Source organism: Mixophyes fleayi, chromosome 2 (genome assembly GCF_038048845.1).
Source record: "Mixophyes fleayi isolate aMixFle1 chromosome 2, aMixFle1.hap1, whole genome shotgun sequence".
NCBI lineage: Eukaryota > Metazoa > Chordata > Amphibia > Anura > Limnodynastidae > Mixophyes > Mixophyes fleayi.
Genome location: NC_134403.1, coordinates 267,993,035 through 268,135,703, shown reverse-complemented (window position 1 = coordinate 268,135,703; position 142,669 = coordinate 267,993,035). Strand labels below are relative to the sequence as shown.

Sequence of the window (142,669 nt, the reverse complement as noted above, 5' to 3'; positions counted from 1 at the left end):
TCTACATAGCTAGCGCTAGACTGTTGTTGGTGATACGTTCTGTGTCAAGTGCTGTATATGCAAAGCGTACCTACAGATCCACTTGTGGTTGATATGAATGTGCAAATGCCTGATTTCTGATTCTTTTCTTTTATTTTTTTTAAATGCACATTATGTTCGTTTTGCGTGCCTTAATGAATCAGACCCAGTATTTTAGCTTAATATATCTGATATTGGGTGAATGTTATTTAAAATGTTCAGTTAATTTAACTGTCATTTTAATTATTGTAAAGATTTCAGGCAGATATTTACCATAACAGTAAGTCTAAGTAGTCATTTCTGACAATTTTTACTTTATGCTAAGGCCGTTTACATGTCATTTTAGAGAAGTACAGATGATTAGCACAAATTACAGGGATTTTTGGAAAACTGTACTTTAGATGATTAAATAAAATGAATTCAGTGTTGGGAAATCCCAGTGATCGGGAAACTATGAGGAACTTAGGACTGTTCAATTGGTTCTTTGTTTGCAGACTACAAAATTGTTTTGTTAAATAGAAAGCATGTAAATTAATACAGGATCTTCTTACTTACAACTGGTACTACAAGTGTCTCCTGCACAATAAAAACTGTTGTTTTTATTAACATAGATTACACCATGGTGCCATGCGACCATATACAAAGCACTACGGAATTTGCTGGTGCTATATAAATAAATTGATGTTGATGATAATATTTGCATTTGCCCCTACTATGGGGCCGGCACCAGGTGAGGATGGACATTTGCCTGTGAAGCAAACCCAAGTAATTAGCCCAGGCTCTTCTAGCAGCACTCTGCAACAGAAAATTAGGATTACAATAATCCTGTGGGCATGGTTTGTCTAATGTGGGAGAGACTTTACATGGTCAATGAAATTTACAGAAAATTATGATTTCGAAGGGCTATAATGAGACATAACACAGCCCCATCTGACTAGTGTGCATTACAGAGCCTATTTTAGAGACCTCTGAGTGTATTCTTGTTTCAGATATAAATATACGAGTATATTGGCATGCACACCACATTTTATTGTGAGTCGCACCCAAGAAATTTTTATATTTGTTATAAATGTTTTCAAACGTTCATCCATCAATCATTAATCTCCTCATCCTCCGCCATTAACTACCTTTCATCATCATCCTTCAGTAACCCCTTCTTATCATTATTCTACATTAACCCCTCATTCTTTATTAATCATTAACCCCCTTTCATCATAAAATGCTTAATGGCTGATATCTCTTACTTCACTTAACCTCTTCTATCTTTAACTACTTAGAATAATTGACACAAGACCTGAATGTGACAAATTAAAGAAATTTATTCAATTATGGTGGTGGAGAAGGAGCAGTGAGTATGACTTCTGCCAGGCAACCAGGAAGTCCTAGCATCAACCAAGCGACAACCACCAACAATGGGGACTCTCACCCCGTGCGCACGTATCTACTTCCGGGACATTTGTCCTCAGCACTACTGAAACCGCAACCTCTGCGTTAAAAGAATGCACCCACAAGTCTAGCCACCAGGGCGGTACTTGGACCAAGACTCTAACTGACTGCTTTAAAAGAGATGGGTTCAGTGTGCCCACTACCATACTGTGTGCCCAACCACTGGGTGTCCACTGCACTGCTTTTCCTGGCATCTCTCCATCCACTATTTCCACTGGCACGTCCATGCATACCAGGTATTGTACATCAATCCTGAACAGTCTGCCTCTGAGTGCAGGCACATATATAGTCATCCAGAGAGGGTTGGTGGGCAAAACCAGGACCTCCAGAAAGTGATTTTCTCTCTGCCCATCCTACTTATAACTATCTCCCCTGCCCTGTGACATCAGATGGGCGTACTCCCCCAAGTTAAACTTTTGACCCCAGAGTACCAACTAAATCCTAGAAAAACAGCAACCTTGTAAGTCAGAGGTCAATTAGGTGCCAGTTTCTGCACTCAGAGCAGACAGTTCATTACAGAGCACTTTGCTCTGCTACTCAGTTCAATTTTTAAAAAAAGCTTAGGAGAAAGGCGCAGGTCCCGACATGAGCATATGTGCTCAAGAAATCTCCGGTGACTTTACAATGCAGGTCCACGAATCTCTTGTAGTTTTACAATGCAGTCACCACAAGTCTCATTTCATTGTATCTTAGATATCTGGTGGCAATACAACGCAGACCCGCCATCTCTGATGGCTTTACTATGTATATCTCCCAAATCTCAGATGTCTTTACTATCCAGGCAATGATCCAAACCTCACATGGTGACCATATGCAGACCCCACATCTCTGATACTCGGTAGTGGCACCTTAAATGGTGGATAGCACAATATATTCCCCAATCATTGTTTTGGGAACCCCCAGCCAATTGATTGGTGACAGGGTCCAGTGCTTTCTAGGGGACTTTTCTACTACCCGTTTAAATGCTTTTTTGTTTTTGTTTTTTTAATAAACGCAGACACAAGCAGGACCCAAATTCTAGGGGAGAAGGGTTCAGGTTTGCCAAACTAGTTTTGCATCATTGGGCTGGTGCATGAAGAGTTAATGGAAGGATAACAGGGCTCCAGGCCTGACAGCTACACTGACAGATCAGTAGGGACAGTCAGAACAGTGTGGTGAAGGAGGGGCACAGTGTGATGAAGGAGGGGCACAGTGTATTGAAGGAGGCTGCAGTGTGATGAAGGAGGAGCGGGCAACAGTGTGATGATGGAGGAGGGGGCACAGTGTGATTATAGAAGAGGGGGCACAGTGTGATGGAGGAGGGTGCACAGTGTGATGAAGGAGGGGCACAGCGTGATGAAGGAGGATGCAGTGTGATGATGGGGAGGCAAAAGTGTGAATTAACTAGCAAAAGGGAATAATAGGAGCAGGAACAGGGATAGATAGAGAGGATCAAGGAGTGAGGTAAGGTAGGGAGTGAGAGAGGAGGATACCTGCAATGAAGATGGGGTCACTTAGGAAAAGAGAAAGGAAATAGATAAGGGAAAGATAAAGGGTGACATGGAAGATATAAGGGACAGACATTGGAAGGATTTATAATAATATTATAGAGATATTATGGAAATTGTAAGTACACAAAGGAGTCATAAGGGAGAGGTGGAGGGACACAGAGGACAGGTAATTGGACACATGAGAGGTGGGAGACACAGGGTGGATAGCCTTGCATCATTTAATATGTTTTATATTACACTAAACTGTGTTAAAATGCTTCTAAAATTAATTTCACTCTAGCAAAAACCCTAAACCTTCGGGGGAACCTAAGCAGCTCCCAGAACCCCGGGCGTTCATTTCAAAATTAAAGTTCCATACTAGTACTTTTAAATTTCCACTTCAACTACTGGTTATGACTTGAACATGGTGATTAGTGTGTATCATGTGTATTTTATCAGTGTGACCATGGGTGTAGCTAGACATTTGTGGGCCCCATAGCAAAGTTTTGGAAGGGCCACCATGACCACCCAATGGTAAAAAAAAGTAATGTATGCAAATGGGACTTTGGCAGGGGTGACAAACCCCCTCAGATTAGCGCCCCATAGCAGCTATACCCCCTACACCTATGATAGTTACACCCTTCGGTGTGACCCATGTATAGTGATTAGTGAGTATCACGTGTGTGATAGTGTGACCTGTGTAAAGTGATCACTATGTATCGGCTGTGTAATATCTGTGTATCCTGTGTGTAATAATTGATGTCTATCAGGTGTGTGATATAAGTGTGACTCATGTGTAGCGATCATTAAGTATCCTGTATGTGATATCTTTGTGACCTATGTATAGTGATCAGTGTATCAGGTGTGTGTATACTTACCAACTGAAGGGAGGTAAAGTGGCAAGTACCGGGGGTGTGATCACATCACACCCCCGGCACTTCCCCCAAAGGCACGCATCATTGTGCTGCATGGACGGGATCAAAATGACATGATTTGTGGCTGATCGCATCATTAATGCCCCCGTTTCATCCAATTCCTAGTGGGATCTGGGAAAAGGGCCTGCTCTCAGAAGACTACCCGAAATTAGAGAGTCTTCCAGACATTACAGGAGACCAGACAAACATGGTGGGAAATCATTGTAGGCTGGGTAAAATATTTTGTTGTTCTTTTTATATCTTTTATAAAAACATATTAACATATATAAACATGTCTCTGAGGTAAATAGTATGGAATATGGAGAGACCACTGAAATGTACTTAAAACGTGATTCAGATAAAACCTGTAGTTTGAGGCTCTATTAAAGAACTAATAGTTTAAATTATTACTGTATAGATAGCACACTCTAAAGCAAACTAAATAAAAAGTTTGCAAAGTTTTATGTTATTATTATTATTATTACTATTATTAATATTATTAGCCTTTATTTATATGGTGCCACAAGATGTCTGTAGCACCCTACAGGTTACAAACAATAAGATCGCCCAAAGTATAACAGCACAGAACAATAAACGAGTAACAATATAACTCTTAAAGCTCAAAGCACAGCTAAGTATAACCATCTACAGCAATGCTGGAAGGGGAGGGGGGAGCAGGGTAAATTTTATTATAATGTCTAGTGTTTGTATAGTCCACCCTAGCTCTACTCAACTGCTTCCTTAGGCCAGTGAAAAATTTTACACCTCTGAAAATGCAAACATATTGCCCCACAAACATGTGTACATTGGCAGAATACTAGGAACTCCAACGCAAATCAAGGTGTTTGACATCACCAAAGAGGATTTTGCAATGTCCCTTGCTATCTTAATGTTCAAAACAATAAATCTCTGTTCTGCTGAAAAGATAAACAATTATAACAAAAAATATTTTATTTACACTATTATATCTTATGAAATCTAGTTTCTACTTGGCACAGAATATTTCTCTGTTGCAAATCACAGTATTGTTTAGGGATGTGCACCGGCGACTTTTGAGGTCTCGAGTTTTGTGTTTTGGATCCGGATTTTCGTTATTTTTGAGGTTCGGATTTGTCTCGCAAAACACTTGACGAAAGGTCTCGGTTCGGATTTAAGGTATTGGATTCGGATTTTTTTTGAAAAAAACATAAAAAGTTTAAAAATCAAGTTTTTGGGCTTATTTTCACTCCTAGGCTATTATTAACCTCAATAACATTCAATAACAAGCATTTCCACTAATTTACAGTGTATTCTGAACACCTCACAATATAGTTATTAGTCCAAAACGTTGCAACAAGGTATCTTTCTGGACTGCGTAGAGGAGTGGGTCACCACAATATATATTAAAAACCCTGAACTTTTATGATTCGCACCAATAATTGTACCTGGACTGCGTAGAGGAGTGGGTCACCACAATATATTAAAAACCCTGAACTTTTATGAATCGCACCAATAAATGTACCTGGACTGCGTAGAGGAGTGGGTCACCACAATATATATAATAAGAAAACCATCAACTGGTTTGATTCGCACCAATAAATGTACCTGGACTGCGTAGAGGAGTGGGTCACCACAATATCTTAAAAACCCTGAACTTTTATGAATCGCACCAATAAATGTACCTGGACTGCGTAGAGGAGTGGGTCACCACAATATATATAATAAGAAAACCATCAACTTGTTTGATTCGCACCAATAAATGTACCTGGACTGCGTAGAGGAGTGGGTCACCACAATATCTTAAAAACCCTGAACTTTTATGAATCGCACCAATAAATGTACCTGGACTGCGTAGAGGAGTGGGTCACCACAATATATATAATAAGAAAACCATCAACTTGTTTGATTCGCACCAATAAATGTACCTGGACTGCGTAGAGGAGTGGGTCACCACAATATCTTAAAAACCCTGAACTTTTATGAATCGCACCAATAAATGTACCTGGACTGCGTAGAGGAGTGGGTCACCACAATATATATAATAAGAAAACCATCAACTTGTTTGATTCGCACCAATAAATGTACCTGGACTGCGTAGAGGAGTGGGTCACCACAATATATATAATAAGAAAACCATCAACTTGTTTGATTCGCACCAATAAATGTACCTGGACTGCGTAGAGGAGTGGGCACTGGGCACCACAATAAAATATATAAAAAACCTTCAACAGGTCTGCATTACACTACACATACGGCTGCTCCTCCATCCTCTCCATCATATACATGTTGGAGTTTTAGCGTGTGACAACCTCTTGTTTTTGATAATGTCAGTGCATTTTGAATATTTTTCAATTTGCCCCACACCACTGAATGTACTTTATCTATGATACGCATCTATCTATCTTGACTGCGTAGTGTGGTGGCCCCGGTACACAATTTGGTACCGGGGCCACAATAAAATAAATACACCCTCCACGTGTCAGAATTCCACCAAACAAGTATCTGGACTGCGTAGTGGGGTGGCCCCGGTACCCAACTTGATACCGGGGCCACAATAAAATAAATACACCCTCCACGTGTCAGAATTCCACCAAACAAGTATCTGGACTGCGTAGTGGGGTGGCCCCGGTACCCAACTTGATACCGGGGCCACAATAAAATAAATACACCCTCCACGTGTCAGAATTCCACCAAACAAGTATCTGGACTGCGTAGTGGGGTGGCCCCGGTACCCAACTTGATACCGGGGCCACAATAAAATAAATACACCCTCCACGTGTCAGAATTCCACCAAACAAGTATCTGGACTGCGTAGTGGGGTGGCCCCGGTACCCAACTTGATACCGGGGCCACAATAAAATAAATACACCCTCCACGTGTCAGAATTCCACCAAACAAGTATCTGGACTGCGTAGTGGGGTGGCCCCGGTACCCAACTTGATACCGGGGCCACAATACCTCCTCAAAACATGCTCCAGACAATTCGTCATTGACAGACCCCAGACAGACAGGGTCGTAGTGTTACTGTTTGACTTTGTAAACCCAAAAAAATGTCCCTGTTGCACTTGCACATAGTCGTGCAATCAAGACTGACTTTTTAATTTAAAGGCACGATCTTTCAAGTGTCAGAAAGAGAGAGAAGACACAGGAGAGGAGAGTTGTAGCTGGGGACCTGGGGTGGAAGCTCCCAGGCTCCCCCAGCATTGCCTGGAAGTCTGAGCGTGGTGACTGAGCCAGGGCAAGGAATGTGTGCCCTGGATGAGGGGGAGAACTCCATGCCACTATAGTGAACCCAAGAGAGAGGGGGACACTGCACATGGAAGAGGCCCTGGAGTGAGGGCTGCTACAAGAGGCATGGTAGCTGTAGTGTCAGATCCTGAGGCTGAGAGTACACAGAGTGACGTGTCAGAGCACAGGAGACATTATCCCCGCAGAGGAGGGATGAGCTGCAGTTGAGAGGTCTGCTGTTGAAATAGGACATGCACACTTTAACAAACCAATCATTTCAGCGACAGGGCCTACCAAACAACTTTGACTAAAATGATTGGTTTGTTTGGGCCCCCACACCAAAAAAGCTATTCATCTCTCCCTGTACAGACTAAACAGGCTCTACTGAGGCAAGATGTCGTCCTCATCCTCAACCTCTGATTCCTCTCCCCCTACAGTGTCTACTTCCTCCTCATCACACATTATCAATTCGTCCCCGCTGGACTCCACAACCACAGGTCCCTCTGTAGTATCTGGAGGGCAGTGCTGTACTTCATTGAGGAATTGATTATTCATTTTTATAAACATCATTTTTTCAACGTTGTGAGGAAGCAACCTCCTTCGCCGCTCACTGACCAGGTTCCCCGCTGCACTAAAAACTCTTTCCGAGTACACACTGGAGGGGGGACAACTCAGTTAAAAAATAGAGCCAGTTTGTACAGGGGCTTCCAAACTGCCTTTTGGAGTTCTACCACGTCACTACCTCTAGTTAATTTAGATTGCAAGGCTTGTAAATATAAATACTTTGAAGATAAAAAAAAGCAGGCTGCACAGACTGTGGAGCTAGAAAGTGAAATTAAATGGACCACGTTACTTTGGTGGCTATCTATGCCCCCCCCCCCCGCCCTACACTTGTAGTTGAATATAAATAAAGCAGCCTGCATAGACTGTAGAACTAGCAATTCAAATATACAAAGAAATGGACAAAGGCAGTTTGGTATCTGTCTGCATCAGATCCCCTCTCCACTAGGAGTAAAACAGAAAACTTTTCAGCCGTTATATAATCTAGAATATAAATAGAAATTGAGAAATGCAATTTGGTATCTGTCTGCATCATAATCATCAACATCCTCCTCAGCGCCAGCTACATCAATATCCTCCTCCCAGTGCACAACATTCACACCTTCATTAGCCAAATCTGTAACTGGACTGTGGGTGATCCTTCCAGCATATGCAGAGGGCGTGCTGCAAATGCTGGATGGAGTCACCTCTTCCCGTACAGTGATGGGAAGGTCAGGGTTCACAACCAACAACACCCTTGGACTCGCCTTGGGGATTTGTGATGTCATCTGTTTAGAAGGCAGAGTTCTTTGCTGTTTTGTTGTTGTTGCTGACAGCATAACTCTCTTAAATTTTTTGTAGGGGGGGGAGGAGGGCTTTGATCCTTGGGTGAAGTTGGACCACTAGTCATGAACACGGGACAGGGCCTAAGCCGTTCCTTGCCACTACTTGTCGTAATTGGCATATTGCCAACTTTACGTTTCTCCTCAGATGATTTTAATTTTCTTTTTTTGCTGTTTTTTGAGAACTTGGGCTTTTTGGATTTTACATGCCCTGTACTAGGAGATTGGGCATCGGGCTTGCCAGACGACGTTGATGGCATTTCATCGTCTATGTCATGACTAGTGGCAGCAGCTTCAGCATTAGGAGGAAGTGGGTCTTGATCTTTCCCTACTTTATCCTCCAAATTTTTGCTCTCCATTATATGTAGCACAAGATACTGCAGAATGTGTGAACTTGGTAATATTGCAGTACCAATGGACTTATAATGCTGGATTGGTTTTGCAAATTTGGTTATAATTATTATATATTTTTTTTTTTTTTTAATTTTTTATTTTTTTTTACTTTTTTTTTATTTTTTACAAACTTGGGAATAATGGGGAAATAACTATGCCCTTAGAAGCACAGAGCACAGGACACAGCACCACTGGACTGAACAGGACACGGCACAGGACCCAGCAGCACTACGGAACTCAGCAGGACAGAGCACAGGACACAGCACCACTGGACTGATACTGCAGAATGTGTAAACTTTGTAATATTGCAGTACCACTGGACTTTTACTGCTGAATGTGTGAACTTGGTAATATTGCAGTACCAATGGACTTATAATGCTGGATTGGTTTTGCAAATTTGGTTATAATTATTATATTTTTTTTTTTTTTTTAATTTTTTATTTTTTTTTACTTTTTTTTTATTTTTTACAAACTTGGGAATAATGGGGAAATAACTATGCCCTTAGAAGCACAGAGCACAGGACACAGCACCACTGGACTGAACAGGACACGGCACAGGACCCAGCAGCACTACGGAACTCAGCAGGACAGAGCACAGGACACAGCACCACTGGACTGATACTGCAGAATGTGTAAACTTTGTAATATTGCAGTACCACTGGACTTTTACTGCTGAATGTGTGAACTTGGTAATATTGCAGTACCAATGGGCTTATACTGCAGGATTGGTTGTGAAAATTTTGTGGTAATTAAAAAATATTAAAGTAGTTTTTGGTATTTTATAAAAAAAACTTTTTTTTATTTTTTTAAACACAGGGGAATATTGGGGAAATAACTATGCCCTTAGAAGCACAGAGCACAGGACACAGCACCACTGGACTGAACAGGACACAGCACAGGACCCAGCAGCACCACTGACCTCAGAAGGACAGAGCACAGCACACAGCACCACTGGACTGATACTGCAGAACACAGCACAGCACTAAACAGCACAGCACTAAACAGCACAGAACTAAACAGCACAGAACTAAACAGCACAGAACTAAACAGCACAGAGGACCACCTAACACACCCTCCCTCTACCCTGATCAATGCCCGAGTGAAGATGGCGGCGACTAGCGGGGAATTTATAGGATCCGAGTATCGCGAGATCCGACAACGGGATTATGAGTCAGAGCCTCAGTTTCACTTTTGAATTTGGCGCCAATACCCGGATCTGTCTCGGATCCGACTCGGATCCGCAACGTTCGGGTGGGCTCGGATTTCAGAAATCCGAGCGCGCTCATCCTTAGTATTGTTACATCTTTCATTCAGGGCCGGTGCTAGGGTCCACGGCGCCCTAGGCATTTTTAAAAAAGCGGCGCCCCCCCTCCCCCCCTGCAAAAATCACCTCCTCTCCTTACCTTGTCTCACCACCGCCGCCTCCCTGCTCCGTCTCCTCCCCTCCACTCACTGACACTAGTAAGTGGAGGGGAGGAGACGGAGCAGAGAGGCGGCGGTGGTGACAAAATAGCCTCTTCCCCCCCTCCCCGTCCATCTGAATGCTGTGCGGCGGCCGTGACAGGTATGGTCAGCGGTCGCCGCACAGTTTTAAAGTATTTTAGAACACTGTGGCGCCCTCCAGGCGCCCTCCAGAGCCCGGCGCCCTAGGCAAGTGCCTAACCTTGCCTAATGGGAGCGCCGGGCCTGCTTTCATTGTATATCTATATAGCACTCTTCTTTTTACTGTGAATCTTGTATGGTGTAGTGAAGTTAGTTATCTATTCTTATATTTGGGGGAAAACTGACTGGAACTGAAAATGCACTTCTGCCCTGAATGACTACAAGGAGGCAAAGGATGAGACCCTAGCGTCAACATCTCTGACCTGGTGCACATTTCCTTTTCGTTTTCTGACTGAAAATTTCTGAACGCCCTCCTACATTGCAAAAAAATGCCCCAGGAAACCCCCATCCACCAAATGAGGTATACTGATGTGCCTACTCTGTACTGTTTTAGGGATGCTTTCACTCTGTCCAGCTCCTTCCTTCTGCTTGTGCAAACTGATGTTCCTGTGCAAACGTGACCATCATGCTTGGGAAACCTATGTGTCTCAACAAAAATCTTCACACACTTCTCCAAATCAAGGCATGAGGCGGCTCGAAAGCTGCTTTTTGCATATCGACCATTTCGTACTTAGTAAATCATCTACAGTGTGTTGTTAAAAAATATGCCTGGTGATATCACAATGTGCTTTTATGTTGTGCCAATCAGTGTGCTATATAAAAAAAAAATACACCGATTGAGTTGACAAGGAATCGACTGTTTATTTTCACACGTAGGTGGGTAATGTACAGTAAGACAGCTTTTTGTGAGGCTTAGTCATTTGTTGTTCATATGTGAAAAGAAGGTGAAAGATTAATCCAGTAGGCAATGCTGCAGTACTGTTTACACAGCTATGTAGGTAATATAGTACATACCCACGTGTACTGTAGTCTGGGTTACTAATAGTCCTGTCACAGATAGCATACACTTCTCAGTACAGGAAGACTATCTGAAGGGCTGAAAGTTCCTTTTACAAGGCTATAAATATATAGATGATAGATACTATTAGAACAGCATACTACTTTACTGTTTAACAAATAATTGAATCTACTATATGAAGCATTATCTAATGGGTTGGTCACACAGGATGAATTGATTTTTTTTTATATTGATAAGCCTGATATACCTGTGTTCCTTGGTCGTCCTAAAAGCCTTTGACGTCTCGTCCAGGAAGGCTAAATATAGATCCTATTTATTGTTGCAGATTACGCTTCTTTCATTATGTCACTAGGCACACACAGGAAAGTTCTTTGTGAATAACGTTTATATTAAACTGTGTAGTAATCTCAGTATACAGACATAACACATTTTGCATCTAAAACCAAGATGAGAACAAAACTAGAACATTCTTTGTACAACAGAGTACATAGCTATAACACAGAGTAACAACACAATAAGTTAACACACTTAAGAACAGCTACACCTGCTGTCCCATAAGTGTAATAACTCAAGCAACATTAGGTTTGTGGCTGTTGCACCTCAACATTTAGGACGGTTTGAATAGGTGTAAATCCCGATATGACCCCCGAAAACTTCCGTTTTTTGGAGGACTATCCCATTTTAAAGTAGTGTAGCTATTTATCATTAGAAGATTGCATCAATATTGGAGAATGCTGCGGTCCCAGCATCTTCATTTGCAGATGCATTCTGAATTGGTGTTTATAGGGACTGCATAAATGTCCTATATATCATGCTCTGAAAATCTTAGCTTGAACTCCTTAATTAATATCATCTCTGGAAGGTGTTTACTTGCAAGGAACCTAGTTATCAGCCACGCTGGAGAATCCATGTGTAGAGCAGAGATCATTAAGACAATCCCCAACCTCCCTACCACCACCATCACTTGTTCTCCACAGACTCTTATCTCCCCACTCTTTACAGACTCTCTCCACCACTTCCTAGCTCTACACAGACTCTCCTTAGGGCTCCACTCAGTCTTCGGCTGGTTTATGTAGACTCCTCCATTGACAGCGTCATGGACTTGACCTCACAACACTGTCACTGCAGTCTTACAGGGGCAGGTAACAGTGCTTTGTTTACGCCCCCTAAGTTTGGTGGTGGTGGTGGTGGGACGCTCAGGCATTGGGGCCCACAAGGAATTTCACCAGTACCCAGGTGGGCCATTCTGACCATGTCTTCACTCACACTACATGATCCCTCTGTGTGATAATAACCTTTTTGTGTTGGTAGTTGGCCACAGGAGACACAATTGTCCAAAAAATAAGCAGCAAACTCAGAGAACCTATATATACTGCACTCAGATGAGGATGATGTGGTTATAGTATCACAGACCTATGCCTAGAACTTTAGCTATATCATAATCATCATCATTTATTTATATAGCGCTACTAATTCCACAGCTCTGTACAGAGAACTCATTCACATCAGTCCCTGCCCCATCGGAGCTTACAGTCTAAATTCCCTAATATACACACACACACACACACACACATACACACACACAGACAGGCAGGGAGAGACTAGGGTCAATTTTGATAGCAGCCAATTAACCTACCAGTATGCTTTTGGAGTGTGGGAGGAAACTGGAGCACCCGGAGGAAACCCATGCAAACACAGGGAAAACATACAAACTCCTCACAGATAAGGCCATGGTCGGGAATCGAACTCATGACCCCAGTGCTGTGAGGCAGAAGTGCTACCCACTTAGTCACCGTGCTGCCCATAATATATATAGAATTACTATGCAATACATACTCGGATATTCCCTAATGATACATTGGTGATATTTCAATGTATCCAGAGGTTTACTGAATATGAAAAATTGTACTATACTACAGTTATTCTACAACAAAAGTATGAACCGATGGATATGAGTTCAAACGCAGTCAAATCAAGAAGCCAGCATGAGATACAGTAAAAATATTTAACTGTAAAATTATTATTACAGTTTTAGGTACCAATAAAGACTGAATATGTAACTATTGAACAAATGTTGTCAAGCACCCAACTAGTCAACTGAAGAGAGATAAATGTTTTTGGAAATTGTTAGATAACTATTGACAGTGTATCATTGATGATCCTAACTCCATGTTTAATGTATTAGACAATGTGAGTCACTGGTGGGGTGATACTATCGTAAGTTAGGAACCACAAAGTTTCCAACATTTAGAAGGGTGTTAACCTCCAGAAACTGATAACTTATCAGTTGGCAGCACAACCATTGTGGAACTTACCACATTTTCCTCATCTAAGTCATATACACACAATGCCTTATTGTGGTGTACATGTACTACAATTGAAATGACGATGGGTATCAATAAAGTTGAACAATAGTTCTAGAAAGGCTTAGCATAGATTAGCACTCCGGATTGTAAGAAAAAGTGAAGTTATCAAAGCACTGCTTAGTCTAATATTTGTAGAAAGTACAGTGATTTAAGAGGAAGTCAATCTTTCACAATCAGACAGCTTAAAATATATTAGAACAATTCAGAAAAATCTGACTGAGACACTCTAAACATAACATTATTGGATGGATTATAGTTTTTTTGGGTTTGTAATGAAATCTAAGGGTTTATAAATTGATTACACATATGGGATGGTGACAAGCCATCTCAAACATGTAAGGATACCATCAGCACAGTTCCAGACACAGTGTGGTATCTTGGATGAAATGGAAGAATGAATGTAACTGCAATAGTGAGTGGGACTCACCGCTAGTTTTGGCATGGACACAGACTGTAAGGATTAAATGACACTATAAAAGTTGCAAATCCTCTATTAAATTCAGCTAATGCTATGGTGTCATTTATGCATGTACTGTTAATTTAGTACAATATTCATAACATCCATAAACATAGATTACAAAAAGTACACCACTTGCATTAGACCCGTTCTATTGTTTCAATACAACAGGTTGACACATGGATTATGAAGTAGTCTTTCAACTTTTGCCCACACGATTAAATCAATTTTGGGAACCAAAACTAGTTAAGTTTATTGTGTACTGAACAAGAGGCTATAGGCAGAATTTAAGTGTACTATGTGAACATTACCTAAAATGAATCACCTGAGAAATGTAAATGGTTAAATCTGCACATTTTTTGGATCAATTCTTTATACATTATTCATTATACATCCTCTAGACTGTAAGCTCTCATGAGCAGTGCTCTCTCTATCCTTTGTCCTTGTCAAAGATATTTGTGCTTGTTCAGTTTTATGTGTAATTTGTATTTTGTATGATTTGTCAATTTGATTGTCCTGCACTGCAGAGTTTTGTACTGATCATGATTATATTTAAGAGATCAAAGCGATCAAGTTGAAAATTCTGTAATAAATTACGTTACCAAAAGTGTCTAAATGGAGGAAGATGGAAAAACACCATAAAATAAAAGATAAGATAATTTTTGGGTCTGGAAAATTACTACTGTAATTTCAAATAGGGAATTTGCCAAATTGCAAAGCCCTTAAACAGCTGAACCAAAACAAGGAAGACTGCAGTCTAAACGACCTATCCAAAGGAGGTATGTTTCCAGGGCCATCATAACAACATTATGGGCCCCCGGGCAAAGCAGTGCACCGGGGCCCCTAGATATAGATATAGATATATAGATGTATACAGATACAGATATAGATATATATTAGGGATGTGCACCGGCGACTTTTGGTGTCTCGTGTTTTGTGCTTTGGATTCGGATTTGCTTGAGGTTTTGGGTTCGGATTTGTTTCGCAAAACAATTGCCGAAAGGTTTTGGTTCGGATTTGAGGTTTTGGATTCAGATTTTTTTTGAAAAAGGCATAAAAAGTTCAAAAATCAAGTTTTTGGGCTTATTTTCACTCCTACGCTATTATTAACCTCAATAACATTCAATAACAATCATTTCCACTAATTTACAGTGTATTCTGAACACCTCACAATATTGTTATTAGTCCAAAACGTTGCAACGAGGTATCTTTCTGGACTGCGTAGTGGATTGGTCCCCACAATATAACAAGAAAACCATCAACTGGTCTCAATTACACCAAAAATTGTACCTGGACTGCGTAGAGGAGTGGTCCCCACAATATAATAAGAAAACCGGCATCAACTGGTCTTAATTACACCAAAAATTGTATCTGGACTGCGTAGAGGAGTGGTCCCTACAATATAATAAGAAAACCATCAACTGCTCTTAATTACACCAAAAATTGTACCTTGACTGCGTAGAGGAGTGGTCACCACAATATAATAAGAAAACCAGCATCAACTGGTCTTAATTACACCAAAAATTGTATCTGGACTGCGTAGAGGAGTGGTCCCTACAATATAATAAGAAAACCATCAACTGCTCTTAATTACACCAAAAATTGTACCTTGACTGCGTAGAGGAGTGGTCACCACAATATAATTTAAAAACCCTCAAATGGTCTGAATCCCACCAAAAATTGTACCTGGACTGCGTAGAGGAGTGGTCACCACAATATAATTTAAAAACCCTCAAATGGTCTGAATCCCACCAAAAATTGTACCTTGACTGCGTAGAGGAGTGGTCCCCACAATATAATAAGAAAACCGGCATCAACTGGTCTTAATTACACAAAAAATTGTATCTGGACTGCGTAGAGGAGTGGTCCCTACAATATAATAAGAAAACCATCAACTGGTCTTAATTACACCAAAAATTGTACCTGGACTGCGTAGAGGAGTGGTCACCACAATATAATAAGAAAACCATCAACTGGTCTTAATTACACCAAAAATTGTATCTGGACTGCGTAGAGGAGTGGTCACCACAATATAATTTAAAAACCCTCAAATGGTCTGAATCCCACCAAAAATTGTATCTGGACTGCGTAGAGCAGTGGTCCCTACAATATAATAAGAAAACCATCAACTGGTCTTAATTACACCAAAAATTGTACCTGGCCTTTGTAGAGGAGTGGTCACCACAATATAATAAGAAAACCATCAACTGGTCTTAATTACACCAAAAATTGTATCTGGACTGCGTAGTGGAGTGGTCCCTACAATATAATAAGAAAACCATCAACTGGTCTGAGTTCCACCAAACAAGTATCTGGACTGCGTAGTGGAGTGGCCCCGGTACCCAATTTGATACCGGGGCCACAATATAATAAAAAAACCCTCAACTGGTCTGAATTCCAGGGAACAGATGGCGGACACCGGATGGACGTCTAAAACCAACATAGCAGTTAAGGGCGCAGTTCCTCTTTTTTGTGACTGCACAAACAATTAACGTAGTAATAGAAATGACAGGTTTTTTTTGTTTTAAATATAGAAAGAAAGAAGGTAGTACTAGAAATGGCAATTATTTCGTTTCTTTTAAATAGAGAAAGAAAGAAGGTAGTACTAGAAATGGCAGGTTTTTTTTGTTTTAAATATAGAAAGAAAGAAGGTAGTACTAGAAATGGCAGTTGTTTTTTTTTAAATAGAGAAAGAAAGAAGGTAGTACTATAAATGTCAGTTATTTTTTTTTTTTTAAATATAGAAAGAAAGAAGGTAGTACTAGAAATGGCAGTTATTTAGTTTCTTTTAAATAGAGAAAGAAAGAAGGTAGTACTAGAAATCAGTGGCGGATCCAGGGGGGGGGGGGGGGCGATCGGGGAAGGGGCTTGCTGCCGGCGGCTGCACACTGTGCAGGTCCGTTAGGCAGTGATAATGTGCTGCCCGGCTGCTCTGATTGTGTTTTAAACACATTATCACTGCCTAACGGACCTGCACATACTGTGCAGCCGCCGGCAGCCTTAGAAGTTAGAAAGGGGGCGGGGCTTAAAACGCCCCCCTATATCGCCCGGGGTAGAAAAATTTTCTAGATCCGCCCCTGCTAGAAATAGCAGTTATTTAGTTTCTTTTAAATAGAGAAAGAAAGAAGGTAGTACTAGAAATGGCAGGTTTTTTTTTTGTTTTAAATATAGAAAGAAAGAAGGTAGCACTGGAAATGGCAGTTATTTAGTTTCTTTTAAATAGAGAAAGAAAGAAAGTAGTAATAGAAATGGCAGTTTTTTTTTGTTTTAAATATAGAAAGAAAGAAGGTAGTACTAGAAATGGCAGTTATTTGGTTTCTTTTAAATAGAGAAAGAAAGAAAGTAGTAATAGAAATGGCAGTTTTTTTTTGTTTTAAATATAGAAAGAAGGTAGTACTAGAAATGGCAGTTTTTTTTGTAGTTGAATATAAAAAAAGCAGCCTGCATAGACTGTAGAACTAGAAATTCAAATATACAAAGAAATGGACAAAGGCTGTTTGGTATCTGTCTGCATCAGATCCCCTCTCCACTAGGAGTAAAATAGAAAACTATTCATCCGTTATATAATCTAGAATATAAATAGAAATTGAGAAAGGCAATTTGGTATCTGTCTGCATCATAATCATCAACATCCTCCTCAGCGCCAGCTACATCAATATCCTCCTCCCGGTGTACACCATTCACACCTTCATTAGCCAAATCTGTAACTGGACTGTGGGTGATCCTTCCAGCATATGCAGAGGGCGTGCTGCAAATGCTGGATGGAGTCACCTCTTCCCGTACAGTGATGGGAAGGTCAGGCTTCACAACCACCAACACCCTTGGACTCGCCTTGGGGATTTGTGATGTCATCTGTTTAGAAGGCAGAGTTCTTTGCTGTTTTGTTGTTGTTGCTGACAGCATAACTCTCTTAAATTTTTTGTAGGGGGGGAGGAGGAGGGCTTAGATCCTTGGGTGAAGCTGGACCACTAGTCATGAACACGGGCCAGGGCCTAAGCCGTTCCTTGCCACTACGTGTCATAAATGGCATATTGCCAACTTTACGTTTCTCCTCAGATGATTTTAAGTTTCTCTTTTTGCTATTTTTTGAGAACTTGGGCTTTTTGGATTTTACATGCCCTGTACTAGGAGATTGGGCATCGGGTTTGCCAGACGACGTTGATGGCATTTCATCGTCTATGTCATGACTAGTGGCAGCAGCTTCAGCATTAGGAGGAAGTGGGTCTTGATCTTTCCCTACTTTATCCTCCAAATTTTGGTTTTCCATTATATGTAGCACAAGAGAGCGTACCCCTAAGCCACACAAACTCGGCAAAGCCTTTAAAAATTATATGCGGCACAGGAGAGTACCACTGGACTTATACTGCTGAATCAGTGAACTTTGTAATATATCAGTACCACTGGACTTATACTGCTGAATCAGTGAACTTTGTAATATATCAGTACCACTGGACTTATACTGCTGAATCAGTGAAATTTGTAATAGCAGTACCACTGGACTTATACTGCTGAATCAGTGAACTTTGTAATAGCAGTACCACTGGACTTATACTGCTGAATCAGTGAACTTTGTAATATATCAGTACCACTGGACTTATACTGCTGAATCAGTGAACTTTGTAATATATCAGTACCACTGGACTTATACTGCTGAATCAGTGAACTTTGTAATATATCAGTACCACTGGACTTATACTGCTGAATTAGTGAACTTTGTAATATATCAATACCACTGGACTTATACTGCTGAATCAGTGAACTTTGTAATATATCAGTACCACTGGACTTATACTGCTGAATCAGTGAACTTTGTAATATATCAGTACCATTGGACTTATACTGCTGAATCAGTGAACTTTGTAATATATCAGTACCATTGGACTTATACTGCTGAATCAGTGAACTTTGTAATATATCAGTACCATTGGACTTATACTGCAGAATCAGTGAACTTTGTAATATATCAGTACCACTGGACTTATACTGCTGAATCAGTGAACTTTGTAATATATCAGTACCACTGGACTTATACTGCTGAATCAGTGAACTTTGTAATATATCAGTACCACTGGACTTATACTGCTGAATCAGTGAACTTTGTAATATATCAGTACCACTGGACTTATACTGCTGAATCAGTGAACTTTGTAATATATCAGTACCACTGGACTTATACTGCTGAATTAGTGAACTTTGTAATATATCAGTACCACTGGACTTATACTGCTGAATCAGTGAACTTTGTAATATATCAGTACCACTGGACTTATACTGCTGAATCAGTGAACTTTGTAATATATCAGTACCACTGGACTTATACTGCTGAATCAGTGAACTTTGTAATATATCAGTACCATTGGACTTATACTGCAGAATCAGTGAACTTTGTAATATAGCAGTATACCAATGGACTTATACTGCAGGATTGTTTTGGGATATTTTTTTTTTTTTTATAATTTCTTTTTTTGTAATTTTTTTTTATAACTTTTTTTGAAATTTTTTATAATTTGGGAATAATGGGGAAATAACAATGCCCTTAGAAGGACAGAGTACAGGACACAGCACCACTGGACTGAACAGGACACAGCACAGGACCCAGCAGCACCACTGAACTCAGAAGGACAGAGCACAGAACACAGCACCACTGGACTGAGCAGAACACAGCACAGCACAGAACTGAACAGCACAGCACGAGATATAGCAGGACAGAGGACCACCTAACACAACCTCCCTCTACCCTGATCAATGCCTGAGTGAAGATGGCGGCGACTAGCGGGGAATTTATAGGATCCGAGTATCGCGAGATCCGACAGCGGGATTATGACTCAGAGCCTCGGTTTCAGTTTTGCAATTTGCGGGAATACCCGGATCTGTCTCGGATCCGGCTCGGATCGACAACGTTCGGATGGGCTCGGATTTCAGATATCCGAGCCCGCTCATCTCTAATATATATATATATATATATATATATATATATATAGAGAGAGAGAGAGAGAGAGAGAAAGAGATAGGTAGATGTACTTGCTCAGTGACCTTCTAGGTTTTTTTGCAGGTTTTTTTCTTTTGCAGGATTATTTATTCTCATTAAGAGCCGTGCCTAAGGGGCCCCCTTGCCCAGGGGGCCCCCGGGCAGCTACCCATTGTGCCCAATGGAAAAGATGGCCCTGTATGTTTCTAGTGAAAGAAAAAAAGGGCGCTTCTTTAAATTAATGAAATGTGTACAAGTGTATAAAATCATTTGAAATGGCTGCCAAGGACAAATAGGACCAATGTGCAAATAAAAGAAAAATGTTGTCCGGCGCTCAGAAACAAACAGAATTTAAAAATCACTGTGTCAGCATAAACATAAAGGAGAATTTTGTGCACAATATAGCTATATTGGGGTTAAGCTTACCTGCCGGACGTCAAGGCATCTCCTGTAGGTGAGTCCCTAAGCTAGTGATACAAATTCACATTTAGGGTGTTCCATTTAAAACCTTCCCCTGAACCTCCATCTTATAAAGCCTGCAGCACCTTTGTAGGGAGTGGTCAACTCCCAAAAAACTAGAAAATAGTGAAAGAAAAAAAGGGCGCTTCTTTAAATTAATTAAATGTGTACAAGTGTATAAAATCATTTGAAACGGCTGCCAAGGACAAATAGGACCAATGTGCAAGTGCAAATAAAAGAAAAACAAAACAAAAAACACAAGACAAAAACACAGCTTGTATATTTCCATGAGCTTAGCATAAAATCATGTTTTCTGCAGTGATCTGCTTAGAGTAAAAAAAAAAGTTTGAAACAACTGCTGGAAACCACAAAGGTGCTGCAGGCTTTATAAGATGGAGGTTCAGGGGAAGGTTTTAAATGGAACACCCTAAATGTAAATTTGTATCACTAGCTTAGGGACTCACCTACAGGAGATGCCTTGACGTCCGTCAGGTGAGCTTATCCCCAATATAGCTATATTGTACACAAAATTCTCCCTTATGTTTATGCTGACACAGTGATTTTTAAATTCTGTTTGTTTCTGAGAGCCGGACAACATTTTTCTTTTATTTGCACCTGTATGTTTCTAGTAAACTTCATCCAGAAGACTTCACTAAAGAGCTCCAGCAAACCTTTCATGATTTAAGGGTTGCATTTCATAACAGTGATTTTGGCATATACACATTTTTAGTAAGTCATTTATACTGTGCACAGATGACTCTATGGATAGACTTCTGACGGTACATCAACAGTCAGATATCTGAATCCAGAATGAAAGGTGGAGACATTGCTTTTGGTAGTAGAGCCCTAACAAAGTCTCAAGCAATATAGCCACTGTCTTGAACTCTTATATTTGAAGTGGATAGTGTGTGACAAATAACACCAATGGTTAAAAGGACACATTTTTACTGTATATAAACAGTCCATTCACGTTTATTGGTGCTCATTCATAGTTGGACGTATGTCTGGGTTTTTTTATGCATAAAAAATGTATTTTCATTCTGCGTATGTGCACAAAAGAAATGTATGCATACATTCATATCAATTGTTTTGCATATATTTGACTTATGAAAGGGAATATTGGGGGCAGGGGGCATAGGCTGAATACAATAAGGAGCGTGTTCATGTAATTGAAGCTCAATTAGATGTTGAACGAGAAACACCTATCAGAGGCATATATCTTGTGAGTGCTGGAGGGTTGGTGAAAATATATGTGAAGGTTGATGATGACTATCTGTAGTGCTCTGTAGCCACTTCTGCTTTAGTGTTTGTAGGTTGACCTCCAGCTGATAGTACTTCATTTATTATCAAGGCGGCTATATTAAAGCAATTAATTGAATTAATTAACGGCCACCTATTAGCATCAATTGTCATTTCCATGTGAACTACTGTAGGAAAGATGTTTCCCAGTTAATTTGTTAAAGGAAACGATGGATATGGATGTGTTGATAATAAAAAAAAAATTCATTTGATAAATGCGACTTTTGCCTTAATTAAAGTCATTGTTCATTCTTGTATGTCTGACCGCATTACCCTATTTGTACACAACTTAATAATGTATAAAACTTTTTTATTACATTATTAGGTTGTGAACAAATACGTAATGACATTTTTGCAGTGAGTACTAACACATGCACCTAACACTTGCTTACACCTAACATGAGTAATATTCTATTTGAGCTGTTCACACACGGATGCAAGTTTTAATGCGTGCGCCTTTTACACCAAAGGTACATATGCATCCACCTCTGTATGAGCCCCATTACAAGAAAGCTAAGGCTGGACGCATATGAGCAAATATCAGCTCTCTATACTTTGACGTACTATGAATTGTCGAAAATACAATCTTTACTCTTAAGTTAACATCCATGTGTCAAAACAGGTGTAATCCTCAGACCCAGCGCTTACCTTGAACGGTGAGTGTTGAGGTAATAAATTGTTAAAGGCAAGAAGAAGCATTTATGTGGCACTACTGGTCCAAGCAAGCCCTGGAAGCCACAAACTACTTGTGTATGCTTGTGGAAGTACATACAAAATACTGTTGACAAATAAGTCAGGCACTGTGATAAAATCTTTTATGAAAATAGCGACTCCCTAATTCCAAATTCACCAATTTATTATTCACCTAAATCCACAGGAATCCTATTCTTCTGGGCAACTATCCAAGGCTAGGTGAAACTTTATTTAGATGAATTTTGGGTGGGACATTGTTTACATGTAATTATTTATTTATTTATTCTACATTAAAAAGCCAGTCATCATCATCAAGTTGTTGATGATGGCCGACGTCTCAACAGCTTTATGTAATGCTGATAGTGTCACATGCTTTCATCATTTGGATCCATTCAACATGCTATGCAGAATCACACAGATTTTAAGATACTTGTAGATGTAACTGTGTTTTTTAAAAAATCATTTTACATCAATGTATTGGATGCACATGTGTCCAACTCCCCATCAGGTCCCATATTTGCTTAGAAGTGATGAATGTAAGGCAGTTCTGGGAATTCATCTGTAAGCAGCAGACAGTGCTCTGTCTCATACGTGTGTGGCTGTGATATAACCAAGACAAGTATCACTTCCTCTTAAAAGAATTCCAAAATAAGCAGAATGATGATAATGACCTTTCCAAAGCCATACATTTTGTTGTGAAGAAAAAGAAACCCTAGCAGAGTAAACACACGTATGGATCTCAATGGAACTCAATGGATTTTATAGCTATTAAAGCACTGGTATAAACTAAAACTGAGTGATGGAATTTTTTTTAGAGTCTCAAGAAATAGATTTGGAACCAAAAACCAAAAGATCCTAATTTGTGCTACCTCCTAAACTAAGAAATACGTTTCTATGAGTTATACATGATGAGACTGGACATCAAAGCCAATACAGAACACTCCATTTGTCCCAGATCTTTCGGGATTCAGATAGAGGAAGATATCAGAACATATGTACCATAAAATTGGTCCATTCTTTAACCCATTATTACTTCTTGCCCAATGAAACTCGTGTTGACTTTGGTCTTCTGAGTATAGTAACAATGAATGTGGAAATGTGTTACAGGCTGTAGATCATTTTGCAAAACTAAATCACCCATTACCATGTCATATCCAAACCTTAAATCAAATAGCAAATTCGCTTTGGTATGTCTTCTTTTGTGACTATGGATTTCTTGAAAGATTACACAGGTCTGCAACCAAAAAGCTGTTTTCATAATTTTATCTGATTCTTATGTTTTTTGGTGCGCTGAATTCGAAAATGACCACCGTTTTTTCCTGGGACATCAGGTTTTTTCACAATCAAAATGTGCCTTGGTCAAACAGGTAGCTAGAAATCGCTAAATTGACTCTTCCAAAAGAAGCGTAAAAGCAGTTTTACTTCACAATGGTGGCTGTTATGCGTCCATTCCTGTTGCTCATTCGGTGTACTTGAAGGAGACTTATGAGAACTTGAATTTGGTACTCAAGAAAGTGGGTTATCAAAACCAAAACAGGTTGGTATGTGGGGATTTAAAAGTATTGTGTATGCTGCTGGAACAACAGGCTGGTTACACCAAATACCCTTGTTTTCTATGTTTATGGGACAGTAGAGACCGACAAAATCACTGTAAGCAAAAAAATTGGCCACCAAGAAGTCTAGTTGTTGGTGAAAAGAATGTTCTCAGAGATACATTGGTACCCCCTGAGAAGGTTTTATTACCACCACTCCATATAAAATTAGGATTAATGAAGCAATTTGTTAAGGCACTTCTCAAAGATAGCGAATGCTTCAAGTACTTGGGATCCAAGTTTCCAGGTTTAACGGAGGCAAAACTGAAAGAGCGGGTTTTTGTTGGTCCGGATATTAGAAAACTCATATCCAACAAAGACTTCATCAGTTCAATGACTCCAACTCAAAAAGAAGTGTGGGTTGCCTTTACTGTGGTCATAAAAAACTTTTTGGGAAACCAAAAGGACCCAAATTACAAGGAAATGGTGGAAACAATGTTGAAAGCGTCCCACAAGCTTGGCTGCTCCATGAGCTTAAAAGTCCATTTTCTCAACTCACACCTTGACTATTTTCCTGAAAATTTGGGAGCAGTGAGTGAAGGGCAGGGAGAATGTTTCCATCAAGGTATAAAAGAAATGGAAAGAAAGTATCAAGGGAAATGGAGTGTTACGATGATGGCTGACTACTGCTGGATGTTGTACAGGAATCTTCCGGAAGCCCCCTACAAGATGAAAAGCTCAAGAAGAAGTTTATAGTTTAAAAAAAGACGATTTCACAAGCAATCTACTTGAGTGTGGTGTTAATTTTATCGTCACCTGTGCAAATGAGCTAATATTTTTCATGTAAATAAAATATTTGCGTTAAGAGATTTTTTTAAACGATGACCACCCGTTTGTTCGAAAACCTGACGTCCCAGGACAAAACGGCTGTCATTTTTGGATTCAGCGCACTAAAAAAACGTAAGAATCAGTCAACTAAACCAAAACAGCTGTCCAAAATTTTTTTTTTTGCAGACCTGTGTTACATTCAGAAAGAGGAGCTAAGTTTGAAAGTGAATTAATTAGTGAAGCTTGAAAGATATCTGTACTAGAAAATTTGCAATGATGTATTACCACACTGGAAATGGCCAAGCGTTCAAATATAATCATACACTTGAAAGTAAGTTACTAACACGATCAAAGAACAAATGGTTAAAACTCTTACCTTTGCATATGATTGCAACATAACCGAGACCTCTGGTTATTCACCCATTTATTTTATGTTTTGGAGTATTTCACGGTTACATGTACATTTGGCCTAATTGGTTAAGGAACATAAATGCTGATATGTGCCGTATTTTGCGTAAAAAATTGCTCTGTGTATGCCCAGAACCGGACCATACACCAGTGAATGCAGCAACATCCAATTCACCTTGGAGCGCAAAGGACCTTTAAGACAGCCTACGATTTTAGGGGCAGAACAGAGAGATGAATGGGTGTATGCATGTAGCCAATGTACAGAAAGGACATGCCAAGCTCGAGAGCACACAGCAATGTCCAATTCAAGCTTTGGGCATCTCAAAGTTAAGTGTTTTGCTATCGTACCGCTTGCACCAGCTACAGGACAGGTGTAAGTGTCGAGTGATAGTGATGGTCTTGCAAGTGAATATGGATGTGCGTGTTTCAGAATTACTTGTGTTTTTATGTATCTTAATGAAACAGGCCCATCATGTTCAGGAAGGCGTTGAGGAGTGAGACAGTGATGGACTATAATTACTTTGTTGCCTCCTTGGAATATAATTTGAGAGAAAGGAAAAGATTGGTATACCTCACAGCGCTAAGTTGAGCAGGTATAGACACAATTCATCAAACAGTAATCACATGTAGGTACTGTAACAAAACAATAGATGCACATAGAGTAGTATTGCAACCACAACAGGGAAATATAGAATAAGTCTATAAGTGTCCCATGGGGATCTGCCCTTCTCCAAGTGTATCTAAGCCATATGGCCAAATATAGATATAAACCACGTGAAGGGGTCCCCGCAGGGGGTCTGCTTACAGAATTACTCTTGGACACAGAGCATCTTATAGCATCTAGTCATAGATGGAATCTTAATCCTCCAGAAGCACTCCAACGATAATCACATGATGAAGGAAACAAGACATTCATAGCATAATTCCGTTTAATGATTCAACATAATAAATATATAAAACAATAAGGCAGGAACTGGTGTTCTCCTATTCGCATACCATATATGGCTCACAGACACATGTTATAAAGAGGCAAGATGGATTACCCGGGCCGTCCAACGTGTTGGACTTAAGCGGTAGTTCTTGTGACCATCTGGGACATACCCTACCTTAAGGGGAACCAATTGTAGTTTATCCTTTATTTGCATCATATAAAAAAGGCATAGCAGCTCTGTTATCCACTAAATTTACAGTAGTATAACAACATATATGTGTGCACTGTCTCCTACTAGTAACCTTTATTAACATGGTGCCAACATTTTACAATAAAATATAATAGATTATGACAGCTTCCCTACATAAAATGCATTAGTTACAGGCTTTTGATTCATTCATGTATTAAAAAAACCAACTCTTCATAGCAATAGTGCAAAAGTGCCTGATTTCAGTTAATATTGGCCAGCAAACATCCAGAGTACTACCTCAGAACAGAAAACTCAGTGATCCTGACGTTTCATTGATATCCAATTGGGTTTCTCAAAAAGAAAATTAGAGTAAGTGAAGGCAAAATACACCTATATAATGATCACTTTACATATGGAACCGATTGTCTTTGGCAATCAGATGTAATTTTTCCATAAACATGTAGAGAGCCATACTGGGACACTTACCCCAATGCTAGAGATACATCTAAAGTTATTGCATATAGGTTTTATATCATTATTATTATTATTGTCCATTTTATAATTTTTTGGGCAATGTATTTTTGTTAGCACACAATCAACAAAACAGCTAAAAGTATAATTACAAAAACATAAGTACCTCATCTGGAAATATGAATGAGACACATTCATAGGAGCTGGAAAATCATTAATCTTTTGTAATCTTTTTTGATTACACAACTCATTTTAAAAGAGAACAATGGTAAGGAGAACTAACATCCATAACAGGGACTTTCATTTTCCATTCATACTATAATCTGCACTAAAATCACGTGACACATGTGGGCAGTTGAATAATATTTTGTCTTTCTAAATGTTCAGTTCTGTCATTACCGGCTGAAAATCTTCAAATGGAGGAAAATGATAAATGAAAATCAATTTCACTATCAACTTTAAATTATTTAATTGGATTTTTCATGCTCTTTCTTTCTTTGATTAAAGCTAATTAATTACAATAAGGTAAGATTTGGACATTCATATATTAATTATTTACAAATAGTTGAAGGTATTCATCACAGTTAAGATTTTATATGTCAAGTTATACAGTACCTATAGCATGGACATTCAGTGGCAAAATGGTGTTATATACTAATTCTCGTCAATCCAGCCATTTATTTATTTGAGATATACAGTAGATAGAGATGAGCAAAATCACGGTGTAATGTTGTGCAAATTGCATTTTGCAGAGGAACAGGCTGTTTCACAAAGATGTGATATTCTGGAAATCTTTGAGTTCCGCACTGCTTCACCATTCCATGCAATGCCATTCCACACTGTATTTTAAAAATTGAGGCAATGACAGTCAATTCAATCTGCTGTACTGTAAGCTGTGCTAGGATTTGGAACACGTGAAGCCAAGTTCCATTGGCGAAATTTGGAGGATAAATGCAAAATGAGGCACATATTTACAAAACAGTTCTGAAATTGTAAATATCTAATTGTAGGCATAGATAACAGTGGGGAATTCTGGATAATTATGTAGAAAAATTGAGTAAAATTAATAAAATATATAGTGAACATTTGTGTTTAAATGCATGACGCCTGATCTGTAAAATGTTAATCAGATTGGAGATTAAGAAAAAATTATTTTGTACTATCAAAACAAAATTATAAATAAAATGAGGCCAACTCAAAGTAAAGCATGAAATAAGTCAATATAACCATGCTGATCTGTTATTGCTTTGGCTTTGATAAGTGATGTTGTATATTAATGCATTCACTATGGTGTACTGCATATGATTGCTGTTGTTTCTTCTATAGAGTTAATATTTGGCTGTGAACAGCATTAACTTCTTCCTTTTTTTCTTGTCAGAAATAGACAGTGGTGTAAAAACTGAGTCCACAATACAGCATTTCATTGGATTTTTCATTTCATCCAGGATTAGCGATATTGGATCAACATGAAAATACTTATTCTGTGTTCATTTCTCATTCAAGGTGGGTTTGTGTAAAATGCTTTGAAAGCAATAACCTGTTAATTAATTACATTGAAAGGAAAGCAGTCATAAAGAAAAGTTTGGAGGATTTTTTTGTCAATTCAATACAATGCTAGATATTTGCATTGACTTGCACTAAACAGTAAATAGATTGGCCAGTTTAAAGGTGCAATCCCACTCTGAACAGCAAATTTTGTACCTTTTTAACATGAAGTTGTCATTTTTCCAAGAGGCTGTCCTATACTTCAGTGTCCCCAGTGCAAAATTAATATTTTTGGCAAATGTATATGGCAGCTACTGCAAAATAAGTGTGTCTATCCTGTGTCAGTCAGTCAGGAATATCCTTGGTGGTCATCTGATGGCAGAGGAAGGCAAAGCGGTTTTATACTATTAACATTCAAAACTCTCTCTGCTCACAAAGTCATATGTAATGTGACTGTGGTTGCTATGGTCATCGCAAGACACTTAGCAAACTGTACATTTTTAATAGCAGCTTAATCCTATGGAAAAATGAACAACTTTGTATATCTTCTTACAAGTCTTCTTACAATTAAAAACACACCTAATTTTTAGAGGAGACAGCAATTTAAATATGTATTTTAGGACAATTACCAGATATTTAAATGTGCCCTGTGCACATTCAGGCAAAATCCATTTAATTAAAAGGCTTAGTTTTACACATCACCTAGATCTTAGAAATGTCACTGTAATGCAAGAACTTTTTCTATTTAAGAAGTTAATCACTTAGATTTGTGCAGCTAACCTATTTACATTATACAGCGACATCTGGTTATCTGTTTGGACCAAGTGAAGTTACGGGAGCACTAGAAGGATCTGTGACAATATCATGCTACTACAATACCATATCCGCCAACATCCATGGGAGGAAGTTTTGGTGCAAGATGCACAAAAGTAATTGTGACACCATCATTTCCACCACTTCTTTTATTGCACAAGGCCACATGAACCGGACTCATCTTCAGGATTTCAGGGGTAATTTCATGATAAATATGACAAGTCTGCAACACAAAGATGCTGGAACCTACAGGTGTGGCATTGGGATCAACAATGGTGGCTTTTATTACACTGTTATCGTGGCTGTTTCTGAAGGTACATGACATTCTTATATATTTATTTAGTATCTTTTAAAATTTTTATTACTTGATTACAAATTTAATTGTGTTTCTCATGATGAGGAAAAATAATCGCTCTATATAGGCAGCACCAACTTTAAGGTTAATACCAATACTTCAAAATATTTGCAACACATACAGCTACACACTTTTAATAAGCATTCTAAAATAATTTCTAGGTACACCTTGCTATTGATCTTATATATCTAAACATATTGGGCTTGATTCATTAAGGCATACAAAACTAACTTAATTGTGTTTTTTAAAACAAAAACCACACGTAATTCGGGAATAACACCTCAATATTCAACAATTAGTGGATCTGAAGAAACAACTCTTATTGAATACGGGCCTAGGTATGCTTTTCGTCGACTGCGGGATACGTCCAATAAATATGTGGAACATAAAGTTCCAACAGAACGCACAGAGAAAAAATGATTCAGTTATTGTTACCTGTTAATAATATATTCATTGATGAAGAACAGTAATAAAAAAAATGTCACCCCCCCAATAAAATACATTTATCATGATGTTATTAATGTCAACTGTAAATAAAATGCATATTTACAGTTTTTCCTGACTGCAAACACATGTTTTAGCATGCATACGCGACTGTCATCACTATCACTCAGCACTTACACCTGTCCTATAGCTGGTGCAAGTGATACAACAGACAAACACGTACCTTAGAGATGCCCAAAGCTTGAATCGGACGCTACTGCGTGCGCTCAAACTTGGCACGTCGTTACATTGACTACGTGCAAACGCCCATTCCCTTCCCCGTTCTGCCAATGAAATCGTAGGCTGACATAAGTGTCCTTTACGCTCAAAGATGAATTGGATGTTCTTGCGCTAACTAGCGTATAGTCCATTTATGAGCATGATTTTGCGCAAATTACACAACTATGTGCGTTTATGTTCCTCAATGAATCAGGCCCATTATCTGTGGTACTGTCTTGGTGGACCTTGTTGATCTAAAATCCTTATTACCACAACTGACTATAATGTGCTTTTTTGCATTTTAAAACTCCACGGTACTAAATATTTAGTTAAGAAGTTTAGAATAATAATAGGCACTGAAAATTGCATTCTGTTTACATAAGAAAAGGAATTGTACTGTGCATTTGGTCAATATTAAGAGATAAGATATTACCAATAACAAAAAATTGAAGGGATATAGAGACAAATTTTGGAAACCTGGGGGCATTTCTGGAAATTTAGGATACTTGTCAACTCTGCAGCTTTATTGCATATGTTTGGATTGTACTAGCACATGATATGAAATAATAATTGTAAATGCATTATATAAAGGTCAAACTTAACTTGCCAGATAATAGAAGAGACGTTCTGCCAGCACTGACTGCTTTTCTAGGGATCCTATAACACCCAATCCACCCCATGTATATTATGTGTTCTCCCTTGCCTTGTTTTTCCCCCTTAATGCCTTCTTCCATTGTCTCCTGACTGCTTCTTCTACACATTTCTTCTTTGAAATATAAGTGGTGAAGGGACAATTGGAATTCATAGTTATATATTTCTTTATTAATTCCATGTTTATTGTGTAATGTGTTTTATGTGCTTGATGGCCTTCTGCTGGGGTTCTGTGTCAGAGACCATTTACTCTCTGACAATGAAAATGTTTTACAGGAAGAGTCAGGTGTAACTGGGAGAGGAAAGGAGAAAGGAGAAAGTACTAGAAGAGAGAATGACAATTAAAAAAAAAAGTCAACCGACAAGAGAATAATATATTTTGTCCCCTAAGCGGAATCTATGAAGCTGTGGATTAAGAATTTTAAACTGTGAAAGCAGGCGAACTATGAACTAACTCACGGGGGTGCAGTAGTTAGCATTGCTGGCTCACAGCATTGGTGTCATTAGTTTGATTCCAAACAGGGCTCTTTTTTGTGGAGTCTGTGTGTCCTACTCATTTTTTTGTGTTCATCTGGGTGCTCCGGTTTCTAAAGACATATGGATCAGTAAAGTCGCTTTTGATGGGGGCATAGCCTAGTTGCTCAACGAGAAGCATTCACAGCTACCTCCTCTCCGGTTGACTTGTGGCTCTGTCTGAGTACCTTGCATTTCCCTGTAATATCTCTCTCTGGAGGATCTGTACTTGCTCTCTGTCTTCAAGGTCCGTGAGTCCCATGTGCTCTCTTTCATCCCTCACTGCTTCGTCGGTGGAGGAGTGTCATTGGTGACCAGCGCTACTTACCTGCTGTCACCTTGAACAAAAAATTGGAAGAGGTCTGCTGCACTGTCCTATCCGCCTGCTAGTCACCAGGCCTGGGATCTGTGGGTTTCCTTCCCGCTTCTGACTGTTCCAGTTGCCATATTGGAGCCCGCGCCGGTGGAAGTCTTCACTCACCCTCAGGATCCCTGGTGTATGTGCCTTCGCTTTTCTCCTTCTCTGGCCAGGCAGCGCTCTTCCGGCAATGCCTGCTTCCAAACTCCATTGAGTGTTGAGTGCTTCATCTGCCAGCCTTTTCAGCAATTTCCTGGGCAGGCAGTATACAGTGCACTTAGGACTATATACAACTATCTGCTAGCTGTTCTCTCTTGCCCTTATGTCTCTCTCAGGACACATAAGTCCATACAATACATTCACTTTAAAACTTAACCAACTGGGTCTCAGTACCCACCCCACCTACCCTTTGCTGAGGCCTTGCCTGCTGATAGCGTGTTATCTTTCACCTTTGACTCCTAACGCTCTATGGGAATAACACTCAATATGGGCAAAAATTCTCATACCACTGCCTCTAGCAGGTTGGGCTGATTTACGAGGTTGTCTGCTGTCTCTGCGGAGATGCCACAAACTATCCCTCAGGGGCCTCAACCTGTGGCGGAGCCTCAGACATCCAATGCTCCTGCAATTACCTTGCTAAAGGTGCTGCCATTAATTCCTCTGAAAAGAGGGTGATGGACAAAATAGGGGAGCTATAGGTCGATTTGTCCTTATTGAACCAAGATATGCAAAAACTAAGGATGAAAGTAGGTGAAGTAGAGGCTCGCATTTCCACTCTGGCCGATACTACTGCACCAATGAAACTGCAACTTGACAATTTGGAGTCACAAATTGTCTACTGTAAAGAAAAGTTCTCAGACAATGAAGGGTACTTATGCCAAAATAATGTTAGATGTGTGGCCTCCCTGAAGGGGTGGATGGAGATAGCCCGAAAACCTTCTTGAGTTCTTTGCATTTCTAATCAGAGATCACCGCCAGGTGCTCCCCCGTGTACCTTAATTGCAAAACCTCTTAATTTCAAGGACATACCTTTCATCTGCTGTACTAAAACTAAAGGGTGGCTGTCTTCCTAGATGTTCCAGATGTCTCTATTGATGTTCAGAAGAATAGAGCTCAATTCCTACTAGTCAAGAGACGATTGTGTGATCTTCAATTACCCTATGCCATGCTCTTCCGGGCCTGGCTACGGGTGGCGGTGGAAGACATCACCAGGGCCGGACTGGCCATCTGGCAGTTCTGGCAAATGCCAGAAGGGCCGTGGGATAGATGGGCCGGTGCAGGTTGGCCAATACTTCCGGGTCATAACTGCCATGTCGGGTCCCAGCATCTGTGCGGCCAAGCTGTAACTATGGTTAATGTGTGTAGATGCTGTGTATAGGGCACTTACAACTGATTCCATCTGTATTAAAATAGCCTATGGGATTGTATGGGGATATTGATTGTAATATGAGATACTCAGTGACTAAGAATGAACACATTAGGGCACGCTCCTCACAGCAGAGAGGAACTGCCTGTGCGTTCCACAGTGGAACGCACACCGGACTCCGTCCTATCTCAGCAAGAAATGGCAACATTCAACGCTCGTTCCACATGCCGACATCAAGGAGGACTCATATGGACAGCAAATAAACAGCAAGTATTTGGGCTATACACCCACCATTTGGATTAATCTATACAATTTATGAGATGTCCGTCTATTTCATCAAAATGCAATAAGTAAGGTAGGTGAGTTTGTCTAATTCTTTTATCGATGATCGATGTGAAAAAAGTTTACAGCAGCTTCTTAGGCTGGAGTCTTTGTTATGGACAGATGCTTTCTACCGCTGTATATTATATATTGTTTACTGTTTGTTTTAACTTAATTTGAATGATTAAATAATATTTTTTTATAGAATAACTTGCACCAATTTGAGCCCTTCTATTTGGTCACCTTTTTATCATCAATTGCAATTTATGTTCTTAGTATTTGCTTCACCTAATTTGTGGTTTTAGGCCACTCTTGAGATATCCTTTTACCATAAGTGACAAACACTACACCTGTAGCTTGCAGCTATAGGTCATCCTTAAGATATACTTATTATAGTGGCACTCGTTGCACCCATTAGCTATTTGAAGCATCTCCTTTTTCAGACAATCAATATCCATATAAATAGCTGATGATCTATATCCCATTGCAGTCCTATGGGTTATTTTAATACAGACTGAATCATTTGCAAGTGCACTATACACAACATCTACACACATTAACCATCGTTACAGCATTTAACTAGCGCTGCGATCACCTGCCCGCTATTTCCCAGTCATAGCGCTTAAATGCTGCAGCACTGCCTAATATGCATCTCTCCAACCAGTGTAGAGGGGAGATAGAGAGAGGGAGGACACCAGAAAATAGATGGAGAGGGGGCTTGGAAAAATGGGGGGGTTTGCTCAAGAAAATGGGGGAAGGGGGAGGCTACATTCAGAAATCCCCATAAGTTACATACTGTTAATTTAAAGGAACTTATGGTTTCAGCTACCATTTATTTTATTAGTATTTGGGCTCTCCCCTGTTGCTATCTATTAGTAGAATTAATTTAAATCTGCAGAATACATTAACACATAAATAAAGGTAATCTAAATGTAAAACATACAGCACTAAGCTGCTTATTTAAAATTTTATAGGCAAGAGGGCATGTGAGAAAAAAAGCTGTTTGGCAGGGGGCATGTTTGAGAAAAGCTGGTGGGCAGTGGATGTGTGTGGAAAAATCTGGCTAGGACACCTAGAGCAGGGGTGCATTTGAAAGAAAAACTGATGGGCAGGGGGCATGTGAGAAAAGCTGGTGGAATGGAGGTGACATGTGTCACAAGAGCTGATGGGTATGGGTGGCATGTGTGAGAAAATCTGGTGAGCAGGGGGAGACATAGTGTGTAACAGGTGAGCGATTGGTTTTGGTTTATTGTTTCAAAATGTAACATTTGGAGCTTCCCCTCTAGATATCCTTTGTTTGCTACTGGGCAGTAGTGAAGTCTGGACAACATTCTGCATCAGCCATCTGTGCACCTGGACAGCAGCCTTGACCGCCAGCCAGGAGGAGGTAAGAGTTACTATTATTATTTTACAAGTGTCCAGTGTGTGAGGGGCAAGCAAGTGGGATTAATGGTGAGATAGGCGGAGGGTTGAAGCTTTGTCTAGACCACCAAGAAACCTTGCACCGGCCCTGCAGTCTGGTATGTATAGAAAAAGGTGCTGTAGGGGGAAGGAAAAATAAAATGCAATATAAAGTTAGGTTTGTTTTTTGTTGCATTATTTGTTTTCATTAAGATCTATCATTTATAGTAAAGTACCGCTGGGTTAAGAAACACTAATTTTGTATATATTTTTTTAAACATTATGGTTTTATACATTTTCCTGGTGCTGCAGGTGCTTTGCACCACAAGGGAAATGATCAGGGTAGACATAAGACTAAGCGTGATACATAAGATTGTGCCAATGCTTCATGTTGCACTGCACCAGCGACGCCACATCCGCGTGCAACAATATCGTGCATGGAGCCCATGGCCGGTGGGCCTGTGTGCTTTAAATGCCAGGGCTGATTTTTAGTCCCAGTCCGGCCCTGGACATCACTCATTTTTTATGATTCTCCGCAGGCTGTTGTCATCTGGCTGGATAATAATGCTCCTCATTGATCCTCTCAGGGATTGTGTACTGTGAACTCTCCTGCATATGGACATTTCACCTCTACTCTTGTTTCATGCTTAGTGAAACGTTCATGCTTTGTTTCATGTTAGTGGTTTGAACAATAAAATAAAGCGCTCATTGGTGTTTAGGTATGTTAAGCATTATGATTCTGATATTATATGTTTTCTGGAAATGCATTTGGAGTGGAGTAAGGTTCACTTACTTAAAAAGCCCCATATTAACCCGGCCTATCATGCCACTCACATATTGAATTCCAGATGTGTATCTGTTCTGGTTGTCTCTCATGGTTGCTGGTTCTGAGTTGGTTGCTCAATGGGAAGAGTTTTTGCCGTGAAAACCCACACGGTGAAGCCCGCAATAGCTTGGGACTCGTTTAAGGCTTATCTCTGGGACACCTTGATAAATATGGTGGAGTGGGCAAAATTTTTTCAAGGTATACAATAGTTTGAGCAAACCTCTAGGACTTTGGAATATGTTTACATTGAGAGTCATTTCACTGACTCCCATCTTAATTGGCTTTCTGCCCAGAAAGAATGAATAGATTACCTCATAGACAAATCTTAGCGTAAACTGCTTTTTAGCAAGCATGTCAATTATGTGGAAACAGACAGGGCTGAGAGTTTTTACATATATATTTTTATTGTGACAGAGTTACTGGATTGATTCTGAATGGCAGAGGGATATATCCCAGGCTTTTTGCCTTGTGTGCATTAAAACACCGGAGAGATTGTTTTTGTGTGTGGGAAAAGCTTCCCAAAATGTATGTCCTATCTGTGGAAAAATATGGTAAGGTTCTCTGGTGTAATGGATGGAAAGAGAGGATGGGCTCCATTCATTAGGCCTGTAACCGTGTCTTTCAGGTTACCAGTGTGTCTGCTGGTAAGCAGAAATTGTACCTTAGTGGTGCCAATAAAAGGCTGCAAACCAGTTTAGTCATTCTCTCAGAACTGGAGAGGAGGTTGGATAGCTCCCGAGAGCTACTGTGCTAATGGTGAGCAAATAGCTTTATGTTTGGTATGTATCCAAGACACAAGGCCCCACACTTGAGAGAGGGTGTTGCTGAATGTTTAGTTCGTGCCGGACAGGCAAGGTGTCAGGCGCCGTCCCCGCACATTCAGGAAGTGCTGGGGTCAGACGCCTTCCTTTGTTGGGAAATCGCATCCTGTTGCCTAGCAACGGGACACGTCAATTTATTCCTGTCCCGGTGGCTACTGGCACATGTGCAGCTCACTCGCAGCTCTGTTGCTAGGCAACAGGACACTCTCCTCTTCTTCCTGTCGGCGGTCAGCGGATTCTGACCGCCAATCTCACTGCCAATCAGATAGCAGTATGTATTATTTTAGGGACTCCCTGGCACCATTAGGGTGCCACAGTATCAAGGTCCCCTTATACTGCAGTGTTCCTATCTGAATTCCATCACTCTGATTGTCGTCTTGGTTACCGACCTGGCTTTCTTGACACTGCACTTGGATTCTCCTTCTGGCATATCTGGATCTCCTAGTTTGACCTCTGAACTCCCTGACTCTGCCTTTGTCTGTTCCTTTGGTACTTGAGTCTTCTGCACGGTTCTGACCCCGGATTGTATGACCACACCAATTCTTTCTCTACCTCTCTGGTGGCTACCTGGGAGGGCTGCAATCTGCGTGTCTCTGCAGTGAACCCCAAACAGCCTTTGCAGGGGTCCCTGGTGAAGACCAGAGCCACGTTTAGACTCCACACTTCCTAAACTAGCAGCATCATTACCAGTGGGTAGGTCTCAGTATTACGAATATTGTGACACAAGGCCTTTTATTTATCTTTTGTTTGTTTTTGAATAACTTAATAAAACTGGCTGAGGTCAGTTGTACCGAAAACACTGGACTTTTGTGACTTCATTGACGCTGTTTGCTGCAATATATATGTCCAGATGGAGGGAGCACTCAATACCTCAGTTTTTTCCAACAAATAAAGCATTCCATATTCCATAATCCACTGTGCCCTATTCCTTATATCAAGGAGCACTTTGGGAAACCTTGAGACATCAATCTGCATGAAGAATATAACAGAGATTGATGTGAGATGTTCAAACAACATATGAAGTTGATTTTGGAATATTTAATATGTAAATGGGTCATTACTATATTAATGCTGGTATTGTACCGAAAAGTCTTAGAAAGCATGTACTGGCAGATCATCTTAAAAACAATGTGTTTTGCCTTAATAAAATAACAATTGTATTGTACTTTTCTTGTGATTAATGGAGATCAGCTTGGAGAAGGATATGAAACAATTTGAATGTCTGTCTGTTCAGATTAGTGAAAGTGTAAAGAACTTGAGTCAATTCTGTTTTATTAAGTAAATTATAGCTAAGAAAGTGAAATGGAAAAGAAACAATAGGGCATTATAGAAAAGACAATGGAAAAACCAGTCTGATGCAATTTGTTTTTAATTGAATACAATACGTTTTTATCACTATTACTTTTTAGAAAAATAAGGTTTTGAGATGGCAAGAAAAATATGTTTACAGTGGAGATGATTGTCTTGTAATACAAAGTTAAACACTAATTCCTTGAATATTACATTACTTACACAGCAAGTATATATATAATTAACTTGTTAGATTTCAAAAATATGGTTAAAGGTCATTGGTTGGTTACTTCAGCATATTGAAATCCAACAGCAGATAATATATTATAATCAGTGAATATCGCTTAGTAGGGCTATCCATTTGGATCTTCAGTGGACTATGAGAGAAAGACGTTTTAAAAGTATTTGCTGGGTGAAATTATTTATTGGGTGACTATTTATTGGGTGACTTTATTTATTGGGTGACTTTTTATTTTATTTGTCAACAAATTTCTGAATTTTATTGATCACTATTGGGACACCACAAGTGCAGAAATGCACTGACACCCATGTGAATGCTGTAATTCTATGAGCACCAGCATACAATAATACCCTTGAGCCGTCGTTGCATGCTGGCACTTATAGTGCCACAAAAGGTTGACATTCTACTTTTTTAATTTTTAAATGTGCAGGAATACAAGGAGGGACAATGTACTTTTCTTATTCTCTAGGTGAGGGACCCTGTCACTTTTTCAGGCCCCTCTAGAAGATCCCAATGCTGAGCAGGCCAAACTGTTTTGATACTTAGGAGAGGAGGGGTACTTTTCTGTAAGTTATTTATTTTTTTATTTAACAAGACAAGCACCTGCCACCTGCCTGACTGATTAAGCTGGACACAGTCCATCTCACTAGGCACTTCACGTAGGCAAGCCTCAATGTACAAATGGATGTTTCACAATTTGTTTTACCACGCAGTTTGGGGATTTGGAAACTGCCACACTTTGGATGTGGTTTGAGATTTCACATTTGAGACCACAGGATGATAAATACTTCAGTTTGGATCTGAAAACCACAAGCGCACATTAAAAGGCCAGATGTTTTTAAAGTGCATTTAATTGTGCCATTTGCAAACTGCTACACTGCTGATTTGGATTTGAGATCAAAACTGCAGGACATTCCATACTATAATGATTAACTCAACCAGTTCTATGATGATGTATTTTTCAGTGACTTGTGTTATTGCAATGAGGACTGGAGATATATTGATGGGTGGGTAGCTAATGGGGCTTATCTTTCCACTAAAGAGTCAACTCCAGGTTTTATAGAAATAAATATTGTTGGTATTGTGGGTATAAAACAATTAGTCCTTTAGCAATCATTTTCTTTTTCTGCAGGGTGGAATGTTTGCCAAGAACCAGGGAGTGATCCCTGCATTTTCCTCTAGAGACCCTGGCAATTGGTGGGAGAGTACAAGGGTGGGCCTATAGCAAAAAGAGCTCTTTGTACTGTAAATATGTATAATTAAATGTCCCAATGCATTTAATCAGTATTAACCTTATTTCCTCAGGGAATAGTAAATATAATATATGCTGTGTTTATATAAGGGTAATAATTTATACTAAATTTATAATAATTTAAACTGAAATAAATGTTCGATAAAAAGTAATAATTTTTTAATAAATCATATTAATTGTATTAAATAAGGTGTTAGTTAGTGGTTAACTAAGAATAATGTTGAAATACATAATCAATGGCCTGATTCATTAAGGAAATTTAAGCAAAATATTCAGTAAGTTTTCTTACTCAAGTTTTCTGGACAAAACCATGTTGCAATACAAGGAGTGCAAATTAGTTTATTATTTTGCACATATGGAAAATACTATCTTGTAGCACATAAATATTTGATAGCTTATTTGTACACTAAAATTTAAAGTTGATTTAGGACATTCCCTACCCCAAATATAAATATGCCATCACATTTAAATTTACCTCCCCCTCCAATGCAACATGGTTTTGCCTTACTTACTTTTGCTTAACTTTCCCCAGGATACTATAGATGGTGGACATATTTAAACAAAGACAATATTTAGTGATTATAGGAAGAATAAGTATTCATTTCAATAAATATTTAATATACTATGGATACATTAATTTACTAAAACTGAACCTACTTTACTGTTAGAATGTCACACACCAGGCTCTCAGGTTCTGTAACTTACCTCTTCGCTGCCTTTCCAAGTTGTCCCTGCGGTCCTCAGGCTCTGCTGGTTTCAGATCTCCCTGTAAGATGCTGTCCAGTCTGTGTCTACTCCAGAGATCCCCCCAGAATCAGAGTATGGGCATGGCCATCTTGGATTCGGTCACATGATTTCTCTCAGCCAATCAGGTGATAACAGCCTAAATTTCAGATTCCCTCCAAAACCAGTCCATGGGAGTTGCCATCTTGGATATACTCACCTGATCCATCACAGCAACTCAGAGTGATGCTTCTGCCCAGCTGACTGCAGTCTCCAATCAGAAATCAACAACAACTATAGAAAGATTTCCTGGAGCCCTTACCTGTTGCCAGTGCAATGTTGTATTTCAGACACCAACCTGGTTCTCAGCAGTCTGCAGTCTTGCTATTAATCCAGCTCAGACAGTGCAGTCTGCATTCCAGCTCCAGTTTGATTCCATCCATTCTGGTTTCACTCCCGTTACTGTATTCCGGTTACTGAATTCCAGTTCCATTCTGGTTACAGTGATCCACTTCCAGCATTCCGGTTACAGCATTCTGGTTCCAGTCTGGTTACAGTAATCCACTTCCAGCATTACAGTTACAGCACTCCAGTTACAGCATTCCAGTTCTAGTCCGGTCCAGCATTCTGGTTCCAGTCCGGTCCAACAGTCCAGTTTCTGTTTCCTCTTCTCTGCTAGTGTAATCACCATCTGCCCCAGTCCATTCACTACATGCAGAGGAACATTATCAGGCCACTCAACTTTGTCCACATAGTCACCAGTCCAGCTCCAGAGACACAACCCAGTCTGGGTACAGACAGATCCTCAGGCGTGACATAGTATTCATAGCATTTTAACTACAAATGCTCAAACTAACCGTAAATTGTTTCTCGAACATTTTCGTCAATTTGGCATAAAGTAAATGTTGAAAATTCACTGGAAATTCTAGAGCAATCCCCCTTTTATGAATAATAATGGATAAACTTCATAAATGACTGAAAAACATGACAGACATACACATCCTAAAGTATATAAAGATAACAAGCAATGTTACAAAGATAAAATTGGTTCTATACATCTATCACAACTACCATCAAAATTGAAGTATCAGTTTATCAAAGACATTAGACAATCTTAATACTTCTTAAGGGTCATAGTAGGTGACAATAGATCTGGAAATGGGTTGTCTGCTGCTCAGGTTGAAACAAGCTGTGATGTCCCTCCTTTCTACACCATTACTCCACACAGATCATGCTGGTTAGTTTTAATTGCAGTATATAAATACATTTAATTGAAAGTCAATGCTGAGAGGTTCTTTTTAAATTTATAGATCCACTTTGTTACCTTTTGATTAACTATTTTGTAAAAATCCCAATAAGTTTAAATTTTTATTTGAATTTCTAGGAATGTATGGCTAGTACGGTCATGGTCAAGGTGTGATTTGTAAAATGTTTGGAAAGTCAGTAGGTTTCTAGGGTTCACTGGTGATATTGGAACATAATTATTATTTTTTTTATAACAGATTTAGTACTATTGTTGATCACTCTCTGGAAGCCTATACATTTACCACAACAGTAAAATACATGGCTAGCTTTATACATCCATTCATTTGTTGCGGTTTTCCTAGATAATACTAACAAGTTTCTGTTTTAGGTTTTATACCTTTAAGTTTTATCTGGAAAATAGTGGATAATGTGCTGCCTTTGTATAAGATATTCCAATACTTGCTGGTGATAGATTGAATAAATCCCTGCCGAATAGTAAAAAATGGTTATAAAAGATATCATGTTATTCTATATATTGGTGCGTTTGGTGTCTCTCTTAGATGAGTTATTATATTTGTTGAATGCTTCATTAACCTTGTTAATATTGTATCTTTTTTCAATACATTTTTGTTTCAATAATTACACCTGTGTTGGAGCTTTTCCTTCTGAGTCTTTTAAATTGTCCTGATGGCATATTGTCTAGCAAACTGGGTAATGGTTACTGGCAGCAAGGATGTAGCTTTCAATCTACTGGTGTATTATTTAGATTTCTAATCTATTTTGTGTAAAAGAATTGTGTAGGTCTAAAAATGTTGCTTTTACAGAAAAACTACCAAGCCTTCCTTATTTGCAGAATTGTTGTGTTTGAGTTCATTTAGGACTTCTCTTTTCCCTTTAGTAAGTTTGGGGAATTGTCTTATGTTGTTTATGTCTATATTTCAATATAATTTTCCCCTAGTTTTTGAAATGTGGTAATTAAATGGCCTTTAACAGAACTTACAGAATATGGAGCAATTTTTAAATGATGTGTATTTTCTAGATATGAGTATCTTTCTTGTGTTTGTTTGGCTTACTTTTGGGACTACGTCTATTAGATAATCTTTTAGAACCGAGCTAATAGAGGTCTTCACTGTTAGCAGCCGCCTTTCCCACAGAACTGATGGTGTTCAGAGGTACTCGGATGCCCCCATGACTTAAGATCTAGGGTAGTAAAATCTTATCAGTATACCATAGTGCAGGGTGGAGGAAACCAGAATCCTGGAGGCAGGTACCTGGACAGGCAAAAGGTCGTGGGTCAGTAGCGAGCAGGTAAGTCAAGGAACAGGCCAAAGGTCAGGACAGGTTGCCGCCAGGGATAATCCAGTAAACAGGCAGAGGACAGGGCACAGCATTCAAGTAGGGTCATAGTCAAAGCCAAATGTCACAACATGAATCGGGTCAGGAGCAGGGTATGCATAGGATAACAAGGAGCAGAGCTGGTTAGCAATAGTGGAGTACACAGACGCTATAACCGGCAGGGAGGCTAAGCCCTCCCTGCCTTAAATACTAAAAGTCAATAGCCAGGCTCCAGCAACACACTAATGAGCCCCAGATGCTGCCTAATAGAAAATCCTCTATGCGTACGCGCCCGGCTACCACACTTGCCGAGAGGTGGCACTAATTAACTAAACATCCCGGCTGTCCCATGGTGTTGGCTAGGACGAGGAGGGTGGAAGTCATGTCCTGACTGTTGCCATGACATCCGGGATGCAGCCCTGGGGCAAAGGAAGCAAATCGCTACGGCTTATGAAAGTTACATTAGCAAATATTTCTTTAAGGTAAGGAGATATACATTTGTGAAGATCAACATATGTGTTCAGTTTATTCAGTTTGTTCCTTTGGGCAAATGAAAGACCTTAATTCAAGAGGGAAAACTGAGTAGATGTTAAGTTTAGGTTGCTGTGATTATAAATGCCTCACATATCTGTTGCTGGTTTTAAATATTTTCTTCTAAATCTAGTCACCTTTTTTCCATGTCTGACTTGCTGGTTTTTTTTCCTTTTTTGTGGGTTATTTCCTCATTGTGTGGTTAACCTTTCCTGGGGTAATTCTAGATTGTGTTCCCTCTCTCAAAATGTATTGAGGGCAGTGTGTGTTCAATCTGTTGTGAAGCTGGCACAATTGTTTGTAAATTCTATAGTGGTTTGTGCTGTATGTATTCCTACTTTAGTGACATTAGCATTAGATAATTCCAAGGATTGTCTACCATTTTCAAAAGAACTTGTAGCTAATTGAGTACATCGTTTTGGGCCTGTGATATATTCCATAGTCAATGGGTTTTGTGAATTGTCTACCTATTTGTAGATTTCCTAATCTGGGAATCTCTTCTGGTGCATTAACTGGTTAGCAAAGTGTCCTTATATATATATATATATTATATAGTTACATTGTTGCTCTAATAAAACTACTGCTACTTGATTTTGAATTAATTAATGTATTACACTTCTGTAGTTGTCCCTTACTATTCTTCTGTATGTTTTTATTTTTTTGGTTTTTATTTATTTATTCCTTATTTTGTTCTTTTTTTTAATCTATCTAATCTTCTTTTGAACTCTAATTCTAATTCCTTATATTCTTCTAATTTTGTATTTTTGTCGATGGTCTCCTTGTTTAGATTTTTCTTATTCTTGTTTACGAGGTGTAACTAAAATTCCAAGTTGATGAGCAATAATCAATAATGCCATTCCCCATTGGCACTAGTGTATGAGTGAATTGAAATTGCATATGCTCCTTTAATGGTCTATTTGATATGGATCATCACTGCAGCAAAGATAGGTGTTACCTTATTTCTAATATTTGATATATGAAAGCATGTTTGACCATGGTTGAGCTGGTTTGCAAAAGCTTGTTCTCTCCATTACATTCATTGACCAAATAGACTTTTATCTTGCTTATTTAATAGACCCGATGTCTAGCCTTCATGTAGTGTTGTGTGTTTCTGCAACTAGAATATGGTTTGAATGCAAATTAAACAAATAGGAAGAACAACCCCATATAGATAATAAGATAGCAGTTTATGAAAATGGGTTAGGATTCCCAATATAAGACCATTGAGAAAGCATAGTGAATGAAGTGTTTTTTATAAAACACCGGCACACAGGTTTCAGGATGCAATTTGGTAGGGTAAGGCAATTAATAGCAGGAGAACTCAGTAACAATAGATGCAGATAATGGCAATAATAAAGTTCAAGAGTCAGTACTGAGAGGCCGGAAGACAAGTCTGATACTGAGGCCGGAGAGGCAGGTGAAATCACGGTTATCAGGATACCTGGATAGTTCAATAGGCAAAAGGCACTGGAGGAGTCACGGGTGTCAGGACTCATGAGACACGAGGCACTGAAGGAGTCACAGGTGTTAGGACTCAGGAGACACGAGGCACTGGAGGAGTCATGGGTGTTAGGACTCAAGAGACACAAGGCACCAGACGAGTCATGGGTGTAGGACTCAGGAGATATGAGGCACCGGAGGAGTCATGGGTGTCAGGACTCAGGAGACAGGAGGCACCAGAGGAGTCACGGGTGTCAGGACTCAGGAGACACAATGGTGTAACTACTGCAGATACTGGTGCTGGAACAGAGCCATAACTAGGGTGGTGCGGGCGGTACCGTCGCCCAGGGCGCAAGCCCATAGAGGGCGCAGCTGCCGCCCGCTTCCTAGCTCTGTTGCCAGTGATAAGAAAAGCCTCTGACTTCCGCAGTGGAAGGCATTTGCGTTCCACAGACAGGAAGTTCCAAATACCGAACTTCCTGTCTGTGGAACGACTGCTGAAGTCAAAGGCACATCTTGAGTGAAAGGCTCCGCTGCCATGCACCGCTGCGTACTGTCTGCACTCTCCTCCAGGTCTGCTGTTTGTCCCATCCCGTGTCTCCACATCGTCTATTAGAAATATATTCCATGTATCCATTAGCCGCTTCTGTAAAATACAGCTTAAAATGTTGCATGATTCCCTTTGGCTTCTAATTGTGTCTGCCTTCTCTACTAATCTGTTTCTGGATTCTGGAGGAGTAAATCCAGGCTCATAATAATATAGAGGGGATTAAACAGAAGTATCACTGGAACTGTTTTAGCTATGACTAATGTGAAATGCTAATATATTGTGACCGCAATTCTAATATGCAGTTGAACACACCAGAAAGTGAAGCTGTTGAATAGTCAATGTGTTTTTTCATTTTTAAACTCCACAAAATAATTTCTAGACAGATGGTTCCAAATATAATTGATTAAGACACAAGGTCAACACTGGAGGAATAACAATGCCCCTTAGAAGATGCTGGTTTCATCCAATTTAACACCAGCTGCTATTTAGCTAATTGAGTACTGTATATTCAGGATTTTCCTCTTGAGGACTATGTGATGGATGGTGAATATATTTACATTTCTGCTATTTTAACTAAAATCATATTAATTTGTCTCATACTAGAATCCTCAGCAAAGTAAAGAAGCATATTAATATTATATTTGTTTGAAAGATTTAACATGATTTTAATAAGGATGAAATGATTTACAAAGATGGTTTGTGTGAATGAATTGCAGACCACCTATACATGTAGTCCATGTGTAACGAAAGAAAAAAAATTTGCATTAAAAATCATTACTACCGACAACACAGAGCCGTAACTAGGGTGGTGCGGACGGTGCCATCGCCCAGGGCGCAAGCCTAAAGAGGGCACAGCAGCCGCCCGCTACCTAGCTCTGTTACCAGTGATAAGAAAAGCCTTTGATTTCCGCAGTGGAACGCATGTGCGTTCCACAGACAGGAAGTTCGGCATTTGCGTTCCACTGCAGAAGTCAAAGGCACATCTTGAGTGAAAGGCTCCGCTGGCATGCACTGCTGCGTCGTGTCTGCACTCTCCTTCAGGTCTGCTGTTTGTCCCCTCCCGTGTCTGCAGGTCCTCATATGTAGGGTAAATCTCTCCCTCTCCCTCTCCCCCTCTCTCCCCTAAGGATTTCAACTCCATCTACCACCAATGCTTGTTTCAGAGACAAGGATAAGGCATCACAATTTTTTTTCACAATATATTAAACTCACTTCAACCTACCCATACTCTGTAGTATTTCAGTTACATTGACCTATTATACAAATAAAACACACAATTTAGTATCACAATTCTTATTTGAGTATTAAGTGCATACAATTTTAGAATACCTATCACTATATATTTTTTGCATGCTTTAAAAAGTCATTAGGGCAGAGAGTCGGTTGTTAATTTATTGGAATCCCACCACTGTGTGTGTGTGTATATATACATACATATGTGTATATATATATATATATATATATATATATATATATATATATATATACATACATATACGAATTCTTTCAGTAAAGTGCTAGACACACCCACATTAGGTTGGCCACTCCCACTTAGATGGGGGGTGCTCGTGCCCTGTCTCGCCCAGGGCACCAAAATGTCTAGTTACGGCACTGAGCTGGTTAGCTGCTTCAGACTGTGGAAGCTGGGTAACTGGGTAAATATTACATTGCATACACAGTGACACAGAAGAGTCAAACAAGCCAAGGATCAGGGCCAGACGGTCCAACACGATACTAGGCAGAAGCAGAGTCACAATCAAAGCCGAGTCAGGGGTCACAGGAACAGGTGCCAAAACAGAGGGACGAGCAGAGGTCAGTACCAGGAGATCAATCAGGATAACATACAGGCAAAGAAGCACAGGTAATGGCAACAGATGATCTGGCAAACGCTGCTGGGACATGCAGGCTATTATAGGCCAAGGACAGGTGTTAAGCATCCTGGCATAATGAGCCTAGCTCTGGCAGGTAGAGAGCAGTCTAAGTACCACAGTGGCCCCTTTGGTGGAACAGTGGTACTAAAGTCAGGATACATACCAAGGCAAATGTCCAACATAGTACCTGGCAGACAGGAGCTGCAGGAAGCAGATCGTGACAAAATGATACAGGTTGGCATAGCCCAGGATTTCCTTGTATTAGAAGATGGCATTGCATGAAGCAGATATGAAGAGCAAACCCAGATAGGTGGCAGTTTTCTGAAAAGCCCACATGGAGTAGTGGCAAATGAAGCTACAATTGCAGCAATGGACAAAAATTGGCAACATTAACCAAAGACGGCAGCAAGATGGTTGGCTGAAGATGTTACCCACACCCAATATGAAATGGATCTGTTTCAGGTCCAAGCAAGCTTTGATCATTAAACACATTAATCTGGTATTTTTTTCTCTGTTGCCTAAAGACCAAATCTGTAGTCTCAAGGAAGAGTTATGTCTTTATTTTACGAAGCCCATCATTTCTTAATAGTAAAAGGACATGGCATTACCCTTGGGCTCTCCCATCCATCTTTATGTTGTACATTAAACAGGCCATGAACATAATTTAGCAAATCAGGCACTTCAGTGATTCCACCGTTACAGATTCTTTCACTAATTGTCGGAATTGATAGTCAAACAAATTGTAGTTAATTTTTTATTAATACCAGTTTTTCAACATTGTTGGGAAGTAGCCTCATTCAATGACCACTTACAACGTTGCCAATTTTTCTATACAGTCTTCATATTACACAATGGAAGGTGGGTAGCTTTGGTAAGCCATAGCTAGTCTGTACAAGCTTTCAAATATACTTCCTTTCAGTATTCAAAGGGATTCTCTTTGATGCTAACTGCTTTATTGTTATTTTAAGTTTCCAGTATCTGAACCAAACAGAGTATTTCAGTTTAATACATTGCAGAGACAGCACAATATTGGACATCTCATTTTAACCTGATCATGAATCTAGCATGATCGACAAAAAGATTGTAATCTGATTTCAATATATTGCAAACTCATGAGTCCTGGTGAAGCAAATAAAGAATTTGATCTACAAAATAATTATCAGAATCACTTGGTTTCATAAACTCGTTCAGCATCTCTAGGTTCTTTTACACTAGTTTAGTTAATGGTATGACTTGACTTAGGTTGTTATTGTCTGAATTCATTTCGCTTGTTACTTTCTCAAAAGGTTTAAATAGGTTGCATAAAACCGAAAAGATTCTCCAATGTGCTGGAGTAAGGTAACATGTCCCTCTTCTTGCTGCGTAGATCTTAATGACTTATTGTTGTCCTCAAGCAAATAGAGGGTTGAATTCTACCTTCATACTACAGCTTGTTTCAAATGGTATCATGGAAGATTATAATTGTGTTGCAGCTGTTGCAGTTTTGTGCAATGCAGTTGCTGAATGCTGAAAAAAAGATACAATGAAAAAATGGTATAAGCCACAGTCAAAGATACTTTTCCTACTACTAGTAAGATGAGAGTGTATTGGGCATAAATGAAACGGAAGGAAAGAGCACCACAGATAGATAGTAGGGTGGTGGTTTATTAAAAGATACAGGTGGGCGAAGAAGCCTGGCATTTCTTAATGGTACAAGGAGATGACATTGTCCTCAGGCCTTCTCACTCACTCTTATTCTATAGATTAAAGAAGACATGCATAGTTTAACAAACCAGGCACTTCAACAACAAAGAATATCACTTTTGTGGATAAGGTGCTTGATTAGTTTGGGCACTCTCAAACTAATGGATTAGGGTTCAGACTCCACCCTCATCAGTTAGCACTGCAGTCATGATCATCACCCAAAATAACAGTGGCAGACTCTGAAATGTCAGATGTACAACTGGTGGACACTCTTACACTCTCCTCAGGATTACATGAAGGTTCATTTGGTTCTTCTTCAGCCTCAATGTCTTTCTTCTAAATCTTTGATGTTCCTATTTTAAAGCTTATAACCAGACCTATAATTAAAACTAGAAGGTGATGCATCAGAAGATATAGAAGATGCATGACCTTAGCAGGCATTCACTTTGTACTATATATACACAAGTTAACCCGTGCATGATACTCATGCATTCTAGTCAAATCAAGCTACTTAAGGTGTTAAAAAGGTTCTTGTCATGCATTTGGGCCTAGCCCAGGCCTCCTCAGGGGAAGAGCGTTACTTCCCAATGTAAGCGCCCTTTTTTAACGTGGTTTTGTCCACATGTCACCACCTCATCATTCTTCTCCATCACCTCATCCTTCATTTTCATCGCCACATCTGTCCAGATGTCTATCCAGACACAGAGATCTCTCTCAGCGGTCCTGAATATCACACTCCTCTCACTCTGTCACCCCCGGCAACCACCAACCACTCCCCACTGTCACCCCCGGCAACCACCAACCACTCCCCACTGTCACCCCCGGCAACCACCAACCACTCCCAACTGTCACTTCTCCTTCAAGAAATATATATATATATTTTTTTAAAATCTTTATGAACACTTTTAACAATTAACAAATTAAATTAACAAATTAAAAACATCTTAGTATACCAAATTTCAGCCCGTTCTGAATTTTTTTTTCCACACACACTAAGAATTTAGTAGGTCAGTGTATAACTCCGCCCAGCAGGTGGCGCTGCAGCTTGGTTTTATTTTTTCCACACACAGACAGACTAACACACGCCACTAGACATTTATATTATAGATATATCACTTTTTTTCTCAAATATATATGTTAACTATGTTTTCTATGGTTTTTTGGATGATCAGCTATCGTTATTGTTAGTGTATCTTATGTGCGGCCTAAACCAACTCGTCGTCTTCCAATGTGGCCCAGGGAAGCTAAAAGGTTGGACACCCCTGTTTTAGAGTATATACACATTGTATATACACATTGCATAGTCGAAAGCTTATTCCAATGTGTTGACGGAGAGAGAGAGAGAGAGAGAGAGAAAGAGAGAGAGAGAAAATGCCTTTTTAAGTTTTATAATGATTATACAGCATATTATGCAGTTTTTTAATCATTGTTTTTAAATAATATAATTGTTATGTCAATTTATTCTCTTTTACTTATTTATATCTTTATAAAATCTTTGCAGGAAATAAGATTCCCTCCTCTTCTGAGATTATTATTGCAACACCCAGAGATACCCTGAACATTCATTGTCCAGTTCAGCAGGAATCTTATAACAGAAGCATGTACAGGTGTAAAACTGGTTCCACAGCTTGTGATACAATAATAAACAGTTCTGGATATGTTCATAAGAACTTCTGGGGGAGGGTGTTGTTAGAAGACGATACCAACACAACAAATTTTAAAATCCTGGTAAATAATCTTAAAATGATGGACTCTGGGTTATACCGCTGTGGAACTGGGACATTTGAAGAAAGATCAGAGTGGAAGGATGTTCATGTTTATGTAATCAACAGTAAGTATAAAAAAAATCAAATAGTGAAAAATGTAAAGTCAGTGTCAAAGTCTTTATAAAATAGCAACTTGTCAAATATCAATAGCAACTTACATGGACAGCTTTGCATGTAATAATCATGGGCAAGAGTGTAACAATACTGCTATGGAGCTCATCAATGTAGAAGACTAGAACCCAGAAAATAAGGTCCCAAGGGCTATATACTGCTTTTCAGCAGCCAGATTGGGCAATGTAGGAATATATACAGTTCTGGTACTTACAGAGCCGGAACTAGAAATTTTAGCACCCAGGACAAGAGGGAAAATGGCATCCGCTAAACCTCAATTGTAATTAAATTAACTAATTAACCTGCACCTCCCTTCAGCTTTGTGTCCTGGGCAGTTTCTCCTCTGGCACAGCCCTAGTTATGACCCTTATGTTATTACTGCATGGGATTAATTGTATGTTGGTTGGTACTATGACTAGAGACTAGAAATGGAGCAGAAATGGGATGGCTTTGAGGGTTTGAGGATCATTCATTCATTTTATAGTTTCTAGCTACACCACTAGAAATGGAGGCACCCATGAAGGGCAGTGATTCTTAGAGTTATGACAGAGAAAATATGTACCTATGAGAAAATGTACAAAGCACCGAGCTCAAATAGAATAGAAATGCAGTATGCAGGATACTTGTCAAAACAAAACAATCTGCTCTATGTCAATCAATTATTTATTGTGCATAGCAACCTAAATGTCCAGCATATTATCATTATCAGCAACAGCAGCAATTTATATAGTGCCACTAATTCTGCAGCGCTGTACAGAGAACTCACATAAGTCCCTGCCCCATTGGAGCTTACAATCTAAGTTCCCTAACATACAAACACACAGACAGACCAACACTATACCCCCCACATACAGTACCATGGCCAGCATAACAATCTCATACCCATCCTTTAGAGTGCCAAGCATCCACCAGAGGCCTAACATATGCCTACAGCTACTATAGGCCTCTATATGAACAGAGAATTGCTCTCTACCCAGAATATAGTACATCACATTGTGACCAGGACATAGCTATACCACCCTCCTTGAACAGAATTACTCACTCCTGGGCTGTCGTTTGGTTCTGTCATGGCAACTAATAGAATGCACCATGCACTGTCATTGGTTAATATCAGTGGCTGCTGATTTCCAGAATAAACTCCAAATGATTCCATGGCATTCACTGTAGTAAAAAGTCAATAGCTAACACTATTAACCCACGACAGTGTCGTGAGCACTCAAACTAGCTTTTTTTTTTTAAATTTGCTAATCTCTATTAATGCTGCCAGGTGATACTGGCTGGGAGCGGTACTAGTACTCTTACCACTTTGCCAGTCAGTCCTGGATGCATGTACACATGTATGACCTGGCTTTGCTGGTTCACATATGCACAGGGGAAAAGATGAAGCAGCAATATATTGAGTAGCTACTGCAGTCTCATAACTCTGCTTTTTTAGTATTGGGAGAGCAGTGTTAGTGTTCTTATTGGTGTTCCTGGTTGAAAGGAAACATATGTAATATACCTCAGCAATTATTATTATTATTATTATTATTATTATTAATTTTTATTTATAGGGCGCCACAAAGTATCCGTAGCGCCGTACAAGGACAAACAATGGCACAGTACAAGGTGAAACAGCACAGTACAAGTAACAGTAAGCACTATAACTCTGGGGGCTCAGGCACAGCATGAAAGAAAGGGAGGAAGGGGAAAAGTGAGTAAAGGCAGGTAACTATGGCCCAAGAGGGTGGGCACGGATGACAGGTTGAGAGTCACTGAGGGGAGCGGAGAGAAGCGAGAGGAGGCAGAGGGACTGAGAGGAGGTGAGCTGAGTAGCTGGAGAGCGCAGTTAAAAGTGATGGAAACAGAAGGTAGGAGAGCCCTGCTCAAATGAGCGAACAATCTAAAGGGAGGGGAAGACAGACAGGATGAGAAAGAGAGGTAGCCGACCGGTGGGAGTTTAGGCATGAGACTGGAAGGCTTTAAGGAAAAGGTGGGTTTTTAATGTTCATTTGAAAGAGGACAGATTAGGGGAAGTTCTGATGGAGTGGGGGAGCTTGTTCCAATGGAGGGGAGCGGCGCGGGAGAAGTCTTGGATACGTGCGTGAGAGGAGGTAATCAGAGGGGAAGAGAGGCGACGATCGTTGGACGATCGCAGTGAGCGGGAGGGAGTGTGAATAGAGATAAGGTTAGAGATGTAGGGAGCAGTGGAGTTGGCGAGGGCCTTGTAAGTCAGAGTGAGGAGCTTGAAAAGGATTCTGTAGGGGAAGGGGAGCCAGAGGGGAGCAATATTTGAATCCTTGGATTTATTCCACAGATATGAACATTTCTCTGACTCTCTGTCATGGGAGCTCTTGGAACCCTATCCTAATGGCCTGCCCCCATGACATGCACCTACGTGATTTGACCATGCCCCCTAGTGGCATGGCCACTAGCCCACACTTAGCAGAGGAGCTTACAATTCTGTCCCCATGTGACTTGATTAGCATGACTGCAAAGGTGATCCTCTTTTCCTATAATACATTCAACCCAATTTACATTTTATGCAATTTAAGTGTTATGACGGTTTCTTCAAATGACTACAGTACCCAAATATGGTCCTTAGACCAATGAAGGTTGTGCACTTCTGGTCTGATGAAAGGGCGAAGACAGATTCACCATTCAATTTAGAACTGTAGAAAATAAAATGAATAGATTATAAAATTAGCAGATTTTATTTTGAATCCCAAAACATGTTGCTGCTCGCATTACCTGCTGCTGAGACAATACTTAAGGTGGATTTAAAGCACTATTAAATTTGCTGGCGCTATATAAGTAAATGTTGATGATGATGATGATTAGGTGGATTCTAAGATGGTTGAATGGATAAGATCTTGGTTGCAGGATAGAAAACAGAGAGTTATAGTAAATGGAGTGCATTCACAGGAGGGAAAGGTTACCAGTGGAGTACCTCAAGGACCTGTATTTGGACCAGCGCTTTTAATATCTTTATTCGAGACATTGCAAATGTCATTGGAATTGAAAGGAAAGAATGCCTTTTTGTAGATATCACAAATATATGCAACAGGGTAGACACATCAGGAGGGGTAAAACAAATGATCGATGATCTAGGTAGACTAGAGGAATGGTCAAGAGAGTAGCAGCAACAGTTTAATGGCAAAATCATGCACTTGGGTCTCAAAAACCCAAAAAAAGACTAAATATAGTATTTATGGCACTATAATGGAAACTACTCAGAAAGAAAGGGATCTAGAATCCCTATTTCAGGTGACTTAAAGGCAGTTAAGCAATGTAACAAAGCAATGAGGAAGGCAAGTCAGATGCATGATTGCATAGGGAGAGGAATCAGAAGCAGAAAGAAAGAAGTAATAATGCCACTGTATAGGTCATTGGTACGGCCTCATCAAGAATACTGTATTCAATTTTGGAGGCCATATGTCCAGAAGGATATAAATACATTAGAGACTGTACGAAGAGGAGCAACTAAAATGGTGCATGGCCTACAGCACAATACTTACCTGGAAATACTAAAATATCTTAATATGTATAGTTTAGAGCAGAGAAGGGATTGGGGGAACATGATAGAAACGATCAAATATATCAAGGGTTTTAACAAGGTACAGGAGAGAAACATTCTACAGAGGAAGAGAATTATTAGAACACGAGGACATGACTGAAACTGGAGGGAAGTAGGTTCAGAGGATTTTGGAGGAAAAACTACATCACAGAAAGGGTAGTTTATAAGCTGAATAGCCTCCCATCAGATGTGGTAGAGGCTAATACAGTAGAGCAATTTAAACATGCTTGTGATAGATGTAAGGATATCCATACAAAGAATAAAGGATCAAATAGGGTTTGAGGTTACCATAGGTTAAAAATTGGGCAGACTAGATGGACTAAGTGGTACTACTACTATTAGCAAGGCCCATGACCACCTCCATTGCTAATGCATACATATATTTATTCTATACTTACCCATTATTTATTACTTCCCAGACATATTTTTTAAGACATTTATTATTTTACTTACAGCCTATAAATGTGTGTTTTAGATCCAGATAAGAGGAGGAACAGGGTTTCAAAAACAGTAACTGAATCTGCTGATGAGTCACTTGTGGCACAATGCCAGGTTCCGGACAACTTTGGACCCGATTCCCTGATATACTGGTGCAGATGGAATGAGACTGGCTGTTTACGTCTAATAGACTCTAATGGATTTGTACAGGATGGCTTCCACAGCAGAATTAATTTGAAGGCTGGGAATATCACTAACATGACCTACACAGTCACCATGACTCATTTAAAATTGGAAGATACTGGAATATTCTGGTGTGTCATCACTGATGGACAAAAGTTGCACACGTCATCTATTGAGGTCCACATTTTAGGTAAGCATTTTGCTTCAATGATACAGAATACCTAAGATCAACAAATAAGGCAACTTGAGGCATCGGAATCAGACCACAAGTTTTAGGGGGCAGCAAAACATATGGAATTATTTATATAATGATAGTTTTCTAGATAAAAAAAAGTTTAAATGAGTGGTATTTACACTGTGATAGAGCTATAATAGTGCTTAAAATTACAATATTTTTTATTTTAAAGTCTTTGTATAAAGGACATTAAAAGTACCATTTCAGTTGCCATCTCAGGTAGCACAATATCTAGCATACCCTTGCTGCAGATATTTGTGTTTAGCAGTTACAGGTCACAGGAGGCCCTGAAATTAGTTACAGGTTTCTACCTGACAATTTTGTTTAGTTTCTTATTTATTCCAATGTCAGTTAGTACAAACACATTCACATTGTATGTTGCAGGGTTGTCTGAGACTGGCTGATAACGCCATCTCAGTAATTGTATTAGCTAATTAAAGTTGTTAAAGTTGTTAGCTTCTTGGACTGTATGTACCAAAGAAAGAAGAGCCAAGCAATAAATTCAAAAGTAAAAATGAATATAATGAAATATTTGGATAGAATGTGGCATGGCTCTTACCTCAACATAAAAAAAATTACATATATATTACTATAAAACTAATTCGCAAAAATACAACATCTAGTAGGGGTAATGACCAAACAGTATACGGAATTACATCCAATTTATCGACCATTATAGTAAATAATAACTTGCTCCAATGTGATTCTTAATGCTGAAATAGAGACAGACCTCAGATCTAATGGTTAAATTGGAATGTATGAACATGTCATGCTTCTACTTTGCTATCATATTCTCAGATAAAGCAATGAGCAGTGCCGATGGTGGCACCCAGGGACACTTGAGAGGTCATTTAATAAACATAGTCCTGCTCAACACTCTAAAAAGCTATCACTAATACCCCTTTCACACTGCCTAAAAGACTTGGGTTTTGCCGGGGCGAGCCCAGATGACCCAGGTCTAGGCTTAGTGTGAAAGGGGGTCCCTGCACCTACCTAGGTCGGATGATCCCTGAATTAAACCCAGGTCTTTTGGAGAATTATTCCCGAGCCGGGGAGCCTCCAGTGTGAATGGAGAGACCCGGTCTCGCCAATACCCACTGAAAAGTTTTTTTAAAAAAAATCACAAGAGGACCCAATCAGAGCTCCTCTTGTAATGTTGCCATCGAGACCCCGGCAGGGTCTACCCGGGTATTTGGCAGGGTTGGAGGATCTGTCCCCTGGCAATATCCTGGGTTCATATACCCAGAATATTGCCAGGGTGGCAATCTGAAAGTGGTGTAAGAGGGGTTCATACTATTCAATGTGTGAATGCGACCAAAGTTCTTTAAAAGAAATAATGGATTTTTGAAAAATCACCCCACCTATTTTAAACTTTATTAGTCTACAATGCTTACAATGGGACATTTTACTTAATGGAAAGCCCTCTCAAGAACACATAGTTATGTATTTAATGGCTATATTCCTTTTAGTTTTTGAAAGGGTTGCATGAGGCTGGACCTAAGGACCACTGGCAGCCATTAAAACCAATGTAGATGAAGGAAGCCATTAGATATGCTCTTATAGTTTTCAATTAAGTATAATATTCTCTATTGGTTGCTGGCTCTCAATGACAACATAGGGGTATAATTAGGGAGCAGGGAACTTGTATACTTCATTTAAACTGCTTAAATGAAGTACATGAAATGAAATCAGTGGTAGAATTGGAAATTGACGCTATGGAAAATGTAAGTGAATGGTATGGCATACCACCGTATACCGGTCTACTTCAACCACTGGTAGTAATGGGAAGTCCTTAGTGATGTTATCAGGATGTGCATTATTAGGAATTTCATTAATGGTAGACAGACACATGAAGGAGGTATAGAAAGGATCTAAATTAGGTTGTATGCAACTCTTTACAGATCCTGGTTAAAGATCAATAAAAGTAAAAAAACAAAAAAACAGGTAAAAAATTTGAATAATCATCCACACATTCTGGCCTGGTAACTGTAGCAAAATATATGTAAAGTACACATTTTTGGTATCCCTGCTCATTACATAAATTTGAGAGGTAAAATAATGTAGTATAAGGCAACCTGCCCAGTAATATTTTTGATGTATTTCGTAGCTCAAGTAAAGGAAACAGTAAAAATGTATATCAAATGTATACATATTTAATAGGCGTTTGATATACATTTTCACTGGTGTTTTAACATGAGTTTTAGAGAGGAATGTATAATTTTCAAATGTATTACAGTGCAGCAAATGCACAATAATGGTAACAAGTAGCTTTTGGGAATGTAATGCAAATGGCTATGAATTTGCATGGAGCAATGATTGTTAGTGTCTCATCAGTTTACCTGCATTAAAAGCACATAAATTACAATGCTATTGGGTATGTACCATTAATTGTGTAACCACAAATGCTGCCAAAATCTTTAAAAGGACCCTGTTTCATCTATTTTTGTCCGCTATTTCCTAAATAAAACCTATAAAATTAAGAGATGCAGGTGTTCTAATATGCTCCTTATCATCTTGGGGAAAAATAAATAAGACACAATATAAAATGTGCTTAAACATTTAACCTGAAGCAAAACAACATAACACAAAAAATAAAATAAAAACCGGACCCTTCATTATGGCCTCAAAGCCTTTAAATAACAAATAAGAATTAAACAAAATAATGTTCTTTCCAAATCATTACAACTTCTATAAATAGACTAGCCATATATCCCCCTGTAACACTAACCATGGTCTTTCGACTTTCTCTCTGCAGTTACCACTACAGTATTTTACCTCAGTGCTGCCAGTAGAGGGCAACCCAGCAATATAACGACCACAGCTACAACATACTCAGACCTGCCACCAACTACAGGTAATACTTAAGGCTTATATGTATTAAATTAGATATCTGCACCAATAGAGTCTATTGATTGTTGATAACTGGTAAATGTCCCTCATCAGTACTTAAATTCATGTTATTTATATATTATAAATTGATATATGTCTGATGTAAGGGAGTTCTCTGTATAGCGCTGCGAAATTAGTAGCGCTATATAAATAACTGATGATGATGATGATGATGATGTCTCTTATCAGTATTTATATTCTTGTTAATTATATTTTTATGAGGGGTGCTCTCTCATAACAATGACCATAAATCTTCAAAACAAAAAGGAAAAGATAGTGCCTCGAGTATATGAACTATCTTATATTCCAGTCAATAGACCCATTCTAGAACTTGTCAAGTTCAAACTGTGCTGGTTATCCAAAGAATCTGAAATAGGCCTCAATAATAATTGTCTGTATGTACTAAATTATCCACTACTTAAGGTTTGTAAAGAATTGTACAAAGCGTAAGGAAAATGTTATACAGAATACTCCATAGTAAAATGGAAACATGTGAAATCTGTAAAAATATAATGCAATTCCTGCTGTTGTGAATGCTAACAGTTGTAGTAGTAATATGAATTTTCTTAAGCTGTTCTGTAGGAAAAACTGTATGTACGGTACAACTAACATATAATTAACATGTAGTCATTTCTAGTAACTGATAAATCCAGAGTGATGTGTCCTAGCACCGTCAGCTGCTTTTTCTTTATTATTATTGATTATTATTAATATTGTTATTCTTATTATTATTAAATTTAGTAGTGGCAATAATTTAGGCATGATAGCAATGTTATAGTTCTATGTACTACTACCTATTAATTAAAGGGTTTTTTCATCTATGGGGAGGTTACAAATACCTTTATCTCAGCCCACTCTAGGAGCCTTGCCATTTGCTCAATGCAGCAAAGCTCCAGTGGTAGGGGTTGGGTCTTCACTGTGCACGCATCGGCCACTGGACACACTGAGGAAGAGCAGAGGAGGGGCCTTTGTAGTGGACGGTGAGGTTTCGTTGGGCCCCTCAATGGCACATCCTATAACTACCGCACCTATTGGTCCGACCCTGAATATGTAAATAAAACACAGACAAATGAGTTAAAACATTTTTATTTCAAGTCTCCCCAAAATCCTTCTTTTACCACTTTTTTTAAAAATAAAAATGTTCTCCCCTGACATAATCGGGAGGGATTGAAATAAAAAGTACTAATAAATGATAACTGCTTAGCATCCAGTGCTAAATTACATTTGTTCTCACTCTACTGGGAGGGTCAATAGCTATGCATCTAATCACAAGCAGCTTGTGATTGGATTAGATCTAACTAGAACTACCACCAGAGAGCAGAATAGCAGAGAACCCAAACAGAAAATTAATTTCTACACCTATACTTATTGTTAATGTTCAGAGTTGGTAAGACCATGACATTGACTATAAACATCAGATAGCAACAATAAACATTTATTTAGGAAATACATTGTGTAAAATGAAATTCAAAAATAATAATACCTATACAAAATAACACTATTAAATATTTTAATTATTATTCTATAAGTTAGTAGTGCACAATTATAATGCTAAACTACAAATATTAGATGAATACCATCAAATGAAAACTAGCAGGAATTTGACTTTATTAAGGAACGTCATGGTGGCACATCATACATAGTATGGTAACGCATATTTGGGGCTGTGATACATAGATATTTGATTTGGACAGGTGATGAGTTGCTTCTTTCTGCTTTCATACATGGCGCTATATAAATAAATGGTGATGATGATGATGATGATGATGATGATATAATGCCATTCCTAGTAATATATGCTTTACTCTTCATTTTATTGATGGGACTATTCATATTTTGCATACAATTGTACATAAGTGTTCCCAGTGAGACTAAATTGTTTGGATACAAATTGTTAATTAGATGTACAAGAAAAGTCACATAAAACCATATATCATCAGTTAATGCGTTTATTAAGATAAAAAAAGTGCAGGAAATGTACTTAGCTTCATGGAATTTCTCAAGCATAAATCAAATCAGTCTGGGAGCCACGTAGCCAGAATCACATAGGGGGAAATTCTCTAGGCACCGTGGCATTTTATGGTCTTAGATGAGGCTAGTTATGTAGTTAACTACAGGGGCTGTAGTACTACATATTCATTGGTGCTACAAAATACATAAACAAGTTTGATGGATAATTCAGTACCTTTAACACTCTGATATACGGCCTGTTGCCTATTCTAAGTGGTCAGCAGAAAACGCATTCTGTGTTAAATTGATCAAAATGTATAGAATGCTGCAAACATCAGTGGAAGATTGTTAGCTTTTTCTTAAAACAAGTGTTTTTCAAGTATACATGATGTGCCAATTTTTATTAACTGGATCAACTTTAGTATACCCTAATTCAGGTTGTTGTGTATGTTATAATGTAATGCCCTTGTCCAAAAATATATGTCGGAAAAACAACTAGAATGCTTAAAGAAAGTAATACCTTGCACAGAACTTGAATTAAAAGTTTTTATACCCCTCAACAGGTGGCATTGATTTGTTTAATTTACATGTGACACAACATTTTGTTGAATGTAAAGATCCATTGGTTAAATTATGATGTATTCCGGTTGGCCAAGTACCTCTACTGAAGAATGAGGGACTGGGATATATTACCTGGTCCTGGTGGATACATCATCTTAAAGATTTATCTCCCAAAACTTAGAGGCGTATTTAACATGATTTGCAATTTTGCCGCATCAAGTATCACCTGTCATCACAGTGACTGTGGATGAGCAATTTACCATTAAAGTCATGTTGGGATATCGCATCTGATAAGAAGCTGTCCCGGTGATGAGACTGTTCTAATGAAAACTCCTGGTTCTGACCCAGAAACTCTACTGCACATGCAGGATCTAGGGTTGTGCATGATCCAGAGTCAATTCCATTAAGTAGTGCAGGAGAGACCATGAAAGCTGCCGGAGAGGGATCCATGGCTTTGTTGCAGTTAGTTCACCTGTAGTCTGCACACTAAAAAATCTTTCATATAATTCTTTGTTCTATACAGCAACATGGAATATACAGTAGATATCACTTGGTGAAATTGTAATTATTGCTTTTTTGGCAGATTGTGTTATAGTTTTTATATATCGATATATCTCAATGGTGCTTACAGTGCATGCTCTAGCCCCTGCACATGCTCTGAAGAAAAGAGTGGGTGCCTTTGGAGTGGATAGAACGCCCCTCCACTTCCCAAAAAATGGTTGCTAAGGGGCCCAGTGCTTTCAAATTAACCCCAAGGGGAACTAAAAATACATGGAGTATTACCTGGCGCATAAATAGGACAATATATAACAAAAACAGAGAGCAATAGAAAAAAAATTAACTAAATAAGTACTTAAATAAACAAAAATAAAAATACACAAATTTATTCAACAATAAAATGAGAAAGAGATCATAAACATAATCCATACATGGTCCGGACCACAACAAGTACAAGAAAATATGTCCTCTTATAGATAATGCTATATGCATAAAATGCCACTTAGGTAAGAAAACCTGTTAGTGGATCCTTTAAGTTTATTCTGAAAAAAGAAAGTCCATGGTCTTTGCAATGTACATATAAAAATGAAAACAACTCCAACAAGTCGCACAAAGAGAAAGTTCCAACAAAGTGAAAATAGAGGTATTACTTACTGTTCAGTGGGAACAAAATGTCCATTGGTGGCTGAGGCAAATATGAATGAACAAAATTCTTACTAGGAACGGTAGACAAGTGTTCAATAGTCAGCAGGTCTCTGAAAGGGAGCTTAAAGCATGTGTATAGCGTGTTCCGTAATCCTTCTTCCAATAACAAGCTTCCTCCAAAGTTGTTCCAACCCGTGGGGCTGTTTTCAAAGAATTGTATTTCTGCTGATATTCTGTTGCCTGAGAGGCTCCTTTACTTCCCCCTCTCTCTTTACCCTTTTTCTTTTTTTCCCCTTTACTTAATCAAAAACTAAGCATCAAAAATTATTTATATTATCTGTGTTCAAGGTGCATTTGGAGTTATCTGCTTCTTTTAAATGTTATATATTGTACTTTTCATTTTGTTTTATTTGTTCATGTTTTATGCTCCTAAAACAAAGAGTTTTAAAAAAAATAAAAATAGGAGGAAAATATATCACATTATTTCACTTTACTGAAACTAAGCTGTATTACTTAAATTAAAACTATAGTTTCAAGTTTGTTTTTAAATAACTATTTTGCATGTGGTCCCTTACAAAGATGTAAACCGGTTTTTTCATGGTAACTAATCTGGTCTATGGCTCCCGTGTATTCAGATTTTCAGAGGCAATTCCTACTCAAATCTTTACTTCACATTTATTTTTTTCCCCATAATCTAAACTCCTTTTGATCCCAAGAGACTTTGAATATAACTTTGTCATTGTTTATATCAAAATTTTCACAGTTGTGGTCTGGTCCCATATTTAGCACTGACCATCAGAATTAAATTTGGCTCTATTAATGTAAAAGACAAATATCTTCTAGTTGAAATATTTCAGATGATCAACTATGCTGTTGAAGTGACATGTATGTGAGATGACCTTATAAAATATGCATTCTATGCAGAAACCACTGCAGGACAGTACTCTAGAGCTTCCAGCAGAGGGCAGACTAGCAGTGGATCTAGTGCAACATTTTCTTCTACTCCCCTAACCACTACAGACAGTCCTGAATACACCAGTGCTGGTTTACCACCTAGTAATGGTGGGCAAGGTTGGTGACATATTAAATACGGGTCAGGAGTGCATTGTAAATTTGTAGAAGAACGTTAAGCAATGTTTTACCTATTGTTAACCTTGTTTATACAGCATCAACATATTACAAATGGATTGACAGAAAATGTTAATCATTGTCATCTGTCCCTGTAATAATGGAACTTACAGCCAAATGCTCTGATCTGTGCCATACACTAGCATTAACCTACCACTATATTTTTTTGGACTGTGGGAGAAAACTGGAGCACCTGGAGGAAATTCCCACAAACACAAAGAGAACATACAAACACCAAATACTAGTGCCCCAGATGGAGTGGAGCTCATGGCACCAGTGCTGTGAAGCAACCGGGCCTGGACACGCACCCTTCATCAGCTATGGTAGGGGCCCCAAGAAGTTAATTGTACCTGGGCCCGGATATCCTCTTGGTGGCTCTGACCACTGCACCACCGTGTGACCCCAAGGTGATTGAGGAAATAATTTGCAGTAATTAAATTAAAACAATAGCTCCAGAATATTTTTATTGTGTTGTATGTAGTGACAAAACAATTACTTAAATAGTATCCATTGCTGTCTCTCAGTGCTGGAGCCATGGGTTTGATTCCAAGCAGGGCACTATCTGCATGAAGATCTTCCACAACCGAAACATAAACACTAGTAGGTTAATTGGCTGCTAACAAATGGACCCTAATGTGTGTTTGTTTGTGTGATGAAGTATTTAGACCATTGGTTCCCAAACTTTTGCAGTTCGCGGCACCCTTAGAGTCTCCATAATTTTTTTAAGGCACCCCTCCAAAATAATTACCGAGCAGTCCTGTTTTAGAAGTAGTTGGGTCAAAAAATTGTAATAAGTATTTAGGTCAGGACAGAAATGCTTATTTAGTTGTATGCAAAAATGCCCCCTCTGCATCCAGACACTCTGCCCTCTCTCACGCTGCCCCCTCTGCCCTCTGTCATGCTGTCCCCCCTCCTCTGCCCTCTGTCACGCTGTCCCCCCTCCTCTGCCCTCTGTCACGCTGTCCCCCCTCCTCTGCCCCTCTCACGCTGTCCCAGCTCCTCTGCCCTCTGTCACGCTGTCTCCCTCCTGTCACGATGCCCCCCTCCACTGCCCCTCTCACGCTGTCCTCCTCCTCTGCCCACTGTCCTCCTCCTCTGCCCTCTGTCATGCTGTCTCCCTCCTGTCATGATGTCCCCCTCCACTGCCCCTCTCACGCTGTCCTCCTCCTATGCCCACTGTCCTCCTCCTCTGCTCTCTGTCACGCTGTCTCCCTCCTGTCACACTGTCCCCCTCCACTGCCCCTCTCACACTGTCCCAGCTCCTCTGCCACGCTGTCCCCCTCCTGCAGGGCCGGACTGGGACTAAAAATCAGCCCTGGCATTTAAAGTACACAGGCCCACCTCAGGTCCAGAAGAAAAGAAATAGTGTGCCGCCGCATAGCGGCAGCGCCGAAAAGGGCGTGGCCACATTGTGTTGTGGGTGTGGCCAACATGGGTCATTGATACATACATTATAATAAAACATTACATTTATCACGCCCTCCCAGCCACATCACGCCATCTCCCCAGGCACATTATGACACCCCCAGCCCACTGTAGTTATCTATGCTTCTGGTGGTGCTGACATCCATCAGGGTGGGAACTTCCTGTAGAGTGAGCAGGGAAGCTCTTTGTCTCACGAGATTACCAAATCTTGTGACACCTAGAGCTCCTCGGCTTGCTCTGCGGCTGTGTCCTATAGGGACTGGGAGCAACTATCAGATTCCTCCTGCTAACCAGAGCTGGATTAACGCTCGGGGGGCCTGGGTTATTTAAGACAGGGGGCCCCTATTATGTAACATGGTTATCATATTAGACACAATGTTAGACAAATACACAAGCAATACTGTGTGCACTACTGTTAGGTGCCCGCAGCTTTGCCTTCACAAGCAGTACAGTGTGAAGTAGGACTTACCTGCCAACTGTCCTTGTAGTCGGATCAAATCTCACTAGACGAGACAGTCACCAAAATTCAGGACTTCCCCACAAGTGTTCTTGTCACTTACACCACATGTGGCTGCTGGTGTCTTTAGTTGCTGCTTGTCTGGATCCTCGAATGCTGGAGGCCCTATTTGGAAAAAAAATAGGTACATGTAATTTAGAAACCTCCAACCAGCCCTGGTGTTTAATCAATGCAACCCATATTTTATAATTAGGCCTCCCTCCAGCCTCAACATTACAATTGTAGTATTCACGTTTAATAAATAAACCTATATACCTCTCTCCAAACAACCCCAGCAATAAATTAAATTGCATTTACGTTTAAAAAATATACCTATTTCCCCCAACCATCAATGCCATTAAATAATTCCTATTCACGTTTAATAAATAGACGTTATTTTTTCCCCAAACAGCCCCACTTTCAATTAATAGCCCCCAAATCATATTATGCCACAATAGTGCCCCAGTTCGTACAATAGTGCCCCCAAATTATATTATACCACAATACTGCCCCCAGTTGATATTATACCTCAATACTGCCCCCAAATCATATTATGCCATACAGTAGTGCCCCAAATCATATTATGCCACAGAGTAAACATATTAACAACACTAAAGTATATTTGCATAAAATGTGAGGTTATATAAATATCCAGTAGGAATATACTGTACCCCCCTCCCCTCGTGTGGCATCCTTTCTCTTCTCTCCCCCCCCCCCGTGTGGCATCCTCACTTTTCTCCCCCCCCCCTCCGTTTTCTGTGTGCCATCCTTCCCCCCCGTTTCACCTTTTCTGTGTGCCATTCTGTCCCCCTTTCCCTTTTTCTGTGTGCCATTCTCTCCCCCCTTTCCCTTTTTCTGTGTGCCGTTCTCTCCCCCCTTTTCCTGTTTTCTGTGTGCCATTCTCTCCCCCCTTTCCCTTTTTCTGTGTGCCATTCTCTCCCCCCTTTTCCTATTTTCTGCATGGCATTCTCTCCCCCCTTTTCCTGTTTTCTGCGTGGCATTCTCTCCCCCCTTTTCCTGTTTTCTGCGTGGCATTCTCTCCCCCCTTTTCCTGTTTTCTGTGTGCCATTCTCTCCCCCCTTTCCCTTTTTCTGTGTGCCGTTCTCTCCCCCCTTTTTCCTGTTTTCTGCATGGCATTCTCTCCCCCCTTTTCCTGTTTTCTGTGTGCCATTCTCTCCCCCCTTTTCCTGTTTTCTGCGTGCCATTCTCTCCCCCCTTTTCCTGTTTTCTGCATGGCATTCTCTCCCCCCTTTTCCTGTTTTCTGCGTGGCATTCTCTCCCCCCTTTTCCTGTTTTCTGCGTGGCATTCTCTCCCCCCTTTTCCTGTTTTCTGTGTGCCATTCTCTCCCTTTTCCTGTTTTCTGCGTGCCATTTTCTCCCCCCGTTTCTGTGTGCCTTTCTCTCCTCCCTTTCCCTTTATCTGTGTGCCATTCTCTCCCCCCTTTTCCTGTTTTCCGTGTGCCATTCTTTCAGACCCTCTTCCCTCCCCTGCACACATTTTCAGCCCCACTCCCCCTCCCCCCCTTCAGATTTTATTGGGTGCTCTCCCCTCCCCCCCTTTACATATTATCGGGTCCTCTCCCCTCACCCCCCCTTCACATATTATCGGGTCCTCTCCCCTAACACCCTTCAGATATTATCGGGTCCTCTCCCCTCCCCCCCTTCACATATTATTGGGTCCTCTCCCCTATCCCCCTTCAGATATTATCGGGTCCTCTCCCCTCCCCCCGTCACATATTATTGGGTCCTGTCCTCTCCCCCCCCCCTGTACAGACATTATCGGGTCCTCTTCCCTCTCCTTGCACCCATTTTCCCTGTTAAAAAGAAATATACTTACCTCAGCAGCCTCTGCAGCCTCCAGGAATCTGAATATAATAGTCTCCAGTAGCCAGTGCCGGACTGGCTACTGGCGCCGTCTGATCCAGTCCTACGCGGCCGCGCATAACGTTACATCGCGCGGCCCAGCCCAGAGAGCCGTCATGACGTCACACGCTCCACCGCAAGTAGAATTTTTTTTTTCACATTTTTTTTTCCAATTATAGCAGTGGTGATCGCAGGTACCCGGACCGGCCCACGGTGCCATCGGCCCTTCTGGCATTTGCCAGAAGTGCCCGATGGCCAGTCCGGCCCTGCCCTCCTGTCACGCTGTCACTCTCCTCTGTCCCCCTCCTGTCACGCTGTCACTCTCCTCTGTCCCCTCCTGTCACGCTGTCACTCTGCTCTGTCCCCTCCTGTCACGCTGTCACTCTCCTCTGTCCCCTCCTGTCACGCTCCTCTTTCCCCTCCTGTCACGCTCCTCTGTCCCCTCCTGTCACGCTGTCACTCTGCTCTGTCCCCTCCTGTCACGCTCCTCTGTCCCCTCCTGTCACGCTGTCACTCTGCTCTGTCCCCTCCTGTCACGCTCCTCTGCACTCTCTCACTTTGCCCCCTCTGCCGCGCGCCAGCCATAAAAAAATCAAACAGAAACACTTACCAATCCGCGCGGCGCCGGGACCCAGCATTCTCCTCTCTCACGCAGCAGCTGTCACTGATATGACAGCTGCGTGAGAGAGGAGGATGCTGGGTCCCGGCGCCGCGTGGATTGGTAAGTGTTTCTGTTTGATTTTTTTATGGCTGGCCCGCGGCACCCCTGAGACAGCGCCGCGGCACCCCTGAGAGCCGCGGCGCACAGTTTTGGAACCGCCGATTTAGACTGTAAACTCCAATAAGGCAGGGACTGTGATTAAGTAAATAATTTCTCTAAATTGCTGTGTAATATGGTGTTGCTACAAAAAGGATAGTGACCCGACTCCTTTTGTTGAAGAGCTATTTGTCTGCTTAGGTATTTTGCATCATTTATCTGACTAAATTAATTTGGAATCAATAAATTAATGGATGTAGAAGATAAGTATTCCTTAGTTGAAATGTTGATGACTATACAAATGATGTGACATGTATGCGAGATAACCTTTATATGATATGCAACCTGTGCAGAAACCCCTGCAGAGATTTACCAGAGATCTTCCACCCAAGTGCAGTCTAGCGATGGATTGAGGGTAATATACTCGTCTCCCCCCTAACCAATTTTATATATATATATATATATATATATATATATATATATATATATATAGTATCTTTTAACTGAATCCTTGGGCTTAGGCTTTTCCAGCTAAGGCTTCTCTCCTATCATTTGGTGCACCATGTCTGAAGCACATTAAAGCATATTTAAAAAATAACCTGTCTTTCCCCATTTCCCCACAATGCATCTGGTTTTCCCCTCCTCATTGAACTGTTTAACGGTGAGTGTTATTGCTAGTTTATCTACTTCCACATAATATACAGCGGCTGTTCCACCATATAATGCAACAAGGCAAGGGTAGAGATAAATTTCAATTTCCGAAAAGTTGCAATGTCAGCAATAAGGTGTATTTATAAATAATACATACATAATCACCTTAACTAATTGTCATGTGATTCTTTATACTGTTCAGGAACTGCTACAAGTCTCAGACCTACTAGAATCGGGGAGCTCATGTCTTTATTTACTCAAAAATACTCCAGCACTGCTATCCCTCCTGTTAATTCTAGCACTGAGCAAGGTTTGTAACAATTTCCAAAAAGTTGCAATGCCAGCAATACCTGTCAGGTATATTTATAAATAATACTAATAATATATCTTTATTTATTGTTCTGTGCAGAATATACTACAATGCTGCCACTCAGAACTGCCAGCAGAGGGCAGAATAGCAGAGCATCTAGAGTAACATTCACTACTCCCTTTCCACCTTCTATAACACATGTTCAAGGTTGGTAGTGTTCTGCCATATACAATAGATAAACACATGGTAATAACAATAATGTAATTATTGAATTATAGTGGGTGTTTCATCAAAGCAAAGACTAGTATGCACACATGTTGTGATTTTTAAGCCATGCAGGATCCAGTTCTCTTTGAAACATGGATATTAAGATACAGTATAAACTAGTATAAAAAAGTATATATAAACTATATGTGAAAGGTACGGTCAAAATAATTTTAAAATATGAGGACAAATTAGTTTATAAGTGATTTTAATCTTGGAAAGTTGAATTTTTAATATAAGGTCAATGTGCATCATTTTTGTCATGATCCATGAGGTAGAGAACTAAAGGCAGGTCAACAGATTTCCTGCAACAGTTTAAACCATCCATATGTGTCCGTGTCTTCAGTTATGCTCAGAAGAACAGAACGCCACATCCGGAGTTGAAAGATACATAAATCTGGACTCCTTTCAAAATTTTGCTGTATAGCTAACTCAATGGAGACTGCAACTAGCAATGCATCAGAAAAGGGCTAGAATGTACTACACATCCAATCCACTGTAATTAGACAGTCCTGTTTCCGCTGTGGAAATACCTCACATGATGCCAGTCAGCGCTGGTTTAAAGACAAAGGGGTATATTTACTAAACTGCGAGAATGAAAAAGTGGAGATGTTGTCTATAGCAACCAATTAGAATCTAGCTATCATTTTCTTGAATGGGCTAAATAAATGACAGCTAGAATCTGATTGGTTGCTATAGGCAACATCTCCACTTTTTCAAACCTGCAGTTTAGTAAATCTAGCCTAAAGTGTGTAGAAAATGTCGCAAAAGAGGCCATAATGAAAGGGTGTGGCGGTCGGGGAAACACCCAATTGTCCGCAAGTGTCAAAAGACCAGGGAGAAAATACACAACACCCCAGGTGCATCAGGTAGCCGACAATGAGTGAGACTTTACTGATAGTAATGGGAAAGAAAATGGTCTAAAAGCTGCCTAGGGTTGCACACCATAACAGCAAAAGAGCACCAAGTTATCTGAGTCAGCATGAAATTAATTAAATTGCAAATGGAGGCTCTGCTCTGTCAGTGATAAATGCAAGTGATTATTATGCTTGTTAGCAAAGATTCCATCAAAGAAACCATCAGTAACATTCCGCACATATACTGGCGACCCGGTGTCCCCGATGGGAAAAATAAAAGTGCTGGTGACATTCAAAGGCACATCTTATGTGTCCAATAGTGACGCAGCTGCTAAAGGACTTTTGAAATTTCTAGCTGCCAAAGAAACCATTTTCGAAAAAAGGGATAGACACATTAAAAGGCATAAAGGCTGGTATAGAGTTGGAACCAAATTCCGTTCCAAAATTTCATAAAGCATGTACGATAACATATGCTATCCAACCAGGAGTGGAGGAGGAATTACGGAAACTGGAAGACTCTCTCCTGTAGAATGAAATGAATGGGCTATACCTATAGTCCTTGTGGTGAAGAAGGAAAATGCAGGAAGTGTCCGCATCTGTAGAGATTTCAAAACGACAATAAATCCAGTGCCAAAAACTGTACAGTATCCTTTACCTAAAATAGAAGACATTTTTGTTGCTCTCTCAGGTGGAAACTGTTTCTACAAAACCTAGCTCAAACGTACTTACAGATGGAAATAGAGGAAGCGTCCAAGAAATACTTGACTATCAATACACACAATTACTTACTCCAATACAACCGCCTTGTGTTAGGAATAGCTTCCACCCCAGCGCTATGGCAGAGAGCATTGGAATGAATACCAGGTACACAATGCTACCTGGATGACATAATAGTTACAGGCATAGATGAGGAGAACCATCTAAACAATTTAGAAGGAGCATTAGTCCAACTACAGGAATATGGGCTCAAAGTTAATAAAGACAAATGTTAATTTTTCCAAGAAAGAATTTCCTATTGTTAGCATGTAATCGATAGAGAGAGCCTGCACAAGTCGACTGATAAAATTGAGGCATTATTGCAAGCACCCCGGGCCCAGTCTGTGTCACAACTGAGATCTTACTTGGGCTTTTTGAATTATTACCACAAGTTCTTGTTAGATGTTGGGAAACAAGGTACTAATATCACCTCAACCTGTCTGCACCTTGTTTATCACAAACTGCGGACTATAAAACATATAATTTTTCTAGCCCTCTGGTTCCCAATATTTGTCAGTCTTATATAAGCTTGTATATATATTCTATTTTAAAAGTAGTTAAAATGTCTGCCAGCATGTATTGTTATCTTGCAGACTAGTCCATTGTGTCAGCTTAGGCAAAAGGATTATTGTCCACCAGTCCTGTATGAATGTACATCACACCAGGGGGTCTCTTGTCTTTGTTTAGCTGTGGGTCTGTGTGTGCTAGCAAAGGGAAAAAGGCCCACAGACAGAGCTGTATGTTTAATTACAGAGGACTGCATTGTGCATTGTGTATTTAAATGTAAATGTATCTGGATTGTGATATCTCCTGTTTAAACAAACTCTGCTGTATAGCCACAGGACAATACCTGTCCCTACTTAAATCAGGAGTGACTCATCTGCTATCCCTTTGTCTGCATGTTTACCTGTGAAATGGTAAACACAAAAAAGGACCAATCGGGCAGGTCCTTAAACTCCTAAGGAGGTAATATTTGCCTTTAAAAGCCAGCTGCAGAGAACAGCAAATTGGCATTCACTACCAAGTGATAGCTGAAGTCAGGCTGGCGTTGAGATATAGATCTCTGCCCCTGACAGGAAAGGTGGTCCCTGGAGTACTGCCGTTGTCCTGATCTACCTCTCCAGGTCTTGGGGAGCTGTGTGTCCGCCGAAAGCAGAGTGAAAGTGACTCAAGGCCGCTACCTTTGCTGGTAGCCTTATAGGAGAGAGGGGGTAAGCTTGGATTGATAGACAGCAGTCCCTGAAAGTGACAAGGATACGGATGAGGAGTTTTCATTATACCCTGTATGTTGTCTGTGCCAAATTGTAGTGTTATTTGTTGCAAGCTATTATTTAAATATGTTTATGGCTGTTTTGTGCTACCAGTTTATTAAATACACTTATTTGTTTTATTTTGGATATTTGCCTGGGTGATTTTGAACATTGGGTAGGTACCGGGTAGGCCAGCTGTGAGGCGCAGAAGGTTACGTTATGCCCTGTATCCTCGCATTAGACTTCTCCACAGTTCTACACCCACTAATTGCCCGACTACAGAAATATGTGTCCCACTTCAGTATATTGAAGTGGATAATAGACTGATAAAGCATTCTCAGAAACAAAAAGACTGATTACATCTAATAAAGTACTCACTCATTTTGATTCAATAGTACCCATCAGACTGGCATGTGATGCCTCACCATATGGCATTAGAGCAGTTTTGTCACATGAAATGAGAGATGGAAGCAAGAAACCAATAGTGTTCAAAGTCCTTGATAGTAACAGAGAAAAATTATGCTCAAATTGATCAAGAGGCCTTAAGTTTAGCATGGGCAATAAAGACAGTTCATCAATATTTGTAAGGACAAAAGTTCACGTTGGTAACTGGTCATCAACCATTGGCATCAATTTTCAACCCTGCAAAGGAAGTTCCAGCCATGACTGCTGCTTGTCTTCAACGTAGGTAATTTTTCCTGGGTGCACACATATGACATAGAGTTTACAGGAATGAAACTGCATGACAATGCTGATGGTCTGTCAAGTTTTCCCTTGCCCCAATGTGTGGGTCCAGAGTGATAATACCACCAAAACTGCAGAACGGAGTTCTAGAAAATTTGCATGAGGATCACTTGGATCTGGTGAAAATGAAAAGTCTTGGTAGAAGCTATATGTGGTGGCCAGTAATTGATGGGCAAATTAAAACATTGATAAAAGAATGTGCAGGATGTCAGAGGGTTCAAATTTCATCATAGCCCCGTTACACCACTGGGAATGACCATCATCTCCATAGCAGTATGTGCATATTGATTTTGCTAGTCCATTCATGGATTGTACGTTCCTTATTGCAGTGCTCATTCAAAATAACTGGATGTAATAAAGATGAAATCCAACACATCTGAGAAAACAATTTCTGTTCTGAGAAATATCTTTTCAAGAAATGGTCTGCCTGAACAAGTGTGTGCAGTGACAATGGTCCACAGAATTCCAAAAGTTCATGAAGGAAAATGGCATTAGACATTTCACATTCACCTCCATACAATCCAGCCCACGCAACTTTTTACATGTGCCATTACAACACAAAATTGATAACTTCCTATTTACCGTAGAATTGAGCACTCCACTACCGGTCAGCCGTGCTCATTATGCAAAGAAATTTGCGGCCTAAATGGGACTTGATATGAAAGGTACATATCAAACAGTTTGAAACTGTTTATCAAGAACCTACTTGGAACTTCAACATTGGTAAATAAGTGCTTGTATGTGATTACAGAGGGGACAAATGGCAACTGGGAATAATCTCTCCCAAAACTGATCCTCTGATGTACATGATTAAAATGAGAGGAGAGTTGTAGTGACGCTACATTTACCAAATAATAGAGTCCAGGACACAAATGGACTGTAATTCGACACCTGGGCATAGCCAAGCAAGTGATGAGGGGTGTTTCTGAACAGTCTCTTGAGGACAGTATGGAGACGATATACCCATCTGAGTTTGCTACAGAGATTGAGGTTCCCTGGCAACATCTGATCCTGAATCTCCTAGTGTGATTCCAGTTGACTAGCTGTCGCTCTAGGATTTAAGCATCATTACCCAGACAGGATTCGTAAGGCACCCCAAAGGCTTAATCTGTAGCCTTCTGGAGTAACATATACATTGTATTGTGATAGTATTTTATATCTGCATTTATCTATGTTGGGAGGAGTGTGGTGTATGTAGTTCCTGTTGCTGTGTGTGTGTATTCTGTGGAAGGTTATGCGAGATCTTATTTTGATCTGCATATAGTTGGTTATAAATCTATCTTCTGTGTAATGTGTTTCCTGCAGTTCTACAGTAAAGACGTGTGCAATAACCACTGTCTCGGTCACTAAGAACTTTTTTTGAATTATAAGTCACAGACTTAACAATGCTATTGAGAATTTCATATAGAAAGCTACAATATCAGCAGTATATGAGAGATGATAGTTATACAACATGCATTCTGTGCAGGTACCACTGCTGAGCCATATTCCAGAACTTCCAGTAGAGGGCACACTAGCAATAGATCAAGTGCAACAATTTCTTCTACCCCTCTATCCACTACAGACAGCAGACAAGGTTGGTAGTGTTCTGCCTACTGCAGCTTCAAAGATTACATTTTTATATGTTTATATAATTATTGATTTGTTCATAAATAAGCTATCCATTATCTGCTGTGCTTTACTGTTCCAGAGCAGATTACAGTAGTTATATTATTAATTTGCGGAGAGATTACTGCCAATGGGCATAAAATATTGATCGAAACAACATAATTGTGCTTCTCAGCATTATTGTGTACTGTTCATTTATTTAGGATCATTATGCTCCCCTTTCTTGCAAATGCCTGTGATGTTTTAAAATTTGTGCAGTTATATATAGTTAGTTCACTTTTATTCAGGACTGACTTGTGCTATAATGCCTGGTTTTAAGATCACTCTAACCTGAATACTAGTCTTAAAACCTGACTAATCAAGTGAAAACCAGACTGATGGTAACCAGGGTTATAGATCATTATTATTGTTATTAACATTTATTTAGATTTTGGCAACATTCTCTGTAGCGCTGTGAGTGTGCCGATTACAAGCTTATAGTTTATTTGGAATAATCTCATAGATCTGAGAATTTCTTGTTATGCTATTAAAGCATCCACAACCTCTGTTCTCATCACCAGGGCATGGTTCAGTCCACAAACTTTTTGTGTGTGTGTGTGTGTATATGTATATAATATATATATATATATATATATATATTTATATATATATATCCTCAAAATCTGTTCTGCATAGACATAGGTAGAACCACAAACAAGAACCACAGCCCTGGTAACATTGGGTACTATACCAGCTCCTCCACTGCCAGACACAGCAGCGCTGCTTTTCTCCCTTCTAATACCACTGAGCAAGGTTAGTGCTGATTTTATATACAAAGCTGCTATATCAGCAATGTATGTGAGATGATATTTGTATGCTCTGTGCAGAAACCACTGTGAGGTCGTACTCCAGAGCTTCCAGCAGAGGGCAGACTAGCAGTGGATCAAGTGCAACCATTTCTTCACCTCTGACCACTGCAGACAGCAGACAAGGTTGGTAGGGTCCTGACATAAGCTTCAAAAATGAAAAAGCTTGCCAGACAAATTTTCAGCTTGACCTTTATATATTCATAAGCATTAATTAGACAATTTCTAAAGTGCCTTTTTCGAAAGTAAACAACCACAATTTGTCAAGATATTTCATAAAACATTAATTTGTCTATTAATATGTATTTTATTAATCAGGTAGTCCACCTCTGAACCTTTCTTATACACAGGTGCTCAAACTGTACCCTATAGTCAAGATGAGGCCTAACAAATGTTTTATACAATGTGTGATAAAGGGAGGCGATAAGTATTTAGCTGGCAATCTGCAGAGAAAGGCTGCAGAGTTACACATTTGTACAGTAGATCACCTGTGTGGCAAAATAATAGTAAAGAGTCTGGGTTAACTTACATATTTTGAAGTGGTTTAAAAAAACAAACAAAAAAAAACATCTTTCCACAGCAAGCTGCAGACTGACAGGGTGTGTCTGCAATCAAAACAGAGCACCTGCAATGATTTCCCTTTTTAAGGCATGGTGGATGTATCATCTGTCCATCAAGTTAGGGTAGTGGGAGGAGTGTAAACTGTTCAAACCTGTTTGTTTCATTGCTCAGTTGTGAACGATGCCAGACAGTGGCCAGTGCGAGGGAGTTGGTCTCTGTCTACCAATCTAGCGTTAGGGTCATAAGAAAGAGTGTGGAATTATATGCTGTCAGTTTACTTTACCATACTGACAATAAAAGCATAGTAAAAAGCAAGAAGGTGTGTTCATTACCTGAAGTGTCTCCTGAATTCTATCTAATTTAATTCACGTGTGGCTCCATATATTGGTCATCCCTATATTGACTACCACCGCTTCCAAGTTAATAGGAGACATGAAATATAACTTTTACCTTCTTTGAGACCTGAAATACTTCAGGCAACATAGATGTCCTGGATCTTTATTTCAGAAATTTCAGAGCCTTGGTCTGGTCCCTTATTTAGCACTCACCACCAGAATTAACTTTGTATCAATTAATGTAAAAGACAAATAACTATATGGGTGATGTGACATGTATGTGAAATGACCTTATACAATATGCATTTTATGCAGAAACCACTGCAGGACAGTGCTCCAGAGCTTCCAGCAGAGGGCAGACTAGCGGTGGATCTAGTGCAACATTTTCTTCTACTCCCCTAACCACTACCAGCAGTCCTGAATACACCAGTGCTGGTTTACCACCTATTGATGGTGGGCAAGGTTGGTGACATATTAAATACAGGTCAGGAGTACATCCTAAATTTGCAGGAAAATGTTAAGCAATGCTTTACCTATTATTAACCTTTATTTATACAGCATCAACATATTACAAATTAATTGACAGGGAATGTTTAATCAATCTCATCTGTTCCTGTAACAGTGGAACTTACAGTCAAATTCGCTGCTCTTGGTCATACACTAACAATAACCTACCATTACATTTGTTGGAGTGTGGGAGAAAACTGGAGTACCTGGAGGAAATTCACACAAACACAAAGAGAACATACAAGCACCAGATTATTGGCCCCAGATGGAGTGGATCCCATGGCCCCAGCACTGTGAAGCAACCACTGCCATGGGTTCCGAGAGGGGGCAGGTACCAAGTACCGGGCCTGGTCACACACCCTTCAGCAGCTATGGTAGGGGCTCCAAGAAGTTATTGTACCTGGGCCCAGATATCAATGACCCCAGTACAGTGAAGCTTTCATGGGTGCCAAGAGGGGGAGAGGAGCACATGCCACGTACTGGGGTCTGAGCCTGCCTGTGTAGTGTGACAAGTCACCAACCTGGTGCGTTTACTTCAGCAGCCATGGTAGGGCCCCCTAGAAGTTATTGTAGCTGGGCCCAGAATTCCTCATGGTGGCCCTGACCACTGCACCACCGTGCTGTCCAAATATAAATGAGGAGATAACTTGGAGTATTAAAGGAAAGCAATAGCACCAGAAAAATGTAATTGTATTGTGATGACAGAACAATTACAGAAATGGTTTGAATTGCTGCCTTGCAGTGCTGAAACCATGGGTTTGATTGCGACCAGGGCACTATCTGTAAGAAGTTCTCCCACAAGCCAATGAAAAAATATTAGTAGGTTAATTGGCTGCTGACAAAATGGACCCAAATGTGTGTGTGTTTGTGTGATGAAGAACTTATACTGTAGAATGCAATAGAGCAGGTACTGTGTGATTAATTAGATAATGTATCTAAAGCGCTGTGTAATATGGTGAAGCTATAGTGAGCTGACTTATTTTTTTGTGGAGATATTTGTCTGCTTTAGGTATCTATCTGAATTAATCTGTACTTACTAAATTAATTGATGTGAAAGACAAATATCACCTAGTTGAAATGGTTCATCTTGATGACTATACAAATGATGTGACACAGTGATCGAAGTGGAAATTTAGAAGTGCTGGTATGGAACATTCACTTTGAAATGAATGGCCAGAGGCATGGGGACTGCCTAGGGCGCTTTCTGGTTTAAGGGTATTGAGAAAGGGAAATTCATTTTAGATGCATTTTAACACTCTCCTGTGTCCAATTACCTTTCTTTTGTATCCCTCCACCTCTCCCTCATGTCTTCCATGTTACCCTTTATCTTTCCCTTATCTGTTTCCTTTCTCTGTTTCTGTGTGCCCTTATCTTCATTGCAGGTATCCCCTTCTCTCACTCCCTACCTGCTCCCTCCTGCACCTCGCATCCTGCTTGTCACACTTTTGCCCCTTCATCACTATGCTCCCTCCTTCATCATTCTCACATTGTGCCCCCTTCTTCATCACATCATGCCCCCTTCATCATTGCTGCTCCCTTCATCACACTGCTGCCCTCTTCATCACACTGCTGCCCCTTCATCACATTGGTGCCCCCTTCATCACACTGGTGCCCCCTTCAACACACTGGTGTGCCCTCCACTCTTTACTTCCCTTTCTATGGCCTTTTTATTCTTCTGTATTCTCTTTCTCTTTTGTCTTTTGTTCGTTCTTCTGGCTCCTCTCTGCACCTCTCCTCACTGACAGTCACAGGACATGATAACATTCAAGAGAAAAAGAAAGTTCTGAAATTGGAGGCACTCTAATATATACCAAAGTAAGGATTCTCTCTTGATCATAATTCCTCTTGTAAATCTGTAAATATTAGGGCAATATACCAATTATTTAAAAGTATGGATTCAACTAGGGCGGTTATCTAAGCTGGTACACATTAATCAGGACATGATGTCGCCCCACCCGACAGTCAGTAAGCAGGGGGGAGGGCGCTGGGTGCAGCCACCTGACCCAGCTCCAAGTTCCGGTGGCCCTGGCTGCCTGCAGGGAAGTGGGTCAAAGAAGTGCTGGTAGGTCATTCCACCACATACTTCCCCACTTTGAGCACTAATGTGACATGTATGCGAGATAACCTATGATATGCAATCATTTGTAATGGAGTGAGGGCAGCATTATCTTCACCCCCCTTAACCACTACAGACAGCTGACAAAGTTGGTAAGGTCTCGCCCTTAAATTGCCTTGGGCAATATAAGATCATTTTTTTGCTTTCAGGGGCAGGCTGAGGTGGGGGGCAGGGGAGCCTCTGTCCCTTGGCCCCTGGGCCAGTTTCATAGTAGACTACCTTAGGCTGGCTCTCTGGGCCACCTGCTTTTTTTTCCTTTAAAATGTTCCTAATAGGCTGCTGAGTCGAGTCTTGCCCCCCGGGCTAAATTTTGACTGATTAGAGAGAACGGCTTATGCAAAATTGATAAAAATAAAGCCGAGCGATTGTCAGTACATCCATGCAGTGGCATTTGTATGCTTTTTCTTTGCAGAGAATGTTACAGAACTGTTACAGAGTTGCCAGCACAGAGTAGACTGGGAGTTTATCTAGCTCTTCAGTTTCTTCAGACAATTTACAAAACATAGGTGGTGCACAAGCTTTGTAATGGGCTGAAATATACTTACACAAGAGTCTAGCTATGCAGATGTTGCTCATTTATTATTTATTATGCCTGATCCATAATCACCTTAACTAATTGTCATGTGATTCTTTATACTGTTCAGGAAGTCTCAGACCTACTAGAATTGGGGAGCTCATGTCTTCATTAAGTCCAAAATACTCCAGCACTGCTTTCTCTCTTGTTAATTCTAACACTGAGCAAGGTTTGTAACAATTACCAAAAAGTTGCAATGCCAGCAATACCTGTCAGGTGTATTTATAAATAATACTAATACTATATCTTTATGTATTGTTCTGTGCAGAACACACTACAATGCTGCATCTCAGAACTGCCAGCAGAGGGCAGACTAGCAGAGCATCCAGAGTAACATTCACTACTTCCTCTCCACCTTCTATAACCCATGTTCAAGGTTTGTAGAGTCGGTGTTTCATTAAAGCAAAGACTAGTATGCACAAATTATGTGATTTTTAAGCCATGCATCATCCAGTTCTTTGAAACATGGATATTAAGATAATTATTAAATAATTAGTTTATGAGTAATTTTAAAATTGGAAAGTTGATTTTTAATAGAAGGCCACGTAATTTTTGTCATAATCCAAGAGGTTTAACTATCCACGTTTCTATTAGGTGTCTTTTATAAATTGCTTTTTGATCATTAGTCCCTGCGCTTCAATACTATTTATAAAACATTTTGGGGCATCTGAAGCAGAAAGATACATATTTCTGGGCCCCTTTCAAAATTTTGCTACGGGTGTTTTGATTGTTACACTCTTGGGTAATATACTAGATCATTTATTTCCACAGACAGTGGCATTGCTTTTCCTCAGTCTATTGCCACTGGGCAAGGAAGTTGATTGATAATACAAAGCTACAGTATCAGCAGTATATGAGAGATGATAGTTATATAACATGCATTCTGTGCAGGTACCACTGCTGAGCCATATTTCAGAACTTCCAGCAGAGGGCAGACTAGCAATAGATCAAGTGCAACAATTTCTTCTACCCCTCTATCCACTACAGACAGCAGACACGGTTGGTAGTGATCTGCCTGTTGCAGCTTCAAAGATTACATTTTTATATGTTTATATAATTATTGATTTGTTCATAACTAAGCCATCCATATTCTGCTGTGCTTTACTGTTCCAGAGCAGATTACAGTAGTTATATTATTAATTTGCGGAGAGATTACTGGCAATGGGCACAAAATATTGATCAAAACAACATAATTGTGCTTCTCAGCATTATTGTGTCCTGTTCATTTATCTAGGATCATTATGCTCCCCTGTCTTTCGTATGCCTTTGACCTCCCTTGATGTTTTAACATTTGTGCAGTTATATATAGTTAGTTCACTTTAATTCAGGACTGACTTGTGCTATAATGTCTGGTTTTATGATCACTCTAACCTGAATACTAGTCATAAAACCTGACTAATCAGGTGAAAACATACTTACCAACTTTCTGTTGGTCAAATCCGGGAGCCTGCAGAGGAGGTGGGCGTAACAGGGGGGGGGGCTCCAAAATGGCGTCATTTTGGACCAGCCCCCATGACGTGATGATGCGAAACGCGTCATTTGACAGCGGGGGCGGGGCCAAATGCCGCGATTCACCGGGAATTGCGGCATTTGGGACTTAATTCTGCCCACTTCACTAGGAAGTGGGCAGAATTATCCAGATGCGGGAGATTGCCACACTCGCCCGGGAGTCTCCCGGACATTGCGGGAGAGTTGGCAAGTATGGGTGAAAATCAGACTTATGGTAACTTGGACTAGAGATTATTATTCTTTTTAACATTTACGTAGCACTTTACAAGGGTCCAGTAATAGTCCACACTGGGTAGTAGTCCATACTGGTCATTTACAGACAGATAATGCGAAAAAGAGTGGGCCGATTACAAGCCTATAGTCTATAGCAATATGGAGGGATATCATAAATCTGAGAATCTCTCTTTATGCAATTAAAACATGTACAATCTATACTCTGTTATTCATCACTATGATTTAGTTCATTAGTTTCTAAACTTATATATATATATATATATATATATATATATATATATATATGTGTGTGTTTATTCATGCCCTCAAAATCTGTTCTGCATAGACATAAGTAGAACCACAAACAAGAACCACAGCCCTGGTAACATTGGGGACTATACCAGCTCCTCCACTGCCAGACACAGCAGCGCTGCCCTTCTCCCTTCTAATACCACTGAGCAAGGTTAGTACTGATTTTATATAGAAAGCTGCTATATCAGCACTGCATGTGAGATGATATTTGTATGCTCTGTGCAGAAACCACTGTGGGGCCTTACTCCAGAGCTTCCAGCAGAAGGCAGACTAGCAGTGGATCAAGTGCAACCATTTCTTCTTCTCTGACCACTGCAGACAGCAGACAAGGTTCGTAGGATCCTGACATAAGCTTTAAAAATTACATTGTGCATTGGGAAATATAATATTATCTGGTTGCTTTACTCTACAGACTCCAGATCTATGGTGGCTTTGCTATGCAGTTCCCATATCTGTGGTGTCTTAAAATGCAGGGCCTCCTCATTACTGTTGGCAAGGGAGGGCTGGCAAATTTTAGCCTGGGGGCAAGACTCATCACAGCAGCCTATTAGGAACATTTTAAAGGGAAATATTTGCAGATGGCCCAGTGACCCAGCCCAAGGTAGTTCACTATGGGACCGTCTTGGGGGTAGATGTCCTCCTGCCCAGCCTGCCCCTGTCTGTTGGTGACCAAATGTAGACCCCCATATTTCTGATAGCACCCTAAATTAACAATTACCACTCATTCTGTCCCACTCCATGCGCACTGGAGAAGTTTGACTGTACGGGTGCACCCTCACACCCAGTGAATAGCAAACAGCACACTAACTGGTACATAGTGCAAGGCACTCACCAATCATTGTATTGAGACCTCTCAGCACTCTGAATGATGAATTTCCTACTTCATTTGCCAATCAAAGTGATAGAAGCCATCTACTGAGTATGACAGAAGCCATCATACCTAATAACTGTGCAACCATACTTGGCAGCCAAAAGACAGGCAGAGGATTCCCATTCCAATAGTAGCAATATAAGAACACTTTTGGAACGGCTGCTGAGCAGCCTCTGCCTATCTCTTACTCGCTAGACACAACCAACTGTGCGACTGCAGGTAGCCAGGCAATTGTAGAGGCCCAGGGAATAGATGCCTTTGGCCTCGTACACCCTTGACTATGAACGATATAGACAGTCTTGAATGCACCAGTGCTATTTATAAAGAGGAACTGTCACTTTGGAGCTAATACTGTTTTTACATTGTGCCCCAAGTTAAAAAGCAAAATATATGAGAAAACAGAAATATTAAAAGCTCACTTTTTTATATGACATAGAATAAGTTGCATGTCAACCAATTTTTATTTTTGGAGATACCCATCTGGTCTTCCATGTATTCCAAGTTTCCCTGGACAATCTCCTGTTTACATCAAAATACTAATTTTTCTATGCTTTAAACTCCTGATGAACACTGCACAACAAGGAATATAATGTTCACCTTATTTGGGACCTAAAATAAAATATGGAGTGGATTTTATGGCCCGAGCAGCGAATAGACATCTCGTTTCAAATTAAGGGAGCCCTTGTATGGTTTCATATGGTTTTCATACAAGCACTAGCTATCAGAATTTGGCTCAATTAGTGTAAAAGACAAATATCTTCAGGTTGAAATAGTTTAGGATGACAGCTATGCAAGTGATATGACATGTATGTGATATAACCTTTATATAACATGCATTCTATGCAGAAACCACTCTAGGACTGTACTCCAGAGCTTCCAGCAGAGGGCAGACTAGCAGTGGGCCAACATTTCCTGCTATGCCTCTAACCACTACAGCCAGCTCTGAATATACCAGTGCTGCTTTACCATCTGCTAATGGTGGTCAAGGTTGGTGACATACTTTATTCAAGTCCGGGGTACATCCTAAGGTTACAGAAAAATGTAAAGTATTGTTTTACCTAATATTAATCTTTATTTACATAGCACCAATATATTATGTATCTCTTTACACTGTTTAATCATTCACATGAATCCCTGCCCCAGTTGAGCTTACAATCTAAAGGCCTCACTTACAGTTAATGCGGCCTGACTATATACGTAAAGTGCATGCCTCAAAATAGCATTTGTATTTTGAACTGCACTTATCTAAGATTTAAAATTATTTAAAAATAGTATTTAAGTATGTGGGACCTATTTTATCTTATGGTAGACCTGCATGCATACCCCAGATCCGCCTCCCCAGAGGAGCCTGCAAGTGCAACTTGCATAGCGCTTAAAATTCCATGTTGTTGTACTGTGCATGTGCAATAAAACAAAGCCTAATTTTATACTTGAAGGTTGGACGTAAACACTAATTCCCTACCAGACAAATACAGGCATTAATGTACCAGTATGTTTTTGGACAGTGGGAGGAAACAGGAGAACTTGCAGTAAACTGAAGCAAGCATGAAAAACTCCAATCAGATAGTGCCCTAGTTGCCCATGGCCCTAGCATTGTTAACCACCAATGCTAATCGCTATAGTGCTTCTCCAGTGTGAATAGGTTTAATTTTAATTTTAGAAATAAGTCACAATAGTTACATGAAAACAACAGTAGGTCCACAAAATTTAAAAAGTTTTATATGACCACAGAACAATTACAGCATTGACGCTTTTATTTGCAGAGATACTTGTCATGCTCATGTATTTAGCACTCTGCATCTGACTGAATTAACTTTGGCTTATTTATTTAATTGATGTAAAAGACCAATATCTCCTTGTTGAAATTGTTCAGATTGACGACTATAAAAGTGAAGTAACATGGCTTATATTTAGAGATGGGCGGGTCCGGTTCTCCGAGAACCGAACCCACCCGAACTTTGGGTATCCGAGTACCGAGCTGAGCAGCTCGGTACTCTCCCGCCCATTCCGAATCCAAATCGAGGCCGAACGTCATTGTGACGTCGTCGGATCTCGGGGCTCGGTTCTCGCGATACTTCAACTTTAGAAATACACGCCTCCACAGCAATTCATCGCCATTTGACAGAGGGAGAGAGCAGGGTGTAGTCATAGGCTAATTAGAGCAGGGACAGAGAATACAATATTGTTCTTGGAATTGCTCTAACCAAAATCGCTAGTGCAGAGAGGAGGATAGAGGTTTATTATTTTTTCTTCATATTTGGCACTCCCCAGCGCTTTTGGGGTGTCCCCCATAATTGTGCATTAATATTTCTGGCTGTCAAAAGTCATATCTGTCAGCAGTATCTACTAAATAATTTGTAGCACACCTCAGTGCTTTTGGGGTGTCCTCCCTAATTGTGCATTAATATTTCTGGCTGTCAAAAGTCATATCTGTCAGCAGTATCTACTAAATAATTTTTAGCACTCCTCAGTGCTTTTGGGGTGTCCTCCCTAATTGTGCATTAATATTTCTGGCTGTCAAAAGTCATAACTGTCAGCAGAATCTACTAAATAATTTTTAGCACTCCTCAGTGCTTTTGGGGTGTCCTCCCTAATTGTGCATTAATATTTCTGGCTGTCAAAAGTCATATCTGTCAGCAGTATCTACTAAATAATTTTTAGCACTCCTCAGTGCTTTTGGGGTGTCCTCCCTAATTGTGCATTAATATTTCTGGCTGTCAAAAGTCATATCTGTCAGCAGTATCTACTAAATAATTTGTAGCACACCTCAGTGCTTTTGGGGTGTCCTCCCTAATTGTGCATTAATATTTCTGGCTGTCAAAAGTCATATCTGTCAGCAGTATCTACTAAATAATTTGTAGCACTCCTCAGTGCTTTTGGGGTGTCCTCCCTAATTGTGCATTAATATTTCTGGCTGTCAAAAGTCATATCTGTCAGCAGTATCTACTAAATAATTTTTAGCACTCCTCAGTGCTTTTGGGGTGTCCTCCCTAATTGTGCATTAATATTTCTGGCTGTCAAAAGTCATAACTGTCAGCAGAATCTACTAAATAATTTTTAGCACTCCTCAGTGCTTTTGGGGTGTCCTCCCTAATTGTGCATTAATATTTCTGGCTGTCAAAAGTCATATCTGTCAGCAGTATCTACTAAATAATTTTTAGCACTCCTCAGTGCTTTTGGGGTGTCCTCCCTAATTGTGCATTAATATTTCTGGCTGTCAAAAGTCATAACTGTCAGCAGAATCTACTAAATAATTTTTAGCACTCCTCAGTGCTTTTGGGGTGTCCTCCCTAATTGTGCATTAATATTTCTGGCTGTCAAAAGTCATATCTGTCAGCGGTATCTACTAAATATTTTGTAGCACTCCTCAGTGCTTTTGGGGTGTCCTCCCTAATTGTGCATTAATATTTCTGGCTGTCAAAAGTCATATCTGTCAGCAGTATATACTAAATAATTTTTAGCACTCCTCAGTGCTTTTGGGGTGTCCTCCCTAATTGTGCATTAATATTTCTGGCTGTCAAAAGTCATAACTGTCAGCAGAATCTACTAAATAATTTTTAGCACTCCTCAGTGCTTTTGGGGTGTCCTCCCTAATTGTGCATTAATATTTCTGGCTGTCAAAAGTCATATCTGTCAGCAGTATCTACTAAATAATTTTTAGCACTCCTCAGTGCTTTTGGGGTGTCCTCCCTAATTGTGCATTAATATTTCTGGCTGTCAAAAGTCATATCTGTCAGCAGTATCTACTAAATAATTTTTAGCACTCCTCAGTGCTTTTGGGGTGTCCTCCCTAATTGTGCATTAATATTTCTGGCTGTCAAAAGTCATAACTGTCAGCAGAATCTACTAAATAATTTTTAGCACTCCCCAGTGGTTTGCGCTCAGAATGGATTCAATGCAGTCCACATATGATCTGAATGAGCAACCAGGTTCTGTCACCAGTCCTGATGTTAGTGTTCCCAGTACGTCATCTGGCCAAGGCAATGTCAAACAACAGAGTGTTTTCAAATTAGTGCAAAAAACAAAAACCAAAAAAAAATTTACTGTATTGAAGCGAAAAAGAAGTGTAACTGAGCAAAAGTTAAGTGACGATAAAAAAAAAAATTGCAAGCATGCCATTCTACACACGCAGTGGCAAAGAGAGAATGAGGCAGATCCCAAAAAGTTACCCAGCCTACAATTGGTGCACAACTACTGTTACGCGTCAAAGCCGAGCTGCAAGATAACAGTGAGGCATTACAGGAGAATATTTGCTCTGATTCACAAATGACAACAATCCCTGTGGAGAGTCCATCTAACAGTGGGATGTCTAATCGTGAGCATTCTGCTGATGTGTGCCTTAATAGCCCGAGTGTAGCCGGTGATACCCAAATTGAGGATGCCACTTTGGAATTAGAAGAGGATGAGGGGGAGATTTGTGTAGGCGACGAGGGCGCTAATGAGGATGTTGATGAGGATGAGGTTGTTTGTGTAAGTCCTGCACCAGTGGCAGCAGTTCTGGCACGTGACAAGAAAAAGGCCATTGTCATGCCTGGGCATAAAACAAAAAAATCCACTTCTTATGTGTGGAATTATTTCTACCCAAATCCAGACAACAATTGTATAGCCATTTGTAGTGTATGTGAAGCCACAGTCAGTCGAGGGAGGGACCTTAACCATCTTGGAACCTCGTCTATGTTACGCCATTTAACGAGAGTTCATGGCAAAGTGTTGGGAAAAGCTGAAAGTTCTTCCCAAAAGAATACAAGCACTCCCTCATCAGCTAAGACCCTCCGCTCACCGACATACCGACGGCTACAAAATACACCCACCACACCATCCTCATCAATATCCTCAGTAGCGCTCGGAGTTAGCCCGGCATCCCACTTAAGGCTGGATGACTCCGGCACTATTATTGATTCCTCTGAAGAAAGCGTTAGTCCTGCTGCTGCTGTTGCTGCTGCTGGGGGTGAATCGTCATCCCAGAGGCAGGTTAATAAAATGAGCAGTCCTACATTTCAGCAATTAACTGTGAAACAATCATTTGCGAGGGGAAGCAAATATGACAGCAGTCACCCAGTCGCCAAGCGAATCACAGACGCCATAGCTGCAATGTTAGTGTTAGATCTGCGTCCAATCTCCACAATAAACGCAGCTGGTTTTTCACAGTTAATTGAGGTTTTGTGTCCGCGTTACAGAATTCCATCGCGACACCATTTCTCCCGTAAGGCTATTCCACAACTATACCAAAAAGTGTGTAAAAATGTAGAGATTGCGCTGAAAAATGTCATTCTGCCCACTGTTCACTTAACCACAGATATGTGGACAAGTGGAAGTGGCCAAACCAAAGACTATATGACTGTGACAGCCCACTGGGTTGGTCATTCACCTTCACCAGCAGGAACAGCAGCAGCATGTACACCACTACGTAACATTTGTCACAGGCAGGCCACTCTTTGTATCACCGGCTTCACTAACAGGCATACGGCTGACAATTTGTTACGCAAACTGAGAGATGTGATTGATGCATGGCTTATACCACTCGGACTCTTCCCAGGGTATGTCATTTCAGATAACGCCAACAATATAGTGCGAGCATTACAGCTGGGTGATTTCCAACATATTCCCTGTTTTGCTCACACCATCAACATGGTGGTGCAGAGCTTCCTACGAAATAACCGTGAGGTGCAGGAGATGCTTTCGGTGGCCCGTAAAATTTCAGGCCATTTCAGGCATTCAGCCACAGCATGTAGGAGATTACAGCAGCTCCAAGAGCAGTTTAACTTGCCCTGCCACCAACTTAAGCAAGAGGTGGTAACTCGGTGGAATTCCACCCTGTACATGCTTCAGAGGATGGAGGAACAGCGCAAAGCCATCCAAGCATATTGCACAAGTCATGACATTGGGAAAGGAGGGGGGATGTATTTCACTCTTGCACAGTGGGGAATCCTTTCAGTGCTGTGCAAGGTGCTGAAACCATTTGAAGTTGTGACATGTGAGGTCAGTGCAGACTCTGCTAGTTTGAGCCAAGTCATTCCTTTAATTAGACTATTGGAAAAGCAGCTTGAGAAAATGAAGGAGGAGCTGAAAGCAAGCAATTCAGCAAAGTATGTTGGCCTTGTCGATCAAGTACTTAATTCGCTTCACAATGATCCTCGAGTTATTAAGATCTTGAACTCGGATCAGTACGTTTTGGCCACTGTGCTTGATTCAAGGTTTAAAACCTACATTGAGTCTTTACTTGTAAATGAGCGAGATGTGAACTTTTGCAAGGAGCTATTGCTCAGCAAGTTGGCCGCTGAACTGGGCCTCGGCTTGACGACGTGTCCTCCTTCACTTTCTCAAGCTGTTGCTCGTAAAAAATTAAATTTCCAAAAAAGAAGCAGGGAAGACACAGGGGGCAGACGAGAACAATTTAACATCTGGGCTGGTTTGAAGGATTTTTCAAAAAAATGTGTTACTTTGCCCATAACTCCATCCAATATGAGTATAAACATGCAAAGGATGGTGGAGGATTACTTTCAAGAGGTAGTTGATATGGAAATGTCAGACAGTCCCTTTCCTTACTGGGAAGAAAAGCAGGCCATTTGGAAACCCATGTACAAACTTGCTTTGCAATACCTAAGCTGCCCACCCTCCAGTGTGTACTCTGAACGAGTGTTTAGCACAGCAGGGAACTTAGTCAGTGATCGCCGTAGAAGGTTACTTCCCAAAAATGTGGAGAAAATGATGTTTATAAAAATGAACTACATCTTCCACGAGGAAGGCCTTCACCATCCAAGACATCCAAGCACTGACTGTTCTCTAATGGCGGATTCAAGCGGCGATGAATTGATAGTCTGTGATGATGACGTACACACTGATGAGGGTGAGGATTAAGCTGAAGATGATGCCGATAACATCTTTTTAAAACTTTCTATGTAAGTGTAGGGTGCAATCTACCCCCAAAGAGGAAAGGGACTTGTGACATTTCCATATCACATACCATCTTGAAAGGCTGCTGTTAGGGCAATTTATCCTTAAGGGTAGGGTGTCATAGACAGAGTGACCCCAAACTGTCTTTCTCCATGTCAATTAATATTGTACAGTCTATAATGGCTGAATTTTTTAGTATTTTATACAAGTGGAGGGGGGCCTAGAGAGACAGAAACCAAACTGGCTTTCTCCATGTCAATTAATATTGTACAGTCTATAATGGCTGAATTTTTTGGTATTTTATACAAGTGGAGGGGGGCCTTGAGAGACAGAAACCAAACTGGCTTTTTCCATTTCTTTACATATTTAACTATAAGTGTAGGGTGTAATATACATTCAAAGACGATGGCTGCATTGCCAATATGCATAGATGGAGAGGAAGACAATCTGTTTTGTGTGTAGAATAGGCCTACCAACGAAGAATTAAACTGTTTTTTTTGGATGATTTATTACCTCTACAATTAGATTACTTGTCTCTAAAACAGTTGGAGCACTAAATTGGGTTAATTTAGGCCAAAAAACATGGATTTTCCCAAAAAATAGCAAAACAAAACCAAACAAAACCAAAACCAAAACCAAAACACGCAATGGCGGTTTTGCAAAACCAAAACCAAAACCAAAACACAACGGTAATCCAGATCCAAAACCGAATCCAAAACCAAAACACGGGGGTCAGTGACCATCTCTACTTATATTATAGGCATTCTGTGCAGGTCCACATTAACATTACCTTCCTCTTTCAATAAACTGGTGAGATTCCTCTTTTTTCACGAACTAAAGAAAAAAACAAAGCTAGATCTTCAAGTATTTCGTTAAAAGGAACATGGAAATCTCATGTTTTCCACGAACCGTTCTACTTGCTGGGCATTAGCGAAAGTCACAGGATCCGCAAAATTGTAGCGGTGTTGAACGGTAACTCGATATCATTGTAAGCTTGTCAACAATCAGAGATTATTATTGAACCAGGTGTCATTTTCTGTCTTTTTCTAGACCTAAGTGTCTCAGTTGTACGTTCTTTTAAAAGATCTATAGAAGTTTCTTGTCAGGTTTGCACACAAAGGAGTGAGTGGGATCCTGCTGTCTTAACTGGGATTGGCTAAACTCTCCTAGAGGCGCAGAGTCTAACAGGGTGGAAGGTATTCACCAGGGAATCCCGCAAGGGAATTTGGACATAGCGGCTCCCACTCTGCAGGTCACGGCCCTCCAGGGACGTTCCCAGTGTGACAGAAGGGGGAACAGATCTAAACAGCATACAGAGAGATACAGTTCAGGTATTGGTTGATAATAAAACTATTACCACTTAGAAATGGAGCATGAATGCAAGTTCAATGGAGTACAGGATGCACTGCAGATGATGAACCACGGCAGAGTGCAGAAGGATAGAACCAATCAGCAGAGTTCCACAATGTAGGCAGAATACATAGCGAGTGTAGACAACAGCAAGGACGCCTAGGAAGTGGAATACAAATCCAAAGTTCACTGGAGTGCAGAGAATACTGCAGATGGTGGAGCACGGCTGTTATACAGGAGAATAGACACAGTCAATGGAGTTAACGATTCAAGCTGAAACATAGTAAGCATTAGCAACAGCAAGTATCACTAAAAGTATAATAGAATGTAAGTTCGATTGTATCCATATATGCAATAACGAAGAAGGGACACAGGCACCACCGAGATGTGAAACGAGTTGACAATGGTCAGCAATCCATGCAGAGTAGCTAGCGGGTGTTGATAGCAGAGATCAGCAGAATCAGAAATACAGCAATAATGAGCCACAGCTTACCACAAGAATGTGGACCAACTCAGCAGTAGACAGTGGTACATGTAGGAGAGCTAGCGGGCGTAGTGGACAGTGATACCACAGATGAATGGAACAGGTGAACAGAGATCAGCGAACTCTGAGTATGCAGCAACGATAACCCACGGCTTACCACAGGGATGTGGAAAGAGTTAGCATCAGTCAGCGGGGTATGCAGAGTAGCTTAGCAGGCATTGATCACAGTGATTACCACAGATGAGTGGAATAGGTGAGCAGAGATCAGCAAACTCAGAGTATGCAGCAACGATGACCCACGGCTTACCACAGGGATGTAGAAAGAGTAGCAACAGTCAGCAGTGTATGCAGAGTAGGGTAGCGGGCATTGATCACAGCAATTACCACAGATGAACGGGAACAGGCAGCTGAACCAAGCCAGGTGTAGACTTGAAGAACCAGCAAAGGATAGGTGAAAGGAGGAGCCTTATAAAGGAGGACTGGCCAATAGTCGAATTGACCAAAACCACAGGTGAAATAATCACAGATGTAACCCGTGGCTGACAGCCTGTACAAAGAAGAGGTTTAATATGAGAATCAATGCTTTGAGGCTTGGGTGGAGATATCCGGGCAGCGGAGTGTGACGTGTCCTCACTGAGAACTGTCCGAAATATTTTGTTAATTCAAGTTAATTACTCAAATTAGTTACACAGATTAATTAATTATTTTACTTTACAATGGTGGTTGCCACATTCATGTCAACTTGTCACTAGATTTGCTCCTCTCAAAAGGGGCAAAATGTTTTGAAATACATTATGTACGTTATTGACTGAGTGATGAGATACACCATGAAAAGTAGTTTGAAAATCTGTCTTTGATCCATGTCAGCTTGTTTCGAGACACGGAGCAAAGCTGTTTTGAAAGGGTATAATTTATGCAATAAATGTTAAGTTATAGTTAAAGCTACTGGCTTTGAATCTCCATGACTGCATGAATTACTGAATTGAGACAGGCAGCATGAGATTTGAAACCATGTGATTGATGAACACCATGGGGTTCAATACACTAAGGAAAGCCAAGTAACGCTTGTAATGTCCAAATGGTTTTCAAATTTCCCATAGGTGCTCAAAACTGTCCTTGGTGTTTTCATCTGTTATGTGGAACTACACCAAATGCTTTAAGAAAAAATAAAAGAAATCACGCCAAATGCGTTGCCAAAATTCAATTTACAATTTATTTCCTTATAGAAACTGATCAAATTTTGTGGGAACCTTCAAAAACCATTTTGACTCTGTTAATACTTTTTAGTAATATTTCTGAATATTATCACATAGAGTTCTTTCAAATATTTCACACACCACAGATGTCAGGATCACTGTTATTTATCCATCAACAGTTATTTATATAGTACATATATTACAAAGCACTTTACAGAGAATATTTTAACATTTACAACAGTCCATGACCCAGTTACAATCTATATCCCCTACCACACACTAATTTGATTAGTTTGATTTTAAACCCCTTTTTAAATATTGGGACCGTATCTACATTCTTCCAATCTTGTGGAATTGATACCATCATTCCATAAATGTAAGAAATAATGATAAAAATATATGTTGTGGATCCAATGCACACCTTAGAGAAGTGATAGGCACCTGATATACTTTAAGGGCTGCATTTGTGTCTCTCCAAGGTCCACTTGTCACAAAATGCTACCACATTAGACCTCCTCACATGCCACTCAGACCTGCCCACATCCACCTCATATGCCACTCCGACCAATCTACATACTGCACCGACTTCACCACATGCCCCTCATATGCCAGACACCTCAGCATTCCCCCAAATGCTACTCTGAGCTACCCACATGCCACTCAGTCCTCCCTGCATGCTCCGCATATGCCACTCAGAATTCCACACATGCATCTCACATGTCACTCAAACCTTCTGTGGCTGGATCACCTATAAATAACAGGGAAGCGTTCAGGGCAGCTCACTTGTCTGATCCCTCGCTGGAAGGCATGAGGCGTCAAGCTGGCAGCGGCCTTCCAGGGATGGAGGTGGGGAGTGTGATCTGATATAAAGGGTTGTTGTTCCATGTAGCTAGGAAGGCAGATGGGTATAGACCAGTCTGGGAACAAGTTCAACTGGTGGTACCACAGGGCTTTTGCGCGCAACTGATGCCAGTTGCCCATGAAAACCCTATGGCGGGACACCAGGGAAGCGACAGAACACCAAAGTGACTGACACAGAAATTTTTCTGGCCGGGAATGTCGGATGACGTCCTGGCCTACTGTAAGTCCTGTGATGTGTGTCCGTGTCTTGGGCGCCTCAGTGCTCCTGCTCCCCTCAGGTCCTTGCCAATAGCTGGGGAACATTTTCAGCGAGTGGCTGTGGACATAGTAGGCTACCTGCCTGTGCCCAGAGGATCGAGGAAGAAGTACATCCTCACCATGGTGGAATACGCTCCCCGGTATCTAGAGGCTGTAACTCTGTCCTCCATAACTACGGAAAAGGTAGCGGATGCGCTGCTAGGAGTATTTAGCAGAGTAGGGTTCCTAACTGATCAAGAGACACAGTTCATGAGTGAACTGGTCCAGTGCCTCTGAGCAAAGCACGGAGTGTGGCAACTCTGTACTGTCCCCTACCAACCCCAGACTAACAGGCTGTGTGAACGGTTCAATGGCACTCTGAAGCACATGCTACGGGTATTTGTAATTTCGGAGGTGGGGGACTTGAAACACTACCTGCTGCAGCTCCTGTTTGCTTCTCAGGAGATGCCGCGGGAGTCTACCGGTTTTTCCCCCCTTGATCTACTATATGGCCACAGAGTCCGTGGACCTCTTGACCTGTTCCGGGAGTCTTAGGAAGGGGATCTACCCACCCAGGATGTCTCTGTGGTGGAGCATGTGTTGAAGCTCAGAGATCGGTTAGAGAATCTAATAGGGCTCTCGGAGGCTAACCTAGCGGAAACGCAGGCAAAACACAATACTTGGTATGATCATGGCGTGCGTGTCAAAGTATTTGAGGTGGGGCAGAAGGTCCTTGTTCTGTTCCCGACGTGCCAGAACAAGCTCCAGGCTGCCTGGGCTGGGCCATACACGATCTCAAAACGTCACTTACGTGGTGTAATTTGATAGTGACGGTAAGCTGTAGCGGACCAACCACGTGAATATGTTGAAGGCATGCCACGAACATGTGGAGTCGGTGGCAGAGGTTTGCTGCTTACCAACTGAGGAACCAGGAAGGGATCCACTACCTGACCTCCTCCCGGATGCCAGAGTTGAAGGTGGTGTAGTGGAAGTGGGCTGAGATGAGCAGTTAAGTGGACACAAGAGGGAGCAGCTTGAGACAGTGCTGTGGCCCTTTACGACTCAGTTCAGTTGGAAGCATAGTCGGACTTCCTTGGTGATGCACCATATGGACACTGGTGAGCATAGGCCAGTTAGGCAACCCGCTTATCTCACCAGAGGCCAAGGAAAGTATATACAAGGAGGTACAGGAAATGCTTGAGATAGAGGTGATTTAGTCATCGCATAGTCCATGGGCATCCTTCGTTGTATTAGTTCCCAAAAAAGACAAAACAACGCGGTTTTGCCTAGACTATCACCGGTTCAAAAAGGTGACTATGTCTAATGCCTATCCCCTGCCCAGAATTGACGCTCTGTTAGACGAGTTAGCTGGGGCAAAGTATATTTCCTTCTTTGACTTGAGCAAGGGGGATTGGCAAATACAGCTGACCCCCGAGGGTCAGGAACGGTCGGCATTTATCACCCAATTTGGCCTGTTTGAGGTTAAGTCCATGCCATTATGGATGAAGAACGCACCAGCCACCTTTCAGCATGTGGTTGATTACCTGCTGGAAGGGTGTAAATGCTTTGCTCAGGCTTACTTGGATGACTTTGCCATTTTTAGTAAATCCTGGGAGGACCATCTGAAACACATGTAGGGCAAATGTTGGAGAAAATTCAGTGGGCAAGTCTGACCATCAGAGCAGACAAGTGTCAAATGAGGATGACAGAGGTGCAGTACCTGGGTCATCGTGTGGGGGGAGGTAGGGTTAAGCCAGAACTAGCTAAGGTAGAGGGAATTTGAGACTGGTCCCATGGCCCACAAACCAAAGACAAGTACTGGCCTTCTAAGGGACCGCAGGGTACTACAGAGGTTTCGTCCCAGACTTTAGTATTGTAACGAAGTCCCTGATAGATCTCACTAAGAAGAAACTCCCCAAAGTAGTTGACTGGACAAACCATTGTGAGCTGGCAATTCACAAAGAATCACAGAGAACACACTAGATTAAATTAATTTAATCTGAAAAATAGTCCCAAAGGCTTAGTTACAAAAATTAATAACAAGACATACAATATGTTTGCACAAATAAGTTTCAGAAAATAAAATAGGAAATAAAATCAGAGTAACTACTTACTTGTTAAGACCTGGCATGTGAGGGAACACAATTGAGGAATATGGGACATTTTAGTCTTGATAGACCCCCTCATGAAAATGCACATGTTATTGTCTAAGGCAGAAGATTTTAAACCTTTTTTCATATAGCTCTCACCCCCCACCTTTGGAGTTTAGCTGTCAATAAGAACAGATTGATCTCCCAAATGTCACAGGGCTTTTGAAGTGAGCTAGGGATGTCCTGAGCTCTGGAATGTTCAAAGGACCTGATTTCCCACCTTTGCCCGTTCTGCTTGACTAGATGGCTTACAACTTTGGGGCTTCAAACTCCTTCGTTGCCTATCTCTCCCTGGTCTGGCTATTTTCAACAGATTAATGAAACTTGCATAAATTCAAACTCATGCCATCTAGAAAAGCACACGTTTAGATTACATTATAAGGTTACATAAAATATTCACATTTTCATATATGAATTCAACACAAAATAACAATCAGTCATTAGATATACTACAGAATCATCACATGGGGTATGCTACTATTGAAAAGGAGTGTTTGGCCATTGTTTGGTTAGTGAGAAAACTTCAACCTTATTTGTGTGGACGACACTTTACTGTGGTGACTGATTATAATCCTTTTAAGTGGCTGTAACACACCTCAGGGGAGAATGGCAGACTATTGAGATGGAGTCTTGTGCTTCAAATTTATGACTTTCACATAATTCACATGCAAGGAAAGACTCAGAGTAATACGAATGGACTGTCTCGGCAGGCAGAGCCGGATCCTCCGGGTCAACTCCGATAACCTCAATCGACCATGGGACCAAGGGCAAATCGTGGGGATATAGGAGTGTGACTGGATCACCTATAAATAACTTATTGTAATAATATATTTAAATTATTAGCACAGTATGCCAATTTACATTGTTTCAAATGTACTGATTATTGATTCTGTGTATTAGAAATGTAATTATTTTATTATATTGTGTTATTTTTCTGTGTAGGAATTGCATTATTTTTTGAGAAATAAGCATTTGTTTGATGAGTCTGTTGTGTAGCTTCAAGAGAAAGTCCTCATTAAGGCTAATTAAGTCTATTCATGTGAGTAACCAACATGTCCATTTTAGCCTAAATGCACAACAGGAGGTAATTACTGTTGACCTGAGTGGCCTTTTGTCCAGAGTGTTAGAAACTGTCTGAAGATTATAAACAGCATGTGATGTATAAATTGCATTTAAATCCATGTTTGGGGAAACATATTGCATCCTGATACAAAAAATAACTCAGATTTCTTTGCGCCAGCAAAGAGTTCAGGGGGCTGGCTTACCCCCTGCTGAGGTGTTTCAGAATATGTACAAAAAGATAGCTGTTTGACCATGTAATGTATCATTATTGTTCCATCGAACTTTCTGGTCACTGATACCTTCAACCAGTGTAAACTGTCCTTATAAGGACACTAGATCGATTAAACATCACTTGCTTCAAGATCCTACTTTGACAACTTCTTCTCTGCTGTAATTTCCTGTGAACTACAGATTAGACCCAAATCGAATCCGTTTCTGGTTGTTCTGAGGTTTGGACCCATCTTTCCAGTACCACCGCTCTGCCGGCTACCCAGCAGCTCTGGCCAGTGTGATAGGTCAGGGGGAATTCATCTACAGCAACACTGATCTATAGGAAGGGGTCAGGGGTACCAGCCCAGGTACACTAGCAAGAGGGTACACTAGCAGCGACAGTTACCCAGAAGGAACACAGTTCTGGATGCCATTAAGGAGTCCAGTGATGGCAGCAGCTTAAGCCCCTCCTACTGTGGATAGAAGGTGCATTTGGGATAAACGAAATGGAACAGTGGCAAAGTAAGCCAGTGGCGGATCCAAGGGGGGGCGATCGTCCCGATCGCCCCCCCCAGCAGGGGCTTGCTGCCGGCGGCTGCACACTATGTGCAGGTACGTTCGGCAGTGACAGGTAGGGACAGTGTGCTGCCCGGCTGCTCTGATTGTGTTTTAAACACAATCAGAGCGGCCGGGCAGCACACTGTCCCTACCTGTCACTGCTGAACGGACCTGCACATAGTATGCAGCCGCCGGCAGCCTCAGATGTAAAAAAGGGGGCGGGGCCTAAATCGCCCCGGGTAGAAGAATTCTCTAGATCCGCCCCTGAAGTAAGCCCAGCCGGTTCCCAGCAACAACCAACAGGGTAGCATAGGCGGTCCATCTTGTCACACCTCCCCAAATGTTCCTTAGGCTTCCTTAAATGTCTCTCAGACCACCCCACATGCCATTTGGACCAAACCCCATGCCACTCAGACCACCCCACATGTCACTCAGACCACCCCACATGCCCCGCAGACCTTCCCACATACCCCTCAGACCTCCATACATGTCTCTCAAACCTACTCACATGCCTCTCACACCTACCCACATGCCACTCAGACCACTCCACATGCTCTTCACATGCCCCTCAAACCTCCACACATGCCACTCAGACCACCCCACATGCTCTTCACATGCCCATCAGACCTCCATACATGCCCCTCAGGCCTCCCTACATGCCCCTCACACCTCCCCTTACTTGCACAACTGGAGCCCACAGAGGAAGAAGGGAGTGGATTTCATGCAGAATGCACTATAATAACTTCTCTGATTGTTTGTGCTGTGGGACCTCCTCTGCACACTGCAGGATGAGGTAGTCAGTCTTGTTCTATGCTTGCAGAAAATAAGTGAGATCAGGAGAGGCAGGCTGGGGCTGCAGGTGAAGGCACGGAGAGAGGCGGCTGCCTGCCGCCCGCCACTGCCTTAGCGTAACAAAATCTAATCAAAGAATCAATTGATGCTGAACCAGTTGGGGCTGAGGGTGTTCTAAACCCACAGCAAGAAGTGCATGCATACACAAAAGAAACAAAAGTCAGCATACAATCAAACTGAACACCTGCATACTCTAAATGGACACACCTCCTAGGCAGTTATCCTATTGCTAACAGGTGTAAATGTTCCAAATGAAGGATTTTCCCATTTGTTGGGGGTGTTCTCTGGGAAGTCCACTGAAGAAACATCTTGGGTCCTAAAACATTTGTCACCATTTCCTCTCTGTTAAATCTCTTTTTTTTTCAACGTAATACAATTTGTTGAATAGCAGTTTTATTGTGTGTTGCTTTGTTTTTTTTTTTAACTGAATGTTTTCTTTATAACTGAACATAGCTCCTTTAGTACCCTTGGGTATTTTTCAGGTTGTTTTTAAAACGTATTGTTCTTTAGACATACTTTGTCCTTAGTTAGACCAATAATACCTCATGAGGTGCACGGGTTTTTGTGATTAATGTCTCCTAGCATTGTTGGCTCTTTTGGATATACAGATAAAAAGGAAATATTTATTGATTTAGTAAGTCAATTTTCTCTTTATCTCCTCCAATAAATAACAAATGTTCTGCTACTGAACTTACCACCTAATTTACTACTGCATTTTGCTGTGATGAATTTCTTCTCTCATCAATTAAATATTGAGCCCAGGTAATTGAAGTTCGAGAGAAGAACATTTTGCATTGCATGGAAAGGGTCGTGTTTGTAGGTCTGGATTTCTCTATGGGCGTTACCTGTGCATAATGTTATAATTGGTAAATGTGTCAGCTAATAATGTATATAAACTGTATGGTAGTGTTTGCCATGAGTATTTATGTATATGTGGGATTATTATGTGTGTAATCTATATGCATATGTGCTCAAACTTTGCACAAGGGCCCAAGCGGGTTAGCTACGTCAATTAGTTAATTGATGCCAAAAACGAATATCTTTTTGGAGGAAATTAGTCAGGTTGATGTATATACAATTATTGTTACAGTTTTTGTTCTGAGATTTGTACTGTATTTGTATAATTGTTAAAAAACTTAATAAAAATTTAATATATAGTTATTGATTATATGTTCAATATCTTTGGGAGAGGGGAGGTGTCTTCCAAGTATTATTATTATTATTATTATTATTATTATTATCCTTTATTTGTTAGGTGCCACAAGGTATCCGCAGCGCCGTACATAGTACAAACAGTAAACCATACAGGGTGGAACAGTACAGAACAGTAAACACAAAGTACCAATACTTCAGAGGCTCTGGGCAGACAAATGGAGTAAATACGGAGCAGAAGAACGGGCATGGAGACAGGAGGGGAGAGGGGCCCTGCCCATTCGAGCTTACATCCTAAGGGAGGGTGGACGAAACAGGCACGATAGGGAGGCGGTAATGCATGGGGGAGAGAGAGGGGACCAGAGGAGAGAGGGGAGAACGAGCGGAGGAGATGAGGGGCTAGGTGGAAGGTTGGTAGGCTTTGAGGAACAGGTGAGTTTTGAACGCTTGTTTGAAGGAGTATTTATGCTTTCATTGTCATGAAATGCTGTGTTGAGGCCATTGATGACCTGTAAAGTGACATCTGGAGTAGTCTTGGGCCTGAGCCAGGGGTCTGCACTGTAATTGTTGAGGATGAGGATTAGGGTTATGGGGGAAGACAGCTAGGCAGCGCAAAAAAGGTGCTACTGGAGGTGGAGAAGAATGTATATACATAAATTTGGTGAAATTTAGGAATAGCTGGTAAGCAAAGGAAAATACATAAAAAAGAAAGAAAGCACACAGGGAAAGTGGACAAGAGGTATAAAAGAATAAGTACACCAGAGTTAGAAGGAAAGGAGAAACAGAGACGGGGGAAGAGAATGGGTGCAGGGTAAAGGATCTCAAGTAAGATGCTGTTCATATAGCAGTTAGTGAACAATAAATATTGGTTATTGCAGGTAATACAATGATTAGAGATAATGCAGGAAGTAAGAGTTTTATATGCTTTTGTACTCTTCATGAATTGGCAAATAACTCAAATATCTGAGTTACTCAGAATGGGATAAAATATATTCCTATTAAAAAGCATTCAATATTACAGTTAGTAAATAGAATAGCATATAGTGTAAATAAGAGTGCAAATGATAAATAAATGCAAAGTATTTCTAATACCAAACACATGTGACCATGGGATTGTGACTCTCGTTTTCCACAGTGTCCCCAGCCAGGCCTGGAGTCAGAATCTAGCCCCCAAGGTGTGGTGGTGTCAGCAGCAAATTAACAGTCTCTAAAATAATTTCAGGGTCCTAGTCACCCCTGGAGCATTGAGGCTCTAAATATATAGCACAAGATGTTTGGGGCTAAGCTGGTAAACCTGGCACAATGATAGATGCAGTCTCTCATACTCCTGTCTTCTGATTTGTTGACAGCAAACCTTGCTGAAATCTGGGGTAAAACATACCTGTTTTTAACTAGGAAAAGCATCATTAAACATGATGATATTTGTAACTATAACAATTGAGAAAGATACATGCTCCATTGTTTTGGTGCAGTTAGTTCACATGTATTCTGCATGTCTGCACAGTAAATACCATAGCTCACTGGTTCCCAAACTGTGTGCCTAGGCTCCCTGGGGTGCCTCGGCGATCTCATAGGGGTGCCTTGGCCAGGGCTAATGATAAGCAAGGCAGGGGACTTCTTGGTAATTATTTTGGCTTAGGGGTGCCTTGAAAAAATTATGGAGACCCTAAGGGTGCCTTGGGCTGAAAGAGTTTGGGATCCACTGCCATAGCTAATTGTCATGTAATTCTTTGATACATGTCTCAAACTCAGATCTACTAGAATGTGGGGAACTTGTATCTCCACCACTACTATTCTGCATGTCTGCACAGTAAATACCATAGCTAATTGTCATGTGATTCTTTGATTCTCTCAAACTCAGTCCTACCAGAATGGAGGAGTTTGTATCTCCACCACTACTATCCCTCTTGATAATCCTAGCACTGAGAAAGATTTGAAACAATGAAATATTAGCAGTACAGGTGTCTTAATAAGTAATACTAATTATGTATTTTTATATTGTTTTCTGTGCAGAAGAAACTACATTGCAGAACATCAGAACTTCCAGCAGAGGGCACACAAGCCGTAGATCAAGTGCAACATTTGCAACATTTTCTTCTACCCCTCTATCCACTACAGACAGCAGACAAGGTTGGTATTGACCTGTCAACAGCTTCAGAAATTACAGTTTGTATTGGTTTGTATAAATAAAGATTTGTTATAAACAACCAATATATCCATATTCTGCTGTGTTTTACTATTCCAAAGTAGTTTACAGCAGTTACAGCAGTATTAACCAGCTTTTACACCAGTGAAAAATGGATACAGTCAATAGACACAGAAAGTAGAGGGACACATACGTTGTTATTATTATTATTATTATTATTATTATTATTATTATTATTCATTAAACACAACATACTCCAACAAACACAACATACTTGAACTTCTGAACCTTATTGTGCCTTATTGTGTCCTTTTCATTTATTTACTGTAGGAAGTTTGTGCACTTATATGTAGTTAATACTAGGGATGAGCGCACTCGGATTTCTGAAATCCGAGCCCACCCGAACGTTGCCGATCCGAGTCGGATCCGAGACAGATCCGGGTATTGGCGCCAAGTTCAAATCTGAAACTGAGGCTCTGACTCATAATCCCGTTGTCGGATCTCGCGATACTCGGATCCTATAAATTCCCCGCTAGTCGCCGCCATCTTCACTCGGGCATTGATCAGGGTAGAGGGAGGGTGTGTTAGGTGGTCCTCTGTCCTGGTAGATCTCGTGCTGTGCTGTTTAGTTCTGTGCTGTGCTGTTTAGTTCTGTGCTGTGCTGTGCTGTGCTGTGCTGTGTTCTGCAGTATCAGTCCAGTGGTGCTGTGTGCTGTGCTCTGTCCTTCTGAGGTCAGTGGTGCTGCTGGGTCCTGTGCTGTGTCCTGTTCAGTCCAGTGGTGCTGTGTCCTGTGCTCTGTGCTTCTAAGGGCATAGTTATTTCCCCAATATTCCCCTGTGTTTAAAAAAATAAAAAAAAGTTATTTAAAAAAATACCAAAAACTAATTTAATTTTTTTTAATTACCACAAAATTTGCACAACCAATCCTGCAGTATAAGCCCATTGGTACTGCAATATTACAAAGTTCACACATTCTGCAGTATCAGTCCAGTGGTGCTGTGTCCTGTGCTCTGTCCTGCTGAGTTCCGTAGTGCTGCTGGGTCCTGTGCCGTGTCCTGTTCAGTCCAGTGGTGCTGTGTCCTGTGCTCTGTGCTTCTAAGGGCATAGTTATTTCCCCATTATTCCCAAGTTTTTAAAAAATAAAAAAAAAGTAATAAAAAATAAAAAATTAAAAAAAAAAATATAATTATAACCAAATTTGCAAAACCAATCCAGCAGTATAAGTCCATTGGTACTGCAATATTACAAAGTTCACACATTCTGCAGTATCAGTCCATTGGTGCTGTGTCCTGTGCTCTGTCCTGCTGAGTTCCGTAGTGCTGCTGGGTCCTGTGCCGTGTCCTGTTCAGTCCAGTGGTGCTGTGTCCTGTGCTCTGTGCTTCTAAGGGCATAGTTATTTCCCCATTATTCCCAAGTTTTTAAAAAATAAAAAAAAAGTAAAAAAAAAAAATAAAAAAATATATAATTATAACCAAATTTGCAAAACCAATCCAGCAGTATAAGTCCATTGGTACTGCAATATTACCAAGTTCACACATTCTGCAGTATCTTGTGCTACATATAATGGAGACCAAAAATTTGGAGGATAAAGTAGGGAAAGATCAAGACCCACTTCCTCCTAATGCTGAAGCTGCTGCCACTAGTCATGGCATAGACGATGAAATGCCATCAACGTCGTCTTCCAAGCCCGATGCCCAATCTCGTAGTACCGGGCATGTAAAATCCAAAAAGCCCAAGTTCTCAAAAAACAGCAAAAAGAGAAACTTAAAATCATCTGAGGAGAAACGTAAAGTTGGCAATATGCCAATTACGACACGTAGTGGCAAGGAACGGCTTAGGCCCTGGCCCGTGTTCATGACTAGTGGTCCAGCTTCACCCAAGGATCTAAGCCCTCCCCCCCCCCCCCCTACAAAAAATTTAAGAGAGTTATGCTGTCAGCAACAACAACAAAACAGCAAAGAACTCTGCCTTCTAAACAGATGACATCACAAATCCCCAAGGCGAGTCCAAGGGTGTTGTTGGTTGTGAACCCTGACCTTCCCATCACTGTACGGGAAGAGGTGACTCCATCCAGCATTTGCAGCACGCCCTCTGCATATGCTGGAAGGATCACCCACAGTCCAGTTACAGATTTGGCTAATGAAGGTGTGAATGTTGTACACTGGGAGGAGGATATTGATGTAGCTGGCGCTGAGGAGGATGTTGATGATTATGATGCAGACAGATACCAAATTGCCTTTCTCAATTTCTATTTATATTCTAGATTATATAACGGCTGAAAAGTTTTCTGTTTTACTCCTAGTGGAGAGGGGATCTGATGCAGACAGATACCAAACTGCCTTTGTCCATTTCTTTGTATATTTGAATTTCTAGTTCTACAGTCTATGCAGGCTGCTTTATTTATATTCAACTACAAGTGTAGGGCGGGGGGGGGGGGGGGGGCATAGATAGCCACCAAAGTAACGTGGTCCATTTAATTTCACTTTCTTGCTCCTCAGTCTGTGCAGCCTGCTTTTTTTTATCTTCAAAGTATTTATATTTACAAGCCTTGCAATCTAAATTAACTAGAGGTAGTGACGTGGTAGAACTCCAAAAGGCAGTTTGGAAGCCCCTGTACAAACTGGCTCTATTTTTTAACTGAGTTGTCCCCCCTCCAGTGTGTACTCGGAAAGAGTTTTTAGTGCAGCGGGGAACCTGGTCAGTGAGCGGCGAAGGAGGTTGCTTCCTCACAACGTTGAAAAAATGATGTTTATAAAAATGAATAATCAATTCCTCAATGAAGTACAGCACTGCCCTCCAGACAGTACAGAGGGACTGTGGTTGTGGAGTCCAGCGGGGACGAATTGATAATGTGTGAGGAGGAGGAAGTACACACTGTAGGGGGAGAGGAATCAGAGGTTGAGGATGAGGACGACATCTTTCCTCAGTAGAGCCTGTTTAGTTTGTACAGGGAGAGATGAATTGTTTTATTGGTGTGGGGGCCCAAACAAACCAATCATTTCAGCCACAGTTGTTTGGTAGGCCCTGTCGCTGAAATGATTGGTTTGTTAAAGTGTGCATGTCCTATTTCAACAACATAAGGGTGGGTGGGAGGGCCCAAGGACAATTCCATCTTGCAACTTTTTTTTTGGCATTATGTGACCATTCAACAGTCGTTTGCCATGTTCAAAAAGTAAAAGAAAATGCCAACATCAATAAATTAAATCAAAAGTTAAATGCCCTGTCATTATTTAAAACAAGAGGTTTTGACGTGCTAGAATTAGTGTAGTGTTAAGATTTTATAAACACTACACTTGGAAATTGGAGGAGGTAATGTGGCCCCGGTATCAAATTGGGTACCGGGGCCACCCCACTACGCAGTCCAGATACTTGTTTGGTGGAATTCAGACCAGATGAGGGTGTATTTATTTTATTGTGGCCCCGGTATCAACTTGGGTACCAGGGCCACCCCACTACGCAGTCCAGATACTTGTTTGGTGGAATTCAGACCAGTTGAGGGTGTATTTAATTTATTGTGGCCCCGGTATCAAAATGGGTACCGGGGCCACCCCACTACGCAGTCCAGATACTTGTTTGGTGGAATTCAGACCAGTTGAGGGTTTTATTATTATATTGTGGGGACCACTCTATCTATACCACTCTATTTAATACTTTAATTCTATTTAATACTTTAATTCTATTAGTAGTTACCATAAAGAGGAACAAAATAAACCAATTTTACCAAAAGTATAATATGACTTAGACTTACAAACACTACACTTCAAAGATGGTGCCTTTAAATGAAAAAGTCTGTCTTCATTGCACGACTATGTGCAACAGGGACAGTTTTTTGGTTTACAAAGTCAACCAATAACACTTCGACCCTGTCTGTCTTTAACATACTTGATGGGATCTCAATGACGAATTGTCTGTACCATGTTTGGAGGAGGTATTGTGGCCCGGGTATCAAATTGGGTACCGGGGCCACCCCACTACGCAGTCCAGATACTTGTTTGGTGGAATTCAGACCAGTTGAGGGTGTATTTATTTTATTGTGGCCCCGGCACCAAATTTACTACCGGGGCCACTCCACTCCACCATATTTAGGTGTATCAGATATTAAACAACGGTGACAGTTGATGCCCAATTTTTTAATTATATTGACCAAATTGTGTACCGGGGCCACCACACTACGCAGTCCATACCCTTTTTTGGTGGAATTCTGACACGTGGAGGGTTTTTTAATTATATTGTGGCCTCGGTACCAAATTGTGTACCGGGGCCACCACACTACGCAGTCAAGATAGATAGATGCGTATCATAGATAAAGTACATTCAGTGGTGTGGGGCAAATTGAAAAATATTCAAAATGCACTGACATTATCAAAAACAAGAGGTTGTCACACGCTAAAACTCCAACATGTATATGATGGAGAGGATGGAGGAGCAGCCGTATGTGTAGTGTAATGCAGACCTGTTGAAGGTTTTTTATATATTTTATTGTGGTGCCCAGTGCCCACTCCCCTACGCAGTCCAGGTACATTTCTTGGTGCGAATCATACAAGTTCAGGGTTTTTAATATATATTGTGGTGACCCACTCCTCTACGCAGTCCAGGTACATTTATTGGTGCGAATCATACAAGTTGATGGTTTTCTTATTATATATATTGTGGTGACCCACTCCTCTACGCAGTCCAGATACATTTATTGGTGCGAATCATAAAAGTTCAGGGTTTTTAATATATATTGTGGTGACCCACTCCTCTACGCAGTCCAGGTACATTTATTGGTGCGATTCATAAAAGTTCAGGGTTTTTAATATATATTGTGGTGACCCACTCCTCTACGCAGTCCAGGTACATTTATTGGTGCGATTCATAAAAGTTCAGGGTTTTTAATATATATTGTGGTGACCCACTCCTCTACGCAGTCCAGGTACATTTATTGGTGCGATTCATAAAAGTTCAGGGTTTTTAATATATATTGTGGTGACCCACTCCTCTACGCAGTCCAGGTACATTTATTGGTGCGAATCATAAAAGTTCAGGGTTTTTAATATATATTGTGGTGACCCACTCCTCTACGCAGTCCAGGTACATTTATTGGTGCGATTCATAAAAGTTCAGGGTTTTTAATATATATTGTGGTGACCCACTCCTCTACGCAGTCCAGAAAGATACCTCAATTTGGACTAATAACTATATTGTGAGGTGTTCAGAATACACTGTAAATTAGTGGAAATGCTTGTTATTGAATGTTATTGAGGTTACTAATAGCATAAGAGTGAAAATAAGCCCAAAAACTTGATTTTTAAACTTTTTATGTTTTTTCCAAAAAAAATCCGAATCCAAAACCTTAAATCCGAACCGAGACCTTTCGTCAAGTGTTTTGCGAGACAAATCCGAACCCCAAAAATAATGAAAATCCGGATCCAAAACACAAAACACGAGACCTCAAAAGTCGCCGGTGCACATCCCTAGTTAATACACTTACTGTAAATTCAGGACTGATTCATGCCACAATGCCTGGTTTAAAAATCACTGAAACTTGAATACTAAATGAAAAACTTGACCTTTCAGAGTTTTCCATCACTGAAGACACACATGTTATCTACAGATGACAAAGTACTTACCACATATGTATTGCGGAGACCCAAAAAATACTCGTCCCTCGCTGTCTGTCTGTCCACTGGAGAAGAGGTTTAGCTTTGCTAGTATAATGGGTGCCTAGGGAGAAAGACAACACTCCCTGTGAATCCCTTCCTGGCACCAGAAGTACTTACCTGATCCTGAGGGACGACTATGATGAGTAAGTCAGCTGCACTGCCAACTAGGAACCCTGCCACCAATCCTCCGACTCTGGTGAACATGGTCAAGGGCCTAATAGGAAAGGGGCTTATCTTCGGCCTATGGGGAGAATTTGGTTGGGAATCTACCCATACCTAAGCAGAGACCAATCAGGGGATGAGGGATAGTACTATACTACCTAATAATGTCCGCTCACTCAATGACTGTAGCGAATGCACATCCTACTCTAGAGAGCTATGCTAGAAAGCACAGAACACTGCCTTGAAGTGACCACCACACCAATGCTTGCTATTCACTAGGGGAAACAGATCGGGCATGGTCTCACTATGAGGAATGCCCCCTAACAATTATAGACCCAACTCAGGATAATACCGGCTATCACTGCTGCCATAGACTGATCTGGAATGACTTACCACCTCAGGCTTAGAACCTGAACCTAATTGCCTCCACAGGCCTAAAGCTTAAAGGAATCATGCCCACAGGCCTAGAGCCTAGACTAATTATGCCCACAGGCCTAGAGCCTGAGCTATTTGTGACCACAGGCCTAGAGCCTGAACTAATTGTGCCACAGGCCTAAAGTCTGAATTAATTACCCCACAGACCTACAGCCTGATTTAATGACCCACCACTTGCTTAAAGCCTGATTTAATGTACCCCACAGGCCTAAAGCCTGATTTAATGGCAGCCACGAGCCTAGTGCTCGATTAGTTGCTCCCTGGAAACCAAATGCTGCCGGGCCTTATGCCCATGGATGTCTAGTGCCCGGAGGTAGCAAAGGGCCTTGTGCCCAAATGTAAGAAAAAAGAAGTGTATAGTGTGCAGGCGCAGGCCTGGGAGAGTTATGTCAAGAGGGTCTTACCTAGCTCCGACCTTTTCCAGAGGTAGTCCCGATGTCCCCGCAGCTGTCTGTCAAGCTGCTGCCGTCCTCAATGCTTGGCCGCCAATTCTTCTTCCTTCCTTTACGGCAGTGGTGCTCTTAGTACTGACAAGGGCTCGCTGCCAACTTCTGCAATTGTCTGTTTCCAGTGCTGCTAGTCTTGCTTGGAGGTCTCCGGCGACGTTCTTCCCCTTCTGGCTCTGCCGTCGGACTAAAAATGTCCCCAAGCGCTGCGACTTATATAGTAGACAACGCTATGCGGGGATTCGGCGAGCACCAAAAATTCAAACAGCTGTTGATTAGCTGGTTGCGAATAATTGCTGATTCGCCATTGCCAGCGCTGGAGCTCACTGCAGAAGAACCAAACACTTACCCATGCTGGGTCTTCATGCCTTCTCTTCTTCACCCTCTTCACAGGCTCCGGGGACCAGCTCTTCACACTAGGGTGTCATCATACCCAGTAGACAGCTCTCAGCACTAATTGGTGGATACTTCACAAATCAGTGTGTAGGACCCTCCCGACACTTTGATGCAAAGTGCCATCCATCAATCAGAATTCAAAAACTGTGCTAATACTTCTTTTTAGAGCACCAAGTTTAAAAGAATAATAAGTTACAATAGTTACAAGGTATTTTTTTTGCTGCATGTAGTCACAACACAATTACAAAAATGTCAACCAATGTTTTACTAGTCTGGTTTAGGACTCCCATGTGGTCAGGTCAGGTAATTTATCAAGCTGAGGGTTTGAAAAAGTGGAGATGTTGCCTATAGCAACCAATCAGATTCTAGCTGTCATATTGTAGAATCTACTAAATAAATTATGCCTATAGCAACCAATCCATAGCTTGATAAATTTACCCCTTAATATTTCTAGATGGGGACACTATTTAAACTACATACTTTTGGCACTATGCACATGGGCACAAGTACATGCTGCAAATAGAATAGAATTGAATTACAATATAGAAATAGACTTGAATTAAACAAATTGTTTTAGCATAAACCTTAAAGATGGCTATAATAGATTACTTGAACACAAGGTGCTGGGTGACTATCATAGCTCAGCCTTCCCTTAACATGTAATAAACTCAAATAAATAATCTCAATAGGCCCATACTTACGCTTGCAACAATTCTCTCACTTTAGCTATCTAAAGCAAATATTACATTCACAATTATAACATTGGGTCATACATGCCAACCTTTAAGATTGGCGTGATGACATTGTCGCGTCACCATAGCCCCGCCTCCACTATAAAAAGCCGAAATTCATAGCATTGAAGGGGGTGGAGCTTAATGGCATGATTAAACCCCGCCTCCTCCATTCAATGCCGTGAATTTCGGGAAATGCGGGAGCTTTGCCTACTCTTCCAGGAGTCCATAAGTATTCCCTGAAATTCGGGAGCCTCACAGGAATTTTGGGAGAGTAGGCAAGTATGCATTGGGTACACTTGGTAAATAAACTGGGTTAATAGAATTATCTGTGTCTTTAGCTTATGTAAATAGGCAGTGCTGCAGTGACACAGTTCAGGAACAGTAGAAGCTATACTTTATAATTATCTCAGTCTCTGTGCAATATGTGTGTATGTGCTTTAATGGGGAATACACAGACAGGGCACTGGGCATAGCTTGGCAGCAATCAACTTCCTTTTGCTTGCAGTGCTGTCTGCTCACTTGCATTTCACCCAGGCCAGGAGACTCCCTCTCTGACCATAGTCTGGCTTTGAATGCCCACAAGCAACTCTGCACAGGGCTCATCCAGAGGGTCACTGACACAAATTCCTTGTAAAATGTGTCCCTCACACTGGAAGCAACTCCAAATAACTTAACTTCTCCCTCTTCCTCTCCCTCTCCTCTCTTTTTCTCTGTCCCGACACCTGTTTATGCTCTCCACTCCTGTGATTGGCACCAGCAGGCTCCTCTATCCGCCTCTGCCCTACTCCACTGTTCTCTCCTCCTGCCAGCTGGCAAGAGTGCTGTAGACAGGGAGGCAGTCCTAGCACAGTCATTTTGTTGTAGCCAGTAGATGGAGCGTTGTGGATGCAGGGGTCACATACTGAATGTTTTTAAACATCAACATATAGACATCATATTTTGTTTGTATTACATAATATTTTTTTTTCTCCTTTAACATTGTCAGTCATAGAAAGTTCCAGAAGAAAGTTTGCAAAGACAAAATGTCAAGACCTTACATTCCAACATAATAAAATCTAGTATTTGATTGAGGGATTAATATCTGGTAATGTCTTATGTTATATGGGATACAAACATTCAAGACCTTGAGAATTCTCTTGCATTTGCAAATTAATTTGTTTAGCGTTTTCGGGCTCACCGCTCTCTCGTTTAGTCTGAATCAAACCAATGTAGCTCATTAATTACTTACATGCATAATATAGATACTGGAAAAAGGATTAGATACTTGATTCACTAATTCCAGAATTTCTAACCTTGTAAACAAAATCTTGCCCCCTCCTAATTGGCACAGACCAGTAATCACTTTCATTTATCATAAGCCTTTGATGATCTTACACTAACAGTGCGATTAATTGCTGCAGAAGATCTTTGTCCAAAGCCTGTAACACATTTACCAATCCATCAATCACAGCTCCCTTACTGCTAGGTGTTGACCCATTGTATAATTATCCAAATCTGACAGACATTTGGGGATCCCATTAAGTAACACTTATATGATGTACCCAGTAGGGTGAGCAGAATTATATCAGACCTATTTGCTTCATCATCATCACCATTTATTTATACAGCACCACTAATTCCGCAGCGCTGTACAGAGAACTCACATCAGTCCCTGACCCATTGGGGCTTACAGTCTAAATCCCCTAATACACAGACACAGACACACAGACTATGGTCAATTTTGATAGCAGCCAATTAACCTACAAGTATGTTTTTTGGAGTGTGGGAGGAAATCGGAGCACCCGGAGGAAACCCACACAGACACGGGCAGAACGTACAAACTCCTCACACATAAGGCCATGGTCAGGAATTGAACTCATGACCCCAGTTCTGTAAGGCAGAAGTGCTAGACACTTAGCCACTGTGCTGCCCAAAATTAGCTTAAAATATAAAGGACGTTGCACACTATTGTCAACTCTCTCTTCTTTTGGGTCTTTATCTGTGCCGGGGGGACATCCATTGTGTTTCAGTTTACTGGTAGAGTGATTCCAGGGATTCTCCTCAAGAGATCCAGTGATCCCTTCTAGCAGCGTACAAGGACAGTGAAACTGGTGATAGGATAGTTACAGCCTCCTATGATGGCGCCAGTTTGAGAAATAACTCTCATTATCAATGCGTATCTTTACACCAGGCTCCCTAACCCCCTTGCTCTGCTCAATAAGGAGGCCCACCTGCATGGTACCCCTATTTTGCTCATACATTAGAATTATCCTTTAATATAGTCATATATTTTTTCATTGGTAAGCATATAGGAAAAATACATATGTGATGAGATAAGGAGACGTCTGCCACTGTACTTGTTAAGGAAATATATTGTGCAACTTTTCAGGTTGGAGTTATACTTATAGCATTTTAATTTTATGATACCTTATCATCTTTTATTATATATTTTTTAGGAAGAGATCTCTCTGGAAACATTATACCAGGTACCACCTACAGATCCACGACAGTACATAATTACATGGTAACCAGATTCAACCAAAGGAGGTCACAGGTGACAAATTTACCAGGAGACTCTACAACACCAATACAATCCATACCATATAAAAGCCATTATAACAGGTATGACAGACTTATTTTGCATAAAATAGGAGTATTATGTATGTGAACAGTCTTGGTAGGCTTGTGGTCTGTATTTTAAATGCAGGCAAATATACAGTTTCTTCACCTCATTAAACAGAAAATATGTGCTCTTTTGAACCACTAGTCAGTAATTTTAATCAGCTGATCTGTATGAAAATATTAAATAGTCCAGATTACTCACACATCCACCTGATAGTCTTGTCGTCAGACTGCAGAGCACATTGAGAGATTATGTGCATAGACGGGATGGATATTGAGGCAAGATACAACCATTAATCAACCCAGGGAGCCAAACTTTGTCCTGAAGGAAAGATGCGTTAAAGCAAAGAAATCCGTAAAACAAAAGTTTATCTGTACAACCGTGACCTGTGCTAGCAGCTAAATCCTAACAATATGTTGCCCCTTGTCATGAATGGGGTATGATATCTGAAAACAAAAGTTCCACACCAGTCAGTGTAAAAGCAAATGTATGCAGTTACATTGGACTAAGGAGTTCTGTGATGAAACAAGGTATTAATATCACCTTAACCAGTCTGTACCTCGTTTCTCACAAAGTGTGGACTATAAAACATACTTTAACAGCCTTCAGGTTCCCCATATTTGCCAATCATATTTAAAAGTGTATATATTGTATTTTTAAGTTGTAATATCTCAGGCAGCATGGCTTTCTTATTTTGTGTATACATGCAGACTAGGCCATTGTTTCAACCTAGGCAAACGGATTATTGTCCACCGTTCCTGTATGAATAACACCAGAGGGTATCATGTGTTAGCATAGGGAAAAGGTTCACATATAGAGTGCTTTGTTTATTTACAGAGGATTGGGTATTTAAATGTAATGTCTCTGGATTGTGATATTTTCTGTTTAAACAATAGGAAACAATACCTGTCCCTTATTGTATCAAGAAAAAATCATCTGCTATCTGTGAAAAGGTAAACACAGAAAAGGACCAGTCAGCCAGGTCCTGGGACTCCTCAGAAGGTCACTTGTGCCTTTAAAAGATAATTCCTAAGAACAACAAAATAGCAGTCACTACCCAGTGGTAGCTGAAGTCAAGCTGGCATTGAGGCTTGGGTCTTTGCCAGATGACCAGGAAGGGACAATCTGTTCCTTGAAGTACTACCATTGTCCTGATCTAAATGTCCAGGTCTGCAGAAGCTGTGTGTCCGCCAAAAGCGGAATGACAGTAACCCAGAACCGCTGCTTTGCTGGTAGCTTCAAAGGAGAGAGGGTCTGATTCCCAGGAGAAGTTTGGATGGACATCATCCCCTGAGAGTGGCTAGGATACCGGTGAGGTGATTTTATTATATCCTGCATGATGTCTGTACCAGACTGTAGTGCTACTTGTTTCAGGTTATTATTTAAATAGTACTATTGCTGTTTGGTGCTACCATTTTGTTAAATTTATCTATTTATATTATTTTGGATATGTGTCTGGGTTATTTTTGAAGAATCCACCAGGACATACGGTCCTCACAAGCACAGACATTGGACACTGGAGAATTGAATGGACACCTTCTCCAGCTGTGTCAACATGATGGGAGACTTGTGTCAGTGTGTGTTATATAATACAATAAGAAATGTGTACCTGTCTTGCAAAGCTTACAGCTTAATTATATAGATGAAGACATACACACCCAGATGGTAACTTTCAAAAAGTACTGCTAACAGATGAAGGTACAAAACATGAAGTCATGACTGGGTGCATGTAAGGATTTTTTTCAACAGAATATGCACATATACACCTCTCTGATAGCCATCTATTGCCCTAGCTGTGTTTTGTGCCTGTGTGGATGCTCACAAATCATGGGCAGACATGAGTAGGAATGCAACACAATTATTTATTGCAAAGCATTCAGGCGCAATTGTCCTATGTAAGTCCAGACGTGACACAATGTTATTGCCTTACTTTTGGATACCTGGGTGTTGTTGTTGTGGTATCATTTTGTGTTTAACCCTGCTTATTTCTTACTTGCTGGTCTGCTGCATTCTCAAACCTGTGGTTTGAATACTACTTGGTTTGACTTTTTGAGGTATATTTACTAAACCGCAGGTTTGAAAAAGTGGAGATGTTGCCTATAGCAGTGGTTCCCAAACTTTTGCAGTTCACGCCACACTTAGAGTCTCCAAATTTTTTCAAGGCACCCCTCCAAAATAATTACTGAGCAGTCCTGTTTTAGAAGTAGTTGGGTCAAAAAAATGTAATAAGTATTTGGTCAGGACAGAAATACTTATTTAGTTGTATGCAAAAATGCCCCCTCTACATCCAGACACACTGCCCCCTCTGCATCCAGTCACTCTGCCCCCTCTCATGCTGCCCCCTCTGATGCTGCCCCTGTCACACTTTCTCCCTCCTCTGCCCTCTGTCACACTTCCCCCTCTGCATCCAGTCACTCTGCCCCCTCTCACGCTGCCCCCTCTGCCCTCTGTCACCTCTCACTGCCCTCTGTCACGCTGTCCCCCTCCTCTGTCATGCTGTCCCCCTCCTCTGCCCTCTGTCCCCCTCCTCTGCCCTCTGTCACACTGCCCCCTCTGCATCCAGGCACTCTGCCCCCTCTGCAGCCCTCTGTCACGCTGCCCCCCTCTGCAGCCCTCTGTCACTCTGCTGCCCTCTGTCACTCTGCTGCCCACTGCCCCCCTCTGCTGCACGCTGCCCCCCTCTGCTTCCCTGCTGTCCTCCTCTGCTGCCCCTCTGTCCTCCTCTGCTGCCCTCTGTCCTTCTCTGCTGCCCTCTGTCCTCCTCTGCTGCCCTCTGTCCTTCTCTGCTGCCCGCTGTCCTCCTCTGCTGCCCTCTGTCCTTCTCTGCTGCCCGCTGTCCTCTGTCCTCCTCTGCTGCCCTATGTCCTCCTTTGCTGCTCTATGTCCTCCTCTGCTGCCCTATGTCCTCCTCTGCTTCCCGCCTTCCTCTGTCCTCCTCTGCTGCCCTCTGTCCTCCTCTGCTGACCTATGTCCTCCTCTGCTGCCCTATGTCCTCCTCTGCTTCCCGCTGTCCTCTGTCCTCCTCTGCTGCCCTCTGTCATCCTCTGCTGCCCTCTGTCCTCCTCTGCTGCCCTCTGTCCTCCTCTGCTGCCCTCTGTCCTCCTCTGCTTCCCGCTGTCCTCCTCTGCTGCCCTATGTCCTCCTCTGCTTCCTGCTGTCCTCTGTCCTCCTCTGCTGCCCTCTGTCCTCCTCTGCTGCCCTATGTCCTCCTCTGCTGCCCTATGTCCTCCTCTGCTTCCCGCTGTCCTCTGTCCTCCTCTGCTGCCCGCTGTCCTCCTCTGCTGCCCGCTGTCCTCCTCTGCTGCCCTATGTCCTCCTCTGCTTCCCGCTGTCCTCTGTCCTCCTCTGCTGCCCGCTGTCCTCCTCTGCTGCCCGCTGTCCTCCTCTGCTGCCCTCTGTCCTCCTCTGCTGCCCTCTGTCCTCCTCTGCTTCCCGCTGTCCTCTGTCCTCCTCTGCTTCCCGCTGTCCCCCTCTCCTGCCCGCTGTCCTCCTCCGCTTCCCGCTGTCCTCCTCCGCTTCCCGCTGTCCTCCTCCGCTTCCCGCTGTCCTCCTCTGCTTCCCGCTGTCCTCCTCCGCTTCTCCCAGCCATAAAAAAAAGAAAGAGCACATAAACTTACCAATCCGCCGGGCGCCGGGACCCAGCAGCCTCCTCTCTCCCGCAGCTGTCACTGACGTCGATATTTAGTATACAAACTTCTAGTGACTGATCTCTGAGTCATTAAGGAGAGCAAAGCATAAAAAAGGAGTCACGTTGCACCTGGGCAAAACCATGTTGCATTGGAGGAGAAGGTAAATTTAAAATGTGGGGACAGATTTATAGTTGGGTTAGAGCATGTCCTAGATCAACTTTAAATTTCAGTGTGAAAATAAAGCTATCAAGTATTTGTGTGCTAGATGAAAAAAAAAGCAGCCAGTATTTAACTTATGTGCAAAATAATAAACTAATGTGCACCCCTTGCATTGTACCATGGTTTGTCCCGGAGAACATTTACTCCTTTTTTTGTCTTACTTTCCTTAATGACTCAGGCCCAGAGTGCTTTGGGTCTCGCTTTAATGTACAGAAAGTTTCAAGCGGAGTTAGCTCTCTGCCCAGGGAGTTGTTTTTATTTACGGTATTAAAATGATGCATAAACTGCTAAAAGTCCAACTATCCCTGCCTGCAAGTGCCAAATCTTCTTTGACATCCAGGTATGGACAAATTTCTTCATTATTGACCAGCTAGAAGACACAGGGAAGACCAGCAGTGCACCATTTCTTAAATGTGTAAGGAGGACATGAAAGAAAGTCCTTGTTGTGTATAAGAAAGGTCAGGGGGGGATAATAGTGAAGAGATGTTTTCACATTGTCTTAGTTTTTTCCATTGAGTCAGAGTTGGGGCAATCGTGGGATGAGTTATATGGGGCAGAAATTGCATTGGCCTAGTGAGACAGTGTTCTTCCAAAGTAACCCACTGCTTAGCCCGATCATGGTGTGTCCACTCCATAATCCTACTGAGGTGCACACCCTGATTATAAGACAGGAAATTGTGCCCCTGTAATCCCCCTAGATGTTTTTGCCTATAAAGTATGTCATGACAGAAACAGGGTTTCCTCCCATTCCTAACAATCTGATGACTGCCTGAATGTCTTTTAAAAATCTATCAGAAGTATGAATTTGCTAGGTCTGGAAAAAGAGTCACTTTGTTAAAACATTAATTTTGACTACGTTGACCCTGCCTATTCAAGAGAGATTTTTGCCCGCCACTTCACAAGAGCTGAACGTATGTCTTTACCGCATAAGTGGGAAGAAGTATAGTCAGCAAGGTAGATAGAGAGGCCAGATTTATTAGATTAATACCATGAGTAGTGTTGTCTCTAGCCTTTCGACATGGAACAAACCTTACCTGATCACCAATTTAATATCTACATTTAAAAATGATATGGTCCTATACCTTGAGCATAGGACTGAATCCTTCCCTCCTTGGGGAATGTGGGCTTTGAATGCTTGGGAGGAAAAATGTTGGGTGTCCGAAATCTCATTTAAAGCATGGAGGAGGATAGCTGCAATCAGCCTTTTAAAGGACTGTCAATTGCTGCTTCAAGCTCCATGATGGTAAAAGGCTTGTCTAAGCATACTCTCATGTCATCTGAACCACTGGGTAATTAATGCTAGCGACACAGGCATCAATTGGTACAGTTCTAGCCTCTTGTTGAAGTGGGAAAAGAGGATTTGCATGGATATAGAGTTAATTATAGCATTTATGGAACATGGTGGCTATTATTTCTGAGGTATGATGAAGAATTCCTCAAGCATCCTTTAAAAAAAAAGATATTTGTGCATGTAAAGTTCTACCCAACATCTTCACTGGTTTATTGTCCCAGAAGAAATATTTATGTCTACACTTACATTAGGCCAGTCTAATCCTCTTGGCTAGATGCATGTTTAAAACTTTGCTATCAGTTCAGCAAGGGTATCGTGAGTTTCTAGTATTTTAATATTAAACATAAAAGCATTTTTTTGCTGTTCTTTCTTTTTTTAGTACCAAGTACTAAGTTAAATAAGTTTCCCTCTTAATACACCCTTGTGTGCTTCCCAGAGGGTATTTCTAGAGGTTTCTGGTTTATCATTAGTCACCATATATTCCTCAATTGCAGATTCAATATGAGGTTTAAATTCAATGTGTTGGATTAAAAGCTTATTTAGACACCAGGGATCTCATCCTGATGTAGAGTTAAAGACGTGTTTATTGGTGGTGTTTTTGTCTGACCACGTGATCTGCCCTATGTGAGAATTAAAAGTAGAGATGGTCACTGACCCCCGTGTTTTGGTTTTGGATTCGGTTTTGGATCTGGATTACCGTTGTGTTTTGGTTTTGGTTTTGGTTTTGCAAAACCGCCATTGCGTGTTTTGGTTTTGGTTTTGGTTTTGTTTGGTTTTGTTTTGCTATTTTTTGGGAAAATCCATGTTTTTGGGCCTAAATTAACCCAATTTAGTGCTCCAACTGTTTTAGAGACAAGTAATCTAATTGTTGAGGTAATAAATCATCCAAAAAAACAGTTTAATTCTTCGTTGCTAGGCCTATTCTACACACAAAACAGATTGTCTTCCTCTCCATCTATGCATATTGGCAATGCAGCCATCGTCTTTGAATGTATATTACACCCTACACTTATAGTTAAATATGTAAAGAAATGGAAAAAGCCAGTTTGGTTTCTGTCTCTCAAGGCCCCCCTCCACTTGTATAAAATACCAAAAAATTCAGCCATTATAGACTGTACAATATTAATTGACATGGAGAAAGCCAGTTTGGTTTCTGTCTCTCTAGGCCCCCCTCCACTTGTATAAAATACTAAAAAATTCAGCCATTATAGACTGTACAATATTAATTGACATGGAGAAAGACAGTTTGGGGTCACTCTGTCTCTCTAGGCCCACCTCCACTTGTATAAAATACCAAAAAATTCAGCCATTATAGACTGTACAATATTAATTGACATGGAGAAAGCCAGTTTGGTTTCTGTCTCTCTAGGCCCCCCTCCACTTGTATAAAATACTAAAAAATTCAGCCATTATAGACTGTACAATATTAATTGACATGGAGAAAGACAGTTTGGGGTCACTCTGTCTCTCTAGGCCCCCCTCCACTTGTATAAAATACCAAAAAATTCAGCCATTATAGACTGTACAATATTAATTGACATGGAAAAAGCCAGTTTGGTTTCTGTCTCTCTAGGCCCCCCTCCACTTGTATAAAATACCCAAAAATTCAGCCATTATAGACTGTACAATATTATGAAAAATGGACAAAGCCAGTTTAGGGTCACTCTGTCTATGACACCCTACCCTTAAGGATAAATTGCCTTAACAGCAGCCTTTCAAGATGGTATGTGATATGGAAATGCCACAAGTCCCTTTCCTCTTTGGGGGTAGATTGCACCCTACACTTACATAGAAAGTTTTAAAAAGATGTTATCGGCATCATCTTCAGCTTAATCCTCACCCTCATCAGTGTGTACGTCATCATCACAGACTATCAATTCATCGCCGCTTGAATCCGCCATTAGAGAACAGTCAGTGCTTGGATGTCTTGGATGGTGAAGGCCTTCCTCGTGGAAGATGTAGTTCATTTTTATAAACATCATTTTCTCCACATTTTTGGGAAGTAACCTTCTACGGCGATCACTGACTAAGTTCCCTGCTGTGCTGAACACTCGTTCAGAGTACACACTGGAGGGTGGGCAGCTTAGGTATTGCAAAGCAAGTTTGTACATGGGTTTCCAAATGGCCTGCTTTTCTTCCCAGTAAGGAAAGGGACTGTCTGACATTTCCATATCAACTACCTCTTGAAAGTAATCCTCCACCATCATTTGCATGTTTATACTCATATTGGATGGAGTTATGGGCAAAGTGACACATTTTTTTGAAAAATCCTTCAAACCAGCCCAGATGTTAAATTGTTCTCGTCTGCCCCCTGTGTCTTCCCTGCTTCTTTTTTGGAAATTTAATTTTTTACGAGCAACAGCTTGAGAAAGTGAAGGAGGACACGTCGTCAAGCCGAGGCCCAGTTCAGCGGCCAACTTGCTGAGCAATAGCTCCTTGCAAAAGTTCACATCTCGCTCATTTACAAGTAAAGACTCAATGTAGGTTTTAAACCTTGGATCAAGCACAGTGGCCAAAACGTACTGATCCGAGTTCAAGATCTTAATAACTCGAGGATCATTGTGAAGCGAATTAAGTACTTGATCGACAAGGCCAACATACTTTGCTGAATTGCTTGCTTTCAGTTCCTCCTTCATTTTCTCAAGCTGCTTTTCCAATAGTCTAATTAAAGGAATGACTTGGCTCAAACTAGCAGAGTCTGCACTGACCTCACATGTCACAACTTCAAATGGTTTCAGCACCTTGCACAGCACTGAAAGGATTCCCCACTGTGCAAGAGTGAAATACATCCCCCCTCCTTTCCCAATGTCATGACTTGTGCAATATGCTTGGATGGCTTTGCGCTGTTCCTCCATCCTCTGAAGCATGTACAGGGTGGAATTCCACCGAGTTACCACCTCTTGCTTAAGTTGGTGGCAGGGCAAGTTAAACTGCTCTTGGAGCTGCTGTAATCTCCTACATGCTGTGGCTGAATGCCTGAAATGGCCTGAAATTTTACGGGCCACCGAAAGCATCTCCTGCACCTCACGGTTATTTCGTAGGAAGCTCTGCACCACCAAGTTGATGGTGTGAGCAAAACAGGGAATATGTTGGAAATCACCCAGCTGTAATGCTCGCACTATATTGTTGGCGTTATCTGAAATGACATACCCTGGGGAGAGTCCGAGTGGTATAAGCCATGCATCAATCACATCTCTCAGTTTGCGTAACAAATTGTCAGCCGTATGCCTGTTAGTGAAGCCGGTGATACAAAGAGTGGCCTGCCTGTGACAAATGTTACGTAGTGGTGTACATGCTGCTGCTGTTCCTGCTGGTGAAGGTGAATGACCAACCCAGTGGGCTGTCACAGTCATATAGTCTTTGGTTTGCCCACTTCCACTTGTCCACATATCTGTGGTTAAGTGAACAGTGGGCAGAATGGCATTTTTCAGCGCAATCTCTACATTTTTACACACTTTTTGGTATAGTTGTGGAATAACTTTACGGGAGAAATGGTGTCGCGATGGAATTCTGTAACGCGGACACAAAACCTCAATTAACTGTGAAAAACCAGCTGCGTTTATTGTGGAGATTGGACGCAGATCTAACACTAACATTGCAGCCATGGCGTCTGTGATTCGCTTGGCGACTGGGTGACTGCTATCATATTTGCTTCCCCTCGCAAATGATTGTTTCACAGTTAATTGCTGAAATGTAGGACTGCTCATTTTATTAACCTGCATCTGGGATGACGATTCACCCCCAGCAGCAGCAACAGCAGCAGCAGGACTAACGCTTTCTTCAGAGGAATCAATAATAGTGCCGGAGTCATCCAGCCTTAAGTGGGATGCCGGGCTAACTCCGAGCGCTACTGAGGATATTGATGAGGATGGTGTGGTGGGTGTATTTTGTAGCCGTCGGTATGTCGGTGAGCGGAGGGTCTTAGCTGATGAGGGAGTGCTTGTATTCTTTTGGGAAGAACTTTCAGCTTTTCCCAACACTTTGCCATGAACTCTCGTTAAATGGTGTAACATAGACGAGGTTCCAAGATGGTTAAGGTCCCTCCCTCGACTGACTGTGGCTTCACATACACTACAAATGGCTATACAATTGTTGTCTGGATTTGGGTAGAAATAATTCCACACATAAGAAGTGGATTTTTTTGTTTTATGCCCAGGCATGACAATGGCCTTTTTCTTGTCACGTGCCAGAACTGCTGCCACTGGTGCAGGACTTACACAAACAACCTCATCCTCATCAACATCCTCATTAGCGCCCTCGTCGCCTACACAAATCTCCCCCTCATCCTCTTCTAATTCCAAAGTGGCATCCTCAATTTGGGTATCACCGGCTACACTCGGGCTATTAAGGCACACATGAGCAGAATGCTCACGATTAGACATCCCACTGTTGAATGGACTCTCCACAGGGATTGTTGTCATTTGTGAATCAGAGCAAATATTCTCCTGTAATGCCTCACTGTTATCTTGCAGCTCGGCTTTGACGCGTAACAGTAGTTGTGCACCAATTGTAGGCTGGGTAACTTTTTGGGATCTGCCACTAATAGCCAAAGGTGAAGGCCTCATTCTCTCTTTGCCACTGCGTGTGTAGAATGGCATGCTTGCAATTTTTTTTTTATCGTCACTTAACTTTTGCTCAGTTACACTTCTTTTTCGCTTCAATACAGTAAATTTTTTTTTGGTTTTTGTTTTTTGCACTAATTTGAAAACACTCTGTTGTTTGACATCGCCTTGGCCAGATGACGTACTGGGAACACTAACATCAGGACTGGTGACAGAACCTGGTTGCTCATTCAGATCATATGTGGACTGCTTTGAATCCATTCTGAGCGCAAACCACTGGGGAGTGCTAAAAATTATTTAGTAGATACTGCTGACAGAAATGACTTTTGACAGCCAGAAATATTAATGCACAATTAGGGAGGACACCCCAAAAGCACTGAGGAGTGCTAAAAATTATTTAGTAGATACTGCTGACAGATATGACTTTTGACAGCCAGAAATATTTATGCACAATTATGGGGGACACCCCAAAAGCGCTGGGGAGTGCCAAATATGAAGAAAAAATAATAAACCTCTATCCTCCTCTCTGCACTAGCGATTTTGGTTAGAGAAATTGCAAGAACAATATTGTATTCTCTGTCCCTGCTCTAATTAGCCTATGACTACACCCTGCTCTCTCCCTCTGTCAAATGGCGATGGATTGCTGTGGAGGCGTGTATTTATAAAGTTGAAGTATCGCGAGAACCGAGCCCCGAGATCCGACGACGTCACAATGACGTTCGGCCTCGATTTGGATTCGGAATGGGCGGGAGAGTACCGAGCTGCTCAGCTCGGTACTCGGATACCCAAAGTTCGGGTGGGTTCGGTTCTCGGAAAACCAGACCCGCCCATCTCTAATTAAAAGACTTGCGTGTCTGTGGTGTGAAAGGAAAAGGTCTATCATTGAGTATACGCAGTGTGGGTGTGAGTAGAAGGGAATAGTGCTTATGTGAGTGGTGCTGCAGTGTCCACATGTCAACCAGCTGGTGTTCATGGAACAACTGTCTTACCTGAGATCTCTGGCAGGAAGTCTAAATGGGACAGAAGAGGATTATAATGTCGGTTCTAGAGTCCAATTGAAGTTGCCACCTAGCACAGTAATTACTTGCTGTAGATCCTGTATGCGGTCTTACAAACTCGTTATGAAGATTGGCTGGCCCTGGTTGGAAGCATAAACATTTATTAGGGTGAAAGTTTGGGTATAGATTTTCCCAGTTACTACAAAGCATAGCCCAGCTTTAATAATGTGAGATTAAAGTTCTGTAACAGGGAGGCGTTGAGATAATATTATAACTACTCCCTTTGCCTTCCATTTAAGATTGTTACTGAGAAAGACATGGGGATAATGATATTTACCAAAACTGGTGGCTTCAACCTGTTTGAAATGGGTATGTACCCTATAAGAGCAGAGGGAACATAAAACCTGAGACCACTTCTCTGGGATATTGGGACTCATAGCATTGATAGAAATGAACTTTAATACTTCCCTGTCATTATTCATGGTATAGTATGTTGGGGATGTGAGGGTAGAATTGTCCTCTGAGTGTGTATGGGTCTTGGGTGGCCTTGGGGTGCATGTCTGCTATAGGATTAAAAGAAGGTAGACAACATATAAAGTGAGGGGCACAGGAGGCAGAGAATGTAGGTAGGGTACAACAATAGCAAAATTAATAGGTAAGAAAAAGGCATGGAAACATATTTTGAACATGAGTTGGAAACATTTTGACAATGTTCATAATACGAAAAAGTTAATGCCCTAAACCATGGTAACAGACAGTTACACCCGTGGTCAACAAACAACAATGGCATTAATGCAAAAATGAACAAACAAGAACTGGTGGTGTCCGTGGACAGCCAACTGCTGAAGACAAATTTCACAAGATAAAACATATCAATGTGGGTAAAAGACCTTCAAACTAACATGTGTAAACGAGAAAAAGAAGCATAACATTATGGAGTTATTACTCTATGTGGAAATGAGTAGCACAGAAGATGGTGTGCAAGTGTCTAGTATGTGCTTCCCTCTGCTACTCATCTCTCTATAATTGTACCATTTCTAGAGACTGCATAAAGGGACCTCAGAATTTCCCTGAGAATTAGCAAGATAATGAGAGAATCTAGAGATAGACAAGGTTTCTCATCCATCTGTGAACTTACTTCCAATGTTTGCAAGACAAAAAATGACAGTCATATAAGCAATATCTGTAAGTGTCTCTGGTGGAACCTCTTTAAATTAGTTTACTGCTGTAACTGTTGTGATAATAGTGTGCAGGAAAATCGCTGAACCAATAAAAATAAGCAGAATTTACCTTTTGGGGTGAGAGATCAATGGTTTTAGCAATCAGTCACTGCAGGACGTTGCAATAAGTAAGGTTGCTGCTTCACCTCCAGGGAGAGCCCCATTCAGCAGCACAGTACCTTTGGATGTGATCCTATCATTGGCAATGATATTGGAAAGCCTCAACACAGCTGTTGCAGAGGAGAAGGAGCGGGACCATTGTCTGGCCACCTCATGCGATGGTAAATGCTGGGATCAAGACCGGTGCGGCCGTACAGTGCAGGCGCCCTAAACACTCTCTGGTACCTCAGGGATGATTAGGTGAAGAAGCGCAGAAGGGTCTTTGAGAGCAGTATCTCTGAAGCTACAGCTTACTCCATAGGGCTCTTCTGTTCATCAAACTCACTGTGGAGGAGTGCAGTGTAGTTTAGATCTAGTGGGGACGAAGTTGTATTGGAGCAGTAGAATAGCAGGGGTTGTGGTGAAATGGTGTGAACTTAGTCCACCACATTAACTGTCCTATTAACAGGCTGAACCTGTTCCCCGTCAACTCTGAAGCGTAGCCCCATTGGCATAGGATGCAATCTAGGCCCAGTAATTTCAAATGAACAGGCCAGGGTCCACGGATGGGGTCAGATTTGGGTAGCTAGACAGTAAGCCCAAGAAAAGCACTTCTGAACAGAATGGCAGACAAGCCACTCCCCCCAGGTGGATATTATTCAGTCTTTTTATCCTCAATTTGTGATCATAGGGACCAGGTATGCCTGGTTCTGCAGAAAAGTATATATAATTAGGCCATTATAGAAACTGCTCCTATAACTTATCTGCTCCTTAATTAATCTTGAGGCCTTTCAGTTCTTCCCCAGTAGTTGAACATCCCATAACATTTATTGTCAAGGTTGATTAATTTGAGTGGGGGGCTTTCATTTAGTATTCTACATCAGATTCAACTAAATTTTTTCGCAAATCTTCCACCTTGGAAGCTTAATTGAACATTGGAATTATAGAATTATTAGCCATCAAAATGTATACAGTTCAGTTCTGAAATTTGGAAACAATCCAGACAAATAGACAGATGTAAAGGGTCATTTATGAACAGCAAAAAGAGTGGATCTGCAATACTACTTTCTGTGTGCAAAAGTGCCTACAGTACATGTCCACCTAGTGTATTTCAGTGTGCATCCTGATTTGGATGTAAATTCCCTCAAATTAAAGCTGAAAGTCTGCAGTTAAAGCACATCTTGTTTGTTTCATTTAAAATCCATTGTGGTGGTGTATAGAGCCCAAAATATGAGAATTGTGTCGATGTCCAAATATTTATGGACTTGACTGTATATACTGTATATATCAATTAGATAGAACATGACTTTGACATTTGAATGCATTGGGTATTAATACTGTCCACACGGACATTGCTTTCTTTTCTTGCATTTTCATCACCTTTGCCTTGCAGAAACAAGTTCTTGGTTAGAAAAATGCATAAACGTAAGTTATGGGGCTATTTAATATTAGCCTAACACAGGAAATATCAGAGATATCTCCTGCATTAAGCAAAGTACTGCACAATACCGCAGTCCTCATTATTCTCAATGACCTATCTGTCAAGTTTAACTTTTCTGAGCTTGTTCCCGATAGCAATTCGAGCCTATGGAGAGAGCATCGCTGGAGAGATATCTTATGATCCCTCCCAGGCAGGCTGGACACGTCTCCTCTCCCTTCTGTAACAAAACTGTCTCTGCGCATGAGCTGAACTTTGGCCACACATGTTCAGTAAAGACACAAGGTTAGAGGCCGGAAGTTCATTCTTTCACCTCTGCAATAAGCGAGCTATGAAAGAACTTCATGGCCATACCGTCATCGCTAGCTAGAGGATATAAAAAATGAGGCAGCCTAAAGAGTAAAGCAATCAAATTTATTTCTTTTCTTATCTCTTGCTTTATCATTTCTTCCATCTGCGCTTTATTGGAAAAGCAGACTCTTCAGTATCACACGCCGGACCCGCGGTCTGGTCCCGGTGCACTTGCCTGCTCTCCTCCGTGGTCCTCTTTGATGCTGAGTGCTGTGATCCCCCGCTGTCTTCCTCCATCATGGATTTGGTTCTGCACATGCGCAGAGAAAATTTATTTTGTAAGTTCCTCCTCTCTTTCATTGGCTCACAATCTCCCTCTACCAGATATTTAAAGTACTTGATCCTGCAGCTAGGTGTCTGTTCTTTGTGTCAACTTCCTAGCTCTTACTCAGACCTGGCTCCCTTTGCACTGATACCTTTACTGCAGGATCCATTGCTTGGCCTATTTCTCTGTGCCTGCAACTCAGCAGTTCTAGTGTTATTCTCTGTTTGCAGACTACTATCTCCTGACATTCACATTTTATCACCTCTCAGAGTCCTACTTTGCTGTTCCAGTGGAATCCTCAGTCCGCAGACTATCACCTTCTAGCAGAACTCTCAAAATATTTTGAAGCCAGTTTCTTTATTTGTTTCTACTTGCAAGTACAGAAAAAGGAAAAGTTAAAGACTTTATTAACAGACAGGAAGAATTTTGTTTCCAATCAATTCATGCTGCTTTAAATCACATGGGTCCAAGATTCAAAGGAAGAAATATTAGTTGAGGATGACAGTATTGCTACTGTATATGAATTTGTTACAAAACAAGCAACACACTTGAGACTGTTGGAGAATCTAGAAAATCTTCAAGCGTTTATTCTAGGAATTTAGTCTTGGATTCTCAGCCAAGTTTATCCTTCCTGCAACATGCTGACAAGACCTTTGCCAGATGCATCCTCTGATGTATTTTACTGCTCATATTCCTCCATGTTCTGCAGTATGTCTAAGAAACTGGACTATGATTGGAAATGCCCAAACCAAATCCAGAAATAGACTAACATGTGAAAGAGTAGACATGCTTTATAGTGATAGTTGTGATAATTAGACTGGTGAAACAATGTTCCATCATGTAGCAAGGGTTTTGTTCCATGAATAAATTCCCACACTTTTTATTATTTACAAATAACTCTGTTTGACAATGGTTTCTTAAACAACTTGTAGCTCCATTTGTAACAAATTAAAGACAGTTTAAAATACTAATCAGTACATGTATTCAAAGTCGGACTCGCCCACCTGGATACCGGGGAGATTCCCGGTGGGCCCGACTGCCTTAGAGCCCTGCCCCTTGTCAGGGGGGCGGGGCACACACCACCTGCAACTGTAAATTGTCTTAGAGGGCTGTGGGACTTGTGTCCCATTTGTAACTTTAATTTGCCAACGCTCTCTTTGCCGGTTAGTGGGATCTTTCTCCTTTAGGTGTACCTCCCACATGGCTCTCTGTGATGCAGGATGTTTCAGTTGGTGAGAACTGACTGCCTAAGTGGTCTGCAAATTGCATGCAAGATACAGTCTAAGATTACAGCCTCAGGATTTGTGTCTCTTGCAGGCATTGCTGCAGACAGCTAAGTCTGGAGGGGGGGGGGGCAAAGGGGTGTAAGGATGGTGTGGGATCCTATTCCAGTGGAAAAGGAGCAATAATAACACTAATTGGTGAGCTAAAACCATCAATAAAGCCTGCTCCATCGATAAGTAAGTTTTGAGGAAGCCCCATTAAATTAGGTATTTGGAAAGTCAAAAGTTACCATTGTTTGCCTGACCAGATCATAGCAGTCATGTTCTATTTAAGCTTAGTGATGTGGAATGATGGTATTGAACTAGTTAGAGGCAAAACATTGTGCAAGGTTACAATAAATAGCAGATTTTTCCAGACAGCCCTTTATGGTGGAGATCTCACAATATTAAGCTTTACTAATAAATAAAAGGGGGATATAGTGATTATGGGAAAAGGTGACTATCTTAAAGAGGCGCTTAGGTTATTAAAAGAAGACAATACATACAAACCTCTCAGAGGACCCCCACCAGAAAATACAACAAGAGTCTCCTAGATTTACTGGATAAAGGCAAAGAGTGTGTTGTTCTGACCAAAAAGGAACACAAACACCTTTACATATCATATCCAAAATTACCAGTATTCTATTTCTTACCAAAAAAACATAAATCACTCACCAACCCATCTGGGAGACCGATTGTGTCCAGTATTGGATCAATCACCACCAACTTGTCAGAATACATAGACACATATCTCCAACCATTAGTGGTTAACCAAAAGAGCTATTTAAGGGACACGACACAAGTTCTCAATTTACTGAACAACATAGAATGGAAAGAGAACTTTATCTTGATGATATGTGACGTGATATCTCTATATACTGCAATCCAGCATGATAAAGGATGTTCTCACATGGAAAACATTATGAGATACGAGCTATTACTTATCCTGATCTATTTAGATCTAGAAAAGTATCCATATGAATAACATCTCCATGTCTGTAATAACATATCTACAGAAATAACATCCCTATGTTTGTAGGTTCTATATATAAGGGTAATTAAATATTGATCCTTAAACACATTTAGAATTTATTGACATAATGCAATGTAAGATATTATAATGCATGGCTTAAAATATTAAGCCCTCCTTGCTTTTTCATTGTACATACATACTGGTTTGGATCCAGATATACATACATAATATATCACAAAATACATAATTACTATATTGAGACATGGTTGAAATTATTAAACCCCTTGGGCTTTACTGCTATGCCTATTGTTGTCAAGAATCCGTCATAGTAACACCTGTCTTTGCAACATTTTTTTCAAACATCCACAACCAGTTCGGTCAATACCGCCCACCTCCTCGTTCATCCAATCAAATGGGGAGAGGAGGAGTATATATTAACCCCAAGGACTCATACTAATATATCCCTGAGAAAGCCTCACGTATCATGGTGAAACGTTTTGGATTAAGACACAAGACCTCTAAACATCTGTAGCCCTATCTGAGGGCAGCATGCACTTTTCTTTATCATCTGAATAATCCAGCAATTACCTGCAACTTTTGTGGACTTGTCCATTTGGATTTATAGACAGTTTGTGGACGTGGCACATTTATCTGTATCCTTGGACATATTTAATTTTTATTCATATTGCATGCAATTTGTATTATGTTATGCTCATTTGTATGTTCTGGCTGGAACAACATTCAACATATCATTGTTAATAAATGTATAATTTATACTTATCTTGCAACCACCTGCATTTGGCACCAAAAGGCAACACTTTATTTTATTTGTTCTAAAGATAGGGATACTATCCTTACCCCATAAGCAGTTTAAGCACCATTTACGCCAGTTTGATCATATAGGACAGCGCTGTGTCTTTTCTTTATTTACACTGTCATTTCCAGATTACTCAGTTTAGCAAAAACAGTAATGCTCATTTACAAAAGTGCAAAAAGGCAATTCTAATGCAGTAACGGCCTTCTTTTGTGTCCATTCATTTGTATTGATTTGTGTGGCAAGATTATGTGAAATGAATAAAGGGTGGTCCTAAAGTTGGACTTGCAGTTACATTTTCACTCATTCCACAATTTTTAAAAATGCTATACAAAAATTTAATAACACTAAAACATACATTAAACCAACCATGGCAGAAGTTGACATATTGGTGTAGATTCTTTAGAACAACATGGGGTGCGCATCATTACCGTTACTACAGTAATTTTAACATGGATTTCTACTCACGGTTTAGGGAGCTGTGAGAAATAATCACTGTTGATATTACCATAGTAGCGATAATGATGCACACCCTCCGTTGTTCTTTAGAGTCCCTTATAGGTAAAAAAAACAAGCATGTTGTATTCTCCTAGGAAGGAATGTCACCTGGAAGCCTACCCACAGGGCCCAATTTTAGCAAAATGTTTGAAGGCAATTTCCACTAATTGATGGTAATATGGCAATGCTAGATTTATCATTTTGGTTCATGATGAGAGAGTTGGTGGATCTCTATTTAAATGTAATTGACTTCTTGGCATAAAACATTACAGCACAATACAAAGATCTTTCAGCTTGTGTAAGATATAATTATCCCACAGCTCCAAATAGAATAGCCTTCATCAACAACTAGATGAGTATTGTTGAAATTTCATAAAGTACATCACACCATGCTGATTTTCATGTAAATCTGCAAGTCAAGTTATATGGGCAGCATGGTGGCTTAGTGGTTAGCACTTCTGCCTTACAGCACTAGGGTCATGAGTTCAATTCCCGACCATGACCTCATCTGTGAGGAGTTTGTATGTTCTCCCCGTGTTTTGGTGGGTTTCCTCTGGCTGCTCCGGTTTTCTCCCACACTCCAAAAACATACTGGTAGGTTAATTGGCTGCTAACAAATTGACCCTAGTCTGTCTATGTGTGTTAGGGAATTTAGACTGTAAGCTACAATGGGGCAGGGACTGATGTGAGTGAGTTCTCTGTACAGCGCTGCAGAATTAGTTACGCTTGTGATTCTATTTTTCAAAGAAACCTCTGACCCTCTCTGGTGACTCGCCACACCCCTTCAATGGCGGTATTTCAAGACACTTATGATTTCATTCCCCCAGTGGGCCCTTCATGCCCCAGTCCGACACTGCATGTATTATTAGTTTCTCAATAAACTACACTGTTAAATGTAATATCTATACAACATGATAATGTTAAACCAAGGTATACACAGATCATGTTCTTAAAAGATATCTATGCTTAAACAGGTTTAAATTGGGCAGCTCTACCCTGTATCCAGCCTGAGCTCCATTTCACAGGTCTACACTAACCCATATACCATTAGATATTCAGATCACAAAAGTTAATCAAAGCAAAACAGAAACTGCATCAAACTGAAAAGAAATTGTAGCTCCTTATGAAACAAATGCCAGAGTCAATAATTTGGTCATTAAGGGAATTATTCCACAGGAGTTTATGGATGATCTTTTATTTTACCTTTATAGAATAATCAATGTGGCAGTTCCAACTAATATTAATAAAAGGAAATATGCAGATAAATAGCTTTCTATGGACAGTGCATCCCTTGTTTAACTTGTAAACAGAATCCTCTTTAATTCGGTCCATTCCATGTCCAGCCAAAGCCATATAAATAGAAATACTGTTTGTCATTTTGCCAATTCTTGTTTCACTGACAGATATAACCCATTGATGCCATTGAAGGATATGTAACAAAAGTGTTAGTAACAAATTTAGATGTATAACTGCTACTTGAGAATCTTAGAGTCACCATTGTGGAATTCCGTGATTACTATACCTTTGACTCCACTTCTGTGTTCTACTTTCATAAATGCCTCTTGTTATGATGCAAGCACACAACCCTTTCATTATGTAGGCATTTTTATTGTTGACTTTGTATGTTACACAGGCTGGAATGTTGTAGTTGTAATAGCATGTTTGCCATAATATTGTAAAAGAAATGGTGGATATTCATGAAAGTGGAGTAATGGCAATTTGAGTTATGTGACAGTTCCATAGCATCCAAATGTGAGTTACTTGACCATTCCAGCTCTGTGTGTGCTTTACCACGCACTCTATTCGTTCTGCCACTGTACAAGTCTATGCATGGCATTTTCAACATTTTTAAAGGATGGCTCCTACGGTCACCATCATAGAATGTCATATAACTCTGCTCCACATTAAATTGATACAATTTACAACAAGCTGTTTGTGGTCCTATTGCATGTGTACACATATTCCATTAGTAATTTTTTTGATATATTGCTATTATCTATAGTAAGTAATAACTAAGTAATGACCTTTATGTTACATGTTAGTGTTCTCGTTACAGCCAGAATGTCAGCGCTAACAGGCTTAATAACCTGCTCCTCATTGTGATTCCTGTCCTGCTGATTAGCTGCATCATTGTTATAACAGCCGTGGTCCTTATTGTGATAAATATTCGTAAGAAAAGAGGTAAGAGCTTAGATTACATTTGAAGTCATATATAAGTATGTAGCACTAGTATTCTGAGACGAGCTCCGCTATGGTCTCAACTTTCACATTTGTTTAACCAGTTGATGGAGACGTAGTCACTGTGGTTTGACATGCAAAGTACTTTTCCATATTCCATCATTGTGAAAAATGTAAAATTCTTAGTAGTTTATGTTGTTTACAAAAATCATCTTCACACTCCACATCTATGATAGTGCTCATGTTGAAAATCATTGAATGGCCAGATTAACACAACTGTAACCCCCTTCACTGTGGTTGTGATATTGGGGTGGTGCATGATTAGATAATGCCCCTCTTTAACTGCGCTGTTCCTCTGCCCTGGCTAGCTATTAGGTGTGGGTATAAGTGACCAGAGGCTCCCCACACATGTGGGTTTTGCAACACTGTCTGTTAAGTGTGGCACAGGTATAGTTGCGTGATGGCGTAGTGTAATAGTTTTATCAGTAAGTTGGGCGCCAGACATACTTTGTATTGCAAAAACGAAACTCTTTATTTACACTCCTTCACTCCAGCACATTCTTAAATAGTTGCAGTAAATATGTACAGTTCATATATACATCTCCTGTCACCTCCTGCACAGGACAGTTCAATTGATAAGACCGTCGCATTAAAAATGGTATCTAGCGCACTCTCTCTCAGATGTGTTCAATCACCACTCTTGTGCGGGGGTAATATCTTCATTTACTTGGCTCTGGCACTGTCTCTGGTGCACTCTCAGGGGTATATTTACTAAACTGCGGGTTGGAAGAAGTGGAGATTTTGCCTATAGAAACCAATTAGATAGATTCTAGCTTTTATTTATTTAATGCATTCTAAAATATGACAGCTAGAATCTGATTGGTTGCGATAGGCAACATCTCCACTTTCTCAAAGCCGCAGTTTAGTAAATATATCCCTCAGTCTTGCTCACCCTTCCTCTGCATTGTGACTCTTCACTTGTTTGGGTTGTGACACTTATGTGCTAGTGGACCATCAGCCCTGCTCTCCCTCCTCTTCAGGGTGACTATTCACTTGTTTGGGCTCTGGCACTTACTAGGTTTCTCTCAGTAAGTGGTCTCCAGTATCTATACTCCTAAGTTCCCAAACTTTCTTTTTGAAAATGGACACATCTTCCTATGGGCCTGCAGCAGTGTTGTTGCAACGAGCCTCTTCATGGAAACTACACCTGTGTGGGTTTTTCTCCCAGAAATCCATTTCAGTCGAGAAACACTATGGTATTGGGGATAAGGAACTCCTAGCCCTCAAATTAGCCCTGGAGGAATGGAGACATCTGTTGGAGGGAGTACAGTTCCCCGTGACTATTTATACAGATCACAAAAATCTTGTTTATTTACAAACTGCATTATGTTTGGATCTGTGCCAAGCGAAATGCTTATTATTTTTTTCTCGCTTTGATCTCATCACCTTCCGTCTGGCACTAAAAACCAGAAAGCTGATGCACTGTCTCGGTCCTTTGACCCTTCAGATATGAAACTGCGCCTAAAAGAAAAATTCAGGTTAGATCCTAGGTATATCCTGGCAGTCACCACCTCTTCCAATCCTAGGTTTCCTCCAGGGAAAACCTTTATCAACGCCTATCATCGATCCAAACGTCTTAAGTGAGCTCATGAGTCATGGTTCTCTGAACATGCCTGCTTTAGGAAGACCAAAGAGCCCATCACTTGTGGCTATTAGTGGCCCTCTTTACACTTCAACGTAAAGGAATTTGTCTCTTATTGCTCCATTTGTTCTCGAAACAAAGTAACCCGACAAGTACTTTATAGGATATTGACTCCTTTACCCATTCCCAAGTGCCCATGGACTCATCTGTTAATGCATTTTATTTCTGACCTTCCTCTCTCCAAGGGCTGCTCAGTGGGGTGGGTAATTACCGATCACTTCTCACAAGCAGCTCATTTTGTACCCTTGAAAGGATTACCATCAGCCTCCACCTTAGCTTAACTATTTATAAAGGATATCTTTCATCTTCATGAATGTCCAGAGGAAATAGTTTCTGATCAAGGGACTCAATTTGTATCCAAATTTTGGAGAGCCTATTACTGAACCATTGGGATTAAACTTAGATTTTCCTTAGTTTATCACCCCCAGTCAAATGGTCTTAACTGAGAAGACCAATCAATAACTGGGAAAATTCCTCAGAATATACATTTCAGCCAAACAGGATGATGAGTTGACTTGTTACCTTGAGCAGAGTTTGCTCACAATAATCAGCATCATGAATCCACCTTAGTTTCCCCCTTCTATGCCATTCAAACTTTTCATCCAAGGCTTCCCCAGTTACCTAATTTACCATCTTCTGGGGTACTGGCAGTTCCAAGATTTGTTATTACAGTGGTCTAGGCTCAAAGAAAAATTTGTTCAAGCCTCCTCCTGGTGCAAGAAATACTTTGACAAAAAAAGAAAACTCCTTTCCTATATTATCTCCTTTGGTGAGCCACTCATATCCTCTACCTTCAGGTCCCATCCATAAAGTTCACTCCTCGATTCATTGGCCCTCTTAAAGCATTCATCAATCCGGTGACTTTTAAAACGACCTCCCTCCTTGAAAATACCCAATCTCTCTTCTGAAACTGCTTATCATTAATAAATTTTCCACTCTCAGGTATTCTCTGGCAATTTCAGTGCAGGAATATAAGGTGAAAGAGATCCTGGACTTTCGGGCCTTGAGAGGTGGAGTACAATTCTTAGTTGATTGGAAGGGTTATGGGCCAGAAGAACGCTCCTGGCTTAGAACTATGGATGTACATGTTCTGGTCCTTTTGAAACAGTTTCACAAGAGATTTTCAGACAAACATTTTAGGGTGTCCAGTGTCCACCCTTAAGGGGTAGGATACTGTAAAGAGTGATACTTACATTGTCCAAGTGTCCGCACTGTCAGCAGCTCTCTGCCTGTACTCATGCCAGCTGTGAATCAGTACGAGCGGCTTCAGACAGCGATGAGGTCATGTGATCGCAGGGCTGGGTCATATCCCCTGTACTGTATAAGGCAGCTTTGAACACTAGATCAGTGTCAAAGCAATAGGTTTACCTCCTAGACGTCTGGCTTCCCTGATACCTTATTCCTGCAAGCTTCTAGTGAACTCTCAGTCTATGATCTAGCTTATTACTGTAATCTTTAACGCTGGTTTCTGCTTGCAGCTCCAGGGTTAAAATGTTAAAATGACCATATTAACAGTAATATAATTAACGCTGCGCTGAACGCAGCCAAATTGAATTCCCCCCTATGGATATGAATTGTGGCAAAGGGTGGAGTTTACCACAGGCTTCTAAAAGAGGAGATAGGTATTTAACTGGCAATCTGAAGAGAAAGGCTGAAAATAGAGTTACACCTAGGATAAAGAGATACATGTGGAGGACAATATGTTTGACAAAATAACAGTAAATAGTGTGATTTAACTTACTTATTTTGAAGTGGTTTAAAAGGCATCCTTTCCACAGCAAACTGCAGGCTGACGGGGGGGTGTCTGCAATTAAACCGAGAACCTGCAAGGAACTCCCTTTTAAAGGCAAGGTGGGAGTGCCATCTGTTCATCAGGTTAGGGCTGTAGGAGTGTAAATTGTTTAAACCTGTCTTTTTCTTTTATGTGTGTGACCAATTCCAGACAGTGGCTGCTGTCTAGAAAGCTGGTCTCTTGTTACTTGTTGCATTAGGGTCACAAGGAAAGTGTGTGCAAACTTTATGTTTGTCATTCCACTGGCGGATACAGAAGGCTGCGATTGGGGCAATCACCTCACCTAGCAGCAATCTTCATCCCATTACATTGTGTTGGAGAGGTCAGGTAATCTGGGGGGAAAAGGGTGGGGCCACCCTGGACCAACCAATCAGAGGGAAGGAGGGGCTTGGATATACAAAATCCCCCCCCCTCCCCCAAAAAAGTTTAGGTCTGCCCCTGTGCCATCTTGACAATAAAAGGCAAAGTAAAAGAATGAAGGTGTTCATGTGTGCATCACCTGAAGTGTGACCGTGTCACAGAATATATTATTAGGTTACCAAATTTCCCTGTAACCCTGTTCTTTCAAAATTTATGAGTGTGAATGGAACATACTGTAAGCTTCCTCTCAACGTGCAATCAACTACATTTTTTTCTTGTTAAATTACACAGTAACCAACAAGCCAAACAATCATGAAGAGAATTTGGCAATGATAGATGGAGGAGCTGCAAGAGAGGGAAACGTGGAAGAAAATGAGAGCACACTAATTAGGGTGGCAAATCAAGAGGACATATCTGGAGAAACAGGTTTGTATATTTTGAAAATAAATAGCTGCTGTATGATATTGGTCTTTATATCTTAGTGGTCCTTTAAAACTGTAGACGACTACATTTGTAACCTAAGGGGAAGTCAAAGAGGAAGTAAAATCCCCTTTTGACATTATTATGTCTGAAAGCCTGTGCAATCTGTAGAGAGGTAACTAAAATATGCCAAGAATAACTTTTATGTCCACGAAATATGCAAAGCAGCTATTTTGGTTTCTCCTTTTTAGATAAAGCAGTCTTTGATTATTAGGGTAATGTTTATTTATCTTGCAACACAAACAGCTAAGCCAGCATTTGTGTGATTGGCTACTTTGTCTCCTAGATAACAACTATGCTACTTGTTCTAACTTATTATTAGAGATGGTCACTAACCCCCGTGTTTTGGTTTTGTATTCGGTTTTGGATTTGGATTACCGTCGTGTTTTGGTTTTGGTTTTGCAAAACCGCCATTGCGTGTTTTGGTTTTGGTTTTGTTTGGTTTTGTTTTGCTATTTTGTTGGACAATCAATGTTTTTGGGCCTAAAATAACCCAATTTAGTGCTCCAACTGTTTCATAGATAAGTAATCTAATTGTAGAGGTAATAAATCTTCCAAAAAACAGTTTAATTCCTGGTAGGTAGGCCTTCATTTATTCTACACACAAAACAGATTGTTTTCCTCTCCATCTATGCATATTGGCAATGCAGCCATCGTCTTTGGATGTATATTACACCCTAACTTATAGTTAAATATGTAAAGAAATGGAAAAAGGTAGTTTGCTTTCTGTCTCTATAGGCCCCCCTCCACTTGTCGAAAATACAAAAAAATTCAGCCTTTATAGACTGTACAATATTAATTGAAATGGACAAAGCCAGTTTGGTTTCTGGCTCTCTAGGCCCCCATCCACTTGTCGAAAATACAAAAAAATTCAGCCGTTATAGACTGTACAATATTAATTGAAATGGACAAAGCCAGTTTGGTTTCTGGCTCTCTAGGCCCCCCTCCACTTGTCGAAAATACAAAGAAATTCAGCCGTTATAGACTGTACAATATTAAGAGAAATGGACAAAGCCAGTTTGGGGTCACTCTATCTATGACACCCTACCCTTAAGGAGAAATTGCCCAAACAGCAGCCTTTCAAGACGGTACGTGATATGGAAATGCCACAAGTCCCTTTCCTCTTTGGGGGTAGATTGCACCCTACACTTACATAGAAAGTTTTAAAAAGATGTTATCGTCATCAACTTCAGCTTCATCCTCACCCTCATCAGTGTGTAAGTCATCATCACAGACTATCATATCATCGCCGCTTGAATCCGCCATTAGAGAACAGTCAGTGCTTGGATGTCTTGGATGGTTAAGGCCTTCCTCGTGGAAGATGTAGTTCATTTTTATAAACATCATTTTCTCCACATTTTTGGGAAGTAACCTTCTACGGCGATCACTGACTAAGTTCCCTGCTGTGCTGAACACTCGATCAGATTACACACTGGAGGGTGGGCAGCTTAAGTATTGCAAAGCAAGTTTGTACATGGGTTTCCAAATGGCCTGCTTTTCTTCCCAGTAAGGAAAGGGACTGTCTGACATTTCCATATCAACTTCCTCTTGAAAGTAATCCTCCACCATCCTTTGCATGTTTATACTCATATTGGATGGAGTTATGGGCAAAGTGACACATTTTTTAGAAAAATCCTTCAAACCAGCCCAGATGTTAAATTGTTCTGGTCTGCCCCCTGCGTCTTCCCTGCTTCTTTTTGGGAAATTTAATTTTTTACGAGCAGCAGCAGCTTGAGAAAGTGAAGGAGGACACGTCGTCAAGCCGAGGTCCAGTTCCGCGGCCAACTTGCTGAGCAATAGCTCCTTGCAAAAGTTCACATCTCGCTCATTTACAAGTAAAGACTCAATGTAGGTCTTAAACCTTGGATCAAGCATAGTGGTCAAAACGTACTGATCCGAGTTCAAGATCTTAATAACTCGAGGATCATTGTGAAGCGAATGAAGTACTTGATCAACAAGGCCAACATACTTTGCTGAATTGCTTGCTTTCAGCTCCTCCTTCATTTTCTTAAGCTGCTTTTCCAATAGTCTAATTAAAGGAATGACTTGGCTCAAACTAGCAGAGTCTGCACTCACCTCACACGTCACAACTTCAAATGGTTTCAGCACCTTGCACAGCACTGAAAGGATTCCCCACTGTGCAAGAGTGAAAAACATCACCCCTCTTTTCCCAATGTCATGGCTTGTGCACTATGCTTGGATGGCTTTGCGCTGTTCCTCCATCCTCTGAAGCATGTACAGGGTGGAATTCCACCTAGTTACCACCTCTTGCTTAAGTTGGTGGCAGGGCAAGTTAAACTGCTCTTGGAGCTGCTGTAATCTCCTACATGCTGTGGCTGAATGCCTGAAATGGCCTGAAATTTTACGGGCCACCGAAAGCATCTCCTGCACCTCACGGATATTTTGTAGGAAGCTCTGCATCACCAAGTTGATGGTGTGAGCAAAACAGGGAATGTGTTGGAAATCACCCAGCTGTAATGCTCGAACTATATTATTGGCGTTATCAGAAATGACATACCCTGGGGAGAGTCCAAGTGGTATAAGCCATGTATCAATCACATCTCTCAGTTTGCGTAACAAATTGTCAGCCGTATGCCTGTTAGTGAAGCCGGTAATACAAAGAGTGGCCTGCCTGTGACAAATGTTACGTAGTGGTGTACATGCTGCTGCTGTTCCTGCTGGTGAAGGTGAATGACCAACCCAGTGGGCTGTCACAGTCATATAGTCTTTGGTTTGCCCACTTCCACTTGTCCACATATCTGTGGTTAAGTGGACAGTGGGCAGAATGGCATTTTTCAGCGCAATCTCTACATTTTTACACACTTTTTGGTATAGTTGTGGAATAGCTTTACAGGAGAAATGGTGTCGCGATGGAATTCTGTAACGCGGACACAAAACCTCAATTAACTGTGAAAAACCAGCTGCGTTTATTGTGGAGATTGGACGCAGATCTAACACTAACATTGCAGCCATGGCGTCTGTGATTCGCTTAGCGACTGGGTGACTGCTGTTATATTTACTTCCCCTAGCAAATGATTGTTTCACAGTTAATTGCTGAAATGTAGGACTGCTCATTTTCTTGACCTGCATCTGGGCTGACGATTCACCCCCAGCAGCAGCAGCAGTGGGACTAACGCTTTCTTCAGAGGAATCAATAATAGCGCAGGAGTCATCCAACCTTAATAAGTGGGATGCCGGGCTAACTCCGAGCGCTACTGAGGATATTGATGAGGATGGTGTGGTGAGTGTACTTTGTAGCCGTCGGGATGTCGGTGAGCGGAGGGTCTTAGCTGATGATGGATTGCTTGTAATTTTTTGGGAAGAACTTTCAGCTTTTCCCAACACTTTGCCATGAACTCTCGTTAAATGGCGTAATATAGACGAGGTTTCAAGATGGCTAAGGTCCCTCCCTCGACTGACTGTGGCTTGACATACACTACAAATGGCTATACAATTGTTGTCTGGATTTGGGTAGAAATAATTCCACACATAAGAAGTGGATTTTTTTCGTTTTATGACCAGGCATGACAATGGCCTTTTTCTTGTGACGTGCCAGAACTGCTGCCACTGGTGCAGGACTTACACTAACAACCTCATCATCATCAACATCCTCATTAGCGCCCTTGTCGCCTACACAAATCTCCCCCGCATCCTCTTCTAATTCCAAAGTGGCATCCTCAATTTGTGTATCACCGGCTACACTTGGGCTATTAAGGCACACATCAGCAGAATGCTCACGATTAGACATCCCACTGTTGGATGGATTCTCCACAGGGATTGGTGTCATTTCTGAATCGGCTTTGATGCGTAACAGTAGTTGTGCACCAATTGTAGACTCTGTAACTTTTGGGATCTGCCACTAATAGCCAAAGGTGAAGGCCTCATTCTCTCTTTGCCACTGCGTGTGTAGAATGGCATGTTGACAATTTGTTTTTTATCGGCACTTAGCTTTTGCTCAGTAACACTTCTTTTTCGCTTCAACACAGTAATTTTTTTTTATTGTTTTGGTTTTTGGACTGATTTCGAAACACTGTGTAGTTTGACATCGCCTTGCCCAGATGACGTACTGGGAACACTAACATCAGGACTGGTAACAGAACCTGGTTGCTCATTCTGATCATATGTGGACTGCTTTGAATCCATTCTGAGCCCAAAGCACTGTGGAGTGCTAAAAATTATTTGGTAAAATACTGCTGACAGATAGTAATTTTGACAGCCAGAAATATTTATGCACAATTATGGGGGACACCCAAAAAAGCACTGTGGAGTGCTAAAAATTATTTGGTAGATACTGCTGATAGATAGTATTTTTGACAGCCAGAAATATTTATGCACAATTATGGGGGACACCCCAAAAGCACTGTGGAGTGCTAAAAATTATTTGGTAAGATACTGCTGACAGATAGTAATTTTGACAGCCAGAAATATTTATGCACAATTATGGGGGACACCCCAAAAGCACTGTGGAGTGCTAAAAATTATTTGGTAGATACTCCTGGCAGATAGTAATTTTGACAGCCAGAAATATTTATGCACAATTATGGGGGACACCCCAAAAGCACTGGGGAGTGCCAAATGTTGAAGAAAATAAAATCCTCTATCCTCCTCTCTTCTCTAGCGATTTTTGGTAGCTCAATTGGAATAAGAATATTGTATTCTCTGTCGCTGCTCTAATCAGCCTGTAACTACACCCTGCTCTCTCCTCTGTCAAATGGCGATGGATTGCTGTGGAGGCGTGTATTTATAATCTTCAAGTATTGCGAGAACCGAGCCCCGAGATCCGACGACGTCACAATGACATTCGGCCTCGGTTCGGTACTCAGATACTCAAAGTTCGGATGGGTTCGGTTCTCGGGGAACCGGACCCGCCTATCTCTACTTATTATGAACACAGTCACCACATTTGTGACTTGGATTTTGCTTTTTCGAGGTTAAACAGGGTTTTAGCACTGTGATGCATACCTCAAAACAGTACTTTCACATCCATAAATAATTTAAACACTGCCATCACCTATTGTATTAGGTCAATATGACCTGATACTTTACTACACAAATGTACACACTAGTCTCCCTGTTAGTTAAACCTGTTACCCCTTCACACACTAGCATTTAAAAGTTTAACATAGCCAAGCAAATGCTCCTCTTCTTAAAATGCTTATGGATTTGTTAGGATAGCAAGGACAAGCCTTTTCATATAAACAGGTACAGTGCAAACATGATACATTTCATGCAGAATAAATGTAAACTAGTTACGAAAATAAAACGGATAATTTTATTTTACAGAAAGTAGAAAACTTACTTAAAGTCATATCATCTGCATGCTGGAGGAATTCAAGGATTGGAATAGGCTTTAACTAAATTTGTCCCCAAAAGTCTGACACCAAGAATAGTTTGCCATTTGATTTTAAACCCAAACTTTCCTTCCTCACAATCCTCTATTGTGATACTATTCCCATGCAAAGTCTTCTCCTCGCTTGTCCCCAACATACTTCAATCACCAAATCGTATCTATATTTTGCAGCCATAGCATCTGCCTAGCTGTATGCCCTACTCACACACCGCTTGGTCCCACTTCCATGTTAATTGTCTAGAACAAAAATTTATATTACAAATATTGTCATGTTTTCACAAAAAAAATAATTTAAATAGCTACCCTAGATTTTTGGTAGAAGGAGAAATGGTTTATCAGATGGAAACCAACCGATTTGGGAACAAGCTTTTCTCGTAAAATAATGTAGCTTGGTGAGACAGTAAGCGTACTTAGGTGTGGGAAACTTTTCCTTTCAACAGGACACAGGACATGTGCATAGCAGGGTGCTTAGCAACTGGACAATGGAAGATGTCAATTAAATCAGATTAACTGCTGCCCTGCCTGCTCTCAATGATTTTGCTTTTTAGAAATCAATTTGCTATGGTTTTATTTTAACTCTTGATTGAGTCTCAACCATGATATAATTTAATGATAAAATAATAAAAATGTTTAAAAACAGTACCTTAAAGAAATACATGCACCCGTGAACTTGTTATACTTTCCATTTTGATGAGTTAATGAAAACAAATAATGTCACACAAGTGTTTGGTGGCTATTAATCTTGGTAAACACAGATTAACAGGCGTTGTGTTTGGCTGGAATGTCCCCACAGCTTAGTAGCATAGGTGAATGCATAATTGTATAATAACAATATTTGAGCTTTAATAAATACAATACATCTTGGTGACATTGCCCGTAACTTGTTTATGTAGAGTAACATGCATTTTTAGTTTAGCGACCCTTAAGTAAAACAAGAGAAAACAACAAGTAATGATTGCTATTCTTTTTGCAGAAGTCTGAGTATAAAATACTACCATCTGTGTGAAGGCAACAACCAAAAAGCATATGGATTTATTATCCTTACTAAGATTTGATGTCTATTCATAAACTTATTCTACTATCAAAACTTTTGGGAAGACTCGGCAGATGTATGTGTTAGTATAAGTTGTCCATTGAAATATTTTTTATTGTTGTTAACTGATTACTTGCTTTGTTATGTTCCGTAGGTCACAACTCAAAAGCACTGTTAGGAATCATTTGTTTTAAATTACTGCTGTGATCATCATTATCATCATCATCATCTATTTATTTATATAGCACCACTAATTCTGCAGTAATATAACCTCTAATTATATTAGTGGCTAGCAATTCAGCCTCATAGCACTGGGGTCATGAGTTCGATTCCCAACCATGGCCTTTTCTGTGTGGAGTTTGTATGTTCTCCCTGTGTTTGCGTGGGTTTCCTCCGGGTGCTCCGGTTTCCTCCCACACTCCAAAAACATACTGGTAGGTGAATTGGCTGCTCTCAAAATTGACCCTAGTCTCTCTCTGTCTGTGTGTGTGTGTGTTAGGGAATTTGGACTGTAAGCTCCAATGGGGCAGGGACTGATGTGAGTAAGTTCTCTGTACAGCGCTGCGGAATTAGTGGCGCTATATAAATAACTAAAGATGATGATGATGATGATATTAAGTCTCAACTTTATTTGGAACTTCCTCAGGCCCATTCACTAGAATTTGACTGATATCTACCAAGACTTAAAACACTTAATTTCCAAACACATGCTTTTAAATCTTTTTAGGATTTTGAAAATAAAACAAACATGAAAAGAATTTAGTTACACCAATACAAATCATGAGAAGTAATCCATATTGAAACCCAGCAACAGTTTTAAAGGTGCAAGTAGTAACCCTTATACAATTGATTTGGAGTTAGGTTCAAACCTAAAATATGGATTCAGTGGAAGTATTTTAGTTTGGAATATAAGGAACCATATAGAAAATGTACATCTCTATATATATGAGTAAAAACATCTAAACCTTTTTTGATTAAATTTGATAAATTCTGACAACATTTTGAACTGGTTTGAAATTTTCAAGCATCTCTCATGTTAAGTAGAGCAGTTGGTTGTTTAGTGCAGATAATTGCCAAAACTACTTTTAGCTTCTCCGATCCTATGCATAATTTATAGATGGTAATATGATTAA

The 142,669-nt window shown here is 40.7% G+C and overlaps 1 protein-coding gene across 5 annotated transcripts; it reads left to right on the top strand.

The window, feature by feature from the left end:
• Positions 1–27,296: 27,296 nt before the first annotated feature.
• Positions 27,297–141,932, top strand: LOC142138982 (uncharacterized). Of its 5 annotated transcripts, XM_075196169.1 has the most exons (18): positions 27,297–27,417; positions 28,271–28,395; positions 29,175–29,504; positions 50,167–50,496; positions 54,574–54,909; positions 57,710–57,808; positions 73,467–73,574; positions 74,282–74,398; positions 74,473–74,577; positions 75,663–75,809; positions 78,615–78,713; positions 78,813–78,920; positions 79,436–79,543; positions 100,469–100,585; positions 110,856–111,021; positions 130,698–130,822; positions 134,965–135,099; positions 141,477–141,932. In XM_075196169.1, exons 2-18 carry the CDS (start codon positions 28,359–28,361, stop codon positions 141,482–141,484), a joined length of 2,475 nt encoding a protein of 824 aa, XP_075052270.1. In that variant the 5' UTR covers positions 27,297–27,417; positions 28,271–28,358; the 3' UTR covers positions 141,485–141,932. The 5 variants fall into 5 exon arrangements, with proteins under 5 accessions (XP_075052270.1, XP_075052271.1, XP_075052272.1 ...); XM_075196170.1 differs by lacking the exon at positions 78,615–78,713; XM_075196171.1 differs by lacking the exon at positions 79,436–79,543 and having other exon boundaries at positions 141,477–141,931.
• The last annotated feature ends 737 nt before the right edge of the window (positions 141,933–142,669 follow it).

What these genes read in the sequence shown, in the direction of transcription:
- LOC142138982 (XM_075196169.1), top strand. Translation starts at nt 28,359, where the DNA reads ATGAAAATACTTATTCTGTGTTCATTTCTCATTCAAG. An exon ending in CACTGCAGACAGCAGACAAG is followed by an intron (nt 74,578 to 75,662) that starts GTTGGTAGGGTC and finishes CATTTTATGCAG; the next exon opens with AAACCACTGCAGGACAGTGC. An exon ending in TTCTATAACCCATGTTCAAG is followed by an intron (nt 78,921 to 79,435) that starts GTTTGTAGAGTC and finishes CATTCTGTGCAG; the next exon opens with GTACCACTGCTGAGCCATAT.